The following is a 144,179-nucleotide window of genomic DNA, read 5'->3' on the forward strand; positions in this document are numbered from 1 at the left end:
TTATTTGCTAATGAAAATATTAGGTCATTGTCGTAATCTCAGTGAGGAATAAGAAATGTTCTTTACAATCTACCTTGTGTACAGTGTTCTAGCAAAAAGAAACAAACTTAACAATGTCATTTACAAAAATACCCAACTTTAGTAATTGCAACATTTGGTTGCCACTGCAACAACTTAATATTGTTATGAAATACTATTATACTAGAGTGAAAAGTACATCTTTTTTGAAATTTTCTTCTCTTTTTTTTGGTAAAATGTCATCTATACAATAAACATTTTTTTTCCCAACAACACAAGCAACTCTATAACTATGCTCATTACTGCAACACCGTGATCTTTTTATCAATGAGAAGGCAAGAAAGATCCAGTAGCTTTCCGTTGATTTGGCGGGTTGACTTTTAAGCCCCGCCCCCTCGAGACGTGTGCGACTTCTCATTCGCTGACCTGACAGGTTAGACCTTGAAATGACCCACCGTGCAGAATGTAGCACAGCTCAATAAATTACATTCATTTCAAAATAGTTAACAACATTGTTTTTGACTAAAATTTGACCAAGAGTAACGTAAGATAAATTACAACAAAATAGAACTTTCACCACCGTCCACGAATATTAACAAACAAATCAGAACGAATGAAACCGAAAACCTCCTGTGTGAAGGTGTGATTGTGGATTGTCGATGTTAATCAAGCACCATGAAAATACATCAGAAGTGTTGAAAAATTAGTGAGTTAAAACACGCAAAAAATAAACAGAGGATTGGTCTAAAATCATAACATGGCGGCTAAAATGATTGTTCTGGTCGATGGTGGAGAGATGGTGGCGATGGTGATAATAGACACAACACAAATCTTAAATAACTTTGAATACATCTCTAGAACCGTGAATATAAACTCTCAAAATAAGAGACACTTTACATACATTACACAGTTTTACAATACACTGTTTTTTCTCACTCACGTTCCTCATGTAAACTACTCAAAACCATGGTAAGAAACGATGGTACACCGTGAAAGTCACCAAACATTCTACAAAGCTATTTTTGATTTGTCGTTTCTTTAACTTCTTTTTCGTTTGGATAAAGTCACTTGTGATGTTAATGAAGAGTTACCGTCTCCGATAAAAGTCCATGTGGCTTCCGACAACCAGCGTGTCTAGACGGTGACTTTTTGAGTGGATGTTGATGAGCATTTTTTAGGCACTTCTACAGTTTTTCTAAAATGGAACAGGATTATCGGTGATAGTAGGGTTGGACAGGACAACCGACGGTCACAGATAGCCCTCCAGTCGAAGTTCAAGTCATCTTTTGCTTGACGAACGTCGTCAAATGCACCGGTTTTTTTTTTAAGTCTTAGCACTTAAGTCCCTCGCCCCACCCCAACCCCCCAAAAAACCTCTCCTGGTGTTGTCGTCACCCGCTAGACCTCGCTTCAAGTCCCAGTCTGCCGGCAGACCATCAGTCTCCAGATACGAACACACATGCACGCACACACACAAGGCTTGGTATGTCCGGAACGAGCCGTCAAGCTTGGGAAAGCCCTTGGCACAGACGTGAGCCTTTAGGCTTTTTTCGGTAATGGCCACGGCTATCTGGGCACTGTCTTCCCCAGTCACGACTACATGCAAAAATCCGTGCACAATCTTTAAGCACAAATAAAGGGTGCGTTCTGAGCAGCTTTCGCAATGGCATAAAAAAAAACTTGTAATGTGGCCGTTTTTTCTGGCAGGTTGACTCCACCGACCTCTTCCGAGCTTTGGCAAGGTGTTTCCAGAGTTGGCATGACGAGGGAGGGGGAGGGGAAGGAAAAGCTTCATCATGGCATCTTAACAGCATCTGGGGCAGACGAGGGTCACGGAGGTACCCTCGCAGGGACAAGTCACATTAAGAAAACATGAGCCTGTCTGCCCCAAGGACATTCAACTTTGTAGAGGGAGAAGCAAAGACGAAAACCCTCCTGAAAGCGCCGAGTGTGGTTGTGCACGGGTTTTTCTGTGACACTTCCTGTTTCAAACGTTAAGCACTATATTTTTCATACAGTGCAAATCAAGCATCTTTTTTCCAAACAAGGGGATGAACGCTGTGCAGCGGGTTGTAGAATAAATATGAAAGAGGGGGGATCCACGGTACTTTGGGAGAACATCGTTAGAATGACTTCTATAGTGTGTTGGCTATGTATGTTGTTCTATACATAAGAATATTTTTGACTTTTTCATGTTAATAGTTTTTTTTTTTCTAGCAATACATACAGTATATATCTTTTGTTTGTGTGTATGTGTGTGTTACACCGGCACTGCAGTTCTTACGGTTAAATTGAAGTGTTACACTCTTAGCATGCAGGTTGCTGGACCTCTAATGGAGAGGTAAGGTAGTATTTACACAGGAGCTGTTTTGGGTTTCCTAGTGCAGCTTCGTGACACTCCATTCCCTTCCCGACGCTTACTTCAGGATGATCTGGAGGGGGGAGACAGAGGGGTAGACAACAGGAGAGAAAAATTAGAGTGCCTGTAAGACATAAACTTTATTTACCTCCACGTAAACGCTGCAGTACCATGGCATGATATTCAATTTTATACAGTAGAAATGCTGCTTTGTGTTTGGTGTCTCCTTAAAGATCTGGGTCAAACAGTATTTGCTGTTTTCCTGCTTCCTTAAAGTAATAATCTGGAAAATATTCATGTAAATAAATGCTTATACACTATCTATCGCTGAATGAGTTAACACAATGGTGATTGAGCCAATGGCCCACTGATGAAAGCCTCTGCATTGGCGGTATTACAGACTGGGTGTCTGTGGCAACTTTGGTGGAAAAAATCACAAGCAGCGCCCAGTTAGTGACGCGTTTTCCATCAGCCAGCAGTGGTTGGTCTGCCAGAGAGGGTAGGCGGAGCTAAGCGGCTGCTTTTCATCTACTATGGCTGAACAAACAAAGAAAAGATGGATGACTACAGATACAACTTCAAAAAGAAGTGAAAATCCAAAGAAAAAGAAACAAACTCGACGCTCAGATGAAGCAAACAGTCTGAAAAGGAAAGCGACCGTCAGCCAGGAAAATCAAGAGTTACAACCGGAGCCAACCGTGGACGTCACACATGCAGCACTGTCTGGATATCTGGGAAGTGTGCTCCTGCAATTACTGTTTATCGCCAAAGGTGCCGCCAAAGAGAACGATACTGAGCTCTTCGAGGGACCTGGAAGCGTTCTACTTTAAAGGGCCAGTTCGCCGATTTTTCAACCTCAGTCCTAGCATGCTATTATGGGGAGCTAATGCCATTATGGTAGGAACAAAAAGCAATTTGGCTGTGTGCCTTTGGAGGACGCTATCCACTTCTCATCTGGTGGAGGCCAGGGAGCTCCCTAAACTACACTTCCTTAATCTAGGACGCCGCCTCTGATGTCATGTCTCGTTTAAAATCGTCAGGTTTGAAATGTAGACTGCAGACCTGAAGATATTTTAGACGATCCACCAGTATATTCTCGTCAGATTTCGGATTCTGTACAGCACTGAGCAGATCAATGTCCTCGACTGGAAAATGGTAGTATTTCACTCCATTGTCTCTCGTTGGGCCGTTCCTTTCAGAGGGAGGGGCGCAATGCATGCTGGGTGTTGTAGGAATCTAGAATGGGCGAAACCACGAGCTGTTTGTACAACTTTCTCCACAGCTATGGCGCCAATTTCAAATATTATTGCTTCTGTCGATTACAGAGAACACCAGAATTCTCCTTTAAACTCATTTTGGAGTCAAAATAACGACAAAAAGTTTAAAACTGTTAAAGCTGTGTCAATGGAGTCTGGTGGCTTTAAAAAGAGCGACCGTTTCTGTCTTTAAATAGCATCTTACTCTTTAACAGAAAGGTCGAGCTCTGTAGGGATCCTCTCTCTAATGTCTTCAGACACTTAGAATAACAATCTGAGGCTGTCAGCGTTAAAAACAAGCACTTTTAGAGTCTGATCGGGAGCATTTGCCTCCAAGGATTACTTTGCAGCCATTAAAAACCCCTACAGGAAGCAATCTACCCGAACAAGTCAAAAACTTCTTGTACCTGTTAATCATTTAGCTCCACGAATATGTGAAAAAATGACTGATATTACCCTTAAAAAGGCCTAACACACACTACCTCCCCTCATTGGCTATATACATGTATGTCTGGGCTGCGAGCGTGAAAGTAAACACAGGAAGAAGGGCTGCACAAATATCAACAAGGCAGTGTACTGTGTGGATAATCCTCGCCGCTATTTCACAAGTGGCTACGGAAGCTGGAAGTCCCAGATTTTTACATGGGTCACATCGGGGTCGTATCCTGTTCCCAGCACAAACAAAACACTGCGGAATATGTTTGTAACTGGACCAAGAGCGTTTCACTACTCCTGTGTTCAGATCTGGAGGGAGAAACGAACTCTCGTCCAATTTAATCAGACTAAAAAACGCAGGTGTGAGACGACAAAGACGTGCAAAAAAAAAAAGATGTCTGGGAGCTCGTGGGGATGCAGCCAAGAAGAGGCTTTTTGAGTGCGGCCATTTGGAGCGAGAATAAACACTCTCGTCTACCACGTTTGTATTTTGTTAAAGCATTCTGGGACTTTTAACTCTGCCCTGAATGGTGAGAAAACCCTTTATTGTGCCTGGTCGTTCTGCATATAAAAGGTGCGACGACAGAATGGGAGGGGGAGGTTATTCTAAATGGGAAATAAGGATGTTTAATGTGTGCGACCCAACAACTAATAGCAGCAGATTCAAAAAGAGGGTAGCAGCTAACCTACAGCCACCGAAAACATCTGCAAATTGGGACAATGGGATGAAAAAAAATTCTTTACGGTGTTATTAGAGGATATCTGCATAAATAGGGCACAGATTTTCTACTATTTCAGCCATAAAAAGGACTTTCCTGCCTCATTTGTTGAGCGTTGGCATGGTTACCTGCCTGGTGTTGCATGCTGAAAAGAGCAAACGCTTCAAATTATTAGCAAGTAGCATTTGACCCAGATCTGATCGCCTCTGTGTGTGTTCTCTCTTTAGGAGATAAAGACCAACACATGACAAAGAGAGAGAAAGAAGAAGAAGAGAGAGAGTGTCTTAGGGCGGGCGACACAGGTAGAGTAGCTGCTAGCTGCCGTCGTGTGTTTGCCACTGGCAGCGAGCCGACACACAACAAAGCTGCATGGAGCTTGTTAACAGACGACAGACAGCCAGCAAAGGACAGAAGCCACTGGTCACATCGCACATCACAGAGGGTCACCACAGGTGGAGAGAGTGTGATGTGCGCCGGCTCGGAGGAGCAGCCCGCTCTGCAGTGCGGCGTGGAAATAAAACTGGGTGCCAGATGGGTGGGATCAGCCAGACAGGGCGGTAAACCCCACCCGTCTGGTAGCACAGGTGGGAGAAAACAAACACTCTTATATAATCTTAGATTTGGTGCAGCATGGGAAGACAGCACAGAGTGTGTGTTACAGAATCATTGTGGAGGTTTGACTGCTGCAGATTAATATCAGATTATTATTCTAATTGCACTGAATCTCGACCTGGTCAGTTCATTATAATAAATGTGATGAGCATAATTACAGGTCTGTCTGCAGGGAGGTGAGAGGTGAGCCCAAGAGCTGCTGGATGTAATGCTCTCTAATTCTATTTCTCTCTTATCCTCCTATCAGTTTCTGCCGGAGTGATCGAAACGCATGTAATGCCGCGTTTGGACAGCAGAGGGCGCTGCGTCCTCACAGTCCACGGCACGACTTCAGCTCTGTCTGCACGTGGTTTACATGAGCTGGAACATGAAATGATGTGATTGTGAGCCTTTTGAACATGTGTGTGCAACTTCCTGTACCTGCATGCATGCATGTTATACTCTATGTTTCTTATTTTATTACATCTAAACACACTAATCCTGCAATGTTTAGGTATTATAGTGTCAGATAAAACAAAGTGCATGATTGGTAATGCCATAAATCCTTTTAAAATGTGGGAAAAATCACTTTTACTTGGTATTAACTTTTGTACGTCTATAAACACTGCAAACAAAATACTTGTAATACAGACTATGGCTGCAAGGCAGGCTTATAGATGGCCGGTGCGATATTACTAATGAAATCTTTACAATGCAAAGCATCAGCTTCAAACCAATTAGAATATTTAGGATAATTGGAAAACATACATTCCTCCTAGACGACTGTCTTTTGCTCGAATCTGTTCATGTACGTCACATATCCATTTGTGTAGAAGTATCTTCTATTTTTGTTTTAAAAGGTAAAAAAAAAAACACTCCATATTCTACTTTTACCGTCCCTAACTGTCTGTAAAACACTGAATAAGGTGGATCAGTCCTTAAGTTATCAAACCATATAAATATGAAGGAGAAAAAGCAGTTAAGGAGATGCTAATGTCTGATGCTAACCAGCTAGCATTATTACAAACTCAGGATGCGCAGCAGTTCGGGACCAGGAGGTTGTTTTCAGCAAAAACAATGACGTCATGCTCTTAAAGACATCCTAATCTGAGTGTTTATACTAAAAAAAAAACATACGACAGGAGAGATAACCGAGGCGTGTGCTGTGTGCAGTCCAGCTGGTGATCACATATGTTAACTGTCTGCTAGCTGGAAGGATCTTTATGCAGGGCAGGGAGGGAGAGGAGGGGAGGGGGGAGAGGAACAGAGAGGGAGACAGACAGCGAGGGGCTGACGTCAGTGTTTCTCCAGCTCCTTGTCCCACATGCATCTTTAAAGAGCAGCTCTGCTTCCTGCTGCTACTGCTGCTGCATGCCAATTACAGGAAGAGACGGTGACTCACAGGAAGTGAGCGCACGGCTGGCCTGCGAGGGGCAATAAAGCACGAGGGTACCGGGGGCCAGGGCCTCGATTTGATGATGGAAGAGGGGAATCTTGGAGGAATCAATTTCAAAATTTGATTTAAATTTTTACCCACGACAGCTTCCGTTTTCATTTTGTTTTCACTCCTGATGGGATATGAGGTCTGTTTTATCGTTGTTGTTTGTTTTTGTGGGTGTATTTCGAAAGAGTGATTGTTTTTCTCTGCACATTAAGCTTTAAGACCAAGAAAAATAACCTGTTTTTAAGAGGAAGTGGTACAAAACTCCTAACTAACAATAATAAAGTGGCATGAACATCCTCCCACTCTCTGTTTTCCAGTCACACTACACTGCGACCTGCGTAACACTTCTCATCTGTTCATCTGCGTGTCCTCAAAGCACCTCTGCTCTTAACTACTGGTAAATTATTGCCAGCTGCGTGAGGCCAGCGTGCCAGCATTGTGCTGAAATTTCCAGGTTTAAAATGGGGCACATGTGCGTCACCCTGGCATTCAAACCCTGGCCCTGCTTCCCTGGCTCCCGCTGACACGCAGCAACAGGAGAGCCGCCGATCAGAGGGGCCATTTTTAGACAGCTCCTGTGATCAGTTCTCCTGCGTCTGTCTCACCCTGACAAGCGTGGCCCATAACTGTTTCCTCTCTTGATTTATTCTGTGTTTTATCTCTCACCCACGAAAGGTAAAAAGGTGCAACTCGGAAGGGAAAAAAAATCCAACATGGCAGCTGCGAGCGCTGCAGAAATAGCCTGCATGTATTTACTTGAGTGTGTGTGTGTGTGTGTTTGCAGAGCACACAAGCAGCACGTATGATGCCCCCTGCTGCAGATGGAGAGGCTTTTTTTGACAACAACAAGAAGAAGTGGAAAATAAAACTTAAAACAGAACATGCAGAACAAAACCAGGAAGTAGTGCAACACAACACAACTACTACTTTGCAAATGTGGGAGCTCTGAAGAAGTGCTTGTTAGGAGCGCCGAATGCACACAAGTGCACCGGCTGATGTAGCCCCTCTGTGAAATATCCGCTCGCACGCTTTAATGCCAGTGTGAGCATGCCCAGTACAGGCAGAGGGATGCATCGGGAGGGGCTGGGCGTGGGCTTAGGCTCAGCTGCAGGTTATTGCAGCCGACTATTAGATGGCAGCACTTATTCAGAGCTCCAGGGACTGATGAAAGAAAGCTTTAAAAGGAGCAAACCTGATTGGCTGGTGCTGTTGCTGCGTAGGGGACACTTGTGGCAGGAGTTGTTGCTGCAGAGACAGTAGCAGGCGTAGCACTGTACATCATTGGGACTTTGTTTTTGAGGGTGGGAGAGGTGGGGAGAAGGGGAGAGGGAAGGGAGGGAGGGAAGGAAATGGTAGCAATGGACAGGTAGGTGGAGCGTTATGGTAACCATGGCAACCGTTGTGATGTGTGTGTGTTGTCGACGGTATCGTTTGTTGTTGTTGTTGTTGTTGTAGTTGTTGTTGTTGAAGGTGGAGGTGGTGGAGGTGGTTGGCGGATGTTACAGAGAGCCAGCAAGCCATCGTTAGGGTTACACCGGCAGATGGCATGCAACCATTCACAATGCAAAGCAAGGAGGACAGGAAGAAAGAAAGAACAAAAAAGAGAGCGTGGGAGAAAAATAAAAAAGAAAACAAGAGGAGAGAAGCTGATTACAATCACAAATAAGGAAATTTATACGGAAAATCAGTTTGCTGTTTTTTCCCAGAGAAGTTGAAAAGCACAAGACACCAATTACAATGAATCAATGACATTTTTTTGGCAGCAGGGATGGGAATTTTATGTCTCGAATACAAGAGGGCTGACAAGTTACACAGCGAGAAGATCCAGGCAATTCAATGCCAAAAACATGCAACTCTAATCGTGCATATTTAAGGGTCTTAACTAAACAGATACAAAAAGGCAGGGACGGGCGGCAACGTTGCAATCTTTTCTGGCAACTGTGCCTGATTGAAAGTTTGTGTTTTGGCTGCTGACAGGCTCAGAATATTATTCTAAGTGTGTGAACACATTACAGAAACAGTCACTACTAAAAAAAAGACATTTTTGTTAAGGTACAGTACGTTTTTTAACCTTAAAAGCTGTTATCATCACCCTGCTCAAAGCCACCAGACTCCATTAAAAAAACTGCCATTTTACCCCCACCTCAGAATACAGTAGTTGCTGGTCTACCGCTGCCTCCATCCATTTATTGTTTGCGTTATTGTGTTGTGTGAGATCAGAGCTAACCCCTTAGAACATAAAAATCACACAAAATTACAAACAAATAAGCCTACTGAGGCAGCAGTACACTAGCCACTCCCATGTTATGAGAGCTAAAATCACTGTTTTTGTCAATGGAGTCTGGTGGCCTTGCAGACAGCAATGTACAGTCACTACAAAAACAAAAAAAGACCTTTTACTTAAGGAACGTTACAATTTTTTAACCATAAGAGACGTTAACATCACCCTTCTCAAAGCCAACAGACTCCATTCAAAAAACAGTAATTTTATGCCCACCTCAAAAAACGGGAGTTGCTGGTATACTGCTGCCTCCATCCATTAGTTTGTTTGTGCTGTTGTGTTGTAGTAGATCAGAGCTGACCCTTTAGAGCACAAATGTCACACAAAAATACAAACAAATTAGCCTACAGAGGCAGCAGTACACAAGCAACTCCCATGTTATGAGAGCTAAAATCACTGTTTTTGTCAATGGAGTCTGGTGGCCTTGCAGACAGCAATGTACAGCCACTACTAAAAAATTAAAGACCTTTTAGTTAAGGTACAGTACCATAAAAACTCTTAACATCACCCTCCTTGAAGCCACCAGACTCCATTCAAAAAATAGCCCTTTTACCCCCACACCAAAATACAGGAGTTGTTGGCTCCATCCATTAGTTTGTTTGTGTTATTGTGTCGTGTTCGATCAGAGCTAACCCTTAAGAACATAAAAGTCACAAAAAAATACAAACAAATTAGCCTACTGAGGCAGCAGTACACCAGCCACTCCCATGTTATGAGAGCTAAAATCGATGTTTTTGTCAATGGAGTCTGGTGGCCTTGAAGAGAGCAACATATCTTCTGCTTCTGGTTAAAAAAAAGCATTTTCTTCTTTAACAAAAAGGTCGATCTCTGTAGGGATCCTTTCTGTGATGTTGTCAGACACTTAGAATAACAATCTGAGCCTCTCAGTTACAAAAACAAGAACTTTTAGTGGACTTTCAGGCACATTTGTCCAGAAAGATGAAGTTGCAGCCATTAGAATCCGTTTTGTTGTCGCCTGCTGTCTACCGGAGCAACTGAAAACCGTATGTACTTCTTAGTCATGTCCCCAAGTCTTTTTTAAATTCCCATCCCCTTTGAGCGAAGAGAAAATCTCCAGTTATGTGGCTGACATAATTTCTCTGGGAAACTGATTTAAATTTCCTGATCAAAACACAGCACAGCAAACAGACAGTGTCTATCCTACAGCTAAAGAACAGATCAGTCTGCAGTATTTTATCCACACTATCAGTTTAATCATAAACAAACATTAGCAAGAGAGTCAGTAGGGAAACAAGAACTCTTTCAGGTGACACAAAAAGGGCATACAATGTGTATCATATCACATCCCAGGCTATGGAAATTGACAGTTTGATAAAAATCTAGAGCACATTTTAAAAAGTTTCCTCACCCCTGCAGGAGGTCACATTTTGTCTCACCTGTAAGGGCTGCAGATATTGCCCACTAAAACCCCCATTTTTTTTTTTATATACAAACAGTGTGTGTGAGAGAGCAAAAGGGAAGGTCAGGACCTACCAAGACTGCTAGCAGGAGTCATGCACAAGACTGACCCTGTTGTGTTCATGCAGAGAGAGAGAGACAGAGAGAGAGAGGGAGGGAGGGAGACAGAGAGGTGGAGAGAGAAAGAGAGAGAGAGGAGGAAATAAATGGGTTAATTGAGGGAGGAGAACAACAAGGTTAGACAAGACAAAAACGAGCTTGGATGCTGCTGTTACAGTGATGCTGTCAGCCAGTTACAAGCAGTGGAATATTATTCCCCTATTCCGTTATGGTATTAGTGAGAAAATACTGTTCATTTGCAGCAGCAGCTAAATCAAACAAAAAGCAAACTAAGGTATGCTGCAGATAATGAAACTACAGTCACATTCAGCATGTTGTAACACTGGAACAATGAGGTTATTAGTTACTGTTTGCAGAAGTGAAGGAAGGAAATGATCACAATGGGACTCCACGTTTACTTTTATATGATATGCACATTTATTTAACATAAATTGGACTCTTTTTATCCCTGCGTTGCAACTTTTTTTTCTACTGTATATTCCAGGATAAAATGCAGAGAGGTATGTTATTGTGTTACCGCATTTTACCCAGCTGATGGCGCTATAATCTAGCTAGAGCTTCGTCAATGACATGCGGTGTCATGATCGCCAGTGCAGCCGCCATCCTAACGACAATCAATGTTACCGCAGACCGGTAGCTAGCAGGATGGTAGGCTATGATTTGAATGTGTTTCAAATAACTTGTTATGGCCTACACGCTACACGTCTACTCTATCATAATTTCACAACGCCCTGTTCGCACGGACTACTTTTTTCAGGAGGGCTCATGCGATTCAGAATTCTAATACCTGTCTTTCATACGGTGTATTTAAAGGGGATAACCTACGTTACTTACATTTAAGCCCCTTTCCCACCGGTCAGAAAAGCCGCTAACACCCAGCTTTTTTGCTTCGTGGGAAAGGTTACAATCAGATCTGGGTCAAATGACTCTGCAGTAGATGGGAACACAAAACCTGGGTCGACATGCTAATCTCCGCCCCCTTTCCGGCGCAATGCTATGCTTTGCTTCTTGCAAGCTGCAGCAACACTGGCAAGACAGCGAGGTGAGAGAGCTTCTTCTGATCCGAGGGGAATAAGAAATTAAGCGACAGGTTTCTGGCGCGTTTGTGACGTGTGGCGCAGAAAAGAGACCGAAAGGAGGATATTCCATTTGAAGGCTACAACATAATGATTGTTAAGCCTGTTAAAAGATTGATGTCGCTCTTCTCTTCCTGCCAATTCATTTACAAGCTATGTGCAAGAATAGCCTCTTGAATTTGCACCCGAGAAGATGTCAAAACTTTTATTTATTATGCCAGCACGGACTCTATTAATCTTAGTCAGGAAAGACGGGAGAGACGGAGAAAAAACCTTGCACAAAAAAATGCCACCCCCATGTCATTGAGACACTTATTAACACAGTGTGTGGCTAAATCTAGTAGGTATTTTGCAGTCAAATATTTACTTTTCTTTGGGATTAAGGTTACAGACGACCTTTGCAATGTTTATGAATGACTTGGTAGTTATACTAGTTGCGTTGGAATAAGGCTGAAGGGGCACTGGTATAGCTCCGTGGGTATACAGAGGCTACAGTCCTCGGCATGTGCTGCATATCATACCCCTCTCTGTTCTCCCAATATTTCCTGTCTCTCTTCAATTGTCCAATAAATTTGCTAAAAGAATGTGATGGATTAGACAGAAAAGGATAGAAAACACTAAATAAAAGAGAGACCAAACTAAAGAGATGACAGAGTTTAACAGCAGCATCATGCAGTGTCAGTACAAAGACATGCACAGGCTTTAATCCAGATCTGGACCGGATGATGGGTCGAGTTTTGTGCCCATCACCAAATTATACCTTCTCTCTTTTTGTTACCTACTGTTTTTGTCTACATAGGTGGAAAAGACGAGCGCATCTGAGGCTTGTCAGATTTGTTTAAAAAAAAAAAAAAGATTCTAATACACGACTTTAACCCAGGGCTACCTCCCACACAGAGCTGCGGAGGGAGGGTGAGGGGCTGTCAGGCATCTCACACCACAGGGAGACAAAAAGAGCAGGTAGACAGAAGAGCGAGGGATGACTCAGTGTGGCTACAGGCTACGGTATTAGCTGCAGTTAACTCATTTAGCAGGTGACCTGAGGGGGCTTCAGCGACTGTTAGATTCTATGAGAGAGAGCGTTTTGTTCGAGGGGGTAAAAACTGAAGAGGAATAAGGACGGGGAGTTGGTTTAATTTAGGGGAATTGGAACAAAATTGCCTTTTTAAAATGGGATTTTTGTTTTTCAATATAGATGTCAGTCAAGATTTAACACACTTCCTTCTTTTTAGAGTCTTAACATAGTTACAGAGCCTTTGTGTTGGAGACAACTGGGCTTGGGCGTTTCAGCGACAGGTGTGTCACATTTAAGTGGCTATGAACAAAACATTTATTGCTCCGATCAAAGCCTGCACTGCCCTTCAACCTGGCCACTATTATGTGTTTATATTTGCGGGCACTAGATCAAAGATTCGCGTCGGCACAGGTCGGAGAATGGTGACACATTAGCACACAACTTTTATGACGTACGTGTTTAGAAGAAGGATGACTTTGTGAGGTTAGCCGAGCACATTCAGTGAGTGTGTATGGGACTTGTGTGCGACCGCATGCTTCACATACTTATGAGTGCTTCTATTTGCATCTGCGCATCGATCGGGAGCTCTTACCTGTGGGAAAGAAAGCGGGCTGCTGGAGCTGTGCGTTGGCCAGCGCCTGCTGGTAGTGCAAAACACTGGGGTTGAACAGGGAGCTCGCTCCGTTGCTCTTCTCAAGTGCTGGTCTCTTTGGTAGGGGCTGGAGGACGCCGTGGGGGAACGCCTGTCCACCCAAAACACACACGACAGAAGCAGAGTAGATTTGAACTGTACACTCACACAGCAGTTATATTTGTAAATGTGTTATTTGTCTATGCACAGCACAAAAAGGCAAACAATGACTGTAACTATCACAAGGACAATGAGAAACTACACCATAGCAAGGCAATCAACACATTAAAGAAACAGTGTGAATATTTTAACATTACATCGTAGTTAATACATGTACAGATAAGTCTACATTTGCCACTGGTGATCATAAATGATAAATATTTATACATTAAAGTGTTTCACAAAAAACAAAAGAGCCAACTTAAATTTTGTGAGTGGCTACAGTACAATTAAAGAAGCTACATGCAAAGCAAAAGGTGAAAGGTCAAAGTACCAGGTCTACAGTTGCCTCGAGGGGTCGCTTCATTGCTTTGGCAGTCGACTGAGTCTTTAATTAGCAGGCAGCGAGCACATGATGGCAGTGGGCCAATGGGATTCAAGCGTATTAACATACAGGTAACAGCAAGCAGAGGTGCGTCATGGGGGACAGCATTGCATTGTGGATAGGTGAGAAGGAAAAAAACAAAAACAAAAATAATCTGAAAATGCAAGTATACCACATACAAAACAATAGGCATGCACATAAACAAAAAACTGTTTTGTTTACTTTTAAAGAAACATTGCTACTTTTTGAATTAGTACAAAAGCAAAAAAAGCATCTATATTAACCTTTTGTTAAAAAAAGCAAGAATCTACTGTATGATGTACTTCAAATCTACTGGGAAAGCATTTAGTAGTTTCTCAACATGACTTTTTTAATATCTACGCAAGAAAGAAAATGCAGTAAGGAAGTAAACACAACTGATTCAGACTATAAAGACTCGGCTGGACACATGTTCTCTACAGTCCTACACACATGAGAATAACTGCAGTAGTGCTGGAGTGCTCTGCTTGTTGATGTGAGGTAGATTTGGGGCCTGAGAAATGTTTGAAACAGCTACAACAAGATCGGGGTTAGTTAGAGGTCAAAACCCCTACAATGATGTCGACCGATATATCTGTCAGCCGATGATTTGGAACCTATATTGGCTTGTTACAGATATATATTCTATTGGCCTCAAAACTTCCCTATTGTTGGGCTCTCCTAGCATGAAGCTGCAAGATAATCACAACTAATTAGATTGCATGATATTATCTGCACTACGAGTGGAACAAAATATCGATATCGCAATATATCGCCATCCCGACTGGTGTGATACAATTATCGTTACCGCATCATTGTTTATCTCTGTGCCAAAATCTGTGAAACTGAAACCCAATTGCAGTGAATATACATTATTTTGTTTTCTTCAGTTAATCAGATATCGTGATGTATCGTTATATGATTGTCTTGCAATATATCAAATATCGCGGAATCGCTGTATCGTGATATCATCGTTATCGTGGACCCCGTATCATATTGTGAGTCACCCTGCGATTCCCACATAATCTGCACATAACTTGTATCGGCACATAAAAGCTTTATATCAAAATATTGTCTTCGACCCAAAATGAACAATTCTGCTGATATATAGCAGATAAAGTGACACCTAATTTATTCATATGTGGCTAAAGCTGTTGACTATGCAGACGATCTAATGTCATTCTCACTCAAATACACTAGGCACAGTATGCACGTGGGACGTAATACCGATATCGCAAAATATCGTTTTTCCTGAGCACTGCATTACAATCATTGCTCGGCCACTTTGACTCACCGCATCCCTACCTCATGACTCCTAGCAGTGGCGCTTACGACATGAGTAAGGGTAACATGAAAAGTTTATTGGCCAAAGGAGTTAATCAGATATTGTGACGTGATGTTATCGCAGAATCACTGTATCGTGATATTATCGCGGGCCACGTATCACGTATCGTATCGTGAGATTCCGACCTCTACTATGCACATTTTAAGTGTTACATATGAGTAAATAAGGCGTGTTTTACTGTTACTCATGTTGCAATACTTTTTATGTTTGGCGCCTGTGAGTAGGGATACAGTAGGCATTTTAAATGTTCTCATCTACAGGAAAGACTTCAAAGTCTCTGCAATTAGGCGGAGAAAAAAAGGGGGCAAATATTTGTATAATAAGCAGCAATCGGGCAAAATTTTGACATGTTGAATATCGGCAAAAAAGCCAATAATGTGCATCCCTTCGTCTGACAATCACATCCCTCTCTGTAATGGAGTCAGTTCAAGTTTAGTGCTTGAAATAGGTGACAAAGCCTTCAACTAAATCTGCGCCATGAGCGTATGTTAGTGCGATCAGTGAACTTAGGGAGGTGACACGTGAGTTAAATAGTCTAATCACAGAATGTGGAGCTCTGTTTATTCCTTAAACTCCTCCTTTATATAAAACATATCTCTAAATCTAGTGTTTACATGTCTTGTTTCAATGTAGCGCTTTTGTTAATGTATTAAAAACGTCCTTACATTTGACGTCACTGCTGAGAGAAAAAGAAAAGATGACATGGATGTGATGAGCAGTGTGACGTGGTGCATGCACAAGCCTCTTGCGTCACGTATGTGGCTTTTCTTGTAGTCTACAACAGTGTACATCCTATTATAGGAGGACAATGCATTGATGATGCTCTGTAGTGTTAACATTGTTAGTTAAAATGGAAGATGGTCTATTAAAGTGACATGAGAAGCAAAAGATGACTGCATTCGTGACCAAGATCACAGCACGGCAAGCAACACATAATGTGGCACAGTAAAACATCATAATCTCAGTAATAGGATCTTCTTACTGTAACTGTATCAGTTAATGTGTAACCTTATCTACAGCACACTTTAGCCTATTTGCTCTAGATTAAAAAAAGTGAATTATGGGTAATGATATTACGTATTTGCAGCAGTGCAGCAACACACGTTTTATGGTTCTCTATAAAAGTGCTCCAGCTTTAAGCTGAGGGCTAAAAGAAAATTGGTTTAAAGGTGCTGACTAAACAAGTCATTGTCCTAGGGTTAACCTGGCTCACCTCTAGCATAGCTTGTAACTGCTGATGGTAAACGGGGAATTGGGTCATAAAGTTGATAAACAGGGGCGAATGAGGAACACAGGAGGAGCGAGAAGAATAGGATTGTAAGGAGGATGCACCAGGAAGATAAATTACCTGCTTTGAAGAAGCATTGTGTACCTGATGGGAAGTTATTGACTTTTGGGTCCACAGCGGGGGTGTTAAGAAATATTGATGCACTTGAGATTCACAGTATTATTTTGTTTTGTGACACTGTATCAGTCCTCAAAGAATATATAGGCAGAAGACAAATCTTTAGCACTGATTAAAAAAAGTAGTGCTTTGTGCTTCTGCTGTGATAAATACAAATGACGAGCTGATTGTTCTGTTTGCTTAAAAAATGTAGATTATATGCATATGGTTTTTTGTACTTTGTATGCAAATCTTTTTCAGAAATAGATTAGAAAAATCGCCATTTCTTCCCTTGCTTGTATTGCAATATATCGTGGTATACTGAATCGTAACCGTGTATCGTGATACGTATCGTCGTATCGCCATATTATTATCAGAACACAGCCCTGCTAAGCGCAAGTACACGATACAAATAGATACATTTGAAATGCAGAGACCACTTTTTTGTTTGTTCTAATAAAATAACTTTTTTCAGATTTTATAGAGAATTTTTTCTAAAATTATTACAATATTGCACGGTATATTGAATGGTAACCCTGTATCGTGATACGTATCGTATCGCCATATTCTTACTGAAGAGCTTTGGTAACCAGTACAAGTATACAAAATGTTGATACACAAGAGAATCATGATATTATGTTTTCTGATAATGTAGTGATTCAGAAAAACACTGTGTCCACCTATGCAAAGATATATATTTTACTCATCTAGACAAATGCTAGGTCGTTAGCACCGGACAGAAAAAAGTAGTGTATGTTTAATAGACTAATGCAGACCCTAACCCTGCTCTGATTTTATAGAGAAATTACATTATATCGCATTTCTAACATTATTACAATATTGCACTGTATATTGAATCATAACCCTGTATCCTGATACGTATCCTATCGCCATATTATACCAAAAGACAGCCCTGCTGAGCTTTGGTACACGGTAGGCGTGTAGAAAATACTGATAAACTAGAGAATCATGATATTATCTTTTCTGATACAGTATTGATTCTCAAAAACACTGTATCCATTTTAAATTTACAGTTTTCATGCAGCGATATAATTTTTTACTCATATAGGCAAATGTAATTTATGAACGCCGGATGAAAAAAGTAGTGTATGTTAAATAGGCTGTGATAAATTTAAAATGCAGAGCCCACTTTTCTATTTGTTCTGATAAAAATAAAAAACATTTTCAGCTCAGATTTTATAGAGAAACTGCAATACATCGCATTTCTAACATTATTGCAATATCGCACAATATATTAAATCGTAACCCTGTATCGCGATATGTAACGTATCGTCATGTTCTTACCAAAATGCAGCCCTGTTGAGCTTTGTACAGAAAATATTGATACACTAGAGTGATTGACTCAAAAAACTGTATCCAGTTTTCCTGCATATATATTTTTTTTTACTCATATAGGCAAATGTTAATTCATTAGCACTGGATTAAAACTAAAACAAAAAAAACTACACTAAAAGTAGTGTATGTTTAATAGACTGTGATAAATATAAAATGCAGAGCCCATTAGTTCTAAAAAAACTAACTTTTTTGGCTCTGCAATATTGCAATAATGCCTGTATCATGATACGTATCGTCAGGTCCCTGCAGACACACAGCTCTGGTACACTGTGTACAGAAGACATCAAAGTCTCAGGCTGTCTTTTATTTATTCATGTTTCGATCCTCGTTGCTTTCCTGCTTTCATGCAGCTGCTACAATGTGAACAAACTAACCTGAAGTCACAGTCGCCTTTCAATCCACTCTGTGGACATAATGGAGGAAAGACAGGGAGAGCAAGCAGCGATGGAGCCAGCCAATGAGAGAGAGGTATGTGCAACGCGTAAAGCATGCCCATGCCATGGAGGAAAAAAAAGTCAGTCAGCACACTGGCGCAGTACAAGGTGTGCGAGTGCAGCAGCCAAAGGACCATTGAAAAAGAAGCCACTCAGAGCCTGAGGAGGGAGGGTGGGGCACAACCAGGACACACTGCCAAACCTGTCTCCTTCTCTGTCTTAAAGTCTGTCTTAAAGTCTGTCTGTCTCTTTCTCATCCTGTTGGGGGATTTTTCAGTGAAAGGCAGAGGAAGGTACACCCCCCCCCCACCCGTTAAGGCTACATCCTCATCCATCCCTGATTCAATTTGCACTGATCTGCAGAGAGCCGCACTTATCATTGAGAGCAGGGAGGGGGGAAGGTGGGATGTTGGGGGAGAGGAGAGGAGGGGTGAGCCAGCACATTGTCTCTGTATGTACCAAGGGCATAGGAAAATAAAAGCAGACTGCGGTGAGATAATAACAGATTGTTCTTGCGGCATTATTCTGATGCGTTTAGGTCTCACTAAACCCTGTTTATTGTATACAGCGGCCTCACTTTGTTGTGGCTATTGTTGGTGAATAGTACACTGGAGTGTGCTAGAATAAACCAGCAGAGGTGGGTATGTTTTATACAGTAATAAAGCAGTGCTCCACATTTTATGTTACTAAAGGTGTCTCATCAACAGCATGTGTTTACAAACTGTTTAAAGTGATGATCCCCGGTGTTCGGTGGTTATTTTTAAGGTACAAAGTTATTTAAAAGAGATTGCAACACTACACGTGTTGGGCTGTTTTTATTCAGCTGTATATATTGGGTTTACCTGCTTTTGTACAACCATAAAGCTCCAATAATAACTTGTTTTTCGGTGTCATAAAAAGCCTCCCTGAGCAGCATAATGAAAGGCTAAGCTCCTGTTTGAAGGTTCAAGGTGTCCTGTATATAGCTGCTATAAAAAAACCTTATTGTCCCTTCAAGACCTTACAAGCTCTGGCTCTATAAGTACTCTAAACAAGCATAAACTTGTGAGATTTGTTTGGTTAGTACAAGGACAAGTATGTGTGTTCCTGCTCTACCACTGTGTAGGTACGGCTTGACAGTAGGTAGGCTGTAGCTGTGCTCTCACCATGGCTGCAGCTGTGGCGGCGGCTTGTGCAGCCACAGCTGTCTGGTTGGCCTGGTGTTGGGCGGCCTTAATCTTGGCCTGCAGGTGGGCGGGGGGGTGGAAGTACTTGCACTTCTCGCGGGAGCAGCGGCTCTTGATGTAGTCCATGCAGACGGTGACCGTGTTGTCGCTGGTGTCGATCATGGGGCTGTCGCTCGGGTGAGCGAAGCGGCAGTCGGTCTCCCCGCGGGCGCAGTTTCCCCGCTGGAACTCGCGGCAAACCTGGGAGCAGGAGAGTCATGGAGATGGACGAACACACAAACAGACGCACACACAGATATTGACGGACACACGTGAAGAAGATGTCAAAGAAATAGACACAGAGAGAACAAACAATGAGTACTTGACCAGTGGGGAAAGAGTGTTTGTACAGTGAGATAATAATCATCATCTCTTATCAGTGGTTTTATACAAGCATAGCACCTGAAATAACTAAGTAAGTAGAACAGCTTAAATGTGATGAATAATTACTATCTCTTTAGTTTCATTCAGTTTTTGAACATTTGATTTGCCATCTTGACACAGAGAGTGACTGGAAGTGATGTCAGAAGACAAACAGCTCACTCAGCCAACAGATGGCTTTATTGGATCGTTATCGTTTGTGGCTCACAGTGGATGTGTCATGTGTTCCACACACGAACAAAAGCCTGGAAAAATATGACATTTTGCACAGTTGCACAGCAACTTTTTCAAAACATTTTAGGCCGCAACGATCACAGAAAAAGCCTGCGATATCCTGGAAGGACTGGTATATAGAGGCTTCAGTATTAAATTGTTTTTTCAAAGATAAGTGTCCAGAGAGGACAGTGGATAGTGGTGGAAATAGGGGAAGAGAGAGTGGGGACGACACGCGGCAAAGGGCCGAGGGCAGGACTTGAACCCTTGGCCGCCGAATCGAAGGACTGTAGCCTCTGTAAATGATCGCCAAACAGGCGCCCAGTATTAAACTGTTAGTGTTTCATAATCAGTTTAAAACTCCGAATAGTAGGACATTTGAGGATGTTAAAAGATGGTGAAGAAACCTCCTAAAATCGATATATCAGGAGAAATAACTAAATATAAATAGTAGGTGGATGCTAAAGCATTGCAACCATATGAAGGCTATTCTTGTGGAGGTGGAGCGTTCAGAGGTTTCACTTATCCTGCAGCACCAGACTCGCCCCAACCTTGTTTAAATATAGACGGTAAATTAAGTGTTGAACCTTAACACCATGAGACTAAACTGTAACGTGTGCCAAAACCTAATGATTGTGCAATCACTGAACCAGTCGGTGTTCAACCGTTAGGAGGCCTGACTGTAATCACAGGGGGGTTTGTTTCTGACTCGCACTCTGGGACACACAACGAACATTGAAGCGCACACATGCACACACATGCTGGCTGTGTGTGGGCTCCGTGTCTCAGAGGGATGCTGTTTCATTAGAGCCAACTTCATTCAGTTGCTAAGTGATAGCACTCCCAGGGAAAAACACATACAGGCACACACCTACGCATCACCTCCAGCTCTTAGAGAGATTATTGTTTATCTTTTTAAATGTAGTGGGAAAAAAAACATCTCCTCTTTATGCGCTCGTTCACAATCACAGAGCTGTTCTCATTCAGAGCGGTTTGCCAGGGGGCAGATGGAGACGGCTGAAGTTGTTGTAATTGTCCCGGTCTAAATGCGACTGTCTGGCAAGTACCAGTTGGCGTTGATCAAATTCCAAGTTATATCGCTGTAATTGCATCCTCTCTTCTTTCGAATCATCTTTCTGATACGAGCTTTAATTGTTTCTATAAGGGGTAACACGATGTTACGCTCACGGACGATAGCAGAGGTGCAGAGCTATCGTGTACAGGGCCTGATAGTGCTGTTAGGATGAGGAACGGCTTGTGCACCTTTCAGCATTCTGTTCAAACTAAACAGCTACGCACAAAACTTGCTACTTCCTCCAGGGTTCCTATACATTTTACTTACTTATGGTTGTTATATTCTGACAATACATGCTGTTAACATTTCAAGCCAGCCCTTGGGTAACTCACATTTGTGCCTCACAGTCCCAACTCCTACGCAGAAAGTTAGACGAACTTTCAATGTCAAACACTGCTGCCCAAAGCATAAGCAAACAAGCCGCTGCTACCTAAAGTGAAATCATATAGTTTCTTGTTCCACACATTTCTCTTAGTCTCCTTAGTGAATAGGAGCTGAGTTGACTGAATTTTCTGTCTGTGCAACCTTGCTTATTCACTGTGTCCACCTTGGAAACGACAATAAATTCAGCCATAAAGAAAAGATCTGTTTACTCTTCTGATGCGTACATGGCTGCAGAGCTATTCAGACAGGCTTTATATATGAGTGTTTGTGCTGCTATGTAGAAGTCCTGCAATTGCAAAGAAAACAGAATAGAGGTAGGAGGATGGCGTACTGTGTCAGAGTCCGGTTTTCTGTAAAGATCTGAATTTTTATTTAATTTTATTTGTGTTTATTTGGAGGCAAAATGTATTTATTTAAGTCATTCATTACTTGCTAATGAAACAGATTTTTTAAAACGTGCGTATCCTTTCAAGTCTTTGCCTCGGATCATTAAAACAACAAGTTGCATTATTAAAAATACCGTAAAATCTGGAATATAAGATGCAGCCTGTTTTTGGGGGGTTTCCAAGAGGTGAAAAAAAAGGTTTATAAAGCTAATTATTCATAAAAACGTTAATAGAAGTTATTTCAACACTATTTGAAACACATTCAAAACACACCTACCGTCTATTTTCACCATGTCCGGTGTGCAAGCCTGCTAGCTGGTGCGGAAGTTGAGCTCTATATATTGTAATGTATTTATTTTACTATATTCCTAAGCATTATGTCCAGCTATAATTTTGAATGTATTATATCACTGAGAGTGGAGTCATGCCTGTTATGTTTTCTGTACCTCAATATGATGCCTTAATGCTTATGTTGTTGTCAATGTTAAAGAATATAAATGTTGATCTTTTCAATAATAATACAAAAAAATAATAATAATAATAATAATAAAAAAACAAGGGTCCAAGCCGCTACAACGTCTCCTATTTATGACATGCCGCAGAACTGCCTTAATTGTTGCTAACGCTTCGTCTCGGACATGCAACGTCATGCCGTAGGCTGCCAGCTACAGTTAGCTACAGCAACGGGAGCTAGCAGGATTGAAACCTAGACATGGTTAAAACAGATGGTAGGCTGTAATTAGTGTGTGTTTTGAATGAAAATAAATGGAAATAGTTTTACAATAACTTGTATACATGTTTTTAGTAATAAATATAGAAAACCTTTTTCCCTCTGGGATACCCACAAATCCCAGCTCCTGTGGTAACCAGAGAGGTAGTTAGTATTATATATATATACTGTATATATAAATATGAAGTGCACAGTTTGAAGAAAGTCTTGTCAGACATTACTCAGCTGCCAGGCTTTTAACCAGAACCAAATAATATGACCACGTCGCTCCTGTTCTAGCGTCTTCACACTGGCTCTCAGTATGTTTTAGAATTGATTTTAAGATTTTACTGATTACTTTTAAGTCTCTCCATGGCCTTTCTCCCAGCTATGTCTGAGACCTGTTAGTGCTGTATGAGCCGACACGTACGCTGAGGTCCTCGGGGTGAGGTCCTCGGGCTGAGGTCTTCTGTGTGTACCAAATGCCAGACTGAAGGGGGACAGAGCTTTTGCTGTGAGGGCTCTGAAGCTCTGGAACGACCTGCCCGAGGAGGTCATGTCAGCTGAGTCAGTGATCTCTTTTAAGTCCCTTCTTAAGACATACTTTTATCGGCGAGCCTTTCCGGACTTTACTTGAATTTTATTTAATTTTTAATTATTTTAAAATAATTTTATGTCTTTAGAGTTCCGTTAAATGAATTGTATATATTTGTAAAATGAATTGTTATTTTAATATCTGCTTTTATATTTGTTTTGCTTTGCTGCCTTTGTAAAGCACTTTGTAACTTCGACACAGTTCTCTATAAATAAAGGTTATTATTATTATTACACGTGTATTTGTTGCTATTGCATCAAAACCATAATACCCAGGTTGTCCTGTTACGACGCCGTATTAGCGCCATTATAAAGAAAAGGGAAAAAAAATGGAGGAGGAGGAGAAGAGTAACATTCTGAGATTAAAATGGTAAATTTACCAGAAAATAACTTGCACATTTATGGGATTATAAAGTCAAAAATTCACGGCCCCCTCCCTCCCCATTCACCTGTTTCTACTGAAGGTAAACAAAACTACTTTGAACACTCCTATAAACTCTATTTTCCCAGTTTTGTTTCTTGCAAATTTGCCTTTTTTTTTTTTTTTACAATGGCCCTAATAGGCCACCGTATCCTGTAAAGACTCTTAAGCTATAGAAGCTTATAAGCATCACATATCTATTGCTTAATTATGTAATTATGTTTCAGGACACAATAAGCCACCATTCCTGTCTTGTCTGAGAGAGCGAGTCGTGTGATTGGGTGGGTCACCTCCAGCTTGTCGGTACGAAGCAGTTTCTGGTTGGAGGAGGAGCCGGTCACGGAGATGGGCGGGCTTCCGGGGACGATGACGGGCGTGCTGGGCAGGATGTCTGTGGGCACCAGGCCCATGCTGTGCGACATGGGAGTCAGGTACGGCGTGTAGCTCAAACCTGCGCTTGAGCCCAGGCCCTGGCTCACCGGAAACGTCTGCTGCAGAAGGAGAAAGAAGAAGAGCAAATTAAAGTGTTTCTGCTTTTCTTTTCTTCATTCTTAATTAAATTGCAAGACAGGGATGAGAGAAGTGGTTTAATGGCGAAGGTATAAAATGACGGATGAAGAGAAGGACGTGGGAGCTGGAGAGTGAAAGGCAGACGGAGGGTATAGAAATGGAAAAGAAGTTAGAAGAAAGAGACACCAGAGACAAATTAATGGAGGGCGCAGCTGTGCAGAGTGGAGGGTGAGAAAGATGAGGGGTGAGGGGAGGGAGAGAGTGTGACAGGTAGAGAGAGCCGGGGGACCAGAGAGGAATCAGTTTCAGAGAAAAATGGAGACAGAGGGTAGAAACAAGAGGAGTTTTTTCTGTGTATCCTGGGAAGGGTTCTGCTGAGCTTGCATGTTCTTTTGCAGATACACCACACCTTATACTGATGCAGTTAAACACCTTCTCACCTGGCAGACGCCCAACGCAACTACAGTCTACCGCTGACTCTTGAGCAACTCCCAGAGAGCGGGCAGGGAGTGCTGCGCTTTGCTCAAGGGCATCTCAATAACAATTGTGGGAACAAACTCATGACCTGTCTTGTCTGAGGTAATCTGAGAGGAGGGATAATTGTGTGTATATAATTTAAGCTTCATCAGTCAAATGTGCTGTAACAGAGTTACCACGTATTGTAAGTCAAACATGGCGCCTTTAACATTTAACTGTCTGGATCCCGTAGTCCAAGGAGCGCCCATCACTGTTTAATCCTTCCCAAGTCCTAGCTTTGAAGACACTTAAAGGTTTGATTCAACCCATGAAATTGCATATTAACATGTTTTCTTAAGGAAAAACAGGAGGCTACTGAGGATTTGTTGCAAAATTGATTGGCTTTAAACTGTGCTGAAGCGTGTTGCAGATGGGAGAGCGGCAGGAAAATCAAAGTGGTTAGCGAGCATGGGATGCTACGAGCTAGATTGTAGGTCCCGCGCCGGGTAGTGACTAGAGCTGTCAACGAATATTCTAAATTTGAATATAGAACTGAATTGTAATAAAAAAAAGCTAATATTCGATTATCAAAATTGATATTCAACGTGAAAAGCTCCCGCGTGTTCACGTATGTCCTTGCACGGACTCTCTTAGTTACGGAGCATCTTTGAAGGCATCTGGCTGAATCGAGCTACCACAAAAACCGTGTGGTGTGCTGCGATGATTTTCACTCCCAGCGTAACAGGCAGTTATAGGTATGTTGATTTTTTTTTAAAAGACATGTTTATTGCGATGGTGACGTCATTTGAAGCTAGAGCTGCGCAGTAGAGATCGGCTGCTCCGCCGTAGCTACTTCCACCAACCAAAACACACACTTAACTTAGCAATAAAAACAGCAACGATCCGGCAGGTCGGCGTGTTTAAAAGCAGAACAGCTTCTTGTGTCGGTCTGAAGCAGATATTCATGGAAAGTCCAACGACTGTAGTGTTAGTGTTAGTTACGTCTCCTCTCGCCATTCCTCCTCTTCTCTGCTACTCGGGAACAGAACGCTGCAGGAGCCCCATTTGTCAACAGAGCTGTCAATCATGAGGCCACACCCCCTTTTTATAGCATCAAATAACTAGGGAGCTGTCATGTCGTCCATCTTTTTATACAGTACATGTGTTTTTTAGAAGGAATAATCACACATATATATATACAATCATTTTTGGCAGAACTAATGATGACATTTGGAGGGACACAAACATTTATAAAAGGGTTTCATTGGATTTAAAATTAGTATAAGCCAGTGAGAGCAGGTTAAGTCATCACTATGTTTTTGTTTTCAAGAAAGTGGAAAAATATCACAAAGAAAACCTACAAAATGATCTTTTTGGCATTGTTGGGCAAGTTCCTGGCATAAAATGTAATTGCTGAAATATGCAAGACATGCTCGTTAAAAAATACTTTCATGGTAACTTTAAGCTTTTTAGCTAGTTCTTATGCTGATTTATGTCCAAGTATTTTTCTGACAAGTTTACTTTTAATTAGTTATTCGATGCTGTAAACAGGATGATTGACAGCTCATTTGACAAATTCGGCTCCGGCAGCCGATCTGTTCCGGATTAGCAGAGCGGAGGACGATCTGCGAGAGGAGACTAAAACAATCACTACAGTCATTGAAGTTTCCATACCTGTGAAAGTTAACCTCAGACCAACACAAGAAGCTGGTTTTTTGGTTAGTTAGGTGTGTGCTTTGGTTAGCGGACGTGGCTAGAGACTCCATATGACGTCACCATTGCAAGATGGCAGCCACCTATCACGGGGGCTATTTTGGCATCGATTTTGTACAATGGGAGCAGATGGAGACGCGTTGTCCATCTATATAAACAGTCAATGCTTCAGACCGACACAAGAAGCTGTTCTGCTGCAGACTGAGCCCACCTGAGGGCTCCAACACATCAAGGCCACGAGGTATTGAACCAAACTCGGTCTAAAACACACATGCAACATATTTGGTATCAAATTAAAGAGAGAGGTATGTTTTTTTTTATAAAAACAACTTGTAATTGTTGATTTTATTCTGTTTTTTTCAGGGGGTTTGCTTTAGACTGAGTAGGAACATGAGGGCTCTCTCCTGGGGGAGTTTAAGCCGGTGCCAAGACGGTAAAAGAGCTTATTTTGGCACGAAGGGGCAACATTTTGCACCAACCCTCTAAGTACCGCAATTATATGAGAACATGATATTCCACAATGCCCTTGAACTGATGTGACTTGATATGCGATGATGTTTTAACAGGAGCAAAGCCAAGCGTTTCACAGTGCAGTGCAACAGCAGAGCTCTCGGCTGTTTTCACAATGAGTCACTGCGCTGTCAGTCATCCCACAGCAGCGAGGCCGGCACTAACCACAGGTTGCATGGTGGTGCCGGGGATCATGAACTGCATCTGTTGCGCCAACATGGCCGCCGCCGTCTTCTGCTGGATCAGGTTGTTTCTGCCGTTGATCTCCAGCTGGGTCTTCAGGTGAGCGGGCGGGTGGAGGTATTTGCAGTTCTCTCGCGTGCAGCGGCCCTGAGCGGAGAGAGAGAAACAAACAGGGTCATTAGCAGTCTGAAAAGTCTCTGATCAAGCATCCATCGTCTTATAATACACCCCGACTGTGCGCAGGTTGCGTCTGCCTGAGGACGTGGCAGATATGTGGGCACACAGACTCCAAAACATCAAGTGCTCGGAGGCAGCGTGCATATTCATTCTTGGAGAGTGTGAAACATATGAAATCTTTGTTATGTTTGTGCTTATCCAGCGGGGGAAGCTCTCAGCTCCGAGTGGAGACACTGTTATGAAAGATGATTAGCTGTTTCTGATGTGCTAGCTTGTTAGCTCGTGGTCCTGCCTGCACTATTAGAAATGGTCGACAAAGGCTCGGGTGAACTCTAGCGACTACATCTCTGCAGCTCTTTGATGGACAGGTCATCCAGCATTCTCTGTGGAAATGCAAATGCACAGTAGGCAGGGTCAGGCTTACAGAGACCCTGCTGGATGAAGGCAATTACACTGTCAACCCAGAGGCTAATGGCAAACACAATAATCCAATATGGATTCTCAGTGCTGTGCTTATTGCGAGGACGAGTGGGTGGAAGACAGGAGAGAGGTCAGGAGGGAGCAACATAGTGAAGGGTCGAACAGAGGAGTGGGGAAAACGGAAAGTAAAAGGTGAGGAGAGGAGCGATGGAAAAGATGTGGGCAGAGAGGAGACATGTGAATCAGCACAAGGGGAGATAACAGGAGGATATGACAGGGCCGCCATGACAGTGTACGTCTGGGTGGATGTGGAGGAGGTGAGGTTTAATTAGAATCAGTCTAGCAAGAGGAGGTCCAAACACGCCTTAACAAAAACACGTGATAGAGTGAGGCCTGATAAGCGTAGTGTACAATCGTTTCTCTAATTTCCTCTCAAGAGAAAGTGTGACAGCTCTGCCGAGAGTCCACACGGTGATGAGATAATATAAGTGTAAATACTTCTGAATTACAGCTCTGAATCAAATAAGAAAAATGACATAAGAGTCTTCCATGAGCGCCGTCTTTCCCGGACATTAAAACAGGACTTCGATCTCAGTAGTAGGCTCGAAATGTTAAATGTTCAAAGGTCAGCATTCATTGTCGTTTTTGTGAGCTAATGTTCGGCTCACATGGCCAAGAAGCCCCGTCAAAGAGCGTCTCAGAGACTCTCAGTGTACTAGTTTTAGAGACCTCTGCAGACAACCGTGCTACTGATTACAACCTTGTGAGGAAAGAAAACTGAAGGGTTATTTTTAAACACCTTTTTTTTTTTAAGTTTACAGCATGCAATGTTGTTGCAACTGCATTGCTCTGTGTACAATTTTGCAGCCAAATCCCAGTCGACATGGCGTCCTCTCGACTGATGATTCAGGTCGTGGACTTTTAGGTGGCAGCCCAAAAGAAAGAGCCATTTATACGAGAAACTAGACCAGAAGAGTCAGGCTCAAGTTTAAATAAAGGATATATTCATTTAATACATGGAGTGGCAAATCTTTAAAAATCAGGTTTATCGTTAGTCCTCCATGTTCTGTGATTAGAGCCGCATCCCTAGCAACGGTCTGTTATTCATAGCAACGGCCTGTTATCTAGAAATAACAGACCTCCGAATGCCGTAAATAGCCAATCAGACTCAAGCATTTAACAGAGCCGTGAAATAAACCATGATAATGCAGATGCCAATCATCAATCGTCCGCTGAGCCTGTAGTCAATGACGGTATGTGCCGTGACCCATCTTCCTCCCTACCGCATCATGTGCACGTACTTAGGTTATCGTCCCTTTCTGATGACCCTGAATGTACCCTGATAATTTACCTTTAAAGATGCAACAAGGCGCCGGTTTAGCTTTTTTTTTTTGATCAATTTTTTATTGAAGAAAAAATGTTTGCAAAAGAAAAACATTACACATCTTACATTTTATCCCTTATTCACCACCACCCTGGCGACCAATACATCCCCCACCCCTGATCTCTCAACCCAGAAACAAGATCGATCGCGCTGTGCCATTTCTTTAACTACCTTGTGAGCTGCATCTCACGGACCCCTCCATCAGGGTCTACTTCGAGTCAAACAATGTGGCGGTTGCCATCTTAAGGCTGCAGTGAGACCAGCTCGGACAAATCTAAAGAGAGTGGGATCCTGGTTTCAAGCATGTGGCTTAAACTGGACGCTATTTGGCCGGTTTAGCTTTTTTAACATCGCGTGTCCCATATACAGAGGCTACAGTCCTCAATGAGGAAACTCCGGGTGTCATCCCCGCTCTCTCCTCCCCTGTTTCCGACACTATCTTCCGTCCTGTCTCTTTCAATGAAGGCATCAAAGGCCAAAAAGCTAAATAAAAAGAAATATAGCGTGACTATTTTCCTTTAAAGGCACAACAGGTGGAAATAACATCCTTAACGACAACTGCATTCATTTAAGCTGTGGAGCTGGCTCACTGGGGTGTTTGCTCTCGTCTGTGTTGCAGCTCTTGAAGCAGAATTTTAAATACAACTCAATAGAATAATAACACATTATTCTTATACTATTCTGAGTGAAGCACATAACTAGAACACCTCCCCTGGGCCATGATGCAAATGAATCAAAGCACAATATGGATTATTTCTGTTAACACAAAGGAGCGTCACTCACGACGCTGCGGGGATTTCAAGTCAACCTGCTCGGGTCCAAACAGCCACACTGGGGTACATTTTAGAGGCTTTATTGTAATTTTTGTCCCCAGATAAATAACGTCACATAACATATGTGAGATCCCGCTGGAGCTCTGCAATGATTCATTTTGGATTGACCTCCACACCCTGGTGATAGCGCCGCAGCATCATGCTTTCACATGCACAAAAATCACACCTGCCCACACATATGCAAACTAAATTACACCATCACAACAACAAGCATCGCCCACACACACCTGCACAGGCACTGCTGCATAAACACACACAGAGCTTTCTGTTAAGACCTCTCCAGACCAGAGGAACAATGTTAGCGCTGAAGCAAAAACCTCAGAGGTGTCGGAGCTAATTGGAGCCGTACAGTATGCACCGACTCTGGGAGAAGGGGTGCATGTTGTGTATCTGCATCCACCGGAGAGGATGCGTAGGCAGGTGTAAGAGTGGCTTTGTGTGTGGGCGGGTGTGACTGTGTGTGTGTGTGTGTGAGAGAGAGAGAGGGAGAAAGGGAGCTGGTGCTAAAGCTCAGTTCTGGACCGGATCCCAAACTGAGTCTGCAGGGAAGCGCAGCGTCGCCATCACGCCCTGCAGAGATCACAGACACGGACGCACACACACAAATACACACACTCACTTTGTTGGTTATGTAGACTTATATTAACTACTTATATTTAATTATGTAAACATTCATTACAAGAAGAATGCACTATATGTCCACTAGGGGCTAAAACACGGCTATATAATATGTAACATGACACAGCCTGTGTTTGTGCTCGCAATATGTGCTTACTGCTTCCTGTCGCAGTTTATGCTGCTACGTTAAAGTGTAAGAGTCAACAAAGATTACAACACTGCCATCTAGTGGTTGAACAGGAAGCTAAATTAACGACTGCCCCAAGTCTTAAATGTAAATTATTAAGTTAACAACTCAAAGGTCTGAATCGGTCGTTTTTTGCTGTTGCCGACTATTCAAGTTTGTTATTCAGATTTCAATCGGGTGATCGTTGCCGTGGATACGGGGAGAGTGGGAGGTGCCTAATGTGGCCCAGGACGCAGGTGTGTTCACACCACCGGCCGTATGTGGATTAATGCATCCCAGACCACCTCCGTATGTGGCCTGAGTGATCGGATCTGAATGTGTCTACAATGCGTTCTGGGAGTGTTCACACCTGTTGTTAAGGCTAGTGATAGACCGATTAATCAGGCTGATTAATGACATTTTGCATGTCTGTGCTCACAAGGCAAATTAAACAAAATATGTCTAACGTCTATGCATACACAGGCAGCCTCGTCTGTGTGGCTGTGTGTCTGCTGCAGGTACCGTCTCTACACAGTCTACACTCACGTCACTTCCCATAACAAACCTGCCAGACGCCACATGCATACATCACACATAAGACGACCGTTCTTAAAGGGGAAGGCTCTGCTGTTCAACACACAAGTTCAGGATATTCAGTGTGAGTAATAGACATAACACAAAACCAGACACTAAATCAGTACACAGCCCTTTCACTGCGTAAAAATGATACGGGTTATGCTATGAATAGAGAAAAAGGACATCAGAATGTGCTGTTATCTTTTAAGAGCGTTTAAACATCACAAACGATGAGCTCTGGTCATTCAGTAGTTGTGTTTCTGGGCTAATCCAGAACTTCCCAACACTTACAGATGTCATCAGGTAACAATGTGGATTAAAAACACACACCCACACACACATATATTAGGATGCATCATTCACACAGGGAGGTGTTAATTTATTGGTACTGTGCACAGTTAGAAAGCTTTCACCCACATCACGTCTCCCTGATTAGCTCCGAGTGAGGCTGAAAATCTAACATCTGCGTACGGCTGAAGTTATTCCTGCTTTAATAAAACATAGCCTAGTGAATGCTATACATAGCAATTACAGTACATTTTGAGCGTGCGATTGATACTAATGATCATTGATGAAGTTGCCAGGCTGCAGTTTCCCACTATTGAGGATTCAAAGCACATAAGATGAGGTAATGGTATCTAAAGGCAGCACTGCATCAGAGGATGGTCCACCGCTGCCACAATGACGCGGCTAAAAAGCAGCGTGCACGACGCCATCCTCTGGCTTCATACCTTTATCTTTCAGAGAGGGTGACAGACACACAAACACCCACACACACACACACACTGTGCATCCTGTCTGAGCCACCCACTCGGCACAGAGCAGAGCAGAATCCATTCATGGCGGGCATTGCCTCCGAGCAGCCGTCTATGAAAAGGAGCTTTGAAAAGACCACCTCTGTGATTCACGCGCCAGCCGTAGCTACACGTGAAATTATACCTTTCAGCAGGGTCGCTCACATGGCAGCCTCTCACTGCAGGCTGCGAGCGCTGCCCTTGTGTGTGATCCACGCTTTGGGAAACACTAATAGCTGCTTTGATTCTGATTGGATAATTATTGCTTTGCGTCGCGGGGAAAAACGATCAACAATGACGAGAGATCAAAGATTAATTTGTGGTTTTGACGGGAAATAGATCCTCTGTCCAAGACGCATTACTGCCGGCACATTCTTCTACTCCTCCTACAAGACAGTGCTAAGTCTCCATACAGTAAAAATCTCACATCAGGGGTGATCCACGGGGAGAAGGGGATAAATGCAGCTAATTTCATAAACAGATTAGGATTACACTCACTTCACCCATTGAGGCTTCTTTAATTCTTTGTAGTTCTTGTAATTAGGGCTCACTAATTACTTCTAGAAATCCACTCTGGTAGAAAATGTTTCTTTTGGTCTCTAACACACGCATCAATGATGCAATGTTTTCCTTTTACATCAAAGACAACATGTGCATTCCTTCATATTTGCTGCTGCTATATGAAGTTAAGCTTATTTTGCAGCTATAAGACAGCGTCAGGAATGATGAAATGACACTGAAGTGTGACGATTTTACGCTTTTGTCTGGTTTGTATCCATGAATCTGGGTTGTCGGCAGAGCCGTCACCAGGCCCTGCTCACTGACATGCATGCCTGCTAGCTTCGCACACATGCTCAGCTACCACATCTCTGGAAGTGTTAACAAATGTATCCAGCGATCCTCGCAGTGACGTAAAATTTTTTCCCTTATCTCAGCGCCGGACTCGTGTTTACGAAATCTGTCGCGCTCTCGTGCGGCCGACTTCGTTTCCCCTTCTCCTTCGTCCTTGCAGTGAGCAGCGAGATGGAGCACGCACTACGTAATGCGACGCCAGGGTTGCCAGGTCTGTGGTTTTCCCGCAGAATTGGGCTACTTTTGAAGCGTTGCTGCAGACTGGAGCCCCTTTAGAGGCGCGAGGCCCTGTGCGGTTGCACACTTCGCACAGCCCATGCGACGGTTCTGGTTGTTGGTGAGAAAACAAGCCTCTAAAAGATGTCAACCTGGGCATTTTTCTCAGTTTTCTACATTTGTATTGGGGGAGTGTAGCGGCAGGAATCTGGCGATATGATACGTATCACGATGCAGGGGTTACGATGCAATATATGTTGATACAGTAAGCAAAGTGATATATTGCATTATTAATCTCATTATGGAGTAACACCTTAACGACTGCGGGATCTGCGCTGTAACATCCAAATCACGGCACTACTTTTTGTGCAATCTGTGCAAAGGAATTAACAATCGCCGGTATTTTCTTACACTAGAAATCTGTCGACCAAAAACATGAACAGACTGATCAAAAAAACCAACAGATGAGTCACTTTTAATAATATTTTTATGCCGCTTTAAACTGTCAATAAGTATTCATGTTTCTTGGCAGAGCACTGATCACAGGCCCGCAACGTTCAGCGGACAAACCTTCAGCAAAGGGAGAGAAAAAACTAACTTTAACCACTGTAAAAACACCGGCATGGGAACACAAAATACCCGAATCACTCAAACACAGCGACAGGGTGCTGAGTGCTGAGTGCCCAAACATAACTATGGTGCTGAAACACTCTAGCAATGGGCCAGGGACACGCCAAAGCAAGGCCAAGCAGACAGACAACATTAATCCCCTGACTGCATCCATCATGAACTGCCTTTGACCCTGCTTCCTTGTTGGTTTCCTCTAATAATGTTTTCAATGTCTGGATGTCTTCCCACTGTTGGCAGATGACATTTTGCGAATGATTATGTTTAATAATGTTAAGCAGTCACAGAGGAGGGACAAGGAGTATCTGTGGTGAGACAGCTGTTCCTTATGAAGGCCTGATGCAGGGAGGATACAGCTGTGAGATTTCCCTTAAAGGGGAATTGTTGTGTGTTTAAACCTGGGACCTATTTTTACATATTTAAATGACTAATAGGTACAAACATTTCAGGAGTTGTTACAGTAGATTGCATCAGCTAACACCCGGGCTGTAATGGCTGCAACGTAACCATTGAAACAAACGTAGCTCATCAAAGTACGTCCACTAAAAGTGCTTTTTTTTTACAGTGACACGCTCAAATATATATTTAAATCATCTATCAACATCACCAGAAGGTTTGCCAGAGAATCCTGACTCCATAAAATCCATTCTTTTCAACCAGAAACTGGCGTTATTTCAGTATTTTCAAGGCCACCAGACTCCATTGAAAAAAACAGCAATTTGACCTTACAGAACACAGGAAGTTTCTGATCTACTGCGATCTCATTTGGTTAGTTTTTTTAATTGTTTTTTCACTGTTCTGTTAATTAGAGTTAGTTGGAATCCAACACATACCCATAACACAAATAAACTAATCAGATGAGGCAGCAGTAGACCAGCAATATCTGTGTCCTGCAAAGTAAAATGACTGATTTTGTGAATGGAGTTTGGTTGCTTTGAAGAGAGCGTTGTAACGGCAGTTTCTGGTTAAAAAAAACACCTGTTTTGTGGCTGCCCGCTGAAGCTATTTCATGGAGCAATACCCAAAACTTTTTGTACTTTTTTATTTTAGTAATTTAGATGCAAATTATCAAGAAAAAGGGCCCAGGTTCAAACGTACCAGAACTCCCCTTTAAGGCATGAAAAATCTATCACAAGGTAAAATAAAAAGGCATTGTCCTGCTACGCGTATAATAAATGCAACAGCATTTAAAGAGAGACAGTCAATGCATCCTAACAAGAGCCATTACTCCTCTTAGAACTGGCCCTCAGCCTGAGACATACAATTAGCCGCCCTGAGTATCACACATTTACAGGGAACACTGGCACAAATGGTCCATGTATAACTGCCACCCCCCTCCCTGGGCTTTGACACTGGCATCTTCAGCAGTGGCAGAAACCCTTTTCCCCGACCCCCCACCTCCTTCATCAGCCGGCTGAATGGTCAGAGCGATGACTGTTGTGTGTCTGTGGGTGGCACAGACACAGAGGGCCAGTCTTCCACCCCCTCAGCAGAATAGCGCTTCAGTTGTGGGCCCCTCCGTTCACCACTGTAACATTTGCATTTTGCCCTCAATGGGCGCTCTATCCTCGGGCCCGCTGAGGACAGAGAGCTGCTGCCTATGGACTGCAGCCGACAGAGGAGCTGTAAATGTCCTCGTAAAGGCGACTGGAAACCATCGTTAGGTTACATCCCAGTGGCTCCATTCACCTTTAATAGGGAATCTACAGCCCTCATGCTCCAAATGAGACACTGCTTTCCGCTCCCACATCAACACTTCAAACTCAGAGACAATATTGACGTCTCCTGTAATCTTGGGATGTGTCTGCATCCATTGCTCCTTTAAGCCCCCTTTTTCTCCAGCAGCAGAGAAGCTGGGTCGGCTTTACATGTCTAAGCGCTCATGAAGTCTTTCTGATGCAAGCACAGCGCTCAGAGACGGGATCAATGAGGCTGTGAATGGCAGTATTGGCAGACCGCAATCAGGGAAATACAATCAGGGTGAAAGATCATGGTTTTAGAGTTGTGAGGTCAGCTCGAGGCAGATTGTACCTGTGACAGCTGAATGCAGCATGGAGTCTGTGGCACCACAAGGGTCTGAAAAATGGAGCATTAAATGTAGGGACCTAGGATTTCAGTGACGCAGAAATTCTGGTGTAGCCAGAGTTTAGCTATAAATGACTTCCAGCCAAGGCTTCCTTTTCAATGCGCTACATTGTTTAAAGTTCAATTAGCAACTTCAGAAATTATATTATTGTGTTCAGATCAAAATTGAGGCGAAATTTGCCCCTTGGTTCATTACATCCCCTGAAGTAGCGCCTCAGTTTCACTGTAAATCGTAAGTTACACAGAGGCTTACTTCAGTGGTATGAACCCGAAAAAGAAATTTTCTTGTGATTGACTTTAATTAACGGGTCTTAAAGAGCAGCTCCACTCATGTGTTAAGACATATAAAATGCTCTGCTTGAAATAATAAATTGTGTCTGATGTGTTTTTTCTGCAAAATACGTTTAATTACCTTGTAAAAATCCTCCCAAGGCATCTCCTCCTTCTACCTCATTAAAATTACCCCAATCTGCATAGGCCCCGCCCACTATGCACATTTCCAACCGCCCCCTCCGTCACGAAAACAAAACACGTCTCTGCCATCGTTTAGTGGCAACTTGCTGAAACTGAGCAGCTTGAAATGTTGTAATTCGCAGTAGTAACATTAACGTCAGTCATCAGTAGTGAGTTTGCAAAAATGATGATGACGGTTACAGCTGGCTAGTGCATCACCTAAGTGGTTGCCATAAGTTGCACATAATGATATGCGTAGCGTCACCCCGTCCATTAATGGGATTGGCTCCTTAGGTTTGTGACGTCTCAAACCTGCCAATCAGAAAGCGTGTTGTTCAGCCTGTCCCTGATACACTGCAGTTTAAAAGCAGACAGGCCCAGCCATGGAGATGACTGCTGATGTTGTCAGGTCTGTCCTCAAGAGGACAAGGAAACTACTTTAAAATGAGAAGTTTGTTGAACGTGATCATTTCTGATGCATTCGAGGAAGTCCGGAAACCTAAACGCTGAGCGGCTTTTGCGACACAGCGTCAAGCAGATTGGTTGCAAAGTTTACATTTCTGATCTAGAATGGATTGTTTTTTTAATACCATAAGGCAGGGTTTTCTTTTTAACTATTTAAAGCACTTTTCTTCAATAAAAAATGTCTATTCATTGATATTTGTTATTTTTTTGTCTTTTTTTTTATCCTTCTATCACATGAATTCAAACGCTTTCTGATTACATAATGTGCTTAAAGTGTAAAACAAAGAATTCAGACTAAAGAATAAAAAACTGGTTTCATAAGGCTCTTTAAATGCATGCATGCATTGAAAAAGCAGTTAAATACCCACTTATGCAACAGTCAGGTCTTGTTACTGATAATTTGGCTGGTGCAGTACAGTTTTGGATGGCTCTTCTCTGCAGAGGAACTGTTACAAAGTCTTCTCCCCCTCCTTTTATCCGATTGTCCTTCTCAGCGGGAGAGGAGGAGGGCCGCAGTGAGAAACTGACACTAATTTTCCTGACATGAAGCCTGTGATATGTGTAATCCCCTTAGAGCATAGCCGGAGAACCTGTTGTATCTCCGCTGACCAGCTAAGGCGGGGGGTGGACAGAGTCGCCTTTTCTCCTCTTCACTCAGCGTTTCCTCGTCTTTCTTTTTCTTTACTCCTTCATCGTCTCGTCCTCCTCGCAGGGTGGCATCTACAGCCTGACGTTAATGCTCAGTCATTTTGCATTGTTGAGAAATACGCTCATCCTTTGGCTCGGTGTTTTGTTTACAGATTTTGTGGCTATAAATACACAAATAAAATCATTTCTTGGCTTGCAGACAACTACTGGAACTGATCCTGAATGATTGGTTCCAGGAAATGATGCCTCTCCTCCACATCTCCAAGACAAAACATAAAAGTTGGCTCTTCGTTCCCTCTTAGATTTCTCACGTTCAGTCAAACATTTTAGTTTCAACCCAAAAATGTCTGCATAATTTCCCTTTTCTCCTCGATTATAATGTCTGTCTGTCTTTCTATCCTTCTTCAGTGTGCACAGAAAGAGTCTCTTTTCCACGGGCACTAACAGCTGGTTATGGGTCAGCCTATAACCGCTCACAAGGAAACCTCTTCTGTGAAAGCCCCCGGCTATAAGACACTGCGCTGGTCACAAGGTTGCAGAACGAAGCAGTGATCCCAGCACAGGGCAGAGTGTTGAGGCGCTGGATGCACATGGACAGTGCTTCCCTTCATCCTCGGAAGGATCCTGTTTTGTTTTTGGGGCTCTAATGGATCCGTTTGGGCTAATGGATCCGTTTGAAGCGGTGAGGCTCTGAGACATAAGGAAACACTGAAAATCCATTATGAAATGATAGCCGAAGGTTTTTTTTGGCTGGTAATAGAGAACAAGAATCAGTGGTAAGCAGTGAGTAACAACACGTCTTAAACAGGGTTTAAAAGTCAAATTCAAGACTCATTCAAGACCCTGTTAAGACCTCAACAAAGTTAAATTAAAAACATTTCAGACGTAGAACAAATGAAAGTAAAAATTTGACTTTTAAAGACATAAAATGGCCTTCAATTCTTTTATTTTAATTAAATTCTCTTTAAGACTTGCTTAGGAGCAGCAGGAACCCTGCTGAAATGTAGAACCCTGGAGGGACCCCGGCTCCCGAATCATCTCCAGCTCTGATTATGTTGTGATCAGGTATATTTGTCCTGGCTTTTACACTACAGTATAATTAGTGCTAATGTGAGCGAATGCAAACAAGAGGATTCCCTCGCTGCAAAGGACGGAGACCAGGTAATTTAGAAACAATACTCTGCTTTCTTTTTTTCCACGTCCAACACACAGACACACACACAAGCGCGCAACATAAGTCTGTTGTCTCAGCAGTAATTAAGTGCCTTTGTTTCACCAGCTGTAATCCCACAGATGGAGGAGTGGTACTGCTGCTGACACGCCTGAGATTAACAGAGGAGAAGAGCTGGGAGGATACACACAGACGTGGGGGAGAGGTTGCCCCAACAGTAAACACTCCCATCTCCTTATGAGATGTGCAATAATAGAGGCTGTCTGTGCAGATCATGCGTCAACACCTGACCCGAGTGCGTTAAGCAACTGAATGTGTACGTTTGTCTTCTTTCTACATTTTATCAGGCTGTCCTTTGATTCACGTTGTTTCCTTTATGTCATTGTGGCGAGTGCTGTGCATCAGCTGAAGATCACATGCTGGGGTTGTCACAATGCAGCACAAACTGCAAACTGCAGCTGCAGCTCAGGCAGTGCTAGGTTGCGTCACAGCAAACTCCCATATCATCAGCCTGCATGAGTCTCAAGTTTTTACCCACAAGACTCACATTTCCATAAGCCTGCGTGCTTTTGGTGGACATAAAAAAATAGATAAATTATAGCAGACTACTTTCTTTGTATTTCAAGTCCTGTAGGTGTTGTTTTTAACTGTATCATTTAGCTGCTAGCTTGTAAGATAGAGTTAGCAGCAGCGTGGCACGCAGTCCCTGGAACTCCACCAAAGCTACTTTGAAAAACACTGATTTTAACGAGAAACTGCTTTATTCTGCGTTTTTATTGGCTTTACTCTCAGGAACTATTTGTTTGGACAGGAGGAGACCTCTGCAGATATTTTGGCTCCAGGTAAAAACCTCTGTAACAAACCCTAACCTAAAAACAAGCCAAGCACCCACAAACAAGCTAGTAGTAGCTCTGCTCCCAGCACAGAAGAAAGTGAAACTGCTTTATTCAGTGTTTACTGGTTTAAATTGCAGGGTCTGTTTGTATCATTAAGCTGCTAGCTTGTAAGGTAAAGTTAGCGGCAGATCAGCACGCAGCCCCTGGAACTCTACCAAAGTTCCTTTGAAAAACACTGATTTTAAGGTGAAACTGCTTTATTCCATGTTGTTATTGGTTTAACTTGCAGGGACTATTTGTTTGGAGAGGAGGAGACCTCTGCAGATAATTCGGCTCACAGTAAAAACCTCTGACACAACCCTATCTTAAGACAAGCTGAGCACCAAAAAACAAGTAGCTCGGCTTCAGCCCCTCCTGGAGTCCCGTGTCTACTGAAGAAGGTGAAACTGCTTCCTTCAGTGTTTTTACTGGTTTTAATCAGCAGTTCTGTTTGTTTTGGAGATAGGAAGACCTCTTCGGATAATAAGGCTCCCACAAAGAGTCATTATAAGAATCTGTGTGCAAAGTTAACAGCCTACGGGCAGCCCTAGTCCTGAATACATGGCTTATTACATGTGAGAGAAAAGAGAGATAGAAAGAGATTTCTTCTTCTTTATAATAGCCTCAATCAAAAACAGCCCAATGCAAATGACTGAAAGAGCGTTCTTTAAAGCATTCAGCTTTAAGGTGATTTTCTGTAGTGGGGAGCTACATTGTCTGCGGGGTATATATATATATATAGACAATACACCTTTAAGAGCCGCGATGTGAACATGGAGGTTATGAAGCTGAAGTTTTTGTTCATCTGTCAAAGCCTGAAAGGACTCAAACAAAGGAGCGTTCATGTAGTCGTGCAGCAGGAATAAAAAGGAGAGGCCATTTATAAGTTCCAGCCGCAAAATTAAGACTATCAGGGAGGTGATGGTCCAAGTGCGGCACCTGCAGAGTCCAGGTTCCCTGCTGCTAATCCAGCTGGAGGCTTGAGTTAATCTGATCATCTGTGACCTGCTGAGACATGAAACCTACCCTCCAGATCTGCTTTAATCTGCACACACACACATATAGCAGCAGACAGGTACGCACATAAACAGCTATATGCATACGTGTCTCTCTTTCCCACACTGCAGAAAGGCTCAGCTGCGACAATGGCACCTCTCAGTCTGTTTGTAGGCGAGTCACGGCTAAAGGACGGCAGCTGTCATATCCCTACGCCGAGAAGATAGATCCCGTCACTTGTGTATTGATGTGACAGCGGTCCTATAGCCGACTGGAACTCGATTTCACAAAAATAGGTTACATGTTGATGCCCCAGTTTGAGAAGAACTGTGCCACATCCTCGAGAGGGAACAGCAGAAAGCCAGCAGGCCTGATTTTAACTCCCTAATTTTCCATTTGTTAACAGATACCTCGATTTCAATCACTCTGCGGCGATCAAAGCTGCCTCTACTCCGCGGCGCTCTAAAAATAACGCTTCACACGCTAACGAAGGAAATTAAACAAACAATGGGCGAAAATAAAGAAGCCTACGTCTCCTTCCCCCGCTGACACTATCGACCGCGTGTCAGAGCGCGCTGAGGAGTTGTGTAAATCCATAAAACAGATAAAGGCGGATAATGAGATGGAAGGGAGAGAACAGATCTATTCATCAAAGCCTCTTTCGAACACACTCAGCAGATAGGGGCACAAACGTCGTATGGCTGCTTACTCTCCAGTTTGGAGATTAAAGCGCTGGATGCTGACAAAAAAATCGGAGAGGTATAGGCCTGTGATCCAAACTACAGAGGAAGTGGAGAGCAGAGAATTTAGAAGCACGCTTAAGAATCTTTTTGATACAATACCTCTCAGTTATTTATGTCCCTGCAGAGATGGTGAGACAAATCACTCTGACTGTCCTCTGACTAACTGATACATCACTCACACTGACGTCAATGCAAAATTACAAGCAAAAATAAGTTGTAAACATGTCTCACTGCGCGACTATCCTGCAGAGTATAACAAATACACAAAGATAAACTGTTAACACATGAAGACACCAGAGTCAGAGCTTAACACGTCACGCTGAAGCGTATAGGTTATAAAGGAAAATCTGTATGGATTTTCAGCCCTCTAAAAGAATTTGATGGACTGGTTTAATCTAGGTTAATGGCCTCGTGGTGCTAAAACAACATTACATGATATTTTACAAGATTGCAGATGAGGCTCAAAACCTGAGAGCTTCATTCAAATTGATTAGAGCGTATGTTTGACAGCAAAGGAATCATTTTAGAGGGCGAGAGAAGGACGGAAAGGTTAGGTGGAGCTAGCAGAGATATGGTGATATTGACGTTTAAAATGCTCCGCTCGTCCTAAACTCTGCTGCATGTCAAATCAAGCGCTCCCTGAACTAAGAGCCACTCACCCAGGGGGCGATGGTGAGGTTCTGGCTTCACTTTTTGGGGGAGCTGGCATGTCATGTGACGAGCGGCTACCTTGCAGCCGCAGTTTAGAGCGGAAGAGTGAACAACAGAGACGGTCGGGAGGAACTAAAGTCAAATTATCTTTAATATTATGTAAAATCAAATTCTTTGTACATGCCAATAAACCTGATTCTGATCTCATCTTTAGCCGCCTTAAGCGACTATCAGAAATGCACAACAAGATCAGATGTGCTCAACAAGAGCCTGGGGCCACCTCGATGTGCACCTCACCTTTGCTGCGCATCATCTCCACTCTCTCCTCTCCTGTTTCTGACACTCTCCACTTTCCTCTTCTTCTCAATAAAGACATAAAGGCCAAAGAAAAAATTTGAATTCATAGGATTGCAGAATCAACATTAGCTCCTCCTCCAGTGTGTTGTGGGGCTAGCTGCATGTTTGCAGGGCTGCAAGGGGAGATGACTTAAACCTGATTCCTGCTGCTCTCTGCTTGCAGCGTCTGTTCACCAACTACATATTAATAACACGCTTAAAAAAATGCAAGTATGCAATGTATAAGTGCATGCAGGAACACTGTTTAACACGGGCAACAGACTACTTCTGCAACTCTGACTCTTAAACATAATTAGGAATAAATCATGTTGGTCCTTTTTCCTGCAAACAAAAGGAAAACTTTAAATGCAAAACTTTAAGAGCGTATATTGAGAATATTTACATGACAGCGATGGCACCCTGACATATCTACACTTCTCAAACAGATGCTTGTGCAATTTCATTTTGCAATCTGCAACCAAAGGGGAACGAGGCGCAGCATCGCCTGGATCGGCATGTTGTTTGTTGGTTGTGATGATGAGGCCTCTGAGGGTGTTCATTCCCCTGGGCTCAGAGGACTCGAAACCCCCGTGGAGATGATGAAAACAGCCTTCGTAGGGTAACGTTTGACAAACACTGATGAGGAGCGCTCATATTTGGTTAAAGCAAAGCAGGTGAAATCAATAAACCAGGGTACAGTGACTCAGCCGCCTCTGAGCTGCACGGTGAGTTTTATCTGAAAATCGTCGGATGCAGGTAAACATATTGATCTCACTATTCACCCATGTCATCACCCTGCTCTTTTTCCAGGTAAAAATAGAGCCAGTGAGCGGCTGAGTGGGTTTCAACAGAACTTTTTAGAGGCAACATCTGTTTATTTATCAACCATGAAAAGCAGGAACTGTGTGTTCCCGAGCCGTGCGATCATTAAGCCTGACGTTCCTCTTACCGTGGGTGCTTTAATGGTTTGCAACAGCAAATGTGATGCCAAACTACCCCCCCACTGGTGCCACTTCTATTCCCTCTCCCACCATGGGTTCAGCCCACTCTGTGACGGTGCGCGCTGCCAATTAGTGTCCTCCACCTGTCGCCGCGGGTCACTGGTGCAGGCATCTGCTGGGTGTGAAATTGGCCATCTCACTTTCGTCCATGAACTTTGCATGGCCCAAACACACACACACACACACACACACGCAGAGGCCGAGGTATGCTGCTTTGACCTAAAGCTGACCTTTACGGTATGGCCACCCTGTGTGGTAGGGCCAAGAGGGAAGGGTGTGATACAAATAATACCCCCAGCTTTGACGGGGTATTAAAACACGATCCCTACTAGAATAGTTCACATCACCGTGCGTGTTTGGGGTTTCAGAGGATATTCGAAAGCTTTGACAGCTTAGACTCTTTGTAGTGATGTCACCACGAACACAGATCTCAGGAATAGACTTAGATGGGTCAAAGGTTAGGACTTGGTGGCCAAAACTAGAGTCTGACCGATGTGGGACTTTTAAGTTGGTATGGTACGGCGATATATCGTCGTCCTGCAATTATAGAAGCCTGCCGCCAAATATCGTTATTTTAACTTACAAATATATGGCACACTAAACGGATTTCCCTGTCACCGCTTCAATACAGATTAATCAGATATCGTGATGTATCATTATACGATTGTCTTGCAATAGTAGTATCGCTGTATCGTGATATAATCGGTATCGTGCGCCGCGTATCGCATATCGTATCTTGAGTTACACTGCGATTCACACGCCTACTTTTAAGACAAATATCCAATATGGCCGTTTATATGAAAAGTCAATCACCATTGTGTTACCTCATTCAGCGATAGATAGAGACTGAACAGACATTTATTTAAATGAAAATCTTCCAGATTATTACTTTAGCTTTGATGTTCTGCTACATGTGCTTAGCAAATAGATTAAACCATTTCTAATTCACCTTCATTAAAGTTTTAATTTTAGTGCAAAATGGAAACAAACATGCCGCTACAGACGTATCAGTAGCAGGTAATATTGACCAGACAATATATATCATTCGTGCTCTAGCAGCGCTACAAAAACCCCAGTGGGAATAAAGCAGATTTATGCTTTAAAAAAAGACATTAAGAGTCGAGTGTTTTGGTTTCTACTGAATTCAGATGTACAAAACAACGAACAAATAAAGCATCATTTAAGAGCTGCAACCTTCTGAATTAGCCGTGCATATATTGCTATGAAAACATTTACAACAATGCAAAGCGCTCCCTCTAACGAGACAGCTTTAAGCCTTTCACTCACGAACACAAGAGTCATTTACACCAACACTTTCATCCAGGCGAGCTCCATCAAATTACCCCAATTTGGAGCCTCTGCGCTGCGGCCTATTAAGCCTGATGTTTCTGAGAAAACTTGGATTGGTGTTGAATAAATTGTCGACTGTAACCTCGTGGCACCGACTGCAGCAGCGGCGTTGTTGTGGAGTAATCAGCCATCTTAGACCACAAAGAGGCACACCTACACTGTTTCATCAGCCTGATTCGATGCTTATTCTCAGCCTAATGAGGTAAATGATTGCAAATTAGAGTCTAAAGTTTGTGTGTGGGATAAAAAGCCTTCAAAGGAGCTAGTTTTGAGACTGCTTTCTTCATTCAGCTCATCAGTACCTGCCGCACCACAGACAGCATACGGAGCGCTTCACAAGAAATTACAGCAGGCTCCACTTTGCTGCACAGTCCATCACTCACTGCCACTCGTCAGGTCTGAATAGGATATGAGTCAGAACACTTCTAGGAGAAGGAATGGGTTCACACAAGGATCACTCCATTGTTACTTCATCATGCGTTTTTGAGAAGGCAGGCCCATGCCACTCACATTCTGTGACAGTAATTCTCCTCACTTTAACACAGCAGAGCTTTGGTACTGAAGTAAAGCACTAGCACCGACAAAAGCATCAACTTTTTCCAGCTTGATTCAAAAGAAAAAACCTGCAAGGCTCTTATTTCCACTATCTACAAGAGACACTTACAAATCAAGTGCAGCCTTGAACTGATCAGTGTGCATGCAAAGTCTGCAAATCACCTGCCTGTAAATGTGCACACGATGCTGCTACTGTGAGAGATAATGAAGCCGTGCTACTGAGGGCTTTTAGTAACAAGGAGCTGCTTTTGTGTATGTGCTTGTGTTGTCAGTGGCGTATCGTCGTGCTGGTTTAAACTATGAAAATGACACAGGGTTGCTCTGTGCTGTGATGTAAACAAAAAAAGCTTTACTGCAGCACAGACAAAACTTGCAGATTCCAGATGTATCTGTACATCTTGCCAGTATATAGATTCATCTCATGTTGCTTGAGTTTTATCTTCCACTGGTATGCTAGTTTAGCTTCAACAATGTAGATTATGCATAGTCTGGAAGATGGCTAAAGATGGCAGCGTCTTCCTTCAGTTGTTTCCAATGAGGACAGGGCGTATGCGGCAGCCTCGAGAACAAGCGCTGCACCCAGCGTCTTTTTTCAGAACCACCTTCTAGGGATCGACCAATTATCGACCGGGCCAATTATCGGCGCCGATATTCGGCATTTTGACGCATATCGGCATCGGCCTTTTTAAAAAAAATTTTTGTTTAATTTTTTTTATCTGACGGCCGATAACAATGCAGAGTGCTCACACACACGGCGGAGAGGAGAAAAAGTTCATTTCTTTGCAAATTTTATTTAATTTTGTTTTATTTACTTAATAAAACTTTTTATTATTAGTTATTAGTTATTTATTTATTAAAATTTTCAGTTAACTTTATAAGAGATGCTGCTGACCCTGGGAACTCCCTGCGCTTTTTGTTTGTTTGTTTAATAAACATATGCATAAAGGCATTTAAACAAAGTTAAGTGTTGGAGTTTGTATTATTCAAAATTTTGACACCAATATTTTCACTTTTACTGCAAATGAATATCGGCTCCAAATATCGGTTATGGGCCTCCTTGACTACTAATAATCGGTATCGGCCCTGAAAAAACCATATCGGTCTATCTCTACCACCTTCATTCTTTTTTTTTCATACACTGTGTTTTTATTGAATACTTCATACATATACAGTACAGATACAGCAGGAATGACAGACATAATGAATAGAGAAGAAATTAATTAAGACGAAAGCAGCTAACAAAAGACAAAAACAAACAAACAAACACCGGGTCACAGAGTAGTTTGCATAGACAAAGAGATGCCGTTCCACATAAGAAATAAAAGGCTGCCACACAACATCAGATTTTCCAGTGGATCCCCGCAGTGTGTATCTTTTCTATTTTAAGAAGATGCATGACCTCACAGATCCACCTGCGTAAGGAGGGGGGGCGGTCACTCTTCCAAACGCGCAACCTTTTTTGTGCGGACACTCCTAGCGCTTCGAGTTGAAAAGGCGCTGGTGTCGTCACTGCTGCTTTTTTTTTTTTTTAAGGCAACCAATCAGATGGGTCGGCACTCGTCACCCTGGTTACAACCAAACATGGAGGAGCAGCTGTTTCAGTCTAGCCGGATCGGCCGGACACGAAATGTTGCCGGTTAGTGTTGTGCTTTAATCGACCTACGCGTTGTAAGCTTGTTGTTAGCTGTGTCACCCCAGCGTTGTGCCAGCGATATGTGGACACGGGGCCTAAGGTAGATTAAATGTAAATGCTTGCATGAAACCGAAAGCCCAAGAGGGATGGCAGAGGGTAGAGCCAAGTGTGATAAAAGTAGAAGGGGGAATCATTTTAGTACCCAAATTTCTTGTATTTTTTTCAACATAACGGGCAGAAAAAATGTCCCCATAAAGGCTTAAACATGTCAGCCCTGACACGTCTTCACATGGGATTGGGATGTCATGCTAGGCCTGGTTCACAACAGCCTGTTTGACACACACCGATAGTCATTTAGACACAAAGAAAAAAGCAAAGGGAACCCATTCTGGTGGCGGGCCCCTTAAGATTGCATTTCTGTTGCCTCATTAGATGGAGCCAATTAAGAAGATCTCTGTCTCATTATAAAGGCAGGCCCCTGGGAGACAGCTGGGCCTGTCTGTCTTGCTGTTTGTAGCTCCCTAGGTGTGTGTATATATGCGCGTGTGTGAGGGAATTGTCGCATCTTCGCCTTGTGCCTTTGTACGTTTGTCCATTTAATAATCAGAGGAGAATTAAAAGAAGCCTGAGGGGAGCAGTCAACACATTTTCATGAGCAACGATTAATTTCTATGTTTAACACGGGCCACAGCGAGCGCCATATGCTCCAGTATACCGGCAATAAGAGGAGCATACTGCAGCTAGCGGCTGGCATCTCAAATAAACACTGTAGTTATTGATTCTCCAAGCATGATATACATTTTTAACTGACAAATAAACACTCCTCTCAGTATAGAAAGGACAACCTGAGCCTGCCTCTGATGAGCGATGATGAAAGCATGCATCAATAATTAATGAGACCGATACTAAAGGTCAAGCGCGCAGCGAGCCTCCTGCCCGCCTCGCCATAGATCTGCCTTCAGCTTTGCTGCAGAGGTGCTCAAACAGCATCGACTACTGCAGCAGTCAGGGAGTTTGAGTCCAGCTGGCTTTGAAATCACAAAATGTGAGGATGGCATTGATTCTGCAGAGCTGATTTAAGTTGCTAGGGGGTTTTTTTTTTCGCAGAGAGAAAAGAAAAATTGCAGAGAATGTAGTACTTTATCAGCCGCACTGTGGGCAGCGCACAGAGAGAAAGAGAGATGGAAAAAGAGGATGACTCAGAGGTAGTGGGTGGATTGAGACCAGGTGAGACACAGTGTACAGCAGATGGGCAGATTTTCAGCGCTTAGTGTCTCCATCATGTTGCAGGCGGCTCATCGGGTGACGAACACCTACTATTGGAGCTGACATGGCCGACGGTAGCGGCATGCATTTTCTGTTATGTGGAGAAGATGTAATGGAGGTCAGGCGCAAACCTAGAACTCTATATTTTAAAGCAAAGGTTGTGTGTTAGAGAGCAGGAAGGTCACCCAACATATTTAAGGTCTTAGTCGTACTATAGGACTGCTGTAGAGCCTGTAGAGACTATAAAGGCATAACAGTTAGAACTGAACAGCTCTTATGAGCTACTGTTCAATGTTTACCCTTTCAAAATAAAAGACAAAAATGGTATTATCTACATGTTTTGTTTACATGTCTGTACCAAAAACGTACTGAACCATGACCCCCAACACTGAGCTATACATGTAGCGTTACATCCCTACAAAGGCCTGATATTCAAACACCAGTGTGTTGACAAAAGAGCTTATCATTTCTGGAATATTCTCTCTTGATATTAGACACAAAACTGACAGTATTTTGAGTTGTTTTTAAGTGTGGTATTTTTAGTTCGGCCGCCCACAGTTAAGGGCTAAATTGTTTACCAAAATTCCTGTTGCAAGCGGACAAGCTTTGCTACCAAAAAAGGGGTTAGATTAACACACAGCCAGATGCTCTGATTGAAAACTGAATAAAATAATAATGCTGCATAGAAACACGTCACGGTTTTCCACCTCAGTCCTATCACACTATTATGGGGAGCTATCTGTGTCTGTGGAGGACGCTATCGGCTTCTCCAATGGGCCCTGGAAAACCTCCACCAGACTACATAAAACGTGTCATCTGGCGGAGGCCAGGGAGCTCGCTAAACTACACTTCCTCAATCTAGGACGCCACCTCCGATGTCATGTCTCGTTCAAAATCATCAGGTTTGAAATGTAGACTGCAGACCTGAAGATTTTTTTAGACGATCCACCGGTATATTCTCGTCGTATTTCAGATTCTGTACAGCTCTGAGCCTGCATCGATCAATGTCCTTGACTGGGAAACGGTAGTATTTCACTCCAGCGTCTCTCGCTGGGCCGTTCCTTTCAGAGAAAGGGGAGCAATGCATGCTTGGTGTTGTAGGAATGTAGGCAAAACCACGAGCTGTTTGTACAACTTTCTCCACAGCTATGGCGCCAATTTCAAATATTATTGCTTCTATCGATTACAAAGAACACCAGCTTTGACTGACAGGAGCTTTTTCCAGGGGGCGAACTGCTCCTTTAATTAACCAATCAAAAGGAATTGTAGCATGTTGAAGATTCAACCTGATAATCTTTCTGTTCCTGCCCTCCAGGTACGTTCTTCTTCTTCCTTGAATTTTAATGGCGATTGGCAGACAAGGTGCATTTTGGCCACCTACTGGACTTGGTATCAACATTGTTTAAACATGTTTTTTTACAGCTTGATTAAAAGTGACATTTTAAGGGTGACTACAGTGCTGCACAGGCGATAGATATCCAGCTTCAGGGAGCTGATAAAGCACATGTGAAAGAGGTATTGCTGAATGAGCTGCTGCTAAAAGCATTGAGGAAGGAACACATGATTACATTCCACATAAGCAGCTAAATGGAAATCCCCCCAAAAAAGGTAAAATTATTTAAAATTGGAAGGAAATGAAAGTGTCTATTTAACCGCAGCGGCTGTGCCAAAGCAGCGCAAACACTAATGCCAAGAAAATGTGATTTCACACATTCTCAGTAAAGCAGTTCAAGAGCAGGAGACAAGAAATATGGGGCTGATTTTTGTAGACTAACAAATTTCACATATTCTCTCTCTGTTCCAAGAAAACTAGTGTCTACAGTTGGCTTCGTCCAGTCCTACAGCGAGACCCAGATAGAGTCAGTGAAATGTGGGGATCACAGCACCCCATCGCAGCACCCTGACAGATATGGGTCAGAGCATTGGCCCAATTTAATCGCCAACAACTTTGATCAACTTCTCTGATCGAGAGCGCAGCGCTGTGAGTCCGGAGTTCTATCAACTTGTAAGTACATCAAACTGACGACCTAACATGACACTTGACCCTCATAGGAAGACAGGAAATGCAAAGAGAGGAAATATGGAGGTGGATTTAAAGTTGTTGGTTAAACCAGAGACTGTATATAAGAAGTGGACGTCACCCACTGGTTAGGTGAATTATTCTGAAGCATCTAGTTTGGTATTTTGTCCCCAACTATCTTGTTTTTTTGGCACCAGAGGCGACCATATCTGACGCATTTTGGAACTAGTAGAGTCGCCCCCTGCTGGCCATTAAAAGAACAAAGTTTAAGCCACTTGCACATTTGCTTTTCTTTTGAAAGTCCACTTTTTATAGCGTAGGATGGAGACTATACACCTCCAGTAACCTCCAGTAAATATATAAAACCCGGATCAATATGGGATTTTAAAGCGAAAGCATGACAGTGAAAAAGTAGAACCCCTGCAGGGAGTTTCACTGTAACATAGCTCAAGTTCATCCGTTACAAAACGAGTCGTCACACTGATGTTTGACGGTGATTTCAATGCTTATTGGAGTCCAAATTTTCCAGTGAGCTCTACACTACGTAAGCCTGACTCCCTCTCCGGACCGAGGTCATGGGATTCTAACATAAGCTGATCTGACTTCCTCCTCCTCCCTCTTATCTTTCCTATCTTTGGAGCTTTTTTTCAGCGGGCTGTGGGGTGAAGGGGGTGAAATCACATGGATCAAATGAAATTTGGCATGGTTTGTACTGGAAAGACAGCGAGTGTGTGTGCATGTGTCCGCGTACGAGGAGGCCTGTTAGAGGAACGGTAGAGGTGGGGGTCTCCTAGGGGCTCATCAAAGCACGCCGCGTCCGCTGCAGCCCCCACGTTAAGCTCAAGTCAGTGCCTCATTGTGTCTGTGTGAATGACCCTGGGGGAACACCGACTCCTGCTGCGCAGCGTGCATTCCCCTCCACATGTTTGCTCTGCCCGGGGTGTGGCCCAGTTCGAGAGGATTACGCTGAGGAATGCAGCCGAGCCCATCTTTTAAAACAAGAGAGGAGAGAGGGGGGGGGGGGCGGCGAGGCCACGGGCATAAAGTTCATGTTCACTGGAGCTGCCTAAAGATCCAAAAACATGCAAATGCAATAAGCCTAGAGGGAGGAAGTTATACTGGAGGCAGGCAGAGGAACCCCTTAAAAAGGGAAAAGACTTTCTGTCTGGACGGGTAGTTATCGAATAACAGCTTAACTCAAGGCTGCAGGAACTTTGCTACAAATCTAAATAACAATCTTTGATAATTGGTTTAAAATTGGTTTGCTCTGATTACCTCCCTCGCTAGACCTATTACTCCCTCTTCCTTAATACTTTAATTCTTCAGTTGAATCAATTCTACCTTTGTAAGGAGAATTGTGGTCATTTAAATCTGTGCGCTATCTCGTATTTTGGGTCTAAATGACGAATACATACAAAAGGTTTTGAATTGCACCAGCTGCCACGAAACGGGCTGTGATGGCTGCAAACGGCTGCAAATGGCATGTGCACCCAATCAAAGTACGTCGCCTAAAATTTGTTATTACAACTGACAGGCTCAGATTAATATTCATAAGTGTCTAACAGCATTGTGGAAAGGATTCCCTACCTTTTTTCCCCCCCAGAAACAGACGTAACGTTTCTCTCTTCAAAGCCACCAAACTCCATTGACAAAAACGGCAATTTTACCTCGCAGAATCTAAGAGTTGCTGGTCTTCCACTTCCTTGATTTGTTGTTTTCTTTGGATTATTGTGTGACCTTGGATTTAAAAAAGGTTGGTGTAATTCACACTAAAGCACCAAAAACCAAACCGAACAAGAAAGCGGCAGACAAGCGACTCCCATGTTCTATGGGATAAATTTACTGTTTTTTCAATGGAGTCTGGTGGCTTTTAAAAGAGAAATGAAAGGGCCGTTTCTAGTCCTTAAAATGTATCTTATCTTACCAAAAAGGTCCGTCTCTGTTGTGATTCTTTCCATAATGTTGTCTGTGACAAAAACAAGAACTTATAGAGGACATTTTTGTACCTATTATAATATTTTAGACTCCAAACTAGTGTCAAGGTTTGAAGATACCTGAATTACGCATTCTTTCCATCTTCTCTGGCTTCTTTATTCAATAGTTCCAGCGATCCCACGCCCCCCAAAAAACACTTATGCCCTTTTTAAGCATAGTCCGGATTAAGATGTTCTTACCAAGTGAGGGAAACCAGGGCACCTCAGCCCCAGGGGAGACTGCGGCGAGCCCGTGACACATATGAGAAAACAGTCCACACATACACCTGAAAGCAGCTTCTATTGTTTCTCCTGCTTCACCTCTTTCTATTTAAAAAAAACGCAACTTGACGAAACATGATAGCGTCAGGATGCTCTCGACTATCCCCCCACCTTGCAGAGTATTGATGCTCGGTCAGGCGTGGAGGTCACCTGGTGAAATCTGACGGGTACAAAAAACATGTGAGGAGGAGGCCGTGTAATCAGGCATGTCATAGAGGCTTGAAGGCCGAGGAAGACACCTTGACACACGTCTAAAAACACTCCTGTAAAGCAGCTCTTTAAATGACAGTCTCTCAAAGTGCTGCTTATTTTCTGCTTTATTTAAAACCTGCCTACGTGAGTAACGTCTTATTTGTGCGGTGACAAGCAGTCAAAAACATTAAATGAGACAACCGCCCCGGATAAGAACAGTCTCCTACTGCAGAGGAGGGAAATAAAACCCAGTCAGCACGCTCAGAGACAGCACTAAAGAGGAGAAACACACATCAACAAAAGGCTACTGTCAGAGGCACAGCCAATGTGACATCATCACATGACTGCTGTTATTGCATTTGCTCCATTAACGTAGGTATTCTCGCTCATTTCCTGCAGCCGCCCCCTCCTCCTCCTCCCACCATCCTCACCACCACTCTGCCATGGTTTCCATGGTCACAGCGCAACAAGTACCAAAGAGCTTCAACCACGACTCATCATTCGTGACGCTGCTGGAGACTAAGCGCTGCTTTTATTGATTATTTATCACCGTCTGGAGTGAATGATGGTAAAGTTGTAACGAGGGAGGGTTCGATCTCTATCAGTGGAATAGATTCAGGCTTTCCTTACAGGTTACATAATGCTACAAAATAATGTGCAGCTGTTTTTGATCTATAGTTCTAATGTCATCTTTATCACATCCTTTGTTTTATAAGGTTTTGATCCATGCATGTTAGCTCAGCGGGTGGAGCAGGCGCCCAACATACAGAAGCCTCGACGCAGCAGCAACAGGTTCAACACCCACCCTCTGCCCTTTGCTGCACATCATCCCCCACTCTCTTCTCGCAATATCTCCTGTCTCTCCTCAGCTGTCCTATCAATAAAGGCAATAGTTTAGTTTAGTTGCATTCATGGTTTGACAAGAACCAGAGCCATATAGACAGTGGCAACAGAAAGTCACTCTGTGGCCCCCAATATTAGACGTTGGTGGCCCTCTATGGCTGCCAAGTTTTATCCCAATACTCCATGCCTTCATCCATTATCTATACCGCTTGTCCTGTTCAGGGTCGCGGGGGGCTGGAGCCTATCCCAGCTGTCACTGGGCGAGAGGCGGGGTTACACCCTGGACTGGCTGTCAATCAAAGAGCTGACACATAGAGACAGACAATCTTTCACACTCACACCTACGGGCAAGCACGGGGCATGCATGGGCAACATGCAAACTGGGGTTCGAACTAGGAATCTTCTAGCTGTGAGGCTAACCACTGTACAACCGTGCAGCCCAAACCTTTACCAATGCACCCTTAAAGTTCCACAAACAGCACAATTCCTTCATGCTAGCGTTAGCATAAGCTAATGTTTTGCTCTTCAACTAAACCTGCAGCACAGGGCTTTGAGCAGGTGTAGGAGACACACTTTTACCGCAACTAGACACTGCGTCTTCTTGTTTTGTTTTGGTTGCTTCTGGGCCTTTAAAAGTAAAAATCCAAACTATTTCCTGTCATTGATTAACTCCTGCTAACACTGAAGCTGACCCACTGTGACTGGGGTGCGCAGAAGATAAACTAGGAAGAACTTTAAATACATTTTGTTGAATATTTTAGGTCGAGGAAGTTGCGTTAAAAAGCTGCTTCTGCACTGCATTTTTGCAAGCTTCAATTTATGCCACCAAAATGTACTCTACCCGCCAAACTTAGGGTCCAGTGCTGGAAAATATTAGCATCTCTCTCTGCCAACACTATTAATTGGCAATATTCTGTATATAAAGAGAAGAGTTGAACTGTGGCGGGCTCATCAGCCAACTGTTTGCCCTTGTTCCTCCTTTTGAAAAGGTCACCACTGTCAAATGTTCACGTCATATCTCAGTGGAAATGAATACTACCTGGTATCAATCATTTATCTTGTGCGTAGACAATAGGTTACATCATGTCTACATACCAAATGTAAAGGAGCTTCAGCCGGACAGAGATGAAGCAGCGTGTCCTATTTTGAGAGATGACAAATGTAGCATACAGAGTCTATTTCTAAAGCCCACAGTGTAGAGCAGGAGGACACAAAATAATCCCCCAGACGTTACAGTGTAGAAATGCTGAGAGCAGCGTGGTGGAGTCAGGTTGTTGCAAGCTGTATGTTAAAGAAAGCAGCATCATTCACTCCATGCAAAGAGGCTATTTTGGTTTCTTGCAAGTTAGTATTGGTGCTCTTGAACTCTACCTCAACTGTCACTTTGCTTTCATTTACCTGATCAGAAATCTGAAAGGCCTGGTTCTCATATGGTCTTATTGATAAGGATGCACGCACAGAGGGAAGCAACAACTGAACTCTTAAGATGTAATTTAAGCTTTGTCCACACACCTGAAAGTTGCACAACCTTAGCCCTTTTACACCTAGCGTCCATGCTACTCTGGCGCTTCAGAGCCCCTTAAATGCAGACTTGTGTAAATGCTGCTGACCCTGTTTTAGTGAGAAACATGGGGTTATGATTTTGTGCGTACGTGCAGAAGCAGAGAGCTCTAAAACATATGACGCGGATGCCAAATTTTCTTTGCTGTATTTGGAAATAGACCACACAGATGTTAACTTTCACTTTCTGGTCTTTAGCCATATTAGTAAAAGTCATCTTTTGTTTGTCCTTCCTTCATTTTCTGGAAGAAAACAAACATCAGCCTTGATGAGCAGTGGTTACATCAACATGAATAACACAGTACAGAGCCTGCCGACCTGCTAGCTTCTATTTAGTAGTTTAAATCTGCATATATAATAATCCCACCACTGCCTACATATGAGGAGGCTAGCTAGCAATTTGTGCACATGCTCAGTAGGTTGTTAAAACACAGCATAGAAGTGTGGATGTAGCTTGTACTCTTTTCTCTATTTCTGAGCATGAGCAGTGACAGCAACCTTTCTGACTAGCCCCATTGCTTTGTGTTTAAAAACGGTGTTGCAGGAGATGTTGCCAGTCGAAGAAACCTATAATTTACAGTGTCATCTAAAATAACTTGTTTTAAGTGTTTTGCAGCCAGATACCCAGTAAATCCTGGGCAAAAAAAGTGTTTTAAAAAACATTTAAAACTGTAAAGAAATGTATTCTTAAATTCTGGCAACGTGGTGGAAATTCTAAGGAAGAAGCTATTGTCATCACAGGAGCGTTTTTACCAACTCAGTCAGAAAACAACAGCCGTAACAGCCGAATCCTCCACAGAGTTGGCATGCTCGCCTGACAAGTGCAACAACAGACTTACACCTCCTACTCCACTCCTCTCCTGAGCCGTACCTCTCACATGTTTACGAACAGGAGCCTTCTGATCATTGGCCAAGTAACGCCTGGCAGCACACAACCCTGGCAGTGATAACCCTATCAGATGAGAGGACCCGGCAAGACGATACGGGCGTAATGGGGTGGAAATCGGCCTGCCGTGGAGCGAAACACATTTCCTAATGCAAAATAAAGCATTCATTCTCTCTCAGCTGTCACGAGGAAAGTCTTTGGGAGAGAGAGAGGGGGCGAGTCGGAGTTAAAAGTACAGAGAATCCTGTATTCTCGATCTGTCTCTGGGCTGCGTGGTGAGAAGAAGGGCAGCGAGAGTACCAGAGAAAAAGTGGCTGCAACACAAGACAAAACAGGCAATACATTTTGCAATATAGTTGCGTTTTGATCTTAAGATCTTAAGCAATGAGAGCATGATATTTTGGGGTTTAAATGACGACTAGGTACAGAAAGATTTGGAAATGCTTCAGTAGAACCTGCAGCCAAGAGACGGGTTGTAATGGCTGCAAGGATCCTTGAGGGCAAATACGCCCAATCAAAGTACATCCACTAAAAGTTCTTCTCAGGCTCAGATTGTTATTCCAAGTGTCTGACAACACTATGGAAAGAACCCTAGAGAAATAGACCTTTTTTGGTAAGATAAAATACTTTTTTTTGGGTCCAAAAACAGCTCTTTCATCCTCCTCCAGAGTCCACTGACAAAAATAGCAAATTTACCTTGCAGAACACTGTAGTTCCTAGTCCACCACTGCCTCAATCTGACTATTTTTTATTATAGTTACACAAATTTCTGCCCCTGACTGTGTCTGACAACATTATGGAAAGAATCCCGACAGTGACGGACCTTTTTTGGTAAGATAAGATACATTTTTGGGACCTGAAACAGCCCTTTCATCGCTCTTTTCAAAGCCACCAGACTCCATTGACAAAAACAGTAAATTTACCTCACAGAGCATAGGAGTCGCTTGTCTGCCGCTGCCTCGTTCGGTTTGGTTTTTGGTGCTTTAGTGTGAATTACACCAACCTTTTTTAAATCCAAGGTCACACAACAATCCAAACAAAACAACCAATCGAGTAAGAGGAAGACTAGCAACTCTTAGATTCTGCGAGGTAAAATTACTGTTTTTATCAGTGGAGTTTGGTGGCTTTCAAGAGAGAAATGTTGCGTCTGTTTCTGGTGGGAAAAAGCAACCTACCTTAAAAAAAGGGGTCTATATCTGTAGGGATCCTTTCCGCCAGGCACTTATGAATATTAATCTGGTATGTCAGTGACAATTATCAAAGATTGGTATTTAGATTTCGCAGCAAACTTCCTGCAACCTTGAATTAATACGCTACTCAATAACTGCTGCTACAGACAGAAACTTAACCAAACAGTTTTTTAGGGACCCGAGGTAAGATCCTTATTTTTAACCTGAAACAGCCGTTATATCGCTCTTCTCAATGCGACCAAACTCCCTTGACAAAAACAGCAATTTTGACCTTGCTGAACACATGAATTGCGAGTCTATCGCTGCATCAAAAGGTTACTTCGATTGGTTCATTGTGTGACTTTGGTGTTTTGAATGCCGAGTTGGGAACATTAATGCAAAAAGCTAAGCGATTGACTCAGCAAGAGAAAAGCAACTTGCGTGTTCTGCATGGTAAAATTACTGTTTTTGTCAATGGAGTCTGGTGGCTTTTCTGGTGGTGTTCTGCATGGTAAAACGGAAGAGGCTTGTCTGCAGCTACTTTCGACTGTCTAGTTTGTTTGACCTCTGTGTTTAGCTCTGATCCAACGCAACACCAACTGAAACAGAAAGCACAGTCGAATGAGAGTTAACTTACAAGACGATGGCGGAGAAATGGAAGCCCTGAGCGTCATAAACAAGTATCTTCCCTGTAAAATGTCCGCTGTAGGCAGCAATGCCACTGCTGTCAGGAGTATATTAACCCATTTACTCAAGGTGGCATCCTTAATTGCCGGTAATTTTAGAAGTTGTAATATAAAGGCCTCTTTTGAGCGCCTCATTTAAGTTAATCAGAGAAGAGAGGAGACAGAGACACAAGTGCTGCAGCTGCCTCCGAGAGACATGTGAGTGCACAATGCATGCATCAGCCTTTCCTTCAGTCTATATATTAAGGTACGGATGATGCATGGATTGCGAGTAGACTGCCTCAAGCACCTATTTGCAGAGGAAACGTCATTGAGAGCAGTCTAAATGAAAGGTGACACAAGTATGAGGTCGACTGCCCCGGTCATTTAGTTTCCTCAGTCAGGGATGACTGGGCTGGAGTTTTCAGGGAGCAGCGATAACATGTCATGTGCAGAGAGAGTCCATGTCGGGCCCTTTCCCTCGCATGGTGCGACAACAAATCGATCCCGATTGGAGTCAGCTGTTTGCTCATTAAACCATAACCGCATAACAGCTCGCAAAACCTGGCAGCCGGGAAGGAATGTCACTCAAGCAATAACTCAGGGAGCCTTACCATGAGCTGAGTCTTAGCCAAGAAAACAGCTGATAGGGACGTAAAGGCAGCTTGTTTTCGATGTGTCAAATGAAAAATTGACTGCGGCTTTTACACACTGCAAAGACTGAGATGGATTGTAAGTAGGAAAAGTGAAAGCCTGCACAGTTCAACAATGACCCCTGCAAGTTTCAGGTATACTAAAATGCACCATATCAAGGGTAAGAGCCGCTCTTTGCATGATGTGAATCTATCTAGTCTCTCTCCTTTGTCCTTGAACACAACCTTGAAAAGTGTGACATGCACTCTCCGCACGCTGCACTGCTGTATAAGTGAAATGCAGCTACAGCTCACACTTAAAAAAAAAAGACCTCATAGTTCCAATGTTCTGCTCTAGTTTCTTTCGGCTATTTATCAGTGTCACAGCTGTTTTTTTTGTTTGCTTCCTCACAGCTTGAAAACACTGGGTCGCTCTTAGATGCAGTCGTCGTTATTTGCAGCATGTGGGGGCCTGTGTGAAGCGACCTTGTTATAATTGGGGAGACTTTCAAAGTGTCTGCTGTTAAGCTAATTTACTACTATGAAAAGGCAAACTGTGCCATTAAAAGTGTATTTAAGATAACAAACATTACAAGGACATAAATTCTCATAAGAGGGGTCAAACTAAGAAACCCTTATTAAAGCTTTAAAGGGGATTTCTAAAACTGGGTGCTGTTTTAACATGTTTCTGGAGTTCAGAGTGAACTTTCCGTGCTGGTTTTTGCCACTTATAGTCTCAGACTGTTATTAAAACTGTCTAACATAAAGGTCTATCCCTGTAGGGATCCTTTCTCTAATGTTGTTAAAGAGTAAGAAGCATTTTTTTCAACCAGAAACAGGCTTTAAATCGTTCTCTTAAAACCCACCAGACTCCATTGACAAAAACTGTGATTTTGACCTAGCAAGAACATGCAATTTGCCTTTGGCATGCTGACTTAATCTGTAAGTTTTTTCGTATTAATGCTTGTTACAAATATTGTGTTCAACATTCAAAACACCAAAGTCACACAATTAAACAATCAAACTAACCTATGGGAGGCAGCGGGAGACTAGTAACTCCTGTGATCGGCAGCGTCAGAAATGCTGTTTTTCTTAAGGGAGTTTGGTGGCTTTGAAGAAAGTGATTTAACGGCTGTTTCTGGTTAAAAAAACATCTTACCTAACAAAAAAGGGTTTTTACTTCTTGGGATCCTTTCTCTAATGTTGTTTAAGAGTAAGAAGCATTTTTTTAAACCAGAAACAGGCTTTAAATCATTCTCTTAAAACCCACCAGACTCCAATGACAAAAACTGTGATTTTGACCTAGCAAGAACACGCAATTTGCTTTTGTCATGCTGACTTAATCGGTTAGTTTTTTCTGTGTTAATGCTTGTTACAAATATTTTGTTCACCATTCAAAACACCGAAATCACACAATTAAACAATCAAACTAGCCTATGGAATCAACGGTAGACCAGCAACTCCCGTGTTCAGCAAGGTCAAAATGGCTGTTTTTCTCAAGGGAGTTTGGTGGTTTTAAAAAGAGCGGTTTCTGGTTTCAAAATGGATTTTACTTCAACATTTATCTTTCTATAATGCTGTCAGACACTTTGAACAACAATCTGAGCCTATGAGTAGCAAAAGCAAACACTTTAAGCACTTTTTTGGTATCTTGATCAAGCGGAAAGAGCTCAAAACTAGAGCACAGGTTTAAAAATACCAGAACTCCCCTTTAAGGCTTCTCGTATATATTTCAATGTAGTAAATATTAACAATTCTATCCATCTAAAATTGGGACGCTGGCTTCAAAATTCAGTTCGCTCTGCTTGGATCAGTGGGAACCAAACATTACAAAACCCGCTCTGGCAGTTTATGTTGTTTGTTGGTTGTGTGTGACAGCTGACATGCACCCAGGAATAGAAGCCCTGGAATGACTTCAGGCGATCAGATGTTCGCTCACAAGTGCAGATGATGGACAAGGCATGGTAACATTAGACAAACTTACCGTATAAAACCAGACACACACACACACACACACATACACGCACGCACACCTGTGGTGACAGTGAACATGACAACAGACCTCTCTGGCCTTTAGCTTCATAGGTCAGACTGGTCTGCTAAGTGCAGCACAGCATGGAGACCTGACACACAAACTAATTTGAGCAGACAACCTACACCCGCCGACCATTAGGAGCACAAAGCTGTAACATTTTACGTCGGATGATATTTCAGTACTTCTGAGATGTAACCTAATTACTCATATGTTCTTTACATCCTCTGACAGCTCAGTGAGGTTGTGTTAAGAGAAAGAGAGACTCCTGATGAAAGGGTCTAAATAGGTATAGATCTTCTTATTGATCTGTATAAAGTACTTAAGAGAAAATAAAAGGAGAGGGCGGAGTAAAGTTAATAAAATCTGCAGAAAACAGTTGCCTACTGTGTCCTTACCTTTAACGAGTCAAAGCAGGCGATCACCCTCCCGTTGTCCACCTGGCAGCTTTTGGGTGGGTGGGCAAATTTGCATTCCTCATCACTGCGCGAACACGTCCCTCTCTGAAACTGCCGGCACACTTCCAGGGTCAGCCATTTCGTGTCCCGTATCGAGGCGATGTTCAGAGCCATGTCAGCAGCGCTGGCTGTGTAGCCGGGGTGGAGTGAAGCCACTTGGTTTGAGGAGGAGGATATCCTCTGGGGGGGGAGGCGTTTCAGAGTGTCCCAGTTAAAAAAATAAAACACAACAACTAAAAGTGATGGAACATGTAGCTGTAAGTGATCTGCTTCAGGTCAGTGGGTGAGGTTCGTCCTCTTGGACAGGTGAGTGGAGGTAATGGACTGGCAAAGTCCCTGTGAGCGGAGCATGGGATGCGCTGCTGTTGTGGAGTTTGTCAGTCAAACAGCTAATTGTTCATCAATCAGTGAGTCTCAGGTGCAGACCTCTGACAAGGCAGAGGGGGCATACTTGGAGCCAAACACTACTGGTTGTACAAACGTCCCCAAAATGTCCTTCGTATGAGTGATGATATCTGTGCAAGAGCGGATGTTTGGGGGCAATAGAGGTGCTATTTTGAGGTGCGATGGCACAGTTTAGGACAACACAAAGTCGTCAGTTCCTACTCTAAATGAGCTTTGGCACATTGGCCAACTGCTGCAGCAGCTCCACCTCTTCACGTTTTTGGTCTCACCGTCCTGTCACGACTGCAAAGGGAAAAGTCTGAAGCTCTTCAGAAGCGCCCAGGAATCTTCAAGTAGGGATGCGGTCTCACAAGGCACTTCCTGTCTGTGATCTGAAATAGAGAGGAGAAAGAGAGACAGAAAACAAACATAGTGGGGTTATTTTCAGAGGGAGAAAATGTCTGGCTAAATATGATGGGCATCTATTTACCTATCAGGCTTCAACGGGCGTTAGAGGCTTTGTGTTTGTGTGTCTATCTTAATCTGTGTTCATGGCATATAAACTCTGCATTTCACCCAGGGATGCTGGCTTACATCCTGTTGTTTGCATGTGTTTTAAGACTTTTCCTTAAACCTACTACACTGCTAAGTTAAGGCAACAAGACTCCATGTTAAGGTTTAGGTGTAGATCATCCTTTAATGCATCAATGTTGTACTTCACAGGGGACACAGCAGCCTCCCGGGTGAAAGAGCTTCACTCTGACATTCACGGAGCTCGCCCAAGCGTGCACTGCTATGTCCTGCAAAACCACGCCAATGTGGATGAATAACCGTGTTTTCGGGGATTCCCTTGTGTGCACGCTGCCCCAGAGGGTACAAGGCTGATAAACCGGCAGAAAAAAGGCAGTCGTGAGGTTATTCAGAAGCCACTTGACTTTAAATCCTCATATCACTGCTGTGTCCCATTATACCAGGCGACTACAAGCCCACCGGCTCTCTGACATATTGCATACAAAGCAGTGAATGGCAAAACCCTCTGTGCTATGAGACAGTGGTCAAGAGATAGAAAAAAAGCCCCAGGGTCCAACCCGCCCAGTAGAGCGATGCACGGCGGGATGCTGCAGCCAATAGAAAACCGCGCAGCGCAGCATTATTCCGGGCGCCCGTCCAGCAGCCACAGAGGGGCCGAGACAGATGCATATGCCAGTGCCAGACACGATTATGACGCTTTCCAGCGTCCTGCAATATCCACTGGTGTCCCACCGTCCAAATTAGATAGCGGCTCATTGACAGCGGTATGTCGATTCACATTCAGCGGGGGAATGTGTGTACGCGCTCCCTGACTTGTCCTGTGAAGGCATTGGACCTTGTGTTTGTCGTCTCAGGAGGGAGGACGGGACACAATTGCTCGAGCAACAACCTGAGGTAGTGACCTTTAGCTCTCAGTGTTTGAAATCCATTACTAAGCTACTGCGCAGGGAGCTCTTTTCTTGGCACATCTGGAAATGTTTTCCTGCAAACGGGGGGCGGGGAAAGGGGGCCGAGGACACCAGACTGGAGGAGGAGAAGGGTTATAAAAACCAACAGCGCTGGTTAAAAGATTCCCACTTTAGTTTAGTAAACATTTAAACGGATTCAGGACGAAGAGCAAACACAGAGAGAAAGTTAAAGAACCTTTTAAGATGCATGAAAAGCTCCACTTGGTGTTAATGAAGGCATGTTCAGACTTGTGCTCAAGCCATCTATGCTACTGTAAATGGAGGAACTTCACATATTCCCTCCAGTTAACAGATGTCACACAGGTGTACACTCCTGCAGGTGCTGACAGATTAACAGATTCCTAATTAAATATCTTAAGATTAAAACGACGATGAGTGCCATAAAGACGCTTCCCCTTGAAATCATCCACCAACACTAAACTGTTCCAAGCCTACAAATCCCGACCATTGTCTAGCTAATCATATTGTCCCACTTTAGTGCTGATCATGTGAAATGAGATGAGAAGCTTCCTCGTCCGATCGTACTGACGCCTGTGCTCAACTCTCCAAGGCAGGATTTAATTTCACACCACCTCCCCGGGGGGGAGAGCGTATCGCTGCAGAAGAGAAAGTCAGGTAAGAATCATGTCAGATCTGACCTTTAACAATTAAACCCGTCTTATTTTTAGAAGCTGTGAGACGTCTGCCATCAGGCTAACCTACTTTGTCAGAACGTGTGAGGGGAAGGACAACGGCGACATTTCTCTGCGAAGTAACTTGGCCTCAAATGGTGTGGCAACTTATGCTAAATTTTAGGGAACAGAGGCATCAGCAATTTTAACTTTTTGTGGAAAAAGTTGGAGATTACAGCGCTGAAAGCGTGGATAAAATGTTGAGGCAGACAATGCGGATGGTTGGGGTCATCAGTAAGAGGCCACATTCAAACAATGTTTGGCATGGAACATATTCAAAACACAACAGTGAGGGCTGACGATCAAAGAGGCCCTCATGTGGGTGATGGTACATGCAGGAACGTGACTACATGACCGTGACTGTTGCATACGTGCACCGTCTTTATGTCATTATAATGGGTGAAAATCTGCAATGAGACGAGGCGTATATTCATCTGTTAGACAAGTAATTAAAGGAGCGATCCGCCCCTGGAAAAAGCCCCTGTCAATCAAAGCTGGTGTTCTCTGTAATCGATAAAGGAATAATATTTGAAATTGGCGCCAAAGCTGTGGAGAAAGTTGCTCGTGGTTTCGCCCATTCTTCATTCCTACAACACCCAGCATGCATTGCGCCCCTCCCTTTGAAAGGAACGGCCCAGCAAGACACTGGAGTGAAATACTACCATTTTCCACAATGGCATTAGCTCCCCATAACAGCATGATAGGACTGAGGGTGAAAATCGGCGAACTGGCCCTTTAAACAGAAAATCTTTACATTACAGTTCTGATAATTAATTTAATGTTTCCATCAAACATTCTGCTGACAATCTGAATTTTGGTTGTGACTGAAAAGATTTCAGGGCTGCTTGTGAAGCCAGTTGATTTCTGGATACCTGATATTGGATATCTGGGCTTAGACCTCCTCTTCAGTGGGCTGGTCAAAGCTTTTAGTCAGACTAGTAACTTAAGACGCGAGAAATCTGCACCACTGTCCACTGTTCAAACCTGATTGGCCGATGCATTCTGCCTTTTTTGCCCTCTGCAGACACTGTACTTCTGCAACCAGACACCACAACGCTTATCAGATGCAGATCTATTTATAGATATGTTTGTTGGCTAAATGAAACATTTTCTAAGAATTTTATGACTTTAATACTTTCTGTTTCTGGGGGAAAAGTGACATTAGTAATTTATGAAGAATAATTAGCCTAACAGTGGAAATATTCAGAAACAGCCTGAGGAGTTTACAAAGAACAAAGATGCACTGAAAACTCGAGGACATTTAAAGCTGCAGCGTGTTTCTAGGCTTTACCAAAAGTAGCTTTTCAGAGACGGATGCGTGAAACTGATGCTGCCATAGCGTGTTAGCTAATGCTAGCCTTCTTTAGCAGAGCGACAGAGCTGTCTGTCACTCTTGAAACATACCTAAGCCCCTGCTGGGAAGCAAACTGTCATCCTGGGGAGAAAACTGTCACCTCTGTCGTGTAACAACATCCCGTCTTAAGAGCATGAAACTCAAACATACAGCGGAGGAGAGAAAAAAAGACTCCTGCAAAGGTTTGATGCATCCTTGCATGGTGTGCCTAAGGCTAGCTTAGCTTCGGCTAGTTCCGTGCAGCCTGGCTTAGTGTACATTAAGCTTAGTGGTGAGGCTTCAAGCAAAATGCTACTGATAAAAAGAGGAGGAAAAACAGATGGTCAGCAGGTGGGACGCAACAATACAGCACCTAATGTTTGACCCCAGAGATAAGCTCTTCTCTAGACCTTCACGGCTGAAGCAGCGTCTGTTTTTGCAGTTCTGAGGGACAAAAAATGAAGATTAAATTAGAGCTCGATTTAATGACTAGTCTTGCTATAATCTGGCTCTAGCTACACAGATCAAAACTATGTAGATTAGAATGTATATAGAGATTTATATGGAAATGCATCCATCAAATTTGATGCACGTTTTTGGGTTTTGGACAAAGCATGACATTTCAGGGGAGCGCTTGCAAGCTATGAGGAGTTTAAAATGCATGTTTCACTAATTTGTGACTTTATTATAACACAACAACTAATAATTAAATTAGGGATGAATGAATGCAATATTCAATTTTGATAGCGATATATTAGGCACTTTTCTTTCCACCTAAGTCTCCCCTGTAGTGGAATTGATATGATAGAGACGTGGTGCATGCAGTGCGCGCGCACACACATAATTAAAGCGCTATTTTATTGTTATCTGCAGATACTGATAACGTGCCGATAATATCCCTAAAGTAAATTAATCCATAAAGCAGAAATCAGCAGTTGGAGCCCTAAGTAAGAATTTTCAGTTTAAATTGACTAAATATTTTAAACAGGCTCAGGAAAAGGCCATAAATATCTTCCTTGCAGCTGTGTGCATTTAATTTAGTATTGCTTTTTACTGTTTTTATATTGTAAGTACAATTTGTAGGTACCTTACTTGAATTTTTGGCTGACCACCGGGGTCAGCCCTACACACAGGTCTGTACCTGACTGACTGAGTGAGCGAGTGAAGGTACTTTCAGAGCCGAAGAGAGAGAGTTGCGACATCACAATGGCGGATCATGGAGCATATTGGACCTCCACTGACGCGACTCTCTGTCTATACGGCTCTGGATACGTTGTTCTGGGAGTAGGCGGGGCTGCTCCTCCGCTGCTCGTCTGCTGTCCTCACCTACGTCCGCAGCGCACACCTGCTTTCAAACACGTTGTCATCGGCTCATAAGGACAGTCCTTGTAACATATTGCCCACAAAAGCGCACATTGACCTGACGCCGTCAGCCACATACGAGGTTTTGACCTCGTCTTGTTCCATTGCAGGCGACTTTAAACATGCACTCTGCCACATCTCAGAGGGAACTCCACTATTTATCAAGAAATTAAGAAAAAATTATGATTAGCATAGCACTTAAAATCTCTAAAATCTGGCTCTGACTACACAGAAATAAATCGTGTTCCAAGCAATAGCAGACATAATTTACGCTCATCATTTATATTTTATATACAACACCAACAGAGCCCAATCCTGCACATCAGAGTGTTTATCTTTAGTTCCTGAAAGGCGCCCGTGTCCCCTCCGTGTCCTCAGCACAAACATTGGACAGACTGGGTGACCTGATAAAGCGGGGCAGAGATGTGAAGAAAAGCACCACAGTACTAGACTTTATGGATTACTGACGCTTACTACAGCCAGCTGGCAGGGGCATTATCTTGGTCAGCCTGCTTAATTGAATGAGAGTCAGCGGGACGGGGGCGTCTCGAGTGAAAGTCATTGGCTTGACCTCTGAATACCACGTATGTAACCCATTAGTCTGGTATCAGCACGCCGCAGTTTATCTTGTATTGGCTCAGCACAGACGATAAGCTACCTGCTTTCCATTGGTCGTAAGCCGTGTGACAATGCTGACCGCGGCATCAGCCAGGTGTTGTCGCTAAAATAAGAGAGAATACAAATGAGTGTGAGGGACAAGCGCAAGAGCCGGGTACCTGAGTGGCCGCATTTACATTTATTACCATTTTAGTCCAGCAAACTGCTCTTCTATGGTGATTTGCATGGCCAAGAGGAACAAGTGGTCAATGTTTTTCAAGGCTGTGGAGAGAGTGCCTCATTGTATGTAGAGGGGAAATAGGAAAATGTGCAGTTTCCAGTGAGTAATGGAAAAGGAGGGAGGCTTGTAGTGCAGCCTTTATCAAAATGTCCTCTATCCCGAACAGACCAGGTTGTTGGCCTGCGAAATGTTCCTTTGCATCTCCCCGAGCGGATCACAGCAGCCTAATTCAGATTAATACTATAGACGCCACCATGCTTATGAAATTGTCTTTGGCGTAAGCTACAGCTCCTTGAGTTCAATACCATCATTAGCATCATTAGCGATAAGGACGGGCGAGTGAGCTCAGCAGAGGCTATACCAGGAGGCAGCGTTTCACAGAGTCAGCAGAAAGGTGTGCCCCATATCATAATAGCCTTAGCTAAACCACAGTGACCCCAGTGGCCCTGCTCATGATATAGGACGGGGCTTTTCTCTCCTAATCAGTGGCTTATTTTGTAACAAGGAACAGATGAACACTTTCCATCATCTGCTGTAGAGAGATGTGTCTGGGATGATATCAGCCCCTGCCTGCACTCAGTAACCTTTACAGCTGTACCCGACTAACAGCCACACCAAACTCCTACATCAGCCCACTTTAAGCGTATGTTTTACCTGTATTCTTAGACACTTTATTGTTGTTTTAACAATATGATTTAACCGACTGAAGCATTTCAGTCATCAGATCTCTAAAAAGGCAAACAAGCAGGGCTAAAGTTAGCAGCAGCTTGGCTCACAGCCCCAAAGACGCAGCATTTAAATAACACCAATTTTTAGACTTGAAACTACTTTATGCAGCATTTTTAGCAATTTTGAATACTGCCTGTTTATTTTCTACCATGTTAACAGTTAAAAATGAAGAAATCCTAACCTAAAAACAAGCTAAACACCAAGAAACAAGCAACGACAGCTTAGCTCGCCCATCCTGAAGTCCTGCGTCTGCCTAACCCCATAATAAAAACACAGATTTTTAATGTTAAACTGCTTTATCTGGGTTTGTACTGGTTTTTATAGCCGGTTCTGTTTGTTCTGGAGAGGAGGAGACCTCCGCGGATAATTCGGCTTCTGGTCCAAACCTTATGAGTGACGTCATTTTGCTCCTGCGCTGCTCTGTGTACAACGAAGCAGCTAAAGGACACAAGCGCAGAGATTCCACTGACATAACGCGAGCCATCCTCTCGATTTTTAGGGGGCCCGCTCTGGTAAACTGACTTGTTTACTGTGTAAGTGGTCTTGTCTACTTCCTGCTTAGCAACAGGACTCAAGCAAGTCATCAGCTAATTAGAGTAAAGTTGGCAGCCAGAGGTGAGCAGTGCTGTTCAGATAAACATGATGATTAAAAGGCTTTTTAAAATCTGAAAGTCTGATGTGAGGCTTGTAGAAGCACTGTGCCTTGACACTTTAGAATCAAGGATATAATAGCAGGTTGGATTAAAGCTCTTGTGCATTAAAATATTAATAAAACACATCAAAAGAAAGGAAATCTTAAGCCTTGAAATTACAACACTTGGAAACATAAGAGCTGAATGATTCAGCAAACCTTTGTGTCACCGAGCCATCAGACTCCCTCTTTCATGCAGAAGATGTCTGAAAAACCTACGAACCACTAATTCCTTTTACTCGAGGCGCAATTTGCATGAGAGGCGATTCAGAAAAAAGGGGAATTCTGTCCGACGGGGTCCTTCACTTAGGACTTGTCAGAGAGTTATCCCATTATTTTCCCAACAGGAAGGGCTGAACTGATGTTCCACTTTTGGAAAACACCCACTTCCCCTTGATCCGCGGCCAGACGTATGACACCACCCTGGCCTTTTCCACGCAGGCGATGATGTCCAGTGCTTGACCGCGCCGGGCCCGGCGTCTAAGCTAAATCTAGATAGACGGCGGAAAGCGAGGGACACGTCAACCGTGCCCTCGTCTAACCGGAAAGGTTAATTATGATGTGGGTCGTATTAGAGCTGTGAAGTTCCAGCTTATTTGTGTCTGCATGCATAAAGAGCGGCGAAACGTCAGACCCTGTTTCTGCCTGTGGAAAATTCACACTTCAGCGAGAGTTAAAAACTTTCACAAAGAAAGCAGGGACATGACAGATGCCACGCAACACGACAAGTTCTTCTCTAGAGAGTGAAAAATATGGAGCCCATGTGGCAAAAGCTCCTGACATTTGCGCGGAGAAAAAGAGGCAAGTCAACTGCTGTGATAATGCCTCTCCCTCAGGAAGTCCATTACAGTGCTGGAAACTGCAGTAAGGCTGCGTGGCTGCAGGCTCCCACTGCTCCTGTGCATTTATCCCACACTCTCTATATTTTCCTGCCTCGTTTCCAGCCTTTTCTCTCACAGAGATAAAACATTCCCTCTCCTCCCTCCCCACCCTCACTGGTATGCAGCACACTGCAGCAAAACTCCAGAACAAAATCTTTAAAAAAAAAACAGACAATGTGACGTCTCTTTCCCACCTCGTTTCACTCGTGTCCCGTAGCTCTGCTGTCTTGTCTGCTGTCCCGAACTAGAAAGCACCCGGCGCTTCTGTGACACTGAGCTTCCAGCGCAGCTCTCCCTTCAGCCTCAGCGACTGGAGTTAATGACCATGTGAGCTGTTGTCATTCCTCGCGAGCTGCCGACTGCTGCAGCCGGAGGTCCATGCCTAGACAGGGATTTTCTCTCGATGTCTCTCTCTCTCTCTCTCTCTCCCTCTCTCAGCAAGCGAGCGAGGCAGGCAGGCAGGCAGGAAGCAGAAGAGTGTCTACTCCAACTATCTGGCTCTAACACTTCCAGCCAAACCCCCCCCTCACACACACACACACACCCCTAAAGCCAGCCCCTTCCTGCCCACCAGCCTGTGGCAAAGTCCGGCCCCCTTCTCAGCTCCAGCCAATAGAATCACAGCTCCTCTGAATCACAGCCTCTCCATTGGAGCAGCGTCGACTAAGTGATGTGGGTGAAAACTGTGCTTACAGTGACAACCTCTGAATGCTGATTTTAAGAAGGTATTTCCCCAATTTCATGCCCTGCTAAACTAGCTGTCATGTCTTCCTCCATCCTTCTCCTGCTGATTATATCCTAATTCAAATCAGCACCATCTGATTTGTTTTCTAACTGACATAAAGGATGTAAGGTCTGGCACTTTCTTGCATGGTGTCCACTACAGAGATATTTGAAAGCAATTTTGAACCATTTATGGTTTATCATGTCCCAACCAACAGGTATTGGGCCCTCAGAGCACTGTCTGTTACTTTGTACGTACATTTATTAGCGGAAGACCAGCTAATAAATGTCTCTTTTCCCACTGCCAGTGAAGTATACGCCTTTTGGTCTCTATTCTGCTGCGCCTGATTTCACAAATGCACAAATGGTTAGTAAACAATAGTACGCACAAGAACCTACATTATACTCAAGTAAGCAGCATGGAGGCCAGTGAAGATGTTACGGCGGTTAGGTCTTTATTGTGTCTATTACTCATTCAGTCTGTTTATCAAACAAAAATGTTCGAGCGCTGCTCGGACGGAGACGGGCGGCAGCATCACGCCAGAAAGGAAGCGGTGTTTAGCGTGTCGACCCAGGTTTTGTTTTGTTTGTTTTTGGTTTAGATCAATAAATTGTGTTCCCATCATTGCCGATCGGAGACGAGGCGGTAATTACCCGAGTCTACTGCAGAGTCTTTTGACCCGGGTCTGAATGCCAATTGTAGCCTTTCCCACTAAGCAAAAGAGCCGAGTGTTAGCGGGTTTTTTGACCAGTGGGAAAGCGGCTAAAGAGACAGACAACCTTTAACGCTCCTACTCACACCTACGGGCAATTTAGAGTCACCAATGAACCTAACGAGCATGTCTTTGGACTGTGTACCTGGAGGGAACCCACGCATGCACGAGGAGAACATGCAAACTCCACACAGAAAGGCCCACTACATCTGAACCAGGGTTCAAACTAGGAGCCTTCTAGCTGTGAGGCAGCAGCGCTAACCACTGCACCGCTGTGCAGCCCTCTATACCGCAACATTAAATAGAAATCAGAATTCTTATCTTATTTCAATGCTTATAGTCTATATTTATTATGTTATCGGGGTATAAAAAACTATTGAAACACTTGAGTATTGCGAAATTGTGTTTTGTGATACTGTTACAATTCTCAAAAAGATTTTTATTAGTAGTTTAAATGCAAAGATTATATTTCTTTACTGATGTCTTACACAAAAAGTAGAGCTTTATTTACGTTGTGTGTTACAGGGACTGTAAAATATACAAATATAGATCCAACTTTCATACATGTGATGGATCTATATTTATACTATGGCGGCTGCCTTTTAAGAAATTCTTTATATATCACCTGGATTTAAAAATTATTTTTTTGGCCTTTTATTGTCTTTATTTAGAGGTCGGACAGTGGATAGTGTCGGAAACAGGGGAGGAGAGAGTGGGGACACAACACGGCAAAAGGTTGAGAGTGGGAGTCAAACCCGGGGCCTCCGCATCGAGGACTGCAGACGCACAATTTAACCGCTGAGCTAAACCTGCACCCCGATTGTCTGGATTTTAATATCACATTATATTGACCCTTAACCCCTGTATCGCTAGACTTTATTAGCATGATTTGCATGAAGTAAAAAACATATAAATATGAATAATTCACGCATGAAAGGGCTACACTTTTTACCTCACAAAGCAACACAAGTAAGCAATAATGAAAGAGTTGCTGCATACGCATAAAGAAGACCAGCCATGCCCTTGTCTATGTTCTATCATCACATTTACCACCATCCCCCCCCCCCAGGAAACAAGAGCACTGCACCTACTCCCCCTCCCGACTCTCCTCAGCATCCGTCCTCTAAACACATCCACCTCACCATCCAGACATTCCTCCCCCACCTCTCCTCATCCCTCACCTGTATGTTCCCCCGTGTCTCACAGCTATATTTTAAGCTCTATTTCAATCTAATTCCTCAGTTTACTGGACTGGAAAATTGCACAGTAGTGAACATTTCTGTTATTGTTATTGCATCAGAATTTGCTCGGGAAAAAGAAGTCTGGGTCTGCCTCCTCCCCCCGCCCAGCTGATGACATGCTGCTTGGCATCACATGAGCCGTGAAACCGGAGCGTCACAGAACTGATGAGTCAGAGATCCAGCTTCATGACTTTTCGATCCAGATTCAATAGAACAGCTGTAGCGTCTGTCTCTGCCTGTGTCTGTCTCTCTCTGTTTCATACAAAGGCTGTGAATGACGCTGCAGCCTGGGTGTTTCGTTGACATCAATGAGGCTAAACATGCTTAACAGATCCGCAATAAACAGAGCTATTTACTGTCTGATTATGCTTTAATAGCTCTTTATCATCTGACGCTCAACAGGCAATAGATTTGTTAGATGGGTTCGGGGAGACGGAGGTGGGGGTGGTTTATCTCTTTAGCATGAAAAATAGTCCTCCTCAGCATGTGAAATGAATACCGGTGTCATCTTAAGCATCAGCGCTCAAACTACAGGAGATTTGGCCCCATTAATACGTTTCATGGGCGAGTTTCGGCGATTTAATCCTTCAAGACAATCGGGGAAGAAATCTAGTAGGACCTTGGTCCGTAACGGTGATCGGCCCCGGTTATCTGGTATAATGTGACTACAAAAGAAAAGAAAGAAATTACAATCCTTTATACCAATTTGCGTCCTACTCTACTCTTTGCCTGAGAAATTAAAAAACTCATCTTAAGACTCATTGGATCCACACCTGATTAAATATCAAACGTGTGTCATATTTAGGATATCAAAAATTGCAAGCACACTCCTGCAAACTTCCAAAAATACAATTATTGGAGCAACGTTTTGGTACTAGACCTTCATTAACCAAACCCCAAACAGTGTGACTCATTCCTCTCTGACGCATCTGTCTTATGAGAGAGACAAATCTACAAGAAGTTGAAGCAGCTGACGGTATTGTCAAGCAACAGTAAACATCATAGACCTAGGCCAGGGTTTACGTTAGCCGGTATGTACTGCATTTTCCAATGGGAAAATATGCCAAATAAATAAATAATTAAAAATGTAGTAATGGCGTATTGAATAGGCTATTATGTTAATTAAAACACGTGTTGGCAAGAGAACTTAATTATAAATGTATGCAGCCTTTGCATCCACCTTTGAAGCAGCGAGAGATGGACAGGCGGCGATGGCACAGAGTGACCCATCTCGGTACTCGGCCAGACGCAGTGCCGATGATGACAGCGCTGCGTGGCTATGGCGGGTTAAAATTACCCCACAGCCTGTGAAACTATCATCTGGGATCTCGGGGAAATCTACTCCAACTGGGCAAAGCTGGCCAGCACAATTCCCGTGTCGAGTGTAGCTGCAGAGCCTGGATTCTCGGCCGAGAACTATTAACATCCCTATTAATTAATTAGGCATATATTGCTATTCAAAGCATATGTCTGATAGTTGTTCTGCCCTAGGCTAACATTAGCTAGCATATGTCTGTCTTACCTCCAGTTCTTCAGAAAGAAAAATATCGACCACAATGATCTCGTCTCCACAACCATTTTTTTGTCCATTATTGTTCAGTCTTTTAACTTTTTTTTAAAGATTATACTTTTAGCCTTTATTATGATAGGACAGCTGAGGAGAAACAGGAAGTATTGGGAGGAGAGAGTGGGGATGACATGCAGCAAAAGGGCCGAGGGAATCAGTCGTACCTTGTGCCACTGCATCCAGGACTCAAGCTAAACCGGCACCCTGCCTTTTTCTCGCTGCAAAGCATCACTACAGCTGGATGTTGGGAAAGAATCCGAATTGCATCCCTTTGAGATCACGTGAGATCATACGAAATGTGATGCGCTGCTCGAATTGGCACACCTGATACTCTTTATAATATCCTGTAGTGTGTGATGCACCATTTTTCATCTCTTGTGTGGCGATTAGAGAGAAGAATATCGGACGTTTCTCCTTCGGTGATTGATACAATCAGAATTTTAAATCAGTTCGGACTGTAGTCTGAGCACAGCCACAGGCACCTGTAATGAAATAAAACAGACAAGCGCTCTGCCATTACATAAGCCTGAACAGGGAGGAGGGGGATCTCAGCCTTTGTCAAAAGCAGAAGTGTCACCTTACACCCTCGGTGCATGTAGGCACACTATGCTACATCATATACACAACAGATTTGAGGAGCAGGTATGCTACCTCCACGGCAACAACTGTGTATTACTGCTGCAGGATGAAACATGACTGGTATGTCCAAATCAAATCAACTTGTTATGTTATGATTCATCCGGAACAACAGCGCTAGTTGTACAGACCAGCCTGCTACAACACTGTTGCATTAAGCTTATCAATTTCTCATCTGGCTCAATAACCACATTACAGAATAACTGTCAATAACTGTGTAACGAGCCATTCTTGTAGCTAATTTCCACCGGCAGACCTCAGATAGCCTGCCTCCTAAATAGATTTGTCCGACAGGAAAACAAACAAAAGCCTGGCAGACAAACAAGCCGAGCCACTTCCTTCCCACATGGTATCCCCCTCCCCTCTTATTATCCCTGTCCTGTTTGACCCCGAACGGCTTGGCTCACTCACAGAGAAACCAGATTCTATGGCCCACAGAGGCTTCATTTCCAAACACAAACTCTAAAACAATGGCTAATTACATTTCAAATTAAGAGTGACGGGTTAAAACTTGGTTTAAAAATGCTCCCCCAGCTCAGAATACAGTATTCTGCTTTTACCACTGGATAGTTGAACACTACAGAGAAAACAGGGCTCAGAAATAGGGCACCGAAGACAGATCAATGAAAAGGCAGCTGTCTTTTTCTATTATTAGCCGTAATCAAATATCAAGCGGCGCAGAGATGTGCTTCCTTCCGCTTCAAACCCATTCTGGTAAGTCTGTCACACACCAAGTCCACATGAGGACTGAGAATAAACAAGTGCCCCAATGGATGTGCAGGCAAGGCAAGCGGTCACCAGTTTGTTTTGGAGCACGTTCAAGGCTGTGCAAAGGATAAAAATCAACCAGGAAGTGCTGAATTGAAATTCCAACTGGCTTTGGTTCAGACTGTAGCGTTATCTCGTGCTAAATAGACCCTTTATAACATTATTGGCATTTTTATACTGTTGATGATAAAAAGGTCATTTCCTAACAAGCATAGTGCGCTGACTAGTGTACCTTTGCTGCAGTAGCTTTAATAAAGGATTATCCATTTAAGCCAAAGTCCTCTTTACATTGTTATACTTATGGCTCATTTGAATTAACGCCTTCTGCCCGTCTGCATCCTGTTTGCATAAGTACATTCTGTCCTCAGATGTCACTTTGCATTTTTATAAGCACCAATTACAGCACATGACCCAGCATCTGGACCGATCACAACTTATTAACCTTACCCAGGTGTAAAGAGGTCTTGCTCAGCCAACCTGCAGTAGATTAAAATGTGCCTCCACTTATGTCTCATTAGAGCTGCTTTATTATTTCTTGTACACAGCAATTAAATCTAACAATCCATTAATCAAGGTGCAATTAAATTTATTGGGGTTTTTTTACATTTGCATTTAGAAGAAACAGCATGCAATAGTTCTAGCTCTGGAGCATGGGTGCACCTTGTGATAATGACAACATCTGTCTTTCAAATGAAATCAATAATGCATGATTTATAACTAAACCTATTGCAGAGTTTTACATTATGGTCACGGCTACTTCACTTATGGCACACAGCATGTCCCAGACAGCAAGCTTGCAGGAGAGACCACCACTACGTCATGCATGCTGATTTAATGATTGTTTTTATGGCGCTACTTTCACTAGTTTTAACAAGCTATCTGCTTTTAAGCTAGCATAGCAATCCAGACATCAGCGCTTAATGTTTATGATACTGAAGTGGCATCATTAGAGCACGTTTTACCCCCTCTACTGTCCAAGAGAGCTGAAATACAGTCACCGTAACGCCGTAACACGACTGTAAAGAACTGCCAGAGCCAAACGGTGCTAGCTGCTAAGCTAACTACCTGCAGCTTACCTGATGACGAACCTGTCACATCCAGCTGCACTTCAACCACCACCGCCGCCTCTCGAGAGCGCTATTTCGGTTGGAGCAGGACCCAAATGTTCGGAGCAGGACGGTAAAAACGGTCTTCGACTGAGACTTCACACTATTTCTTTATCAGCAGCAAACTTTTTCGCTTTCGAAGTATGTTTCAGTGAAAGGCAGAAGTAAGCTATCACTCGCTACACGCTAGCTCGCTACTACTTTTAAGGCTAGGGTAGGAAGCAACAAGCGATTTTGACAGTTCGATGAAATGTTGAATGTGCTTTCGCTCGGGGGTTATTGCTTATGTCTGAACAGGTATAACGAATTAATTATTCACTTATTGAGATGACATAAGCTGCAACAAAAAAATAAACAATACTTAATGGTAATATATTAGCACATGTTGTCGAATTTCAACACAGAAGTGAGTTTTAGTCGGTAAACAACACAGTTCCCACCCTACAGTGAAGGTGGTACAGTCCAGAGGAACCAAGGGTAAAGGGAGGGGGGTGCTTGTTACCTAGGAAACAACAGTGAATCTCCCTGGGGGGAAGATGTGGCCACTGATTTATGAACCGCTGCCTGTCTGTCTGTCAAAGTAGCCTGCTATCGAAAAGATGGAAACATTAACGACATTTGACAACATCTATTGCAAATTATACTTAGAGATACTGTATTGTCCATATAAGTTATAACATAATTATTTGACTAATGTAAAGAAACCTCCTGCCAATCATTTTTTTCAGCATCTCTTAATGTGATTTTATTTAATTTTATGATCAAGTTACATTCATAAATATAGATACATCTAGATTTTTGTTGTAATACAGCCTCTATCAATCTTTATTAAAGCATAAGACATGAAAATATAGAACTTTATTGATCCCACAAAATAAGTGTAATACAAAAATACCACCGTGGTATATTGACCTGTTGACGTATTATATGTTGTTATTACTATTTCAAACATGTCAGCGGAATTAAAATTGATTATTTAGCTTATTTTGGACTATATCATCCCCACTTGATGCTTTGCAAAGGAGCGCACACATCACCAGCATGTCGCAGCCTAATTGCACACAGCTGGCTGGATTTAGCCATCTGTGACACACAGAGACCCGTTGTCAGCAAGAAGCGCGACGAGTCAACAAGGAGCAAGTCACAAATATCCCCGGAATGAGCAGAGAGGCACAAATTTAGCCCCACTGACTGCTGCCCACGCCATGTGCTGCCTATTGAGCGCATGAACAATGAACATAGCCATCACAGACTGCTCTGTCAGGGCCAAGGCCGGAATGCTACTGCTAATGAAGGCATCACAGTTTGACAGGACACAGGCCTTCAGCGGTGTCAGGGATGAAGATGCTATTAGACGTCAATATTTCATAAAGAAAGCAATGCAGAAATGTATGGGTGCAATTTAAAATCTATCATCCTGAAATTCAAAGATGGAGACTTAAACTGGGGTCAGACTTGTGATGGAAGCTGCTGACTTATGTTACAGCCTCGTTACAGTCACAGCATCGCTTATAATGTGACAATTGACACATCAAAATGGAGGCAAGGCACAAGTATCTACCTAATATTATCTCAGGAAGACAAACAGTCGGTTAAAAGAGGTAGAAAAATCTTTATTTTGTTTAATCCCATCCTGCTTATGCCCTCTCATCCCCTTTTTCATCCATCTTTGGTGCATGTTTTTCCTCCAAAAACATCAAGTGTAAAATATAACACTTCCAAGGCAGCACCACTGTGTGCAAAAAAACCCAGTATTTTCAAGACGTAAGTGATTATGAAAAACTGCTCACATAGGTCAAGTTCATCCCCCGAGGCCCAACGTATTGATCTCAATGCAGAGGAGGCATTTGTAAAAACGCTGCTGCCGGCATACTTCTCTGAAAGTCTCTGAACGCCCACACGCCTGCAAACAAACACACACAAGCACACACTGGGCTCACAGTTATAAAAACACACAAAATAACTGTGTACAAGCTGCAGAAATATCAAGCTAACAAGACGTTTTCTATGTTTGACTTGTTTGAAATGAAGTTGGAGGTTTGATACGCAGAGGCAGGTGGTTGCCTGTTTTGTTCAAGACAAAGCATTTAAGACAGAGGATCACAATCTGAATCATGCCACGTATGTGTACCCAGTGTTACACTTCTCTTAGTCTACATGTACAGAAATAGACATCAGTGCAGTTTGAAACAAGGACAACATGTTTATCAAGGTAGCATTAACATACATCTACAAGGTACATGTGTACAGATTTAAATAAACATGAAAATTATGTATATGTATACCATTTTAATATGAAATGAGTGAGGGTGCTGAAATAGATAAAACAATATAGGTTATGTCATATGCTGCTTTATATAGCCTATTTATTTACCTTATATTGTGCATTCCAAGTATTTTATTTTGACTTTGTTTTAACATTATATTTTTATCTTTATTTCTATATTATTTTTACTTTTATTATTATGGCACTCTGTCATATTAGTATTAATTCAGCGTAGTTGAATATGCTTTTATTTTCCTAATTGCAAAGCACTTTAGGTTGCATTTCCTGCTTGAAAAGAATTAAACAAATAAAGTATATTATTATTATTATTATTATTATGGTAAAGGTTATTATTATTTTTATAGTACTTGTAGTAGTGGTTGTAGTAGCAGAATTAGTATTATTAGTTATATTATATACGTGAGGTAGGTCGTGACGTAATCAAAAAGTGCATCTACAAACAAGTAGCAATATCTTGCAGGTGAACAGATTTAAACATACATGATATATATATATATATATATATATATATATATATATACTATATACAAAACATGTTAGGGTGCTGAGATAGATAAAATAAATATAGGTTATGTAATAGGCTTCTTTATTTATTGTTTTACCTTATATTATGCATTCCAAGTATTTTTTTCTGATCCTTATTTTTGTATGTAAAAATGTATTTTATTTTGTGCATTATTTTTTCATCTCTATTTTAAATCTTACTTTTACTATTGCTATAAATTGGGCGTTATAATTATGCCATTCTGTGCTTGTTTTAATATTGATTCTGCCTATTTTAATGTGCTTTTATTTTCCTAATGCAAAGCACTTTGAGTTGCATTTCCTGTTTGAAAAGAATTAGACAAATAAAGTTTATTATTGTTATTATCATTATAGTATAAGTTATCATTTTTTTAGTTTAGTAGTAGCAGAGGTAGTAGAATTAGAATCAGTATTATTAGTATTAGTATTATAAGCATGAGGAAGGCCGATATAATAATAACTACAGCAGCTTTAGAAACAGATGAGAGGAATTATGACAATGCTTTTTTCAGTAAACAAATCTGCATCATGTAGTAAGATCATTTCCAAACTGTATAATGACATACTCCAGTCGCAGCCTGAAAATACATGCTGTATAAAATAGAAGTGGGACATTTGAATATTTCAGGAGGGCGAGAATTCAGTTGGAAAAATATTGTCAGGTTTGTTTTTATTACAATGCTGCAAGAAAAGACATCAGGGGACCGACCGGAGTGGTTGGAGGCTATGTGGGATATTTTCTGGAATTGCCAGGTCATTGTGCCTTACTGGCAGGAAATCCATAAACATATTAATGACATATTTGGGGTTAACATCCTTTTTAGGTGATACAATATGTATGGGTGACATTTTATTTGATAGGTGGAATATAAATGCTAAGAAACTGGTACAAATACTCAACCATCGATGAAGGGACAGAAATGATATACGTAATATATATATATATAGTATATATACAAGTGGACGAGTATGTCTACCTATAAGGCCCGACTCTATCTAAAAGCAGGTGGCGTTATCTTGCAAGACATGCAGACCCTTCTTCTCTTCACTAGATTCATAACAACCCCAAACAAGTAATTTGCATGCAGTACAAATACATTTTTAAGAAAGAATACAATGCTTATAACTTGTTAAGATGGCTACAAGACACTCAAACATACTTTCAATCATCAAATTAGTTTCAAACATGCACAAATGAGCAAACCAAAGCAGACGTTTGTTTATATGTTGTTGCTCATTAACAGGCTTTGACTCTCCATTTGTTGCAGTTGCAGTCTGCAGAGTGGACCTCCGGATCAACTGAGGGGGCGTCAGGCAGCGAAAAAACAACCGCAGCATCTACAGAACAACCACCGTTAGCTCCTCTCACACGCAGAATGAAGAGATCACTGCAGGAAAGAGTTAGCCCCTGCAGACACAAGACGGTAAACACGCTCAGGCAGACAAAAACATGAACACATACACATATTAGGGCTAAATCTGTGGCTCCAAGGTGCCTGTGCACACACACACCTACACTCAAACCTCTCACGTCAAGGACAGTATTGATCTTGTTCACTAAATGAGAACACACCTGATTATGAAAGCTTTTAACCCAAATGCTTAATGCAGCGCAGGTTTAATGGAAAGAGCTTATGGCTGACAGAAAGCCCAGAAGAGGGAGAAAAAGTGTGTGTGTGTATGTGTGTGTGCGTACTTTCACTGTGGTTTAGTCAATTTGATTGATTGTCCAGAGACCACCTGAGCATTTCACTCCCCATATGACTTTGATGAGCATTTCACTAATCACAAGGCCTAAGTAATGATGGATAGAAGATGGTCCCGGCGTCATTAAACAAACTGATCCCCCGAATGTGTGCACGCTGCAGCAGGAGAGCTTATTCAACACGCTGAGAGGATCCATTTTGAGGCGCACTCGTCTGTCCGCAGAGAGAAGACAAGTTTATGCAGCTCCATAAATCATCAGCTGCAGCTGTTTGTTCATATTGCTTCATCCATTCCTCCAGGATCTAGTTCAGCAAAAAGGGAGATACTGTATGATAATCCAGACTGAAGCATTAGACTCACCTACTTATTGTTCTGCAATACTTTTTAATAATTTATCTGTGTGGATGCAAGAATTTAAAGGCAATCTGTGTATTTTTACAGTCATGGAAGAAGTGTTTAACTTCTTTACTTGAGTAGAAGTAGCAATACAACAGAGTAAAACTCTCAATTACAATGCATTTAATCAAGAAAAAGTAAAAAATGTGATTAAGATGTGATTAAAAAGCTTATGATGTGGTTGAAAGTAGTGAAAAAGTGCAGAATGATTTGCTATTTTTGGAAATACATCCTGTTAGCTTTGTTTAGCATACAGACTCAAAACATGCTAGCTAGCTTGGCTCTCAAAAGTAACAAAATCGGCCTCCTGGCACCTCTCAAGTTCACTTATTTCTTAGTATAAATTCCTTGTTTAATCTGTAAGGTTATGGTTGGACTATTTCTTGGCTGGGTTGCGGTGACATGCAGGGCCTTCTGCCTGCCTCACAGCAGGAACAACCAGGAGCTAGCTTGCGAACTTGAAGCAAGCCATTGAAGAAGTAGCCTACTCAACTTCTACAACAGAGTAAAAACACTCAATAACAATAAAACCCCTGCATTTTTATCAAGAAATAGTATGTTAAAAAGTGGCTTGAGGTGTGGTTGAAAGCAGTGCTAAAGTAGGAGAAGGAATACTTTGATATTTTGGGAAATACATCCTTTTAGCTTTGTTGAGCATACAGACTCAAAACATGCTAGCTAGCTTGGCTCTCAAAAGTTCACATAGTTCTTAGTTTATATTGCTCATTTAACCTTAACAAACAAAAAACATACATAAAATCTACAAATGTAGTTGTATGGAGGGTTATGCTTCGACTATTTCTTGGCTGTGTTGCAGTGACACCCAGAACCTTCTGTCTGCCTCACAGCAGGAACAACAAGGAGCTAGTTTCCTAACTTGAAGCAAGTAGAAATTGCTTGTTTAATCTGTACAAAAAAAACAAGCATAGAATCTACAAATTGTAGTTGTATGGAGGGTTACCGTTGGACTATTTCTTGGCTGGGTCACATTGAAATCCAGGACCTTCTGTCTGCCTCACAGGAGGAGCTAGCTTCCTAACTTGAAGCAAGCCATGGAAGTAGTATTCAACTCCTTTCCTTAAGTAGAAGTAGCAATACAGCAGAGTAAAAACACCCAATTACAGTCAAAATGTGTCTTGAGATGTGGATGAAAGTAGTAAAAAAGTAAGTGAAGGAATACTTTGATATTTTGGGAACTACATCCTGTTAGCTTTGTTTAGCATACAGACCTCGAAATATGCTAGCTTGGCGCTCAAAAGTAACAAAATCCGCCTTCAGTAGGTTCACTTACTAACATTGTATATCTTGTTTGTTTAATCCATATGAAAACCAAAATATAAAATCCTGAAAATGTAGTTTTACGGAGGGTTATGTATTGTAATGTTATGTGATTTTTTGCCTTGATGCAGTGACATTCAGCAGTCTAAGCTGGCAACCCCAGGGTGAAGACAAGACGCTTATGTAAAATTCAATAACTGTAGTGTTAGTGTTAGTTACGTCTCCTCTCGTCGTTCCTCCTCTACTCTGCTACTCGGGAACAGAACGCTGCAGGATTTGTCAACAGAGCTGTAAGTCATGAGATCACACCCTCTTTTTATAGCCACGGTGTGTGTTAGGATACTTTCTGGGCTTCAGGCAATATCACTCAAAGAGGGCCTTGTGGGATTGTAGTCCTTGCTGCTTCTTAAAGATACATTGAGTAGTCCCCCTTCAACATCTTTTACCTATCTTCAAACATTTTGGTTTTCTTTTCAGGATAGAAGAGCCTTGTACAAATTATGTTAAGCTACAAATTAAGCTAAGGTTTTGTCAGGTACAAAGCTTGCTCAACTGTTAAAAATTTTTAAAAATCAACTTTTCACATTTTCAGTTAAAGCTATATACATTTATTTTTTAGCCATGATACAGTTGCCTGTTTTGCCAACTGATTCGTCCAACATTCATTCTCTTTTAAGCTCTGTTTTGGCCCAGTCAATGGGTACAAAAATATGAATATGTGCAGCTTTAAGTAATAAATACAGCTTCCTTAGGTCCTTTTCTCTAAGAATTGATTGAGCAAACTGTAGCTCATATTTAAAACTTCAACCCTGACATGTAGATCCATAAAATATACCGATGATAGATGCTCCAATTGTGTGAGTTCATTTCCAAAACACAGTGAGAAACATGCATTACTCATCATCTCAGGGATTCGAAACCCAGTCCAGATTTTTTAAGGCTGAGTCTTTTTTTTGGTCCTACAGAATTAGAATTTACATTTATTTTTAATACAACTGTCTTGTATTTGAGTAAATCTAATAATGAACGGTGGCATTTCAGAAAAGAAAAAACAGCCTGGCAGTAATTATGAGCGATGAAAATCTCTGAAATGTCAGGAGAAAATGGCGTATTACCATGTGAACACAGCTATTGTCTCGTCAAGGTTGCAGTTTGTGGAGTTCACAGCCCGACTGTTGTTCTCCGTCAGGAATAATTGCAATAAATCGTCTATTTTCTACAAGCCATTATTCACCACTAAAACTCAATTGACTCGTTCCCTGAAATCGCACGACCAAAAAATCAATGCGGCGTCATCAGCCCGGCCAAAGTGCTTCCAAATACAGTAAAGGAATGTGTATTATTCATGAGATCCAGGTTCACACGAGGCCAGCAGCTCGGCCCAGACTGCTTAATGGCCGGACTGCCCTTCATCACGGCCGAACCCGCCCTGTGATCCCGACTTGGCTGCCACTTAGGATCGAGACTCTGAGAAATATTCAATAATGCATTAAGGATCACAGAGAAGTCAGCTAATTATGTCCACACACACATACACACACACACACAAGCATAAAAACAAGGAGAAGATGAGGTAGTGATTACGTATTTTGCACCCCGACAAGATGTACGTTTTGGGGCTAAAAAAGGAGTGTTTGCAGGACATAAAATGTTGGTGCGTATGTTTTCTTCCCCTCAGTCTAAGAGACAATAATAACCCATCTGAAGGCGACCCATCAGCTGAAATATTAATGCTGCTGCTGCAAGGCTGCAGGCTGCCGCAGCAGGTTACAAGGACACGTCCGATGCCTCATACAGGAGCAGGCAGGCAGCTCCTCCATTAGCACAGAGAGAGGCTGACCTCAGAGACTGCAACGCCTCTGTGCACGTCTGACCCTCTTCTGTCTGACTCTCTAATATGGGGTTTACCATATTTAAAGAATAATTTGCATTTTTTTTTAAGTAGATTTGATAAGACTAGACTGTCACGCATACATAAAGTACAAAGAAGCACAAACACTATCTTGCTATTAAGATACATAATAATTCCCCAGTCATTTTCACACTTATAACCCACTCATGATCTCTATTATGTCGATGACAAAATTGAACTTAAATGGTTAGCGCTGTTGCCTCACAGCTAGAAGGTTCCTGGTCTGAATCCCAGTTCAGACGTAGGGGGCCTTTCTGTGTGGAGTTTGTTTGTTCTCCAAGTGCATGTGTGAGTTCTCTCCAGGTACTCCAGTTTCCTCCCACAGTCCAAAGACATGCTCGTGAGGTTCATTGGTGACTCTAAAATTGCCCGTAGGTGTGAATTACAGCTAAATTCAATCACTATAGGAGCAACAGGACAGAAATGAGCTGTGGCCCTGCTGGGCTTCAAGATAAGGGAATAATGCAGCAATATAGTCTGTTTAACGCCATTTCAAGGTACCCCTTTGCAGTCGCTTAAAGGTGCCCTTTTGCATCAATTTTGTGTCTTTTACAAGTACCTTTTAGCATCTGTCTAGCATCCATTTCAAGGCAATCTTTAGTGTCTGTTTTATGCTACCCTTTAGCATCTGTTTAGCGTCTGTTTCAAGGTAATCTTTTGCGTCTATTTTATCGTACCCTTAAGCATCTGTTTAGCGTCTGTTTCAAGGTAATTGTTCACGTCTGTTTTATGGTACCCTTTAGCATCTGTTTAGCATCTGTTTCAAGGTACCCGTTAGCATATGTTTAGTGTCTGTTTCAAGGTAATCTTTAGCATCTGTTTAGCATCAGTTTCAAGATAATCTTTGGCATCTGTTTAGGGTCTATTTCAAGGTAATCTTTGGCATCTGTTTAGTGTCTGCCTCAAGGTAATCTTTAGCATCTGTTTAGCATCTGTTTCAAGGTAATCTTTGGCATCTGTTTGGCATCTGTTTAAAGGTAATCTTTAGCATCTGTTTAGCGTCTGTTTCAAGGTAATCTTTAGCATCTGTTTAGTGTCTGTTTCAAGGTAATCTTTAGCATCTGTTTAGCATCTGTTTCAAGGTAATCTTTGGCATCTGTTTGGCATCTGTTTAAAGGTAATCTTTAGCATCTGTTTAGCGTCTGTTTCAAGGTAATCTTTAGCATCTGTTTAGTGTCTGTTTCATGGTACCCTTTAGCATCTGTTTAGCATCTGTTTCAAGGAACCCTTTAACATCTGTTTAGCGTCTGTTTCAAGGTAATCTTTGGCATCTGTTTGGCGTCTGTTTCAAGGTAATCTTTTCCGTCTGTTTTATGGTACCCTTTAGCATTTGTTTAGCACCTGTTTCAAGGTACCCTTTAGCATATGTTTAGCGTCTGTTTCAAGGTAATCTTTAGCATCTGTTCAGTGTCTGTTTTAAGGTCATCTTTAGCATCTGTGTAGCGTCTGTTTCAAGGTACCCTATAGCATATGTTTCTAATCTATTCAAGGTACCTTTTAGCATCTGTTTAGCATCTGTTTCAAGGTGACCTTTAGCATCTGTCTATCATGCGTTTCAAAGCACTCTTTGGCGTATGTTTCAAGGTAATTACAAGGTCCCATTATTTTAGTTTCAAATAAGCTTTAGTAGTGCATAACAGTGAATGCAATTACCACAAACTGCCGTCTGAACCCCTGAGGGTTTGGGGACCTTTAGCAGCCTGCGTAGCCCGATTGTGATGATTCACCACTTTACATGAAGATTCAATATAAACATACGAATACAACCTCTCCATCAGTACATGTGACAGCTTGCGTGTAATGATCAATAGACTCTGTTGCATGGCTCCCAGGATCCTGTACCTTGTGCAGAACCTTTTAATGTCTCATATAATCGTGCAGAAATAATAATACTAATCCTGGCTTGAAAAAGAAAGCAGCTTCTAAAACAGTGATAAAATGATGCAGATAATTGCGACATGGATCTCAGGAATAACATTTCACTGGTTATGTTTGCAAGAGACACACAAACGCCACTCTTATTTCCACACATGCACATCCTCCTCGCTCTGTTTTCGTATCTCCATCCAGCTCAGCACATCAAACAGGCGTTCAAACATCCATTCTGCTGCTAAATGAATCGTGCGCACCGTATTTTCTCTGTAATTATCGATTTCTAAGTGGCCTTGCGAGTATCATCAGTCAGAGCCTCCTTCAAGTACAGCAATTATTATATTACTGTAACCATGGTGATTTATTTGCAGTGGAAATGTATTTATGGATGAGAGTGGGTGGAGGATCAGCGTGTGTGTGTGTGTGTGTGTGTGTGTTACAGTAGTAGAGTGCCAGGGGCTAATACCTTGCCAGTACAGCCTTGCACACACACATATACTGTGACCTCTGAGCTATAGGCAGAAATATGAGTATAAACCAGTTAAATAACAGCCGTATAAGTGCTTCCTACGCAGAGTACACAGTTTTCTGTTAATATGAAGCTATATTTTATTGGAAAGTAAAGGTTAAGTTGTTTTTCTGCCAAGGAAAGGATCCTATATTCAGTTAAAGACAAATATTCAGATATTAAAAATGCTCTGACTTAATTATTATGCTTTTTAACCTTTAAAAAGTCCGTTTTTATTCTGTTAAATGGTTTTTATCAGTGCTACAAAAGCTGTTATCATAGTAGTTATGAAACTTCAAACATGGTTTGACTGCTCTATCTAGTGGCTACAACTGGTACTGCAACATGCACATGCAGGTTTGATTTATAACTACAAAAACAGCATGATTTCTCTTCCATTAAATATTTTGTATTACTCTTATTTTGTACATTTTTAGTGTCATTTTTGGATTTTGGATTTGTCTACTTCAGGACAGTGGAAAGAGTCGGAAATATGGGAAGAAAGAGTGGGGATGACATGACTTCACACTGAAGTCAAGCAGGGAGAAAATAATCCACATGTGTTGGGGTCAAGTCCAAAATCATTGAGCAACTTCTTTAAAATTAAAATTTTTCTATAACAAAGTCCACACTCTTCAAAATAAAGTGAAAGTATGTTTCATTCAAAATAAATCAAATTAGCTGCTTCCTGGAAACCAACATGGTGTCCAACATCTTTAAATGCAGCTTCAACCACTTTATGATAACCTTTCACACAATTCCTCTTTTAAATAACTCCTGCTCTTTAATTACACATCTAGTTTTATATGGAAAATAAATATGTCTCAATCTGTCCACATTCCCGCTTCCCCAGGCCCCTCCCCTTTCTTCACCTGTCCACCAGATGTCCTTACGTTAGATCAGGTGTGGGCAACCCTGCTCCTGGAGGGCCACCTTCCTGCATGTTTTAGGTTTCTCCGCACTCTAACACACCTGATTCGAATGTTTCGCTCGTTACCAATCCCCTGAGACGCTTCAGTTGGTTGATAACGAGCAGATCATTCAAATCAGGTGTGTAAGAGTACACAGAAACCTAAAACATGCAGGAAGGTGGCCCTCCAGGAGCAGGGTTGCCCACCCCTGGGTAAGATCCAATCTGTCCTGCAATCACTTCATCCCCCTCACCTGAGCTTTTCACTTATATCCCCACCTGCACCTCATTCTCTCGTCGGCCACTCACCACAAACATCCGTCCTGATACCAGCAATGCTCACCCACCCTCTTGTCTAAACATGGTCACTATCTTCAAAATACAAAGATAGCAGAGCCAAATTGCAACTCTTAGTTCTGTAATGTTAGTTTACAAACAAAGGGTTACATAGACTACTTATATAGAAGAACCTTGCTCCTACAGTTCCCATAATGCAACTCAGTAGAATCTTTAATGGGACTGAGGGTTATTAAAACTCTGCCCAGCTCGCCCGAGAGCCATAAAAGATGTTAAACAGCTGTCTCACCAGTCAGAGTAGAACTCCTCATGACAAAAAAATAAACTGTATGTGTTTGATAGGTGGAGTGTCCCTTTAAGAATAAACATAAAGACAAAGCTGACACATCATCCGACCTTTCTAACTGCAGCATCACATCCTGTTTCATAATGTGTCCTACCCCAGACGGCCACAAGAGGGCAGCAAAGCAACAGGAATAGCTTCTGTTAAACAGTCGAATGAAACAACTGATTCACAATCCTGATTGTACATTGAAACAAATTTTATTAAAGGCCATAGAGACAGAAAACATTCTTAAAAACAGTATGAACTTACCTCATGGTAAAAACGTGGCTTGCAGGAGGCCTATAGGAGCTATAAAGACCAAAACCTTTTACAAAACTGTGTTAGATGGTCTCAGACATCACGGCAAAAAATTTGCTTTTTTAACATCTCAAAAGAATTAAAAGAATAAGAGGTGTCACGTCCAGACAGGATTTATTTACAGAGAACACCAGCTTTGACTGACAGTGGCTTTTTCCTTTAACTTCAGCTCATTCACTAAGTTAGGCACACTACTTGTCGTGCAGCCTCGTAAATGTTAGTCTAAATATACCTGCCTTGACATGCTTTACACTGTGTCACACTTGGCAGTTAAAAGATGCTGGGAAATGTGTGCTTTTATTTTGAAAATTAAAGATGTAGAGCATATTCTAAAATAAAAAGTTCACCTTAAAGTATAAACGGACACATATCTACTTTTTAGACCATTACACCAAACGTCACTCAATTTCTGTGACAGTTTCGATTGTGCAATCGCCTTCAAAAGATCTGATTGATTGAGCATGCCTAATCAGCCATGTCACTGTCTCTTTAATTAAGGAGTATATTGACTCCTGTTGGCTGCAGGTGGCAATGTTGCTCTGCGAGTAGAAACACCGCACTGCCTCCTTTTTTCTGAGCTCTTTCGGTTCCTTTTGTTCTTTTGATGAATGTAAAAACCTGTAGAATAGAGACTTTATGGAGGCACACAGCATCAAAAGCTAACAGTGATTACTCCTGACAAATTGGTGTTGCACTGTGCAGACTACAAATCATATAAATAGAGTAGCAGTGGGGCTGTTAAGTGCATAAAATCATGATAAATCATGACAAAGATGTAGTTTTGTGATGTTTAAGGCAGATAAAACTCTTTGGAGCAGCTACAGGTGTCAAAACAGACAAAAGGAGTCACATGATTGTGATGTAGGAGGGTTCAAATCCTGTTTTCTTTTCTCCTAACCTGGACATTTCTGCAGCCTTGTGGATTTATCGTCTGCTGAAAGATATAGGCCCTGCTCTGGAGATAAGCAGGAAAAAGGAGGGGGATCATGAGCATGTATGGATGGTGTGGCGGGACATTTACGTCTCACGCACATCCAGGGAAAAAACGACCCTCTCGGGATTGAAAAGCAGGAGAGAAAAACAGGATTTTGTCTCCGTATGAGGCGAAGGCAAACCAAAATAGAGGTGCTGACAGCTTCCTCCATCCAGACCCGGCGGGAGCGCTTATCCAGTTTCGCGTTGGGAGATAAGAGGGGGATTTATTTATTCAGGTTGATAGCTCTGGCGCACTTTGAATGATAAAGGAGGTGTGTGTTTGTGTGGCGTGTGTGTGTTCATCCACTTTTAGCGTGCCAATCAGGATTAAAGGTCGAGGTTTATAGGACGAATATTTGAGCATGAATGAGAGGTTTTTTATTTCAGTTTTTATTTCAGTGCACCTGAGAGCTGCGATCAAACATCGTTCCCATTAAACCACCAGAAGTCCACATCAAACACGAAGGCCAGATTATTTTCATCCATTGTCTCAGCGAGAAAAGCCCACATCTGAAGCGGGAATAAACGGAAGCGGAGCCTTTTGTTGTGGTTATCCTCCTGGTGCTTTAAAGGAAGGTGTTGGGTTCACCCTGCGATGGATCTGATGTTATTTCAGTCCCAAAAAGACATCTGTTCCGCGCTAATTCACATCCGCGTTAACTTCCCTGGTGCAGATGCTTCCCAGCGTGGTGCTACATTTATTTGTCTGGTGTGGTGGGTGTTTTTTGGGCCGGTGGAGGTTCCGTACGGAGCTGTTGGCACAGCTGATGAGGATCCATGGGAACGCGAGGCCTCCAAGAAAGACTTTATTTCCACTCTGGGAGCTGTTGCGTTTGGCTCATGTGGCTCGGCTACATACGGGGAAGAAGAATGCTGGTTTGGAAGAACATCACATGAGAGAAGGTGAAGTGCAGTTTGAAGGAAAGGTTGCAGTGAATTAATCTTTCCTGAGCTCTTTCTATGTTGCAAATCTTAAGCTCTGAAAGGTCCTTCAGAGGTAGAATAACCCTGCTTATTGAAACAGCTCAATGGATAACAGGCTTTTTTCAGGAAGAAAGAGCAACACATGAAGGAATACAAACCTAATATTTCACACCTACAGGAAGACAGTGTTGTTACCAAGACACTTTGCTCAAGTCTCAAGCAAGTCTCGAGTCTTTTTATCTTGGGCAAGTCAAGTCACAGGTTATGTCAAGTCAAGTCGAGTCCTTAGTTAAGTCAAGTCACTTTTTTTCCACCCAAGATCCAGCACTCTTACCTGTAGTATCCGGTCTTTATAAAGAGAAAACACAAGGTGTTAGCAGCCCGTCTAATAATTATATTACAGGCCTATTTATATAACCTGTTCAGAAAGTATGACAGTGAATTGTATCTGTAATATCTTGGCACCGACGCAGCCATGATGATGGTCTGCTCTGAGACCGTATTGAGTAGTAACGAGTACGACTGATGAGGTTTCTCTTTGGGGGCTTTGATGTTGCGTGTTGCCATAGCGAGGAGTCTGACAGACAGCCAGTCATCCAATCATGATAATCACATACCGGGGAGCTTTTTGAGTCGTCCAATCATGATTCACAGTTTGCGCTGCGTTCATACTTGATAGTTAGAAACTTGACAGCATTGAATTTTATCATTTTATATTTAACAGCTAACATTCAAACTTATGAACACACGCAAGTCATCCGAGTCATCAGGCCTCAAGTCAAGTCTCAAGTCATTAATTTTTTGTCAAGTCAAGTCGCAAGTCATCAAAACAGTGACTCAAGTCGACTCAAGTCCAAGTCACCAAGTCTCAAGTCCACATCTCTGCTAAATAATAGGGTCTAGCTAAAAGATGCTAGTGGTTATATTGAAAAAATATAGCACTCTTTTTTCCCCCTCAGAGCTCCCTACTTAATCTCATGGTCTTCACGAGTGGATTAGTGGACCTTCAGTACATATTTTCTGTGAGACAACTTTTTTCAGGAGTGAAATTTCATGCTTTTGGTTGCATTGTGGGAAATGTAGGAGGGAGATGGATCCACACTCAGGGCTGAAAGTCAGGGCTAATTTCACCAAACAATCTGAGGTGTCAGGTAGCAATACGAAACACTGGATTAAATCAAAACTATGTTGAAAATTGGGATTTATATAAAATATGGTCATAGAAACTATGAAAAGTAGAAGCAAAATGACAATACATACATTATGCAACCTTTTCAATTGCTTAACTGAAGCCCTTTTTACACTGTGTTTCCGCCACCGCGCCGTAACAAAGCTCCGTCATTATGGCGCCTGTACCATTTTACATTTGACCAAGGCTTTAATTTTAAAGCCGCTCCAGTGTGTGTTTTTACACAGCGTTGTGGAAGCAAAACATGCTTGAGATGTTCACACAGGAGCTTTGTTATGGCGCTGAGGCCAAACCGCAGTGTAAAAAGGGCTATAACTATACGCCTCTGTTACTACCTCTGATGCCGGCTCAGAGGCGCAGCAACTTTGCCCCACCATTCCTCCTCCGTGCGTTTTACGTAGAAGATGAGACGTAACAGAGGCGTAATGATCCCGCCTTGAACTGTCCTGCTTTATTGGCACTCTTTACTCTCTAGTTATTTCGATTTTGATGTAAACATGGATCTTTCCACCACTTTACTAACGGACTCAGGGACTTTGCAGCGCTTTGCCACTAAATGTGCTTAGTGCTCTCCCACCGTCAAACCATCAAGTGCGTGAGCGTTCTGTGCTCAGGCTTTAGGATGGAGATTGGGACTGGGATCAGAAGCAGAGTACTGTAGTACAGGACACAAAGCGCAGTTCAAAAAGGTGACAGGGTAGACTAACGACATGATCACGTGCAGGTGTGTAACGAATGCAGGTGCTGACAATCACGGGGCCAACAGACACATGAGGGCAGGAACTGAAATAACAAAAGGTATTAGACTTTCAAAATAAAAAAGTAAATGGAACGTGTAATGATTAACTGAATTAGGGTGACACCAACTGAAATGACAAGAATAGAATACTATCAATCTTTTTAAAGTCCTATGTCTTTATGAAAGTGCAATGCTACACCAACAGGGTGTCCTTTTTTTCCACCTAAAATCAATGTTTAATGCAATTAATTGTTTTATTTTGACACATTAACCTCTTCAAATGTATTAGAACAAAAAAATCCATAATAGTTTGTGATTTATTTGGACAAAAAGTTCACTCAATGACTGTATATTGTTTCTAAATGATGCTATTTTATTATTAGTTCTTCCTGTGAGGCAGATTTGCCACTCTCAGATACAATACAATGATTCCCAGCAAGCTTTTATTCAGCTTCCTCTGAGTTATGTATCCCAATCTATCTTGAGGAGGCCGGGAACCACACAAAGGTCCGTCTGTCAGCTCCGTAGGTGGCCACACGAGACCCTCAGAACTTGGATGAAAAACAAACCTCACAATAGCAGCGAGTGGAAAACAGAGATCAGAGGCAGCGTGGCAGCAAACATCAGGGATGTTTGGGGACGGAGCGTAGAGGGGGGGGGTGAAGGTGTGTCTCCGCAGGTCAAACCTCCGCTTTCCTCTCGTCTCCTCTGGGAGGGGCCCCAGTGTCTGTTACAACAGGAAGAGACTGAAGGTCAAAGCACAGACCTATTGTCTTCCTGTCTGTGTGACAGACGCCTGTCTATCTGACTTTACTATCTCTGTCTGAAGCACACACCTCAACGTATAGGAGAGACAGGCAGGAAGGCAGATGGACTACAAGGCAGTGATGTTAGCTCAGATAAGATCAGCTTTGTGAACTCTTGTGGAGGAATTTCAAAATAAAGGTAAGTTGCTGAGCAGGCACTCTTTAATGGGGCCTAGTGGCTGCGTTATCGCCCTGTACAATAACTCGTTTAACTCTTTAAATGCAAACAGTATCACAGTTCATTTTATATTACAATATATTTGTTGTTCAGAGGAACCGTGAGGCAAGCCTTGACATCATCCTGTTATGCGCCGCTCTTCTGGTTTCACACTCTGACCTTCTGGTTTCACACATCGGCTCACCCTGACTTCTTGCAGACACTTTACCAGACTGGCACAGGGAAAAGTCGGCATAAGGTCAATGTCGGGAAATCTGAAACAGTGTTAATTTAGCAGCTATTTTAGTCTTAGTCTTAAGAGGAAAATACTTATTAGTTTTAGTCATTACCTTTAGTCCAACTGTTTTCTCTCTTTAAACTAATTCAATGAGCATACAGGCATCAGGAACTGGGATCAAGGTGACAGGTTGCACCAAGTGTTTAACTCTGTAAGCACCATTTCACTCCATATCCGGATTCTTTACCTTGGATAATCAAGCCTGCACTCTACCGCCGTTTCTTCCACCTAATTTGTAGCTGCTCTATGTCTCCCGTTACTACAGTGCATGGCGTTAAATAAATAAACTGTGTCCATCTGTTCTTTTTTTCCAACCCGTTTTGCGTGGATGTCGTCATGTTGTTGTCAAGCTGCCGCTTTGGGACATCATCGACTGTATGGCTGGATCGTATTCAGGGGGATCTGCACACACACCTCAACCAATTCAACCAGTTAGGACCAGGAACGCATTGCTTGTATTCAACCATGCGAAACCCAATAGGTGTCTGTGACAATCCAAACATATGCGGAATCAGAACTGTTGAATGGGCTGTGTGAAGTGTGCAACCGCACAGGGCCTCGCGCCTCTGAAGACACTTCAACAGTCGCCCAATTCAGCTGGAAAAAGCGCGGACCTGGCAACCCTGGCTTTGCATCCCATGAAACTTTGATCATGAAGCCTGATGCCTCTAAAGCTCTGTGTTTATCAGTGAATTACATGAACTACACAGCATATAGGCATATGACACATTGATCCAGGTATGAGCATCAAAACACATACAGGTCTGCATCACATCTGCTCCTCTCCTCACATCTGTCTCCTCCCTGCACGGCATGATAACTCTGATAAACTCTGATAAAAGCGTGTGAAGACATACAGTATTTTATGCTTTATAAAGAGTTTTCACGGAAATACGGGACCGATCGCGACACTATTGAGTCAGGGGCAGAGCCTGAGAAACACACACAGATCGGTGTCATCACTGCTCACTGCTGGATCACATTAGAAATTCTGACCCACGCAGTCCCTCTAGTCGGCTCGTCCCGTATTAAAAATTTAGATGCAGGCCACTCACTGAATAAATACAGACAAAAATATTATTGCTACTGTCTGGTCCGTGTAGTCAAAAAGGTTGGGAACCCCGACATTTAACCACAGACTGTACTGGAACATTTAAATATAGAGACCTAAAACCTGCAGTCTTTCTAATGACCAGCAGGGGGCGACTCAGTCAGATTGTATGTAAGGCTATGAGAAAATGAGCTTACTTCTCTCTTGATTTATTACCTCATTAAACAGTCTCCTAATGAGTTTATGGTCTCAATCTCAAGTCTTCTTTAATACAGTACTATGCTCATTCCTATTTACAGTTAAATTGCAGTAAAGCAGGGTATGCTTTAGGGCGAGCCTGTCTGTGATTCACAAGTTGCTACCACCTGTAAACCAGGATAGAGACATAACACATATTCACACCTTCATCCAAATACTTCTGGCTCTGGAAAACCGAGATGACACAGACAAAATACTGAAAATCGTGGTTTCAAATGGGGTTTTGTCCACTCCTTTTATTCAGTCATAGCCTAATAAATTGTCTTGAATAAAATTCATATATGCATAGGCCTAAAATTCGCCTCTAATATGGTTAAAAGTTACGGACAGTTCCACAGGAACTTATTTGACTGAAAGCCAGTAGAGATTGGTCGCACACAGTTGGACAAGCGGACAGATCTACAGTCCCCCTCGCTCCTCCGTCTATTGTCCCTCCACAATAAAGCCCTCAGCAGAACAAGTTCATCGGCATTTCCTCCCTGTGAAAGACACACGTGGCCTCGTTGATAAGATAAACTGCAGAAAATAAAGCCGCGGCAAAGCGAGGCCTCTTTTACCTTCTCCAGCCAAACAATTCGACTTTAGCAGATAAGGTCGCGCAGACGGTCCGCCCCACCCCTGAAACCTCAGAGACACACACTCGTCCCTTTGTGCCCTGATAAAGGAGAGCGGTGGATGCATGTAATCAGCATATTATTGATAGTCTTAATGAGAAAGGCTCTGAGTCACTGAAGCCATTAGCCAGGATAAAAGAGGCTTAATTGTTTTGTGTGTGCACGTGTGTGTGTGTTTTACGGCGTGCACATGTGCCTGAGCTAAAACCAGGCTAATTAAATCCATTTCCTTCGTTAGCAACTTTTTTCTCTCTTAATTAAGAGGGTTAATTATGGGTTTGGACAGAGGTCGCGTGCGTGTTCGCGTGCGCATGCTATTCTCCAGAGCAGACCCAGATGTAATGGTGCAATCTGTATCAGAGGCGGTAATAACACAATGAGCATTCAGGGCTGAAATTACACAGCCTTTGATATGTATTCAAAGCCTCTGGAAATATGATGTGAAATTGTAAAAATGCATGTATTATATCAAAGTTAATAGTCTCATTAGGCATCCATAAAAATCTAAATGAAAATACCCAAAAATCTAGTTAAAATATAAATGCTAATTTGGCTGTATAAACCCTTTTCCAGGACTGTGGAGGCATTAGAGATCATGTTTTGATTGACATCTACCTTGATCTTCAAATCAGTGACAGCGCACATTAGCATGTCCTGAATTATATTTGAGTCATGTGAGTCAGAAAAAGAGGAGGAAGCAGAAGCCATCTGCCATGAATGGTGAGTTACAAAATGCTTTGCTATCCATATCAGAATTAGCAGTTAGCATACACATGCAATGTTAGCTGAGATGCTCCTATTTGATCTTAAGCTACGAATGCAATGCTAAATGTTGGCTGTGTCACGTTAGCTTGCGCGTATGATTATTACGTAACTTGGCAAAGCACCAAACTCAAGAAGACAGCCGCGGACGACACCAGACACCAGCAGGTGTATCATTAGTCAGCCGCATACAATGCTAACGCTAGGTGTAAACAGACGAATAGCTTGGTTTGCTGATTTCTTTTCATAATATCTGAGCTTAACCGCGTCCAAGTCATACCCAATATCACAAAAGACTTTAAGGGACTTACATGACAATAGTTTTAATACTTTTAGATGCTTACTGTTATGTACTTAAGAGCTTAAATTACATATTTAGAAGGCTATCGGCCTATGCTAACACTTAGCCAAATAGCCCCCTTATGACTATGATTCTTATGATTGGTTTTATAGTATTTAGTTTAGAGTTTATTCTGGATTCGAGTTTCCAGTGGCTTTAAATTCAGAGGCCTGATTTAAACGTCATGAGAGCATTGTCTACCTTAAATTTGAAAGGCTTAAAGTAATAATGCAGCACTAGATTTTCAATAATGGCCACCTGTGTCTGTCTTTGTTTAAAAAAGTACATGTCTCAAACTGCTGTTTTCTTCTCTGGAGGAGGACTCCACATGTTGTGGTTTCTTGTCAAAATCATCAGGCAACATGTCTGGTGTTAACGCCGACGTCTGTCATCAGCGCCGGTGTGGTACGAGTGGACATCTGCAGAATACCAATGGTGTGGAACAATATTCCCCAGCACGCTCCGTCTACAGCAATAATATCGTTATGGCTGCCAGACATGAGAAGACTCTCCCTGCCTGCCACTGGACACACACCATTACTTTTGATGGCCTGTGTGTGTGCGTGAGAGCAGTGTGTGTGTGTGTGTGTGCCCTGAGGTCACACATCCTGTTGGGGGAAAATGGCTGATTCAGGACTCTGCCATTTTGCTTGTCAACTTGGGTCCATGCCACCATAGCCGTTAGACATCTGTGGGCGGGCGACTATCTGCAGTATGATGATGATGATGATGATGATGATGATTCTCCGCGGCCATAACAACACATTATCACCTTTTACACTCTGTTGACTCCTCTTAAAGCTGCAGGCAGGCTTTGTATGTTAAAAAACACACTTGTCTCAGCAGCTTGCAGTCTGGCTGTAATGGAGCATCTCACTCCTCCAAATGAAGCGTTGTAGATTCGCCATCATTTCCTAAATTAAATTCTAAAGGAAACATCTTTGGTGCACACCAAAACAGAAGTGTGGCAAGGATTTATGGGTAATATGATGAGATTATTATGGGGAACCACAGGTGTCTAACATTTACCAAGCAGCAACCTCTGGGGCTAAAAAGTGAGCTGCAGTTCCTCAAATGGCCACTTGAGGCTGGCTCCTAAAGCGAGTCAGTCCCCATAGAAGCCCATTTTAAAAGCTCCAATTTAACAGCAGAATCAAACGTCTTTACAGCCTGGTACAACAAAACCGTTTTGGGCTCTAAAGCTAACTTTCCCATTCATGATAACTGCATGAGATGCAGATTTTATAAAACCCACTTATTTAAGTTATGTTTAGGCATTATTAAGGGGCATGAGCAGGAGGGAGCTGCAACCTGTCTGCTAGGTGTCACCATAGCTAATTCACCTCTCGGTTGTGTTTGTTGCCTTTTGGAGAGATTTTCAAGCAAATACCAGATGTCTTGTTGTGAGTTAAATAGTACTAACAGACCGTCCATGAAATCTTTGTTCCAGCTTATTCAGTGAGTGAAATTCTAGTATAACTTTATTTATATGTTAGCACATATTAGCAGTTTTGGGTTACGTTACTTTTAAAAGTAACATGTTACGTTACCTACTGAGAAAAGTAACACGTTGGACTTTTTTTGCTTTACCAGAAATTGAACCCTCTTTGCGACTCGTTACACGTGGGTTATATTGTCAGGACGGCGTGTAGCCTACTGTATGTCTATCTTTGAATGTATTGACTCAACTGTCATTGCATCGCCTCGTTTACGGCCCATAATCTGTAACTCTGCAGCCTAATAACAGGAATGACAGACGCAATATAACCTTCACAGCTCTTTATTATGCTAACAATCTGACAGAGAACTGGGCAGAGGCATATAGTATTAGACACAGCTGTTTCAATGACAATACAACATGGGATCTTAGTCCCACCAGTGTTGTGGAGCTGTGTTTAGCTGCAGATGCTACTTCAGAAGTCAAGCTCTTCACAGCTGACGAGCACTTATCCTTCAGACACAGCTTACATTTCATTGTCATGTTGTTCTTTCACCCAAACAAGTAGAATAATGTGAATATTTCCACAAAGTAAACGCTGTCCTCGATGCCATCTCGCTATATGAGTTAGCTAGCTATGCATGCGCACTGACACAGCTGTGTTTACCTTCTGCTGGTACGCGGCTACCTGAAAAGAAGTAGGAGAGAAACAGAAACAGTGCTTCGAGGAAAACCAGCATTTTTTCTACAGTAAGAGATTACATTTTATGAAAAAGTAACTAAATAACTAATGTGTTACGTTACTCGCTACAACGAAAGTAATCCAAGTACTCTAAAGGATGCGTTACCCCCCAACACTGTTCATGAGTAGCAGGTAATAGCAAAAGTCTGTAGCCTATTCTTGGCTTGTTAATTTAGCTTGTTAACCGATTAGCCAGCTAACGAGTGAGCCATAACTGTATAACTCTGATAACTTAGCATTTGCTATCCCTTCCTTCTCCTCCAGCTCAAGCCTCTCATCCAAATATGGTCACTTCTGGCCCCAGGAAACCAACATGGGTGTTTAGTGTTAAAAATCGTGCACCGCCTCTCGCTTGAACTCAAATACTGCTGCACTAATCAATGCTAACACTGTCTCTTTAGCCTGTTTTGTTGCCCCAAAGTGATTAAAACCAAATCTATAAATGCAGATTTAAACTGCTGTGGTGAATCATTTGTTGTTCCTACTTCTTTGTTGCCTTCTATTCTTTTCTGTCTAAAACCCCTAATAAGACCTTCAATGGTTCTTTTCAGGGAACGGTGTGTGTGTGTCTGTCACTGTGCCTCTGTTTGTGCATTGCTTGTCGCTGTCACACTTCCTGCTATTGCATCGTTAGCTGTGGCTTTTTATTAGCCTCTGGTGAGTTGGAGATGGGAGGGGGGTCAGCATCGCTCCGGCAGTAAACTAGCGTAGCCGTCAGCCCTGCACACAGGAACAAACACCCCATTAAACCGAGGCCTTCACATATTACTGTAATAAAAGCCCCTGCTCTCGCCTTTATGGGCTTTTTAATTATGTCTATTCGTCTTCCCGGGGTTGTGAGCAACAGTTCATGATGAGCCCCATTTCACGAATACTCCCGCCACTGGCAGAAAGCTGGAGGGGGGGAATTAAAGGGAAAAGGCGAACATGGCCTGAAGCTAAAATATGACCATTGTTACTGGGATGCTATTTTATGTTTTAGCTCGCAGCAGGGGGCCAATGACGCTGCTCTTTCATGCCATTTTTCTGGCGGTTTTCTTTGTTTTAGATGTGCATTACTACAAAGATGGAAAAATCTCATGCAGCTTTAGTGAATTACATGGCAGCTCTGTAGTAATAGTGTGTATTAAATTATCTCCCCGAGTTCAGGGCGATGTCTGAACCAGCTGCAGCACCGTGAAAATTAGCCATACAAATCATCAATGCATGAATTTAGCATAAAAAGCTAACTTGCACACTTGCCTTTCTTGGCTCCTTTTGTATATATTAGCAAATGTTTCAGACACACCCTGCACATTATGAAATATATAAGCACATTCACCGAGAGATTTCTTTGTATCATGGCTGAAAACAGTGGAGAACCCTGCCTGCGTGGTATTAAAGCACGCTGATTGATAGACCAATATACTCCACCTCATTCTGTAGACTGTATACCTTTTACAACCAGGTCATTTTCTGCAAGGCTGGACACTACAGCTTAACCCCTTTTAACCCTGGCAGGCTTGTAACACTTAACCTGGAATACAGTGCAGAGGAAGCAGAGCAAAATACTGTGCAGATGCAACCAAGGAAAGGCATCTGCTGCAGACATTCTGCAAGTTACACAACTAAAAGTGCATGTTTGCGCCACTTATAGGCTTAACATAACCCACATAACAGAAAGGATCTCTACAGAGATAGAACTTCATGTTAAACATGATAGACTTCGTTTTTAAAGCCAGAAACAGCGTTTAAGTTGCCCTCTTCAAAGCCATCAGACTCCATTTAAAAAAACAGTAATTTTACCTTGCAGAAAATGGATTTACTGCTCTCCCGCCGACTGCTCGGATTGCTTAATTAGTTTGTTATTGTGCAACTTTGGTGTTTTAAATGGTTAATTCTTAACCTGACAACACAATAAAACACAAAAAAAGTGATACAACAGCATTATAGACACCTCCGTGTTCTGCAAGCAAAATTGCTATTTATGTCAATGGAGTCTGGTGGCTTTGAAGAAAGCAGTTTGACGGTAGTTTCTGGTTAAAGAACAAGCCTTATCTTAACTTAATAAAAAGGTAAGGTGCTTATTGGTTGTTGGTGCTCTAGTCAATAAAAGGAGAAAATATAGTTATAAATGTTGTATTCTCTTTAATCAAGTCGATACATCATGTCCAGTGGGTTTGCGTGATCTGCTGCAGATGACAGCACCCATGAAAACCAGCAACACCACAGCCAGCGCTGCACCCACTCCACTCAGCAGTGCGAGTGATGAAGAGGAGGCTGAGGAGCAGAGGACAAACATTATAATATCCCATCTAGCATCAGTGATTAAGAGAGCTTCTGATTAATGTTACCTGCTTGGGTCACTTCACTGGTTTGCAGCAGAGGAGCTGGCTCTAGAAGAAGCTCAGTCAGCTCCACCTGCAGGATGCTGTACTCCAGCAGGATGGGACCCAACGCAGCCGTCCCCTCCCACTCCACATCTGGAGGAAGCCCTGCTCGTAAAATAAAGATCTACTTAGCACATTTAGCCAGCTGATCCAACCATTTAGGATGAGGCTGAATGGTCGGTTGGATAATTAAAGGCATCAGCTCAGAATCAATCCAAACGGCATGTGTGCCAAATTAATTAGCTTGTTTAAACATGAGTGGAACCTCTGCCCTAAGCCAAATTGACCTAAAAAATACATGTTTGTAATACATTTTTGATCATTGCACCAAAAAGAAACAACTTGTATGCACAGGAGATGGTACCACAACGTCTCCTCTGAGTAAAGAAGTTCCCCGGTGTGTGATGCAGTGTTGCTTCTGTAAACCGTACCAGCGTCTGCTGCAGGACTTCTCCTCCGTCTCTGCCCGCTGCAGCTGCTCTCACAGCAGTCACACACCTTATTTTCTCCACCTGATGCCACCCATCTGTCCAGAGACAGAATATATCAGACACTGAATAAATCATTTTAGAGACATAGATAACTTGATGCTCGAACTGACCTTTCAGCTTCAGTCAGGAAGGAGCAGGCTTTGTGCTGCGAGTTGAAGGGAACAGAGAGCGTTGTTGCTTTCAGGTGACACGTGATGTAGAGCTATGAGGACGTTAAAAGGACATTAAAAACATCAATAATCAGTATTTATTTAAATTTCTGGTATTTGAAATAATGCACAGACTGCATATCCACTGATGAAACCTTTCCAAGAAGTTTTCATTAGTACATGCAACATGTGTGCTAACGTATCAGCCGTCAAGGTATCAGCCGTATCTAGCTGTCCGATAATATAAAGGTCTCTTATTGGCAGCGCCTATCACAGGGGCTATTTTGGCATCACTTTCGTCCATCTTTATATACAGTCACCGGTCAAGACGGACAGCATGAGCAGAAGAACGCAGTCGCAACGTGATCGAGTCAAATTGTTTACATGGTACAATTTGATCAATTTATGAAAAGAAGATGCAGCACTCTTACCTGTAGTATCCGGTCTTTATAAAGAGAAAAGACAAGGTGTTAGCAGCTCGTCTAATAGTGATATTATTGGCCAGTTTATATAACCTGTTCACAAAGTATGACAGTGAATTGTATCTGTATTATCTTGGCACAGACGCAGCCATGATGATGTTCTGCTCTGAGACCGTATTGAGTAGTAACGAGTACGACTGATGAGGCTTCTCTTTGGGGGCTTTGATGTCGCGTGTTGCCATAGCGATCACATACCGGGGAGCTTTTTGAGTCGTCCAATCATGATTCCCAGTTTGTGCTGCTTACATACTTGATAGTTAGAAACTTGAATTTTATCATTTTATATTTAACAGCTAACATTCAAACTTATGAACTCACACAAGTCATCCGAATCATCACGCCTCAAGTTGAGTCTCGAGTCATCAAAACATGTCTCTCTGTTGAGATGTCTATGGAGCATTTTAATTCAGATTGGGCTTTTAAAACGATTAGAATCGGAAGATGTAAACCCAGCTATTGTAAAAAAAAAAATAAAATAAGATTGCAGTTCACGGCCTCCTCCCTCTCAATTCACAGCGCTGAGCCCCTGTTGGCTCTGCTGCTCACACAGGCATGCATTTTTGGAGCTCGGAGCATTTTTAGCCTGTTTTCTCTGCGCACAAGAAGCAGACTTCATAGAGGAGAAAGACTGAGCCAGGTTACCATCACACATGAAAGTTACCTGACGCAGTCATGACGGATAGTGAAAGTAAACAAACCTGCATTACAGACAAAAAATATACAATATCCCCCTGGCCCTCATACTCCTCCAAAACCTCAAACAGATTTTATTTCTCTAAGTTTATTTCAAAAGCAGCCTGTTGTATTTGGAAGTTGGATTTCCTCTTTGGCAAAAGTTAACGTCACGTTAAGATTCATCCAAAACAATGTTTGCCCAAGTTATGAGTTAATACTGGCTCATATTTATGGCACAGCTCCGTTCATACAGGATATTATAGTTCCTCTGTTTGATGTCACCTGAGACGACGCTCATTTCCTTAGCTGGAACGTATTTGAATTAATCCCAGATAGTGTTGCTACAGAGGGGATTATGGCCTTCAAACAACACTTAATTAAAGGGCGCATTAAGTGCCAACAAAACAAAAAAAAATAGTCGAAGTAACACCTTGTCTGGCGAGAATCAAGCGGCCACATCGTCTCTGCAGCTTGAGCGGAAAATAGAAGAAAAGTCGGGAAGAATAACAGCCTGAAAAGTCGCATGTCTGCCTCTATGATACATGATCAGCACTTCTAAAGAGTATAAACACATCGCTGTACTTACAGAGTTCCTGTGATCTTGGTGGAACCTGAAGGCTTTCAGCTGGAAGTGAAGTTTATCCTCCTGGCTCCGCTGCATGAAGTAAGACTTTCCTCCTGTCAGCTTAGCATCAGTTAAACACCTTAAAAGGTAAAATACAGGAGCAGGATTCAGACTTATAAACACATGCACGGGACAATAAATGCTCTTAAAATGTTTATATTCTGCATGAATTTCTCACCCATGGTTTCTGATGAACGCGTAGCTAGGTTGAGAAGCAGGGTCGGAGGTCACCGTGGCCACGCAGCTGTCCACATACACCCTCATCGGCACGTGGCGACCCTGCAGGACCGCCGCCTCCATGTGCATCACGTCACTCAGGAAGTAAACACTGGAAGACCTCTGCGCCTGCCAGTCCTCTAATCGAATACAGAAGAAGTGGAAAAATAATGCTGGGGCCATCGATCTGATTAGAGGAAGCTTAAATGATGCCTGTGGGGGAGAGTGGGGCAGTGAATGGGAAATACATACAGGAACAATAAGAGGAAAGTGCTTTAAAAAGAAGGAATAAATGAATTACAGATGCAGCATCATCATTACCTGGATGGGAAACAGATGCATGAAAGAAGTCGCTTAAAACTTTTAGAGTTTGCTTCCTAAGATGGCGCAACCGCTACATGTAGCATGTAGGACTTAATTAGACGGTATAATCAGCTGTTTATTGATCACTGTATTGGGTCTGCTGCAGCCTGCGAGGCCTGTAATTTCATCTCATCACCATGCATCAAAAGTTCCACCGCTTGTTTATCAAGCCGCTGCTTAGCATCTTAAACAGTCGCAGCAAAAGTCTGCAAGGCCTCAGAGTGATTGCAATTAGCCGCCGTCGCTAGGGAAATTAGCCAAACCGTCTGCCGCAAATCCAAGTTTCACACCACACAAACATCAGCTCATAAGTTTTGTCTCTGTTCTTGACGCGTTTTCTCTCCCACCTGTCATGAGACGCAGGGAGAAGTGCAGCTGCTGCTCCGTCAACGTGCTGGAGGCGTACGTCGACCAGGTAGGCCTCAGGGCGCTGCTGCTCACGTAGTGCCTCCTGCGAGGACAATTACAGGAAGGACGGGGATTTCACCAGAGAGGTTCATCAAGGAGGAAGAAGAGGAGTGTGCTTCTCACTCAGAATGAGAGACAGGAGTACAGAGATGACAACATAACGCAGGTAGACAATGATTGTTTCTGCAGGGCTCACTATGTTAGAGTCATGATATTGTTCATACCAGGTAGAATGGAGGTTAAAAAGTATTAAAGGGGGAGCCTGCCGTTTAATTCTTGGCCCTATTTTTACATATATTTAGGTCTATATGACTAATTAGTACAAACAAATCCCGGAATTGCTCCTGTAAATCACTTCCGCCAGCAGCCTTAAAACAGGCTGTAATGGCTCTAACTAAATCTCAAAGTACGTCCACTAAAAGGTCTTTCATTTTGCAACTGACAGGCTCAGATTGTCAGTCTAACTGCCTGACAACTTTACGGAAAAGATCCCAACAAATATAGACGTTTTTGCTCAGGTGAAATCCTTTTTGAAAGCAGAAACATCCCTCTCTTCAAAGCCACCAGACTCCATTAATAAAAACGTTGATTTTACCTTGCAAGCGTACAGGGGTTGCTGGTCTACTTCTGACTTGATTAGTTTGTTTCTTTATGTTATTGGATTGTGTTAAATGCAAGCTTATTCTGTTAAACATCAAAGTCACACAACAATATAAACAAACTTACAGGTAGAGGCAGCAGTAGGCCAGCAACTCCTGCCAGTTAAACATGCATTTTTGTCAAAGGAGTCTGGTGGCTTTGAAGAGAACGGTGTTAGAGCCGTTTCTGGCTCGGAAGAAAGCTTTTGGGAATTTTTCTTGCATTTATCGTTATTAGACAAAAAATATGTTAAAAAAAAAAATAGGGCCTACTTATGAAATAATTAAATTCCCCTTATTATGAAAGAAACCCAGTAGAGGTGACACATTTACTGTTGTAGCACTTTTTCAGTACTTAAGTAATGCAATCTCAAACCAGTTAAAAATGACTTATATTATCATATACGATCTACTATTGGAGGCAGTAATTGCATTGCATGTTAACGGTGTAATGTTGCTGACCAAAGTACGTTTAATAAAAGTTCTTCTTTCGCAACTGACAGCCTCAGATTGTCAGTCTAAGTGTCTGACAACTTCACGGGAAGAAACCCTAAAAAGACACACCGTTTTGCTCAGGTGAGATCCTTTTTTGACAGCAGAAACAGCCTCTGTTGAAAGCAACCAGACTCCATTGATAAAAATGGTATTTTTACCTTGCAAGCGTACAGGGGTTGCGGGTGTACTTCTGCCTTGATTTGTTTGTTTCTTTGTGTAATTGAATTGTCCTGGATGCATGCTCACTTGGTAAAACATCAAAGTCACACAACAATATAACATTTTTTACAGATTTAGGCAGCAGTAGGCCAGCAACTCCGGCGAGTTAAACATGCATTTTTGTCAATGGAGTCTGGTGGCTTTGAAGAGAGTGATATTACAGCCTCTATTGTTAGAACTCTTTTTTTCTATACTTAAAGTAATGCAGTCTGGAACGAGTTGAGTAGCAGAAAATTAATAGATGATTGACCAATTAAAAACAGTTATATTATATCAGTATTAGCATTGCATGCTAACGGTGTAATGCTGCGGTCTAAAACCTCTTCTTACAGCTTATGTCTGTACACATGCGTCCAAACAACCTGCAATCACAGCCTAAAAAGTTTCTTAGTAAAGGTGTCGCTCTATGCAACGTCTTCTAAGAGCTGCAGCTACTCTGCTTTACCTTCTGTAGTGGCATTGAATCACCACCTCGGCATGGTTGGTCTTTAAAATGACGGTTCTGCCGATGGGTGTTGGTGAGTACGTCAGAGTAAAGGAGTACACGAGGGCCTCTTCTGTCATCTAATCAGAATCAGAATCAGTTTTCTTCCAAGTACACAAGAATAGTTGGACACTTAAAGAAGCAGAAAACACACCGTCAAAGTGCTGCCGCAGCTCTGCAACTCCGCCTGAAACTGCACGACGTCGTCAGCAGTGTCCAGAGCTGCACAGCCTCCTAAGGTCAGATCACCCGGACGGATTAACTGACCATTACCTTAGAACAGAGGGGGGAAAAGCAGCAGCTTAAATCAGAACCATTACAAAAGGCCATTTCTTTTTCAGGAGCAGTCAATAACACTCAGGCACAGGACGAATAAGAAGGTTTCCCACTGTAAAGTCAGCAGCAAAAAACGCTGCTTCTCGGAGTGCAGAAATAAGAGGAAACATAATATTGATCGCTGTGCCATTTGCAGTAATCAGCACAGAGTGTCCCATCTTCACCCGGTACATTCGATTGTCCAATTCGGGCCTCTAACCGGACCAAACATCAGAGCACTTTTAATGCACCGCTGTGAAAATCGATGATTTCAAACAAGTAGCCATTACCTAGGAAGTTCTGTTTGACCTCTACGGTGACCTTTCCTTCTCCGCACCGCACTGCTATGCTGTCAGCCGACACAGGCACCCTCCGCTCAAAGTTCACCTGCACCTAGGACAATTTTTATTTAATTAAACTCAACTTAAAACATGGAAACATAAAAGATTTTTAAATTACCTTCAATTCCTGCTTGACAGGCGGGTTCAGATCCGGCCCTCGAACCAGCTCGATCAGCTCGTGCACTTGGACGGTCTCCCTCGCCTCCTGCTGCTCCGAGGTCAGCTCTCTGGCCTCTGATATCTGCGGGTTTGGAAAACTTTGCTCCACAAGACCCTGGACCGGTTTGTGTTTTCTCACAGCCGGGTTCCAGATCTGGTAGACCTTGAGGCGGTAGCTGACCCGGCCGCTGTGCTCCGTCCGGTTTGACTGATGATGTGTCGTCTGAGGAGATCTGGGCAGCTGTGCGCTTGTTGCCACTCGTCCGTGTGTGTTCAGAGTCTCATTTGTGCTGAAATTAAACAAGTTTTGTGAAGCCGCAGAGAGATTTCCACCTGACAGGAGAAGCACAAACACAAACTGAACCACCTCCCTGAACCCCATTACAACTTTTCACACAAAAACCTGAGTTTTAGGGGGGTTTTCAGAGAGCTGCTGCTGTTTGTCTTTTCACCAACGCTAAGTGAGGAGAACCTGGCTGAGGCCACGCCCACTCCTAATGACTTGATTGGACTCCAGCTGCAGGATTCAGTCTTTCTGTCCTCCTTTTCTGTAAGTAGAGATGCAGATAAGGGGCCATGCAGTTCTCGGCTGTTGTTCAAAACTTTAAAGAAGGGCTGAGACAACTTTGATCCAAAGACTCAGGATCCCAGCTGAAAGTTTGATTCAAGGCCCGGTTGCTCAAAAGGTTTAATCCGAATAAGATTGGGAAAACCGCTTTTTTTTCATCCCAGGATCAGGTAATCATCTTACTTTTATCATGGTTTTCCAAAGAAGAACGGCTAGGAGCAACCTGATCCAGATACAGACTAAGGATTACCAGAGCTCTAAATGGGACTTTAAACTACCTACTTTGTCCACAGGGGGCGCCAAAATCAGCACAAAATAAAAGGACAAAACATTACCCTAAATCCAACTCTAAATCTCTTTATCTTCTATGTCACGGGAGCTGTTCAGCAATTAGAGTGCAAAATTTAAAGAAGAAAAAATCTTAATATCAACATGATGATGAAAAAATGTTGTGTTTGAGTAATTTAATACAAGAACCGCCAACGGGTCAAATTTACTCGCAGCAACTTTTTTTCCCCAGGGAATATTCAAGCCCCCCACTCTTTGACTTTTCCTAAATGTGTGTTCGGTAGCGCCCCCTATTGTTAAAAAATGTCAACATAAAGCCAGATTTAAAAAATGGCCATTTATACCGAAAACCTCCAGCGGGTCAAATTTACCCAGATATAGAACGCGTCATTTTCGTGCTGTTCATTTCACACGTCTAGATTGATACATTGTATGTTGCTATGGCAACGCCTTTTTTTTACTACTGTGTGTCATCAAGTTGCTCATCAAGTCATAAACTCCAATTCAACCTGGATAAGAGGAAGAGACGCATGAATGTAAATCAGGCCTTAGATTTCCTTAGTGCCTCGAGTGAAGGTGAGTCTGATGGTGGGAGGTCTCTGGACTATATGTGGTGTTCACAAAGTGCTTTGCAAATAAAGTTTATAGTTATATATATATATTTCATTGTCATGTTGTCATTTTGGAAGCTGCATAAAGACACCATCTAGCATTTCATTATACAACTTTGTGTTTTAAATTATAAATAAATTAACCTTGTACCTTGAAAATCAATACATTCTAATAGCGAGTTCATTTTACCCGTTGGCGGGTTTAGGTATACTGTGACCTCTGGCGGTTCTAGTGTTGAAAGTTTATTGACATTTTGTCCAAGTCCAGCCTGAATCCTCCTCTTCTTGGATCAGGGCAAAGTTATTCCAATCCTACGCAAAAGTTTCAAAAACCAACTGGAGGTTTTATCCGGCTAAAAAACAAGATTATATTTCCTGATTTTATCCACACTTACTTTTTTTTTCTTTTGAACATCCTGTTATCAAGATCTGATCCAATAGGCCTACGATTTCCTTTGAACAAGCGGCCCAGCGTGGATTTCTGGGACCAAATGCAACAAAACTTTTAAATTAGTATCACAAGGTACGTACTGAATAAGCTTATTAAAGCTCCTGTGAGGAGTCTTTCGCTGGTTATGAAACTGACTGAAATTAATTCTGATGACTCTATTTGATCTACAAAAGCAAACCAGACCATCAGCAACAAGACTGATTAATTCTATATAGTTATTTTTAATGCCTGAAGCTGCTGGCGGGGGGGGTAGGTGTCAGACGTAGCGAATAACTGCACGCTGCCTTTGTTTACATTTTCCAGGACAAAATCAGCAGAGAGATAAGAGGTACGGCTTTGTCCACAGGGGGCGCCAAAATCAACACAAACTGAGTTCCTCACAGGAGCTTTAAACTCGATCTGTTCAACCGTTAAATTGATTAGAAACACATAAAGTAGCATTAGGCTACATTTATAGCCACTATGTAAAAAAAAGGTGTCCATAAAAAAGCTTAATAATTATTTCACTATAAGTTATAACTTTATATTGATTGCAGTCACACAGTAGGGTGCCATTCTTTTAGATATACGATATTTTAGTTTGTTGTCTCCGTTCGGAGGGAAGAAAGTCAGTAAGAGCCAACAAACAGCTTCAAGTGCGATCGGACGCTGGTGTTGACAGGCTTTTTTTGAACCCTCATCATCAACAAGATCCTCGATGTCATCAATAGCATCAATATCATTAAGGTCAGAGGTGTTCATAAAGAGCTGGGTCTGTAGCTTCTTCTTAAAGGTGAAAGGGACTCTGCGGACCGAGTGGAGTTTGGTAGCTCGTTCCACCACCGGGTGACGACTGAGGAGAAGAGTCTAGCTAGAGACTTAGGGCCCTGTTGTGATGGGAGTGTAGACCTGGATTAGGGCATTCAGGTAGGCAGGAGACGTTTGTGTTGCTGTTTTGTAAGCGAGCAACAGGGTTTGAATTTGATGCGAGCAACAGCTGGGAGCCAGTGGAGGGATATGAGCAGTGGAGTGACGTGCTGTTTTGGGTGCTGTTTTATGTCTCCTAAAAAGACTCCATGGTGGTGCAGTGGTTAGCGCCTCACAGCTAGAAGGTTCCTAGTTCAGACATGGGGGGTCTTTCTGTCTTCTCCCTGTGCATGCGTGGGTTCCCTCTGGGTACTCCGGCTTCCTCCCACAGTCCAAAGAAACAAACATTTCAAAAGTTTGTATCTGGATGAGACTGATCCAATCGAATGTTGTTTGGAATAAACGCAAAAAAAAAGAGCAGGAAAATGGGATTTCCAAATCTGGAAAATGTTGATCCATTTATGTCAAAAGAAATCATTAAAAATGCGTGTGTGGAAAACCATGAACAAAGCTGAACTTTTGTGCATTCTTTAAAGGTTTTTAATCTGCCGTCTGCCACACCTCCACCTGTCCTGCAGCTAACGAACAAAGACTTCAATAAACAGAATCATGTCTGACCCTAACAGCGTGTGGCGTTCACGGCCCCCCCGAGACCCATCACTCATCGCTCTCAGGGAGCTGGAACCTGCCCGGCGACACGGTCAGCAGTCTGCAGGGTTCAGCTCGTAAAAAGTGCGATTTACGATCCTGTGAGAGACTTCACAAATGTCACCACCGCCAAATATGTGTGCGTGTGTGTGACATGTGACAGGAAGCAGGGGGCGGGGCTTGGACTGGTACCAGCGGGCATATAAATCATGCACGGGTGAGATCTGGCAGCACAGCCATGTTTTAAAGCCTGTTTAACATCTTAGACAAGTTTTTAAAAGCTTCTCTTTTTTATGAGACACTTATTTTTATTTTGAAATACTCACCCTTGTCTCTGTCGTTCAGATCCCTGCTTCCTGTGTCTCCTGCCTCATGTGTCAACCCCGCCCTATTAGACTCACCTGTCTTGTTCCCCTTTGACTGCCTGTGTGCGACTTCCTTCTCCTCCTCCTTCGTGTCGCCTCGTTCCAGCATTTTCCAGCAAACCTGAAAAACTAAAACCTCTCTGCTGTAGTTTTTACCTCAAAGCTGGAGTACTTTTCTTATTATCGACCATCTGTACATTTTGCAACTTTCCCTCCCTCCCTCCCTGTAGCACTCAGCTCCTCTTATCTGTTTATTAAAAAGGCTCCATCATTTCCTTAAAAAGCTGCAGCTTTTAGCAAATGTTACTCTAATAGAAAAAGTGCATTTGTGGGGGACTATTTTCAGCGGCGGATTAATGCACATTTGATGCTACAGCAGCAGGAGAGTGCTTCTACAGTGCCCGTTAATTGTAATTAGTTATTTGATGCTATAAAAAGGGGGTGTGGCTTCATGATTGACAGCTCTATTGACAAATCAGGCTTCTGCAGCCGATCTGTTCCCGAGTAGCAGAGTAGATGAGGACTCAAACTTTCCATAACTGCTTTAGACCAACACAGGAAGCTGTTCTGCTGCAGACTGAGCCCACCTGAGGGCTCCAACGTGTCAAGGCTACGAGGTAAATGTGTGCAGAAGAGGAAGGGGCGGGACGTCGCCACCCGCCGATCTCGACTACACACACTCTTTCAAAAGACGCAAAAATCTTGACTTTAGGAACTTCTTCCAGTAAAAGCATGTGGATAAATATCATAATAAGATTTAATTTTAATAAACTTGTGTTCTAAAAGCTACATTAGTTGAAATTACTTCCCCTTCATACAGACACAGCGATCTGTGCTGACCTGCAGGAATACATTACAGCTCCTCTCTCTGTCAGGATCTCCCTGCAGACCCCGACAGAGAGGCTGCTATTGTCAGGAACAGGCTTTTATCTTCTGCTGATCAGTCGCAAAACAAAGAGAGGAGGTGTGTGTGTGTATGTGTGTTAGTTCAGGGGGGCTGGAGTGAAATCAGTCCATCCCTGCCAGTCAGGCCCCCTCTGCTGCCGATCCCTAACTTGGTTAGATGCCTCTAATTTGGCCCCGGGAGGGCCCTAATGTGGCCCCCTTGAGGGCTTCTGAAAGGGGCCTGGCAGCTTCCACACACACACACACACACACACACACACACACACACACCAGGCTGCTGCCACTCCCATCAGCTTCTGTTTCCAATAACCCTGCTGCATTTTGAGACAAAGACAGGAGGATGCAGGTAAACAGACAAATGCTCTGTTTAGACGATACGCACACACATGCCGCGCACAAACATCCACCAGATGGAAAACTGACAACGCAGATGCTCCGTGACAGTAACACACACGTGAACACACACTTCCTGTCCCCCCGCCACATTTTGCTGACAGCACAAAGTCATGCAAACAGCTCGATTTGGCCCGCGCCGCTCTGCACCATACGGATAACGGTTATGGAGGCTCATTAAAACATGTAGTGGGAGATGGATTAGTTATAGCCTGCTGTTGTGGTGGGCGAGCGGCGTTCGAGATCAGCGCATTTCTATGCGTTTTGTCAGCGAATAGTCTTTGCGTGGGACAGGAGATATTTCTGAGGGATATTTTGCCTTCCAACATGTGCTGGCATGTTTTTTAGACGCTGGCATTAGGACCGGTGTTGCTGCTTAAAACTATCTTTGTATGTTGGCTGGTTTTAAAGGGAGGACATGTGCGGATACAGGGGGGGAAGAATGGGGGGGAAAGAGGGGACGAGGGCCCCCATAAGAAAGCACTGATGGTCAAGATATGACAGTGTACGTATCAGTCCAGTGTCAGCTGTCAAGTTGGCGAAAAATAAAAATGCACATCTGCTTAGACTTTCAAAATAAAGGTAACAGGTCAAGGAAAAGTAAAAGACTGGTGAGACTTAGCTTGTGAGTATTCATATTTGCGTATAAGCTCAGTTAACGTTGTGAAACGGTTGCAGTTTGGTTGAGGTTATGCACCATAAAGACTCATAGTTTGTGTTTGAATTTAAATAAGTACCGAATCGGTCCAGATATAAGAGGGTTTGTTTCCTTTGAAATACATCTGTAAAAGTGGGATTGTCTCATATTCGGGGCCTAGGCCAATATACTTTCACAACAGTAGACGCCAACCGTCACTCGCAGCTACAGAGCCAGGGGGATGAAAGCTGGAGAGACAACAAAGTGGCTCAAAAGACGGCCAGGTTAATCAACAACTGAGGTGGAGTTATGATTAATTTTAAGATAATGGTGATCAATGCAGCCGAGTCATTAAACAGCTGTCAAGCAGCCAAGAAACAAGGTGTCACAGACAAGAGGGCAATGTCTGAAGACGGCGAGCCCAAAAAGTGCTAACAGTCTTAGCTAACAGATGCTAACAGAGGAAATGGTCCTCAACACGGCTGCTTCCAAGGCAATTTATTTCATTTAAACTTTAATCTTAAAGATATTGAAAACATGATTTTATTTTAAAGGTAAAATCAAATTGTTTTCTTTATTAAGATGATGATAAGATTTTCATGTAAATAAATGTCTGTTAAGTCTCTATCTATCTCTGAATGAGGTAACACAATAGTGACTGAGCCAATGGCCCACTGATGAAAGCCTTTGTATTCGCAGTATATCGGATTTTTGTGGACTGGGTGTCTGGTGCGAAATTCACAGAAAAAATCCCAAGCGGCGCCCAGTTAGTGACGCGTTTTCCATCAGCCAGCAGTGGTTGGTCTGCCAGAGAGAGTAGGCGGAGCTAAGCGGCTGCTTTTCCGCTCTCTGCAAGTGTTGTGAGTAAACAGTAATCTACTATGGCTGAACAAACAAAGAAAACATTGATGACTACAGTTTGTGATTAAGTTTGTGTTCTGGATGACCCTTACCTAAAACACTAGAGGAGTACCTCAAGTGTTTAAAGTGTTGGTCCACCGACCAGGTGTGTGGATTTGTAGGGAGTGAAATCAAAGATGAAAGAGAAAAGAAGAAGGAGAATAAGTTTGAGAGTGCTAAGAGAAAGAGACACACTCTGACGGGAGGAGGGAGGAGAAAGTGAAAACAAAGGAGGGTAGCAAGAAAAATATGGCGGGGGGTTCCTGCTCGGCCCGTCCCGTCGGGAGCAACATGAAATAACAACACGCTGTGGCTCTGATTCACGGGCCAGCAGCGTCCATTTCCAACAAGTCTCCACACACTGGGAACATGCACAAACACACACACGCAGGGAGCTAATGGACTGTTATTAAAAACATGCATCACACCACGTCACCTAGCGACCACACACACACACACGTCTGCACTCTGCTTCCACACACTCCGCTGGGATAATGATCTCCCCGCGCTGCAATAGCAGCTGATGTATCATTTAGCTGAAAGCCACAGTGACACGGCGAGGCCACGGTGACACAAACACACTCCGACGCTAACGGCTAGCTGAGACATGAGCTAAAAAACACTCTTTTCTCTTGGTACTGCGCACACGGGCGACCTCATTTTTATCACAACATCCGTGACATTTCTCATGAAGGGATCCTCGTCTCGCTCGAGAGCCCGCAGCCGGCCTTTGTCATAATATAAAGGTCTTCAGCGCGGGATGATTGACAGGTGTCATCCCCCATTGTAGAGAATCAGCGGCTGACCTTTGCCCTTAAGCCCGCCCTACATCATGGGCTCCGAAGTTTCTCTCCAGGGAGAAACTTTTCTTTTTTGTGCTATCTGATTTTGGTGCTATGCAGGAAAGAATCTGATGATATTTAGCTGCGTGCGTCGCCGTGGGTCCCTGTGTCCCCTATTCCCCCGGCCTTTTCATTCCTATTCTCCCTCCATCCTGCAGAGCTCTTCCTATTTTCCCTCCATTCTTTAACCCACCTGCTCCCACATCTCCGGTCTGCCTCACTCCATACCTATTAGAGTATTTCCTTTGTTCGTTTGTGGATGACTTCACTTGATATGTATTTTTTTTATTCTATTCATACTGGACAGAATTCGTCCATTCGTCGTTTTTTTCTGCGACCCACTGAAAACAACTCCACGACCCACTTTTGGGTCCCTGACCCACCAGTTGAGAACCATGGCTTGAATGTTTGCTTAAAAAAACTACTGATCTACTAACCTAGTAGAATTCAAATATTGCAACTTGATGTCACATGAGCTGCTTTAGTACTAATGTAATCTCTATTTACAGATTCAACATAGAAATACAGGAAGTGTTCTGGTTTCTGTTTTGAGTGCGCTTGTAGTCCGAGTAATATTGACCAATCACGTATCAGCAGGCTGCGGCGTATGCAGGAAAAAGAGTCCGTGTGGAGAGCAAAAGCAGGCGTAACAATTGAGCTTCTTATTGATCCCTATAAACAGACGTCTGCATGCTAACAGCTAACAATCTGTTCTAGAGCAAGAATTCAACTTGAGACAAATTCGATTGATGCTGTGTCGTGATTTCCCGACTTCCTTGAATGCAACATAAATGATGGATCTGACCTCAGTTCAACAAACGTGGAAAATATCTCTTTAAGGTACATTTACAACAGGTAAAAAATGTGCAAGTGATTTGTGATGAAGATATTTGTATCTGCTGTCATTCGACTTCATGAAGGAACAAGATGTTACCTTTGAAATGTCACATCTGCCTGTTCTAGGTGGAGTTCCCACCTGAATCACCTTAGCATGCAAGCCATAGTATAAGTTATATGGCTGAGTACGACCTGTAGGCTGTCACTGTTAAACACAGGCGACGAGGAAACAAATGATGCGAGCACATTAACATAACACATGTTGGTGCTTTTAACCAGAGTGCCTTTTTAAACGCGGGCGGCCCCGTCGGGAATCAAACCGTGTTAACAGTGTCACAAATCATGACCTCACTGACACCTGTTTTACACCCTGGCTGCATTTTTAAATGTTAGCGAGCTTTAAAGGACATAAATGGTGTGGAGGGCTGTCTTCCTTATATGGGCGTATAAAGTGTGTGTGTGTGTGTGTGTGTGTGTGTGGGAAGTCTCTCTCTCTCTCTCTCTCAGCGCCTGAGTCCTTCTCACTGATGCTGCAATTCAAGCCTTTTGTTTAATAAACAATTTGTCAGTGATGTATCGAACGCCCGCTCTAATTTGATTGTGTGTGAAATGTGTATGAAGGTGGCTCCCTCCTCCTCTCTCTCCTCCTCCTCTCTCTCTTTCTGTCTCTCTCTCCTCCTCCTCTTTTTCTTTCTGTCTCTCTCTCCTCCTCCTCCTCTTTTTCTTTCTGTCTCTCTCCTCCTCCTCGTCCTCTTTTTCTTTCTTTCTGTCTCTCTCTCCTCCTCCTCTTTTTCTTTCTGTCTCTCTCCTCCTCCTCCTCTTTTTCTTTCTGTCTCTCTTCCTACTCCTCTGTTTCTTTCTGTCTCTCTCCTCCTCCTCGTCCTCTTTTTCTTTCTTTCTGTCTCTCTCTCCTCCTCCTCTTTTTCTTTCTGTCTCTCTCCTCCTCCTCGTCCTCTTTTTCTTTCTTTCTGTCTCTCTCTCCTCCTCCTCTTTTTCTTTCTGTCTCTCTCCTCCTCCTCCTCTTTTTCTTTCTGTCTCTCTTCCTACTCCTCTGTTTCTTTCTGTCTCTCTCCTCCTCCTCCTCTTTTTCTTTCTGTCTCTCTTCCTACTCCTCTTTTTCATTCTGTCTCTCTCTCCTCCTCCTCCTCCTCTCTCTCTTTCTGTCTTTCTCTCCTCCTCCTCTTTTTCTGTCTGTCTCTTTCTTCTCCTCCTCTTTTTCTTTCTGTCTCTATCTTTCTGTCTGCCTGTCCCTCTCTCTCTTTTGATCTGTCTGACCCTCTTTCTGTTTGGGTCCCTACCTGTCTCCCTCTCTCTGTCTTTGTGTCCCTACCTGTCTCCCTCTTTGTGTTTGTGTCCCTACCTGTCTCCCTCTTTGTGTTTGTGTCCCTACCTGTCTCCCTCTCTCTCTCTTTCTGTCCCTACCTGTCTCCCTCTTTCTGTTTGTGTCCCTACCTGTCTCCCTCTTTGTGTTTGTGTCCCTACCTGTCTCCCTCTTTGTGTTTGTGTCCCTACCTGTCTCCCTCTTTGTGTTTGTGTCCCTACCTGTCTCCATCTCTCTCTCTTTCTGTCCCTACCTGTCTCCCTCTTTGTGTTTGTGTCCCTACCTGTCTCCCTCTCTCTCTCTTTCTGTCCCTACCTGTCTCCCTCTTTGTGTTTGTGTCCCTACCTGTCTCCCTCTCTCTGTTTCTCTCCCTACCTGTCCCCATCTCTCTCTCTTTCTGTCCCTACCTGTCTCCATCTCGCTCTATTTTGTGTCCCTACCTGTCTCCATCTCTCTCACTTTTGTGTCCCTACCTGTCTCCATCTCTCTCTATTTTGTGTCCCTACCTGTCTCCATCTCTCTCTCTTTTGTGTCCCTACCTGTCTCCCTCTCTCTCTTTCTGTCCCCACCTGTCCCCATCTCTCTCTGCCTGTCTCTTCCTGTCTCCCTCTCTCCATCTCTTACTCTCTCTTTTTTCTGTCTTCCACTCTCTCTGTATTTCTTGTGATTCTCTCTCTCTCAGTCTCTTGCTCCCTGTCTCTCTCTCTCTCTCTCTCTCTTGTTGTCTCTCTCTCTCTGCAGAACAAACACCAACACCCCCCCTTCCTCCCCCCCAGCAGGTGTGTGTTTTTGTCCTGTGTGTGTGTGTGTGTGTGTGTGTGCGAGCACAGGGATGAAGATGGAGGAGCGATCCTTAAGGGTTTGCAATTACATCTAAACGGCATAATCGGACATGATGGATGGCTGTTGCCTTTGCTCCATGTCTAGACCTCAGCTCCAGCAGTGCAACAAGGTTACAGGAGGGAGGGAAATGATGAAAGATTTAATAGTTTTGTTCTGTTTTTCTCCTTTGAAGTTCCTCTTTGGTGACCTCACAGACATGAGGACGTTTATATCCCAGAGATCGGGTCGTTTTCTGGGTGGAATGGGCAGAATAACTGAATAAAGCTGCCATGTTAGAGCTGTTTTATCAGGGAAATTGATATTTTTTTGCTTCACTTTTTTGGTTTAATCATCTTTATTACCTTTAGAAAGTCAATAATGAAGGAATAAACTTTTTTAACTTAAAAAAATATATCAATTTGCCTCCTAATAACATGAAAAAGACATTGCTGGGTGTCACCGTCACTTCCCGACTCCGTCAACAGGTGGCACTGTGGGACCAAAAGTTGCCTGCGCAGCACACGCTTCCAGGAGCTTCAGAGAAGGACAAACCACATGTAACACCTCCTAAGTGCAGGGTTGGAAGGTAAAATGAGGTGTGCAGCTCTGGTTTTCTTCTACTTCAGCTCTTCCTCGTCCTTATCTGTTGCTTACTTCTTTTCAGCAACAAAACCAGAAGAAGAGACGCGGTTAGTCCGACCACAACAGCCCTGCAAAGGAAGCAAAGAAGGGTCAGTTTAGGATGTGAGGTAAGATGTTAAACGGTGGTTTTGCTCTTGGAAGGTTTTTGCAATTACAACATCCTTTGACTTGACAGCAGTAGGAATATAAAGTAGGTGATTATGCGTGACAAATTTTTAGATTTAAAGTGATAAATTACAATTTTTCTTCACCAGTACTTCAGGTGTGGCATTACTGAAGGTTTAATGTTGCACTGGACATGCAAAAGCGCTAAAATCACAAGTTTTTGGTGTAATTTGTGTGAAAAAATGTCAAATAAAAGCTACACCAATTACATTACACCCAGAGTAACACCTATAAGGAAATGCGACAAACTTAACATTACATAAAAGTTGTATGCCATTAACTTTGGTACAGAGAGGACATATATTTACGGATCTGTCAGCCTTTAATTGAATACATAAGAACATTACATCTAGCAGTGACCTTTAACCTTTAAACTGGCTCCAGTACAGGCGAAAGCTAACGTCTGGGTACAATGGTTGAGCTGTCCCAGTGCAAACTTCCATCCATCCATCTATACCAGGCGTTCCCAACCAACAGGGTTGTTTAGTACCTGGCCGTGAAAACCCAATCGGTGTCTGTGACATGTTCCACACATACAGAGAGTACACAGGGAAAGGCCCACTTCGTCTGAACCGGGATTCCAAACCAGGAACCTTCTAGCTGTGAGGCGACAGCACTAACAACTGCAGTGCAAACTTTTTCATTATTATACTTACTGTCATTTATTTTATGTATTTTATTTTGTCGAGGGCTGCGATGGTTAGCGCTGTCACCTCACAGCTAGAAGGTTCCTGGTTCGAGTTCCTGGTCCTGTGTGGAGTCTGCATGTTCTCCCCGTGTATGCGTGGGTTCCCTCCGGGTACTCCGGCTTCCTCCCACAGTCCAAAGACATGCTCGTTAGGTTCATTGGTGACTCTAAAATCGCCCGTAGGTGTGAGTGTGAGCGTGAATGGTCTGTCTCTGCCCTGTGATTGACAGGAGGTAACCCCGCCTCTCGCCCAGTGACGGCTAGGATAGGCTCCAGCCCCCTCCAACCCTGAACAGGATTAGCGGTATAGAGGCCTGTGTGTGGTGAAAAAGCAGCTTGTAAACATGAAACGAAGACAGGACAGCGTCACACATTAAAAACAGACATCCTACAGTGAATGAGGTCAGTCAGGAACCGTTGTCGCCGCTCAAATTGTCACCAGGGAAGAAGAAAAGAAGTGTTGTAAAAGCATCACCCACCCACACTCTCCTTGTGCTTCCTCGCTTCCTGTCAAACGAATCTTTGATTGTGCTTGTTCATCTTGTGACATCACCAAGCTGGCTCCCAGCTTCGCCCCCACCGGAGCCTCATTACCCACAATCCCAGAGGTTGACTACAGTGTTGTCATCACCTAAAACGCCACCACTTCTCCCCCCTCCGTCTCCCTCCTTTTCTCCTCCCTGTTTTCTGCCTCTTCTGCTCGGCTGATCAAGCTGTCACTCGGGAGAATCACACAGATGTTCAGCGAGGAAAAGAAACACAAACAGCTCAAAAATAGAAATGATCCCCTGGTAGAAATACACATTTCATGTCCTGGGTGTTGTTGTTGTCACTGCTGATGTGTAAAACAGAGGAGAAGAAGAGATGGAGGCATGTCTCGCTAGTCAGACTCTTATTCACAGCCGATCAACAGGCCCCTCGTGCAGCTGAAACCTCCTCACACGACTTGAAATGAGCTCTGAAGCTTCCTACCTGCAGGCCGGACATGTTTTATGCCAGAGCTTTGATCAGATCTATAGATTTCCAGACACGGCTGTCATCAGCTTGATTTACAGAAAAAGACGGCGTGCGAGGGAGTGAGCGGATGGAAAAACGGCGGCCTCATTGCTGCGTCTGATTCTTGCAGCTGAGCTCAACAAAGGCTCTGCAAGGGGGGACTGTTGTGGGCATGTGCAAAAGCTAATTTCAGGCATCTGTACTTTAATGGGTACCTTTTTTTTGAAGAGAATATCTGTTCCTTCTTCTCCTTACCTTAAAATCATATGAAGGGAATTTGTTGTTTTTATTTTGCACTGCTGCACACCACCTTTTAGCAGGAAAAACTATCCGTGGGGAAGCATGAGGCCGACAACATGCTGTCATCGTCTGCTGATGATTTAGCCTCTATTAACCTCTATAAACAGACATCTGCATAAACCATGGACTGTATAAAAAGATGGCCGACATGACAGCTCCCTAAAAGTGAAGCCAAACCCTCTCTATCGCCCCCTGCTGACTGGCTGCAGTATAGCTCATAAAGCCCGCCTCCTCCATGTTAACAGATGGGACATGAGTCAAACTATAAAATCAAAATACACGTCAAATACATTTTTCTCAAACATGGTTTCTGTCATTATAGTTAGTTCTTGTTATGCTGATTTACGTCCAAGTGAGAAGTTTACTTTGCTGTTAAAAGGGGGCGTGGCCTCATGATTGACAGCTCTGCTGACAAATGGGGTTCATGCAGCGTTCTGTTCCCGAGTAGCAGAGTAGAGGAGGACTGGCGAGAGGAGACGTAACTGACACTAAACCTACAGTCATTAAACTATTCATAATAATGATTATCTGCGTCAGACCGACACACACACAAGAAGCTGTTCTGCTGTTAAACACGACGGCGTGCGGGATCTTTGCCGGTAAGTTAAGTGTGTGTTTTGGTTAGTGGAAGTGGCTAAGGCAGCTCTGCCTCCAAATGACGCCACCGTCGCAAGATGGCAGCGCCTGCCTCTGGGGTATTTTGGCATCAATTTTGTACAATGAGAGCAGCTGGAGACGCGTTGTCCATCTATATCTACAGTCATTGGCATAAACGTGCAGATTACAATTCCCTCGTAGAAGACTTCTCTCCACTACAGCTCCATTTTCCTGCTTCAGTTGTGAGTCTGACTATTAACTAACTATAAAACAAAGTCTTGGCCTGGCTGTGTTTAATCGCTTATCCGCTGGCTACACCGGAAGCCCCCCAAAAATTGACTCTCGCTCCCAGAGGCTGTATCGTCGTCAGACAATAATTGATGGTTTCTGAGATTGATTTGAACTTAAATGGATAACCTAAACCATCAGTGCATATCACTTACGACAAATGTAACATGACGAAAACAACAAGACGTATCAAGATGAAAAAGATTAGACGGGGGACTTGGCCAAAGAGAAGAAGTGTCGTTAAGGTGATCTAGAGCAGCAACTCATCCCCACTTAAACTAAATTACACACTGGAGTAAAATTAAGATCGAGCTGCATTTCCACCAAAAGTACCTGCGACTAAAAGGTTCTTCCAGGCAGTAATGTCTGCAGAAATGCTGCATCCCAAAATCCCTGTACGACCCCAAGAGCAGGGTGCTTTTGGGGGAAATGTACCCGGGACTTTAATTAGACCCTGTTACCCCTGATATACTCCAAAAGTTCCTCGTCCTTGGGTGTAGTTCCTGCAGTGGAAACATGGCTTTAGTCTCTGAAATATACCATAAGGTTTGGTTAGCTTTACACTGAAAAAGCTGGAAGAAAAGTCCGTCAGAGAGTCTGTACTTTTTTCACTTTACTAAAGTCTTTAGTTACACAAGTAATCTAACGTCTACTTTCACCACCTCTGCACTCATGCTCGTCCATTTCTCACTCCTCTCCCCTGCTGTCTGACCAGCTCTACGCTGATATTCCTCACATTCACTCTAAAGGTTCCTTTGGCATTAAAAAACCAGCGTCTCCCCGTCTGCAGCCAGCCATTAAAATGCAAAACACCCACGCCAATATGATCGTTGAGAACACGGCAGAAACAAACGACTGTGCGAAATAGCCGCTGGCAGAGAAATCACTCTCGCCCTTAATGTCGGCAGCTCGCAGCTCTGACAGTGAAAAACAGAGAGGAGAGGAAAAAGTAGTTTCACCCCCTCTTGACTCTCCCTGTGACATTCGCGGAGATATTTACCTTGTAAAGATCTTGACATTTCGCTGTGCGCTCTAATAACATCCTGAAATATGAATAAGAGTGCAGAGAGTGGAGAGGAGCCCCGCAGAGCTTTTGTTAACAGGTATTGATTGATACTGAAGGGGAAGGAAGGAAGGAGCGGGGGGCCACGGGGAGCCACTCTTTACTGATCGTCTGTTAACCTTGTCAAAAGATCCCGCCTGCTACCTCAAACTGGCCGGGGGCATCCTGAGCGGTCATCAGAGAGGCTGTGATTTCCTTATCAAAGCAGAAAAAAAATCCAGCCTAAAGCGTGATTCACGTTAGTCGGGAGATGTCAGACAGTTGAATCGATACTCGGATGTAGAAAGTAGCAGCGGCGGTGATACTGCTGTGAGACGGGAACAATACTGAGAGACTGATGGCTTTATCATCTGCACAGGTCAGGCTGGCTCTTCATTACTGCCACACATAAACGGGCTTCATCCTGCTTATATAACATCTTTATATTGACATGTTTGCTCTTATCAGCAGTCGTTTTATGTTGTAATAAACTGACATACACTTTGATTTTAACTCTGTCTTCAAAGCGAACCAAAAGGCCTCGTTACTGAACAACATTTTGAAGTGAATTGAGCTAAATTAAATTGGTTGAGTTAATCCGAGAGACAGCCGTCACTGAGCATTTTCACAGATGCATCAGGAGGTCAAAGCAGGAACTTTTATCTGACCTGGATATTATTTAACAGTGTCTGTATTTATTGACCGACTGTAAAGAATATTAACCTCCCTGACCCTTAAACAGGCAAAGCTATAAATAAAGTTTACACTCTTTAATATAAGTTTGTACCTGCAATCTGAAAGTTGTTTAGGTCTGTGCTTAAAGGCTTAAAAGTGTGAACATATAAATCCCTGTCTGCAAACTTTATTTTTTATTTCAACAAACTATCAGGCAAAGAATCTATGCAAGGATATGTCTTGATGCCTACAGGTGTTTTGCATTTGAGTTAAACTTACTTCAAAACCTTAAAACCTCAGCAGCAGGGGCAGATACAGACTTTTTTTGACTGGGGTGGCCCAACTGTGGCACTGACTTATGCAGGGGTGGCATGAAGTATGTATCCACACACACACGCAAATGAGTAGCATTTAATTAACCCTTCCTTCTAAGCTTAATTCTTTAAGGACTCAAACAGAAGATGTGTGGTCAAAGTAACAATTTAAAGTACTAAAGGAAAGGTGCCACATTGAAATGGAAAGAAAGCTACTAGCAGCCTATTGCAAGTCCCACCTCTGACAAGGCAAATAGCCAATCCTAGTTTAGGATCTTGGGGTGGCCAATCAGATTTCAAGGGGTGCCCAGGCCACCCCTCTGGATCCGCCCCTGGACAGGAAGTCATGAGTTACAGTTTAACAAAGCCTACTTTCACTCATCTACGCTTTCAGGTGTCCTACATGTACTTTAAGGTTTGTGGAGGGTTAATGCAGGAAATGTTTAATTTTATTTCACCGTCACCCCTGGAATCATTGCGTAAGATAAAAGACTTTCCATAACCGTTCATAACAGGTTTTTATTGAAATCACTGAGACTTTAGAGTTTTTAAAGTATCTTTTGGGGGAAATTTGTCAATATAATCTCAAAGATCTCAATTGATGAGGCAAGTCCAGCCTCAACAGATGATGTCCAATGTCCGAGTGCAAGTAAATGCAACACAAGATGATGGCATGACGCCCCTCCTTGCACCTTGACACTGGACGCGGGGCTGCCTGTCGGAAACTGGGACTCTTTGTAACGGCTCCATACTGTCTCCAAGCATCGGGGAAAGTGTGACTGTCCGGGGCGAGTGTAACCCCTGATTTTACATATAATAATGTCAAACTATTATTTACACAGGATTGTGATTCTTAGGTCACACAGAGGTGGAATTGTTCCCATGATGGTTGGAAAGTCTGAGCGTGACACCTCTTTTCCACCAGCTCTCTGCAGACGGCTGTTAGCGCTGGTGTTTGGTGTTTTATTGCCATGAGGCTCAAACGTCTGCATGATGAGTTATTTAGATAGAAAATAATATTAAATGCTTAAATAAGACAAAGTGACTTTCAATCCAACAGAGATGCTGTTTCACCTGCAGCACAGTCTGGGGTGCACCTCTTTTCAGTCAGTTTCTGTTGTCTCATTTGTGCAGGTTAAGCGTCTTCAAAAGAGGCCTCTGGTCAGGTGTTAAAGGCAGGATGTGACTTCACCAGTTTGTACAAAGAAAGTAAAACAAAGTCAGCAGAAGGATGAAAGAGCTGTCAGTCAAGCACGTTTTGTTCACGCCCCCACAGACCTGAGAGGAGGTCCAACAAGGAAACATAAAAACACCTGAAGATTTTATACACAAATGATATCAGCTTTTTATTAAATATGATGCATTATTATTGATTCAATTACTAAACAGTGAAATAACTGACCAGCACACAGTCAATCAGTTCAAAAGCATTTATTTGTGCATGTGTTTTTATGTTTCCTTCCTTCAAAATTGGGGTGGCAGCTGGGGTGGCAAGACATTTTTCAAGGGTGGCAGCTGCCACCCCATGCCACCCTGGTAGATCCGCCCCTGCTCAGCAGCTCCTGTCAATAACAGGGTTTTACATTAAGGTTAACTAGGCAAACTAAGTGGCTACAGCTATGCTAGGCTCTCCAGGAGGTTGTATTGAGGGACAGTAGCGCTTTGAACTAAATGTTTAGTCTGGCATGCTAATATTTGTTAAATAGCACTATGATAAAGTACAGGAGTGGATGGACTAATATAAGATGCTAATTACGTTAGAAATTTGACTTTAAGCAAAATGGTTGATAATAAAACATGACATGATAAAAAAGTCAGGCTCATTTTGATTCATCCTCTGGGTTAGGCTAAAAGGCTAACTAAGAGTATACTGCCATGCTAGCAGCTCCATGAGGCTGCACCTTGACCATAGACTGTTAACCTCAGCATGCTAACATGCTTACACTGATTAATGGTAAAATACTGATGTTTAGCAGGTGTAATGTTTATCATGTTCCCTATCTTAACCAAGCATGCAAATACTACATGCTTATAACACGGCAAAGTAAAGCTGAGGAAGCACTACAGTGAAATGACTTCATGTAGTTCGGCGAGGGAGCATTGAGGCTCATCCTCTGGGAACCGTAAATGTCTGTAAAAGATTCTGTGAAAGCTGGATAAATTAAAACATTGACCAGCTGCCTTTGTATCTTTTTATGGCACAGATTTCATGGCAATACCTCCAACAGTTGTTGAGATATTTCAGTCTGGACTGAATGGTGGACTAACAGATGGGTACTGCTATCCCTAGAGCCACAACGCTAGTCTGGCTTGTAAACAATCAGCTCATATTACCTAGCTTCTGTGAAGGTTTTATATTCAACTTTCCTATTAGAAGTTTGACAGCATACTGCTGCACAAACCTGCCAGAGATAATTTAGTGGCAGAAAACCTTTGTGTTCATGTTGTTTAAAGCCTGCTAGCTTAGCCTGCTAGCTTAGACCTGCATCTAGAAACCTTTAAAACAGAGTTAAACTTAAATGCAGAAGCTTACAATGCTAAGACTCAAAGCATGAATTACATGTGGAGGTATTGCTCGAGGACACGTCAGTGGTGCAGATTCATGCTAAAGTGCAGGGCTTTAACTAAGACACACTGCAGCCGAACTGCTAACGCTGATCTTTATGATTGCTGTGATCAAGAATAACTGTAGGGAATTCAAAATGAGCGCATACATTACTGGGTTTTATTCAAAACCTCTGGGAGCTCAAGATGACTGCATACATTAATATATTTTATTTTAATGATGTGTAATTTGTGGCACACTGTAGCCGCGGCTAATTTCTCCTTCCACGACAGTAAAAAGCAGTTTAAGGTAATTACAAGAGATTGTTTTTAATGGAAGATAAACGGCTTACTGCAGGCTGCAGCTGAATCAATACTTTTACTACAGTTTGAAACAGTGCTGCATCATTTGCTGAAATTACAAGCATTGATTGGTCGCCATCAGTCATTTTAATTTAATTCTAAATGACTGAAAGCAGGATGGAAAACTGACTGGGGCAATTCTTTCTCTGACAGTATATTGCTTTTCCTGCAGAGCTGCAGAAAAACAAAGAAAATTTTCTCCCTGAAGCAAACTGAAAAGAACAAGTAATGAGTGAACTGATTTATTAACTTTTAGTATCGACACTTGTGTTTGTTTTTCCTGTTTTCTCGTCAGTTTTGATTTGAAATACTGCTGCTGAATCTGTCTTAATTAACAGACGAGCCTTCTCTACTGCAAAAGCTCATTATCCGTCAGACATTCCACCATTCAGGCTCGAAACAACGAGAGCAGGAAGAAGGTCAAACGCTCAAGTCAAACGCCGCGCTAATGAGCTTGAATCATGCCGTTGACCACCCACGTTTGTTGACTCGGAGGTGCTTATTGATTTCCCTGCTCGGACAAGCTTTTCCTCCTCTGACCTCCATCTTTTTCTTCATCCTTTTCGGTTTCTTTTTACATTTACTTTCTCAAACATGACAAGGCTTTGATTTCTGGAGTTCTGCTTTTTCTTGCGGCGTGACCTCCGGAGTAGGAGATGATATCCCATAACAGAAAAGCTGCTGATTCAGTCTTTGGCACTAAAATCAGTCTAGGATCACCTGGGGGGCAGCTGGTCTTAAAGCAGTCCTTGCACATGGAGCGCCTGGGGAACTCTGACCTCTAATGAAATGCATATTTGTAGAGCGACCTAAGCCCAATCACCCCTTCTCCTACCCCTACCTCTAATGAGTGCCCTTGACTGGGTGTTAGCCCTTCAGAACAGATCTACAAGGGGAATAAGGTTAAAATGTTTACCTTGGAAATCGTCACGTTATCTTGAAATCGCCATTTAAGTTTTATAGAGTTTTTATCTATATTCTCTGATATATGCATCATACACATAAACATTTATGCATGATTATTTGCAAAGAAATGGGCTTCTTTCCATGCACTTGGAGCCATTTTCTAGCCATCTTACCCTGCCTCCCTTCTCAAAGCATTCTAGTAACTTTCTTATATTACTCCTAATGCTCAACTTGGAGGGTGAAACGACCACTACCTTTACATCCCCTGAATTAAATGGGAAATTCTTCCCCGTGGAGAGGTCAGGCCAAGCAGGGGAACCAGGTTTGGACCAATATGTTCATTGGATGGATGGAAGCTTTATTGATCCCGAGGGAAATTTAGGAAAACTTTTGCCCTATACACTAAGGGCACACATGTCCCTTAAATGCCCCAAAAGCTGGTGTTCTCTGTAATAGATAGAAGCAATAATATTTGAAATTGGCGCTATAGCTGTGGAGAAAGTTGTACAAACAGCTTGTGGTTTCGCCCATTGTACATTCCTACAACACCCAGCGTGCACTGCACCCCTCTCTGAAAGGAACGGCCCAGCGAGAGACGCTGGAGTGAAATACTACCGTTTTCGCTGCAGTCAACAGTTCAGAGCGGGACAGAATCTGACATACGACGAGAATATACCGGTGGATCGTCTTAAAAAATCTTCAGGTCTGCAGTCTACATTTCAAACCTGATGAATCTGAACGAGACATGACATCGGAGGTGGGCGTCCTAGATTGAGGAAGTGTAGTTTAGCGTGCTCCCTGGCATTTTACGTAGTTCAGAATGGCATTAGCTCCCCATAAAGGCGTGATAGGACTGAGATTGAAAATCGGCGAACTGGCCCTTTAATGATGTAGGTTGCAGGGTAAGCTGTCTATTTCGTGCTCAAAATAACATTTTGGAAATGGAGAAACGTATGCTCAGCATTAAGACTATATTTGACGCTTCCTGTCATCAGAAGAACCATCCTTTTCACAAATGGACACGATTAAAAATGACATAAGGGCAAAGATGACGCAGAGATGCCAGAACGTGCTGTAACTCATGGCCATTGAATCGGAACTCGCTCATGAGTTGGCCTTTGATGACTTAATTGATTTTTCTTTTGAGGCCAGAAGAAAACTGGTTTAGGTAAAATATTTTTTATTTCTGTTTAGGTTAAAATAATGACTGAATATGTGTTTGACGGCTAAGATGTGTACAGTAACTCTTTAGTGAGTTGTCTGTCTGTAGGAGTAATTGGCTGAGAAGTGGGGGGTGATGGAGTGAAAGGCATGACATGGCATGTCAGAGACAGAGCGAGACAACAATATAACATGTCAAAATAACTCAGCTGCTGTGTGGTTGTGGGTTGCCCCGTGCTATTATGGGACCAAACTCTTGTGCTTGGTGAGGGTACACGCAGTGCACTTGTACTTGGATAGGGCGAGTTTGTGCCTATAGGGCCTGTGGTCATGCATGTTGTTTCTGGGTTTTTAAAGCCTTGGTCATTGCTGCTTAGAATGCCCAAATGGGGGATTAATATGTGCATTTTTTTATCATTTGTTCTATTAGTAATATGCAAGTATCATTGCAAACAAGACATTGTGAGAAATGCATTTTGATGCCTCTAAAGTGCTATTTGCACGGGGATACTGTTACCTACTGATACCTGGATGCCCTATGTGATTAAGAAATTAAACCCCCCTATAGAAAAGTCTGTTTAACTCAGATATTTTCCACCTGAACTGATGTCAAGGCTCTGCTTAACATGTGCTCCCTTACATAACAATAAGTATGCAACAAGATTATAACTGCTGAGCCTGTTGAAAGATAGTAAAACGTACCTGCTTCCGTGCACGTCATCCAGATAATTATTTTGCCATTTTGCTCTTCTAATGGATTTTTCTGCAAATCAGTTTTAATGCCTTGCAGCGAGATGAGCATCCTGAATTTGCATGCAAAATTAAGAGGCTGAATGTACAGCCCCAAAACACTGAGACGAATATTCGTACGCCTCTTTTATCATCACATGACCTCTGTGTTTGGCGATATATGTTTTCATACAACTATAAAAACATTTTAAACTACTTAAACTTCATATAACTTTCTCAACTCACCTATATCATGACATTACCTGTCACTGTGTGTGTGTATGCGTGTGTATGAGGTGTGTCTCTGTGACAGCCTGATTTACAGGCCATTGGTGTGTTTAATGGAGCCGATGAAGCAATGATCGCTCATCCAGTCCTTCCTCGCCTCCTGCCCTTTCTGCCTGGGCCTGATACCACCGACCATTCCTTACACACACACACACACACACACAACATCCATATGATGCAAGAAGGTGGTCACACAAACACACACACAAATCCTACTTTATAGGGGATAATCCAATGACAGCCAATTTGCTGGAGGGATCTACTTTTTTTATTCCACTCTTTATTTATCCATCGCTTCTGCTTTTACAAGGCAATTTGTTAGGTGGCCGGCTCGAGGAGGAGGGAAGTATTAACCTAGACTTCCATTACCATGCCTCCCACCCCGCCCGCTCTCCCCCTTTTCGCCCTCACCCGCTCATCCTTTTAAGATTAAGCCTCTCCTCCCCAAAAACGGGGGTCCAGTGTAATCATGAAAGTGTCACATTTCAGCTGAGAGAGGCGGGAACGATGGCTTCGGGGTCGCTCTAAAATTCTCCCATCTCACTTTTTATTCTTTTCTCTTGCTCCCGCCTCCACCCACCCACGCTCCCGCCATCTTTTTATTTCCATCCCTCCGCTCTCGTTTGTGCTCGTTCTTTATTTATTTCGATCCCGAGCTCTTTTTTTTGCTCCCCCTCTTGATTTTGTCCTCTCTTTCTATCTTGTCGTACCCTTCCTCTCCAGCCTCGTTATACCTCCGCCACCTCTCCTCTTCCTCTCTCTCGCTCTCTCTCTCTGACAGTGGTTCAATAAGCAGTGCCTCCAGAGTGGTCTTGCTCAGTCAGTGGCCAATTACCCAGTCACACTGCCTGTCCTCTGGGACGGACAGGATTAGCAGGATCTGTCGTGCGACCCCACACACACACACTCCTTACACACACTCAGCCTTGGACACCTGTCAGTTAGACACGGACAGACAACCTGTGGGTCCTTTTTTTTGTCCGTGCGTTTAAAAAAAACTCCATCTTTTCCTCCAACAGGCAATTTGACAGGCCAGTGAAGAGAGGCACCGGGAGGCTGTGCAGAGGAGGAAATGTATGCTGGATCAAATGCATAAAAGCACAGTACAAGCTCCACTGGTGCAGGTGCTGTGTGGTGGTAACCAGTAAAGCAACGCTGAGGGATCAGACCCCACCTGGAGCAGGGGTTTTTTTTTTTGCTTAAGGGCAGCTAGCTCAGGGCAACTTTGATTTGACGGCCACAGCGGTGCAGCTACAGGAAGTTAATGTCACTCACTTCTGCTTCCCCTCAAGGCAGAGCTTCTTCCCTGTTGTAAGCATCCGACTTCTGCACAGGCCTCTCAGCGTGGGGATTTAAATCTGGTGCTTTGCGTTATGCTATTTCTGTTTGGCAGAGAAGGGTTGGTTCTACCTAGATACAATATATTTCCTCACTTACTTTTAGTAGTAGCCGCTGAAGTAGGGTTGCAACTGTACACATAATTCATGGTTCAGTATTTGGTTTGTTTAAGGCACAGAAAACAGATCATAGTTTGGGTTAAATTGCAACAAGCCCTCTATGACGAGGTAATTTCAATCAGAAGGTGTTTGGCGTTCAGGGGAGACATCTTGATCAAAGAGTCCTGACACTGGTGGTGTTGCCGGCGGCGACTGAAGACTGTGAAAAGCCAGAAGGCGATGAAATGAAGGGGCAGAGAAAAATCATGTTTAAAAGGAGAGCAGTAAGATGACGCCGTGCTATTGGATAGAAGAGATCAGCTGATGAGACAGCTGATGTCCCTATCCTCTAATTGGACCGCTGTTCATTTTGGCAGCTATTTCAGATTTAGTCTTTAAACGAAGATGCTGATTAGTTTTAGTCACATTTAAGCCATTTAACCATTTATAGTTTTCGCTAACAAAAACTCTCAAATATTTGAGTCGAGTTTTAGTCATTAGAAAGTCATCTTAGTGCCGTCCTGTCATTCATTATTTCCTGATGATGTTCTCTTATGTAAAGCAACAGGAAGCCGTGCAGTTACTGTCGCACATCAGAGCAGTTCATAACCACCTTCGTGATACCGCTTTGCGTGCGTTATTTTTCCAATTTAACCAGGATGCATTGCTTGTATTTTGACAGACAGATTATACGCACGCATGGATTTTAAATCCAGCCCACCACTAACATTTTAGTCGTTTCGTCTCGTTAACAAAAACAAAAAATAGTTGTCAGAGTTTTGGTGATCAGCAATCTATTTTTAGCTCGTCAAGTCTCGTTTTCGTCGCGTAAAAAAGGTAGTTGACGAACATTTATCGTCATCATTTTCCAAATTAACACTGAATTAATTGATTGTAGTGTTTACTTTTGGCGGAACATGAAACTCAAACTACCTGGGTGAAGGTCTTGTGTGTATGATCCATCCATCGACCCTTACCATCACCCCAAACAGACTCTATCGTTCTGTTTACTGCGGAACCTGTCCGACGTTTCTCCGTCATGCTAACTACAGCCGCCAGACGTTGCACAAGATCAAAGGCAGACTCATAAAAGAGGCGGATCCAGCCGGCAGACAGTCTACGGATACCAACATACCGCTCCTCAGTATGGCAAAGGAAGAGCAGCGTGGGAGAAGGGCAAGGAAAGGAAGCTCCTGAGGAAAGAGGAGTAGTGAACGGAGAAGGAGGTGGAAGCGGAAGAGTGCTATAAAAAAGAGGGTTCAAAATTTGGGAATGACCAATCCCAAGAATTTCCAACATGGTCCCAGGAGCAATGTTTGTCAAGGCCCTAATACAGTTGCTTAAGTTAGCATAGCGCCTGCAATCTGCAGAAGTTAGTGCAATTATTTTGTACACTAGAACTATCTGCATGACTGGACATCACTAGAGTTTAATCTGCGCTGCATCTTAATCGTCTCTTTTGTCTTTCGTGCTGTTTTAAAATAACAGTGTGTACTTTTGTGTTTGATAAAACCTGAGCTGATAAGCACAGGTACATCCTTCATCCCCGATACAATCACCGCCCTGTCTGAACCGAGTTTTACCAAGGGCTTCCACATTATTCATGCCAAACCTTCCCAAAAATAACATCATTGAACAGTTTTGTTTCCAGTTGAGCAGATTTGTCGGCTCGGTTTTGCTTTAACCTCTTCATCCCACACAGATGTGCCGGTGGGTCTGTTGTTCGAGCACTTGTTGTGCAGCCCAGCTTTGATCAAACCCACTGAACTTCATTTTGAATTCTAGTCAAGAACCTGAAGTTTCCAATAATATCAAACATGTCAGGCTGAATTATGGTGAAATGTGTGTAAAGTGATACACGAGACATGTAGAATTTTCCATTTTAGCAGCCATGTGCTTGTGAGCCTCCTGGGTTTTAATATTTCACTTACCTTTATGTGATATTCAGCATGTAGAGAAGATGTTTTTCTAACATCCAGACTATTTTCAGAGCCTGTGGAGCCCGCCTGGACCCTGGCTGGACTGTTTGGCTGCTGCTCGCCTGACGTCAAGGTCAGCTTCCTCCTCTGTGGGCCTGGTCAGCTCAGTCCTGCTGTTCTTTGACTGTCAGCACTTTCTGCTGTGATTGAAGGAGCGAAATGATGACAGCAGCATGATCTGGCTTACAGGAGGCAGAGGTGCATGATGGGATGGGGAGAAAAATCATAATGGAAAATTCTGGCTTTTTAGCCACGCTAGCTGCTGGTCCACTTTGGATGGATTGTTATGAAGCTTGTATCAACATTCACCATCCCCAGAGGGTGGAATATTTCAGCATATACTTGATAGATTGACATTAATTGACATAATTTGTGCTATAATTAGTTCAGACCTTAAATTGGGCCAATACGATGGTAGACAGGATAAACCTTAAACCTGACAAACATTAGTCATTATGATCACACACTACAAGATAATCACGCCGATTTGGGCCCAGTTTCTTCCTTCCGACAAAAGTAACCAAAGTCCCAATTTTTTGATGGTTCTAAAGATGATCTCTCCAGATGTTCCTGTGGTGTGAGGGATGTTAAAGAATGATTTTACCGCTCCCCGATCTGCTCGGAAGAATGTCGAGGCCGCACCGACGTTCAATATTTACGATCTGATATACTGGTGTGTGGGGGGAACCCAGAGGACAGCCAAGCATGCACTCTGTGGATTAGCCAAACAACAATAGCCAAATGACCCTATGCTAAGCCCCTCCCTTGGACGACCACTGTCCAATCCTACGTTAGCAACCGTAACTAGGCGCCTGTCAAGCTTTCAGAACAAGGAGAAATGCCGAAACGGTGTGCATGTGGAATCAACAAGCCCGACAGCAGATAGTTTAGAGGGGTTGTCGTATTTTCCGCTTTTCCGAAGCCTAAAACTCGAGAGGAGAGATGTCGGACATGGATTAAAAACTGTGGAAGTCGCAGCCTTTATTTGACCACCCCGTGGTTTGTGTCATTGTTGTGGCAAACTTTCTGTTGTGCCTTTAGGAGATCCAGTGTTTGGATCAAGTCCGCATGTAGCTTTCAAATGTTTGTTGTCGCCCTTTCTGCGACTTCTCTCTGATATTTAGGAATTTGCTATTTCTCTTGGAACACCTCTCGCAGGCTGGTGTGAAAGCCTGACAGGGGGAGCAACAGTAACCAAGGGCGGCGGGACTTTTGGAAAGCGAAGGGTCAATTGGAAAGCAAGCTGACTGAAGGGAGGAAGCACAACAACCGCAGCCATGGCGACAAAAGCAAACATGCAAAAAGTGACATGTACAGCCCATGGTCACGCCGTCTCCACCACTTCACCCACAGTTTGTTCTTTTTTCTTCATCGCCAATTCTTCCTGCCCGTCGTCCGCCATGTTTGTTGACTCTACAGTCTCGTTTGACGGCGAGAGATTTAGTGAGACACACATTGCTCTCTGTAAAGTAAAGCTGAAACACTTAATAAGGATAGATCCATGTTCTTCAGTGTGAGCCCGGGCTCCAAGTAATTATAAGTCAGCTAAATCAAAGAAGCAAAAGTGTTCAGGGATTTCCTTCTTCTGTCTGCCCTCCCAGAATGAACTGACCTAAATGTCTCTGTCACTCAGTCGCCTGCAAACCTTCCAGGATTTTTTCTTTCTCCTCCTCCTTGACTGTTCGCTGACACGGTGGGAAATGAGGCTGGAAATGATCTGAGGAAGAGCTGGATTCCTTCCTCTGTTTCAGAAATCCCTCCCTGGACCCTTTTGAACTCGCTGGCGTCCAAGGCCGGCTTATCCAGCCACTTCAAAGAGACGCTGGAGACGCCGTGTTACATCAGGGCTGCGGTGACCACTGGCGTGCTCCTACAGGAGTGAAAACAGAGAAGAATGTCCTCTAATCTCAGCCCTGCAGAGAGAGGCTTTCAAGTAAGACCTGGCGTTTTCCCTCTGTGGTTAGGGGGAAAAATGCTTGCAGGGTTTCCAGCAGGTAAGTGGCACCCTGCCTTTTGTCCCTGCAAGGATCCTGTAGAGAGGTCTAACAAATCCCCAAGGTTCATGGAACTCTGAAGATGTGTTGGGATTTTTTATGTGTGCACTGAGCGACGGTGGATGGAAACAAGTGGCAACCTTTAGCGCTGAGAGACTGAAGCCAACACGGATGCTCAAAAATCTGCAGTTCCTCGAGTGGCCACTTAAAGCTTGCTCCTAAAGCGAGTCAATGCCTATTAGGCCCAATATCAGACTGCCAAACTTAAAATGATTAAGGCTTAAATTATGGGCAAAGGTGCTTTGACTGACAGGTCAGACCTGCTAGCTGTCTTTTAGGTGTCACCTCAGCTAATTCCACTTAGCTCAACCTTTCGACCATGTTTGTGTTGTTGGTTTCTTTCAGAGATTTCATGCAAATATCAGACAAATAACACGGCTTGCTGCGTGGTTAAATTTACTAAGAAGCTGTCCAAGAAGTCTTTGCTCCTGCTTCTTGGTGTGTAAAGATCTATCTTTTTTATTTAATATGTTAGCACTATTTAGCAGGTATTGTGTCTGTGCTCGTTTGTTGTTGTTGTCAGGGTTGTTGTTGGCTTTTCCATGCAGAGAAAACGGCGGATGTGAAGATGAAAAGACCTTTTTTTTAATGCTACCTGGTTCGTGTTGTGCTGTTCTTGTCACTGCTTACACTCCCAACGGAGATGTTAGCAAGCATTCAGCGAATTTGCTTAGCTTCATTAGCTTTTTTAGCTTCTTTAATCAAATAAATAAACAACTTTGGTCAGCTAACACTACAATAAAAGAATCCCATTCTGTGTTAAAGCCCTCCCTAAAAGTGTTTAACCTTGTACACATCTCCATGTGGTGTTTTGTGATATATCAGGACAGGCTGAACAACACGTTTTCAGATTGGCAGGTTTGAGACGTCACAAAGCTAAGGAGCCAATCCCGTTAATGGACGGGGTGACGCTATGCGTATCATTATGTGTGACCTATGGCAACCACTTTGGCGATGCACGAGCCAGCTGTAACCGCCATCGTAGTGTTTGCAAACTCACTACTGACTACTAACGTTATTACTACTAATTACTACATTTCAAGCTAGCTAAGTTTCAACAAGTTGCAGCTAAACGATGGCAGAGACGTGTTTTGTTTTCATGACGGAGGGGGTGGTTGGAAATGTGCATAGTGGGCGGGGCCTATGCAGATTCAGGAATTTTTTGCGTATGTATTTTGCAGAAAAAACAGACACAATTTATTATTTCAAGCAGAGCATTTTATGTCTTAAAACATGACTGGAGCTGCTCTTTAAACATGATTGTTAGCTTACTCATTCACAAGCTAATGAATTAGCCACATGCACTGACTGTTTAGCTATGGTAGGTTGGCGTTTGCTAACCCCTCACGCCTCTTCAGCTCCAACCTCTTGTCCAGATACGGTCACTTCTGGCTCCGAAAAACGCAACATGGCGACGGCTAAAATCCCATACTCCTGGGCGACATGACGAAAGGCTGTGGGTGGAATTCATTATTGAAGCTTTAGATTCCAACAACTTGATTAATTTGTCGGTACAAAGCTTTATGAGAAGACCGAAGCTGCGTCTCTACTGTCTGAATTTAGTTTCTAAATTACTGTTTGATTCAAATGAAAGTTAATTGCAGCCATCTCAGGTCTGCACAGTGCCTGAAGGATATTAGTCAGACAGAAAGATGGGATCAATACAAGCTATTGTGGGACTTGGAGTGTTCTTTTACTTAAGTCCTCACTTTTAAATCACCCTGTCACAGAGTGAAAAAGGCACAACAGACGTATCTGACAACCTCTCGACTATAATCAGTTTATTGCTCCTCGCAACAGCGAACAGGAGCTTCAAAATTACTATCATTCCCTACCTCTCCTCCAGAAAAGCTCCTTTTGATATTGACTGAATCAAAGAGGCGTCTCCGAGTAATTAAGTGAATTATGGTTCGACGGAATTGTAGACTTGGTTGAGAAACTTCGCCGTATGGATTCCTCCCTAATTACAAAGCAGAGCAGGACAGAAATAGCTCTTCCTTTCATCCCCAACCTTGGCGTAGTCTAGATGAAGCGGCAGTAAGCCCGGACTTAACCCCGCGATCGACCTGAGAGCCGAGAGAGAGAGCCGAGAGTTTGTTTCCATGCTCTGGCTTCTTTTTCCCAATCCATATTTATACCATTCCTTGGGAAAGTGCAGTTTGGATTTAGAGAGACGGGGAGAAGACGATGCGAGAGTGTACTGGTGAATTAATGGGGATACATGGGCCTTGGATTAGAGGAAGTGGTTAGTCTCATGGTAAAATGTGACCTTGACTTTTGGAAAGAGGTAGAGCTGTACCTCGGATTTCAACATATCCTCCCTCACACATTTTGTGAAGATATTTTAAAGTAGTGGAGATGCACTGAATCCTTTATTTGCTTATTTATTTTGACAATCAATAAATCAATTTCAATCCATTTATATAGCGCCAGAGCATCTCTGAGTTATCTCAGGGCACTAGAATGAACTCTCTGTTTCACTTGTGGTTAAATATATTGAGTCTAAAAGTACTGAAATCATCCAACTACCCAACCAGTCTCCTGGAAATGAGCTTTATTTTACACAAACTTTCTTAATAACTCAATGAAGAGATGTATTATATCTGCCAAACCATAACGAACCGTATATTTCTTTTGTTCCCCTACTGTTATGGCCATGTTTGGCGAGTCACAGCACTTGGTTACCTTTTTTAATATGCAACCATGGCTGCACGGTGGCTGGTTCGAATCCCGGTTCAGATGTAGTGGGCCTTTCTGTGTGGAGTTTGCATGTTCTCCCCGTGCATGCGTGGGTTCCCTCCGGGTGCTCCGGCTTCCTCCCACAGTCCTCATGCTCGTTAGGCTCACTGGTGACTCTGAATTTGTGTGAATGTGAGCGTGAAAGGTTGTCTGTCTCTGTGTGTCAGCCCTGTGATTGACTGCCGATCAGTCCAGGGTGTAACTTCGACTCTTGCCCAATGACAGCTGGGATAGGCTCCACCCTCCCCACTGCTTTAATTTTAAAATGGTAACAGAACACTATGAAATCTGATGATGTTTCCTGACACCAAGTGTTGCACCTGCAAGAGAGGGCAGCCTTGTAGCTGTGCCTGATATCACGTGTAGCACCAAGATGATAAGGCGGCCTTGGAAAGGAACAGAGGTCATCCTAAGACCTGCTGAGTCAGCATTATGCAAATGAAAAAGTAGTTGAAATTTGAGTCAAATTCAATCCCAAATTTGTGTGACACCAGTGATTCCAGGTTTAGAACTGGTTAGATTTCTAAAAGGGATGGAAGATGGAGGATAGGGGGAGCTTCACAGGGTATAAAAACTAGAGCCCGACCGATATTGGATTTTTGGAGCCAATGCCGATTCCGATATTAGGGAGTAAAAAAATTCCGATATTGATATATTGGCCAATATATTCACATTTGTTCAAAATGTATCTGAAAAGCTATTGTCACATTTGCATGACATACAGAATTCAAATAACACACACCACGACCCTTGACCCTGAACAACAGGATAAACGATATAGACGTATAGATGATAATATGCAACCAAGAATGTGATGCTTCTTTAATTATAAGCACAAATTTAAGTTAAAACATAGCAAAATAAAACAGTCAAACCATAAACCTAAAAACATGAACAATTGCATCTTTTAGGATAAAAAGAACAAATAAGACGTCGGCAGTATTTTATACCATGCTTTGCAGTTTATTTTGATGCTATGCTCTCTTTGAATAATGGTCGTACAAAACTGCAAACGTCTTCTGTATTTTGAAGCACTAACCTTTATAAGACAAAGCTGGTTGTTTGTATCCTGTAAGGTCGAACCCAGGGCAAAAAGGCCCTGTAAAGCATTGCTCGTTGGTTAAGACACTTACTGATTAGCAAGGGGTAATAAGGCTTTAATAAAGTACTAAACACCTTTTTGTCTGTTGCAATTCCTCCTTTGAGTGTGCTCAAAATGATGGTTTCTATAAGCTAAAATAACTGATTAATAATTAAGCTAGCTCTTTTCTTTAGTCTCTTTCACTTAATTCGGTTTTATTTGTATCCTCACGTTTCTTTTTGTTACTTAAACCCTCAAATTCTGAGACAGGACATGAACTCAGTGTCCTCGTCTTTAACTTTAGCACTGACAAGATTCATAATGAGATTAAACTCAAAACTAATCCAAAATGATCCCAATAAAAGTTGATTTATGCAGCACAAAATTACATTTTTAATTGGATTAATATGTTCACTTTGGCTCCACTGAGGTTCCAAGAGTCTGAGCCTCTTTGGTGTTAAATACTTTTCCATCACACGCTGTATGTAAATCACCTCCCCTCCTAAAAGCACGGTGGCAATCAACTTCTACCGTCTCCAAAGCAACGGCTCTCCCAAATCAAACGGTGTAGCAGCTAGCGACGTAGCCGCTGCTGGGTGGTGTCTGTCAAAAAGCACACAGTCATTACCTGTGCCCTCGTCCCTTTGTATCGCAGGCAATCACTGCCTATTCACAGTCCGCAGAAAGCAGGGCGCCTTTTCTCTCCCCGAAAGCGATCAAGCCTGGATTTTGAAAGAAACTCAGCGTGAAGCTTTCCCCCGTGACAAGTTCAGACCACTTCCTCCTCCTCCTTGTCATTGATCGGGGGGCTCCTTTCACCACCCCGAGTGCCTCCCTCGCTTTCGAATCAAGCCCGGGCCGGTCAAGTGAATAACACCCTCCGTCTCGCAATCATGCTCCGCAGAGAGTCTGCTCCGTAATGACGGCAGAGACAGCCTCATCACCCGAATCTTCGCGTATGGAGAAAGATTCAAATTAAGGGCGTTTAGGTTAGAAAGAGCTTCACCGCTCCGTACTGTGTGCACTGAAGGGATACTAAAGTAATTTCTCCACTCGCTGATTTTCCATCTTCCCAAAAAAGCGGTGCAAAAGTTCCAATAATGGGTGATAAAGGGTGATGAGGCCCAATTTTCCGACTGAGACATTTTCTTCACTGTGTCATTTTTGCCTCGTTGAACTGCTCCAATCTCGGACACTTACACTTATTCTTCAGCCCCACATCCTCTCTCCCAACCTGTCACATACAGCAGCTCGCTCTGCGGCCCTCAGCTTCAAAACATGACGACCAAGGTACCACTTTAGCACTTAGGTTTACTTGTGCAGGGCTTTGTGGTCAAATAAAGATGCAAGGTTCAAGAAGTGTTGGTTAAAAATTAAGCAACATCTGGTTGAATTTCAAAATAAAAAGGTCACACGTTTTATGTCGATCAAGTGTTTAACCTAAAAAAAGTTAATACAAAAACAAAAAAGGTTTAGGCACCACATATACAATAGCTGTGTCTCAATCCAGGCGCTGATCTATGGAGGATGAGTCATTTGTAGTCTGTGTTGACGCTAAGGCCGAACAGATGAGGCGGTCTGGTCTACGTTGCGTTTCCTGTTTGCGTCACCAGCTGTTCCCGCCCTTACCTTTGTGTCACCAAAGGCCGCTCCTATCGCCTAGCAACAGATAGCTAGCAGGTGAAGTAGCTGTTATAACTAGTATCACATAACCTATTAATTTAAAGATAATTTGTTTCAAAGCCCCTTTCGTTTTATTAACATTTGTATCTCTAGCTATTCAAGTAACTTGAAACCAAAAACTAAAAGTGTATTCCTCGGCGATTTATGAGTCAACCATCTTTGAATCTGATGAATCCATCATGGCCACTGTGACGCAATCAGCCTTCATATACGGCCTTCGAAGGATGCAGCCCCTGGACTGGGACGCAGATTATGTTGAGTTAAGGAAAAGTTTGTGATTAAGTACTTTCCTGCTTACACTTGTTGCATAACCTACATACATCATGTACTATTGCACTGTATTTGATGCAACTTTTGTGTGTAAGTTACATTGAAAAACATATGCTACTTAACTTAAAATGAAGCCAACTTGCCAAAAGACGTCAACACTTGACATGAGAATAAATTACCTAAAATAAATCAACATTTACTCCTTGTTTCTCTCTGTGAAAGTCCCTTTGTTTGACCCATCCATCACTCTTGCCTTTCACCCTATCCAGACTAAAAAATATTCTGGTGCCCACCAAAACCTCTACTCACACAACTCTGATCAACACGTGAGATCAAGATCAAGTTTCCCCAACCTATTTTTGTTTCCTAAACCAATAAAGCTCATGTAAAAGTTGGCCCATAGCATTGAAAAACAAATAACCCATTTACACTTGGAACAACATTTCAAGCAACAGAATATGAGCACGGCAAATAAAAGCTTTTTATTTACCACTTGCGGCCCTCACAAGTACTTTCAAGGCCCACCAGTGTGCAGCAGCCCACACTTTGGCAATCACTGAGTTAAAGGACAGCATCCAAAATTCTAAACCGACTCCAGAGGCAGACTTTTATTCTCTTCGATTTGTGAGTTAGAACACGCTGTACAACCTGAGCCTCAGCCGGCACGATGGGAACGTCTCTCTGATGCTCAAAGCCGGGCTTTACTCCGACCCATTTCTGCATGCAAATCAAAGCTGGATCAATCTGGGATCGTCTGATGAACTAATTATGCTGTAATTGTTCTGGTCTAGACCGCTGAGCCATTGTACGAGAGCAGCTCTTTGTGTCTTTCCAGCGCTGATTGAGGATGATAATTGGGTTTTTTGATTGGCAGAGGGGCAATTTTGATCTCTCTTTTCTTCTTTGCCCCTGCCCATGTACATCCACATAAAACACACACACCCTCCTTCCTCCTTGCCTTCACTCTCTTCCCATCTACCCCTCCCTCTATTCATCCACTGCTGAATGCCGGAGACAGATCCATCCTGCAAACCAAACTGTAAGCCGGAATGGAAACCTTTAAACAGGTTAGCAGGGGTTAAGTGATGAGGCAGGACAGCTTCGCATTTGCAATTAGTGCATTTGCATAACTTAATTGAGTGTGTTTGGTCGATGGATTGTCATTAGTTTTCCCATCTCTGTTGGCACATGACGGGAAGAGTCGTACACAGGAGGAGGAGTGTGTCTTCTGCTGAATTAAATGGGAATTACTATTTTTTTGGTAAATGCCTGTAAATGACGAATAGGTTGCAACTTTTTTTGGAATTGCTCCAGGTGATAACCTCAGCCAGCAGCCAGGACACAGCTGCAATGGCTCCAACTTAATCCTTAGTGACAATTACAGACTAGTAAAGTGCATCCAAAAGGCTCATATTGTTATACAAAGTGTCTGACAATGTTACAGAAATAATCTGCACAAGTATAAACCTTTTTGTAGAAGAGTAAGTTGCTTTTTTTAACCACAGGCAGCCGTTTAACAAGCTTTCTGCAAAGCCACCAGACTCTATTTAAAAAAACAGTATTTTTATTTGTCTTCTGCTGCCTCAGTCGGTAAGTTTTTTGTGTGTTAGTATGTGTTACACAGATTGTGTTGAATGTCAACTAAACATTTAACATAAAAAGTCCCATAATAACGCAAAGGAACTTACTAATTGAGGCAGTGGTAGACCAACGTCGCCTGTGTTCTGCAAGGTAAAATTACTGCTTTTTCCAATGGAGTCTGGTGGCTCTAAATAGAGCGATTTACTGGATGTTTCCAGTTAGAAATAAAAGATATTACCAACCAAAAAATGTCTGTATATGCACACCTAATGTTGTCAGACACTTTGAATAACATTCTGAGTCAGTGGCACAAACAAACACCTTCGATGGACTTGACTTTTATCTTGTGCATTTTCCCTTAAAGAATAAAACACAGCTATTACAGCCTTTTCGCTGATGCTGGCTGAAGCAACCTACTGGAGCAGTTCCAAAACTTTTTGTACCTATTAGTCATTGAGACATCAAAATATTTAAAGAAAATGGCCTTGGTTTAAACTACTGACATTCCCCTTAATTCTTCCTAGTACGAGCCCGCTCATAATCACCCAGAATCCCCACAAAATGACCGAGGTCACGTAACAGCCTTTAAAGTCCGGTCAGCCAAAACAAAAGTCTGACCCTGTTGGAAAGGTAATGGAAAAGGATATCTTTTTAATGAGGTGGTGTTTTTACAGTAAAGCCTTCCTCAACTTTTGGAGTCTTTGACCTTTGACCTCTGAGGCCCTGACACACCTGCTTGTAATAAAATCCAGGTTGTTTGTTTGCACTGTCGTCAGAGCTTGAAGCCTTTGCTACAGCCTGACAGTCTGCTTTAAAAGGGTAAGTTTGGCTCAAAAATATTTGAGTTTGTTTGTAATTTATGTGCCAAATAATGTATCCAACACAGCAAAGCAAAAAATAGTTGAGTGAGTGAGAAGTTGTGGACAGACTACAGTCAAGCACTTCCGAATAGTGAGTCCTGATGCTATTAGATCCAACAGGAACTCACGGACACACGTAAAATGACCACAAACTCTTAAAGGGATAGTTTTTTAAAATGGGGTATCACATACTTTATCCACTTAAAAGAGTCCTACATGTAAACAAACATGAACAAATTCATTCAAAGAGAAAAATAGAGAGAGAAGGATAGAGAGAAGATTTCTAGCACTCACCTGGATTGGGCTGTACGCTCTACCTCCCCCTACTCCCTCATTTATATGAAGGAAAAGAGAGCAAGCAAGAAGGGGGGTTAAGTGCTATGGTAGGGGGTAACCCTAAGCCTAAGCTGATACTGTAAATTAAGTGCTGGGACAATGGAAACGATGCAGATGCAAAGTGCACGTATAGAAGAAGAAGAAGAAGCGGTCTAAAACAGCAGTAATTTGTTTGGTTTGGTTGAAAACGGGATAATAAAAGCCCTGTGATGCACCTCTTTGCTAAAAAAGTACCTATAAAACCAGGCTAAATGCCTCATGTGGAAGTTGATATGGAGGAACCTACCCTTTAAAAGCAGAAATACATAAACTACAGAGTGTTTTTATTCTGGTTAAACAACAGTGTTGTGACCAAGCAAGTCTCGAGTCACGTTTTCTTGGGCAAGTCAAGTCAAGTCACCTGTAGTATCCGGTCTTTATAAAGAGAAAACACAAGGTGTTAGCAGCTCGTCTAATAATGATATTATTGGCCAACATATATAACCTGTTCAAAAAGTATGACAGTGAATTGTATCTGTGTTATCTTGGCACAGACGCAGCCATGATGATGGTCTGCTCTGAGACCGTATTGAGTAGTAACGAGTACGACTGATGAGGCTTCTCTTTGGGGGCTTTGATGTTGCGTGTTGCCTAGCGAGGAGTTTGACTGACAGCCAGTCATCCAATCATGACAATCACATACCGAGGAGCTTTTTGAGTCGTCCTATCATGACTCCCAGTTTGCGCTGCGTACATACTTGATAGTTAGAAACTCGACAATATTGATTTTTATAATTCAATATTTAACAGCTAACATTCAAACTTATGAACAAACGCAAGTGGCCCGAGTCATCGTGTCTCAAGTATACATCTCTGTTAAACAATAGGTGACCACGGTGCTGTAAAGAGACATGTACTCGTGGTCAAATTATCGTGTTGAATAAGCACATAAGAAAAGTACATGAGCAACATGATGTCGGTCAGAGTGAAAGCAATGACATCATGAAGACATTTACGAGCAGCAAACAAAGAAGAAGGAGCCATTTTGGAGCCGTTAAACT

General features: G+C 42.8%; 2 protein-coding genes across 9 annotated transcripts; both read right to left on the reverse strand.

The window, feature by feature from the left end:
• Window positions 1-2,272: 2,272 nt before the first annotated feature.
• mbnl2 (muscleblind-like splicing regulator 2) lies at window positions 2,273-76,104 on the reverse strand. Of its 8 annotated transcripts, none has more exons than XM_069675671.1 (10): window positions 69,371-69,637; window positions 60,729-61,564; window positions 27,168-27,332; window positions 24,104-24,304; window positions 19,591-19,851; window positions 13,858-13,911; window positions 13,326-13,476; window positions 10,598-10,633; window positions 8,015-8,067; window positions 2,273-2,450 (listed from the first exon to the last, which is right to left on the reverse strand). In XM_069675671.1, the coding sequence occupies exons 2-10, from the start codon at window positions 60,900-60,902 to the stop codon at window positions 2,436-2,438; spliced, it is 1,110 nt and encodes a 369-aa protein (XP_069531772.1). In that variant the 5' UTR covers window positions 60,903-61,564; window positions 69,371-69,637; the 3' UTR covers window positions 2,273-2,435. The 8 variants fall into 8 exon arrangements, with proteins under 8 accessions (XP_069531772.1, XP_069531769.1, XP_069531768.1 ...); XM_069675668.1 differs by having other exon boundaries at window positions 8,015-8,109; XM_069675667.1 differs by lacking the exons at window positions 8,015-8,067; window positions 69,371-69,637 and adding an exon at window positions 75,901-76,104.
• Window positions 76,105-100,689: 24,585 nt separating this feature from the next.
• Window positions 100,690-107,369, reverse strand: LOC138603609 (zona pellucida sperm-binding protein 3-like). The gene is made up of 11 exons (XM_069675477.1): window positions 106,947-107,369; window positions 106,778-106,880; window positions 106,327-106,445; window positions 106,134-106,252; window positions 104,276-104,379; window positions 103,528-103,705; window positions 103,311-103,428; window positions 101,529-101,620; window positions 101,359-101,453; window positions 100,892-101,020; window positions 100,690-100,817 (listed from the first exon to the last, which is right to left on the reverse strand). The coding sequence occupies exons 1-11, from the start codon at window positions 107,367-107,369 to the stop codon at window positions 100,690-100,692; spliced, it is 1,608 nt and encodes a 535-aa protein (XP_069531578.1).
• Between the last annotated feature and the right edge of the window lie 36,810 nt (window positions 107,370-144,179).

This window comes from Semicossyphus pulcher, unplaced genomic scaffold (assembly GCF_022749685.1).
Source record: "Semicossyphus pulcher isolate SPU_LCO1_2020_fin unplaced genomic scaffold, fSemPul1.0.p SCAF_24, whole genome shotgun sequence".
Classification (NCBI taxonomy): Eukaryota; Metazoa; Chordata; class Actinopteri; order Labriformes; family Labridae; genus Semicossyphus; species Semicossyphus pulcher.

What these genes read in the sequence shown, in the direction of transcription:
- mbnl2 (XM_069675667.1), bottom strand. Translation starts at nt 60,902, where the DNA reads ATGGCTCTGAACATCGCCTCGATACGGGACACGAAATGGCTGACCCTG. An exon ending in GCACCACCATGCAACCTGTG is followed by an intron (nt 24,305 to 27,167) that starts GTTAGTGCCGGC and finishes CTCCTTCTGCAG; the next exon opens with CAGACGTTTCCGGTGAGCCA. An exon ending in GCCCGCTTTCTTTCCCACAG is followed by an intron (nt 10,634 to 13,325) that starts GTAAGAGCTCCC and finishes TGAACACAACAG; the next exon opens with GGTCAGTCTTGTGCATGACT.
- LOC138603609 (XM_069675477.1), bottom strand. Translation starts at nt 107,369, where the DNA reads ATGGGGTTCAGGGAGGTGGTTCAGTTTGTGTTTGTGCTTCTCCTGTCA. An exon ending in TTCCTGACTGAAGCTGAAAG is followed by an intron (nt 101,454 to 101,528) that starts GTCAGTTCGAGC and finishes GTCTCTGGACAG; the next exon opens with ATGGGTGGCATCAGGTGGAG. An exon ending in CAGTGAAGTGACCCAAGCAG is followed by an intron (nt 100,818 to 100,891) that starts GTAACATTAATC and finishes TCTGCTCCTCAG; the next exon opens with CCTCCTCTTCATCACTCGCA.